At 35.5% G+C, this 143,092-nt stretch overlaps 10 protein-coding genes and 4 long non-coding RNA genes across 21 annotated transcripts in view; 4 read left to right on the forward strand and 10 right to left on the reverse strand.

The window, feature by feature from the left end:
- Window positions 1-2,238: 2,238 nt before the first annotated feature.
- LOC124438722 lies at window positions 2,239-5,894 on the reverse strand. Of its 4 annotated transcripts, none has more exons than XM_046988921.1 (8): window positions 5,584-5,894; window positions 5,223-5,298; window positions 4,780-4,902; window positions 4,552-4,674; window positions 4,283-4,411; window positions 3,684-3,801; window positions 2,959-3,088; window positions 2,239-2,794 (listed from the first exon to the last, which is right to left on the reverse strand). In XM_046988921.1, the coding sequence occupies exons 2-8, from the start codon at window positions 5,290-5,292 to the stop codon at window positions 2,720-2,722; spliced, it is 768 nt and encodes a 255-aa protein (XP_046844877.1). In that variant the 5' UTR covers window positions 5,293-5,298; window positions 5,584-5,894; the 3' UTR covers window positions 2,239-2,719. The 4 variants fall into 4 exon arrangements, with proteins under 4 accessions (XP_046844877.1, XP_046844876.1, XP_046844879.1 ...); XM_046988920.1 differs by lacking the exon at window positions 5,584-5,894 and adding an exon at window positions 5,371-5,528; XM_046988923.1 differs by lacking the exon at window positions 5,584-5,894 and having other exon boundaries at window positions 4,552-4,671; window positions 5,223-5,458.
- A 375-nt stretch (window positions 5,895-6,269) lies between these two features.
- On the reverse strand, window positions 6,270-29,253 carry LOC124438721 (uncharacterized protein C1orf112 homolog). The gene is made up of 35 exons (XM_046988919.1): window positions 29,043-29,253; window positions 28,882-28,921; window positions 28,707-28,795; window positions 28,254-28,373; window positions 27,349-27,489; window positions 26,524-26,610; window positions 25,205-25,286; window positions 24,980-25,064; window positions 24,470-24,512; window positions 22,490-22,582; window positions 21,674-21,748; window positions 21,224-21,291; window positions 20,312-20,402; window positions 18,900-18,969; window positions 18,134-18,208; window positions 17,919-17,962; window positions 16,851-16,902; window positions 16,360-16,423; window positions 15,416-15,497; window positions 14,345-14,427; window positions 14,051-14,102; window positions 12,543-12,635; window positions 12,163-12,261; window positions 11,970-12,050; window positions 11,270-11,407; window positions 10,167-10,247; window positions 9,989-10,093; window positions 9,552-9,653; window positions 9,241-9,318; window positions 8,959-8,997; window positions 8,807-8,854; window positions 7,955-8,029; window positions 7,718-7,765; window positions 7,069-7,194; window positions 6,270-6,625 (listed from the first exon to the last, which is right to left on the reverse strand). The coding sequence occupies exons 1-35, from the start codon at window positions 29,124-29,126 to the stop codon at window positions 6,521-6,523; spliced, it is 2,838 nt and encodes a 945-aa protein (XP_046844875.1). The 5' UTR covers window positions 29,127-29,253; the 3' UTR covers window positions 6,270-6,520.
- An 8,264-nt stretch (window positions 29,254-37,517) lies between these two features.
- LOC124438735 lies at window positions 37,518-39,687 on the reverse strand. The gene has a single exon (XM_046988935.1). It carries the CDS (start codon window positions 39,216-39,218, stop codon window positions 38,025-38,027), a length of 1,194 nt encoding a protein of 397 aa, XP_046844891.1. The 5' UTR covers window positions 39,219-39,687; the 3' UTR covers window positions 37,518-38,024.
- Window positions 39,688-47,740: 8,053 nt separating this feature from the next.
- On the forward strand, window positions 47,741-49,888 carry LOC124439184 (ubiquinone biosynthesis protein COQ4 homolog, mitochondrial-like). Its single transcript, XM_046989422.1, has 8 exons — window positions 47,741-47,957; window positions 48,128-48,283; window positions 48,373-48,469; window positions 48,565-48,667; window positions 48,749-48,775; window positions 48,866-48,960; window positions 49,173-49,274; window positions 49,340-49,888. The coding sequence occupies exons 1-8, from the start codon at window positions 47,870-47,872 to the stop codon at window positions 49,518-49,520; spliced, it is 849 nt and encodes a 282-aa protein (XP_046845378.1). The 5' UTR covers window positions 47,741-47,869; the 3' UTR covers window positions 49,521-49,888.
- On the reverse strand, window positions 49,805-80,759 carry LOC124439183 (alpha-tubulin N-acetyltransferase-like). 2 transcript variants are annotated; one of them, XM_046989420.1, is made up of 14 exons: window positions 80,673-80,759; window positions 79,813-80,070; window positions 79,540-79,620; window positions 77,872-79,131; window positions 54,350-54,413; window positions 54,177-54,268; window positions 53,798-53,855; window positions 53,123-53,236; window positions 52,896-52,997; window positions 52,310-52,355; window positions 52,126-52,221; window positions 51,480-51,696; window positions 50,649-50,855; window positions 49,805-50,117 (listed from the first exon to the last, which is right to left on the reverse strand). In XM_046989420.1, exons 4-14 carry the CDS (start codon window positions 77,961-77,963, stop codon window positions 49,883-49,885), a joined length of 1,323 nt encoding a protein of 440 aa, XP_046845376.1. In that variant the 5' UTR covers window positions 77,964-79,131; window positions 79,540-79,620; window positions 79,813-80,070; window positions 80,673-80,759; the 3' UTR covers window positions 49,805-49,882. The 2 variants fall into 2 exon arrangements, with proteins under 2 accessions (XP_046845376.1, XP_046845377.1); XM_046989421.1 differs by lacking the exons at window positions 77,872-79,131; window positions 79,540-79,620; window positions 79,813-80,070; window positions 80,673-80,759 and adding an exon at window positions 54,835-55,334.
- Window positions 55,390-63,423, reverse strand: LOC124439181. Of its 2 annotated transcripts, XM_046989418.1 has the most exons (10): window positions 61,656-63,423; window positions 61,018-61,077; window positions 60,340-60,393; window positions 58,922-58,981; window positions 58,294-58,441; window positions 57,893-58,170; window positions 56,772-57,029; window positions 56,498-56,578; window positions 55,872-56,096; window positions 55,390-55,623 (listed from the first exon to the last, which is right to left on the reverse strand). In XM_046989418.1, the coding sequence occupies exons 1-9, from the start codon at window positions 63,253-63,255 to the stop codon at window positions 55,897-55,899; spliced, it is 2,739 nt and encodes a 912-aa protein (XP_046845374.1). In that variant the 5' UTR covers window positions 63,256-63,423; the 3' UTR covers window positions 55,390-55,623; window positions 55,872-55,896. The 2 variants fall into 2 exon arrangements, with proteins under 2 accessions (XP_046845374.1, XP_046845373.1); XM_046989417.1 differs by having other exon boundaries at window positions 55,390-56,096.
- A 1,874-nt stretch (window positions 80,760-82,633) lies between the features above and the next one.
- Window positions 82,634-88,330, forward strand: LOC124439186 (phosphatidylinositol N-acetylglucosaminyltransferase subunit C-like). Of its 2 annotated transcripts, XM_046989424.1 has the most exons (9): window positions 82,634-82,872; window positions 82,963-83,074; window positions 83,167-83,236; window positions 83,723-83,865; window positions 84,657-84,769; window positions 84,851-84,906; window positions 85,442-85,589; window positions 86,177-86,343; window positions 87,568-88,330. In XM_046989424.1, the coding sequence occupies exons 2-9, from the start codon at window positions 82,978-82,980 to the stop codon at window positions 87,608-87,610; spliced, it is 837 nt and encodes a 278-aa protein (XP_046845380.1). In that variant the 5' UTR covers window positions 82,634-82,872; window positions 82,963-82,977; the 3' UTR covers window positions 87,611-88,330. The 2 variants fall into 2 exon arrangements, with proteins under 2 accessions (XP_046845380.1, XP_046845379.1); XM_046989423.1 differs by having other exon boundaries at window positions 82,634-83,074.
- Window positions 87,997-98,442, reverse strand: LOC124439188. The gene is made up of 11 exons (XR_006946298.1): window positions 97,560-98,442; window positions 97,077-97,140; window positions 96,900-96,994; window positions 96,519-96,609; window positions 91,504-91,617; window positions 91,278-91,379; window positions 90,940-90,985; window positions 90,758-90,850; window positions 89,695-89,911; window positions 89,410-89,472; window positions 87,997-88,450 (listed from the first exon to the last, which is right to left on the reverse strand). It is a non-coding gene; the product is annotated as an uncharacterized LOC124439188 (long non-coding RNA).
- A 24-nt stretch (window positions 98,443-98,466) lies between these two features.
- Window positions 98,467-104,879, reverse strand: LOC124439182. The gene is made up of 10 exons (XM_046989419.1): window positions 104,855-104,879; window positions 104,387-104,446; window positions 103,818-103,877; window positions 101,690-102,013; window positions 101,160-101,468; window positions 100,870-101,059; window positions 100,471-100,748; window positions 99,630-99,887; window positions 99,356-99,436; window positions 98,467-98,944 (listed from the first exon to the last, which is right to left on the reverse strand). Exons 3-10 carry the CDS (start codon window positions 103,864-103,866, stop codon window positions 98,745-98,747), a joined length of 1,689 nt encoding a protein of 562 aa, XP_046845375.1. The 5' UTR covers window positions 103,867-103,877; window positions 104,387-104,446; window positions 104,855-104,879; the 3' UTR covers window positions 98,467-98,744.
- LOC124439180 lies at window positions 104,520-111,248 on the reverse strand. Its single transcript, XM_046989416.1, has 4 exons — window positions 109,628-111,248; window positions 108,985-109,038; window positions 106,025-106,232; window positions 104,520-105,831 (listed from the first exon to the last, which is right to left on the reverse strand). The coding sequence occupies exons 1-4, from the start codon at window positions 111,207-111,209 to the stop codon at window positions 104,826-104,828; spliced, it is 2,850 nt and encodes a 949-aa protein (XP_046845372.1). The 5' UTR covers window positions 111,210-111,248; the 3' UTR covers window positions 104,520-104,825.
- Window positions 111,249-114,338: 3,090 nt separating this feature from the next.
- Window positions 114,339-115,170, reverse strand: LOC124439190. The gene is made up of 2 exons (XR_006946302.1): window positions 114,888-115,170; window positions 114,339-114,642 (listed from the first exon to the last, which is right to left on the reverse strand). It is a non-coding gene; the product is annotated as an uncharacterized LOC124439190 (long non-coding RNA).
- A 5,441-nt stretch (window positions 115,171-120,611) lies between these two features.
- LOC124439187 lies at window positions 120,612-121,660 on the forward strand. The gene is made up of 2 exons (XR_006946297.1): window positions 120,612-120,740; window positions 121,328-121,660. It is a non-coding gene; the product is annotated as an uncharacterized LOC124439187 (long non-coding RNA).
- Window positions 121,661-125,728: 4,068 nt separating this feature from the next.
- LOC124439189 lies at window positions 125,729-129,240 on the forward strand. 2 transcript variants are annotated; one of them, XR_006946301.1, is made up of 3 exons: window positions 125,729-125,880; window positions 128,566-128,700; window positions 128,787-129,240. It is a non-coding gene; the product is annotated as an uncharacterized LOC124439189 (long non-coding RNA). The 2 variants fall into 2 exon arrangements; XR_006946300.1 differs by lacking the exon at window positions 125,729-125,880 and having other exon boundaries at window positions 128,421-128,700.
- Window positions 129,241-139,786: 10,546 nt separating this feature from the next.
- Window positions 139,787-143,092, reverse strand: part of LOC124438692 (uncharacterized protein F54H12.2-like) — a 3,456-nt gene continuing 150 nt past the window's right edge. Inside the window, exons 1-3 of the mRNA XM_046988886.1 lie at window positions 142,988-143,092; window positions 142,274-142,834; window positions 139,787-139,810 (exon numbers count right to left, since the gene is read on the reverse strand). The exon at window positions 142,988-143,092 is cut by the window's right edge and continues 150 nt beyond it. Of these exons, the coding sequence (XP_046844842.1) occupies window positions 139,787-139,810; window positions 142,274-142,834; window positions 142,988-143,092 (690 nt within the window). The remainder of the gene's footprint in view (window positions 139,811-142,273; window positions 142,835-142,987) is intronic.

Here is a 143,092-nt window from a genome sequence, read left to right on the forward strand (position 1 = left end):
AAGAGAACATGAACATTTCGTCTAGTTGAAGAAAGGCAGGAGACTGTAGTTTCCCATCTTTATGATTTCTGATAATAAATATGTCAATTATTTTATGAATTTATCGCAATGCTTATTCCATGATAAGACATTACGACACTCGAGTGTGGTTCTGTGATCAGTCACAATATTGTATTCTCATGTGATGCGCTATTACAGTCCATTGTGATGTAATGCGATACATTGTAATGTTGTGATACATTGCAATAATAAAGATGATGCGTTGTTATGCATTGTGATAAATTGTGACGTATTTTGATGTAGTATGATACATTGTGATGTAGTGTGATGCATTGTGATACATTGTGATGTAGTGTGATGCATTGTGATACATTGTGATATATTGTGATGCATTGTGATACATTGTGATGTTGTGTGATACATTGTGATACATTGTGATGTAGTGTGATGTAGTGTGATGCATTGTGATGCATTGTGATACATTGTGATACATTGTGATGCATTGTGATACATTGTGATACATTGTGATGTAGTGTGATGTAGTGTGATGCATTGTGATGCATTGTGATACATTATGATACATTGTGATGACACAACGACCAACTGCATCTACTAGCACCGATTTTGAAGTAAATAGTATGCTTTGTAACAATTTAATAGAAATCATCTGCGCACGCGCTCGAGCATGCGCAGTCCACTCGAATAAAAGTTCATGGTCATGGTAAAGACTAACTATATGTACTTGCACTACATTTGTGGCAATTGGCTCACTTAGTCGCAAATTATCAAGGAAATCATTTGCGCATGCGCAGTGACGATGTCAATCATACCACAACTTTCGTAAGCCTTTGAATTTTGTATATATATATAAACTAAATACTATATGTAGTAGATGTCAACTAGCAGTGGAAGCTGGGTGCGATTAGGTAGGCTAGTGGCTTAGGAGCCCAGACTTTGGTTGCGCCCGCACTCTCCCTGCGTACTCGAGTAAAGCCAATCGCAGGTGATCTCGGGGTCTGACGGGCGTAGGATAGCGTGGAGGAGCCGAAATCTCCAACCGAAACGTTAACATGCGGCGTTAACATACGCTTAAGAGGGGATCGGGAAGCATGGACCGAAAACGGGGTTTTTTGCTTTCGAATTTTATAGTTTTGTTTACAAGTGTTATTTTCCTGTAAACAAAATAAACCAAGCAGTGTTCAATTAACTTCTTCTAACACCGTGCATTTTTCTGTTAATTATAGTTTAATACAACCTTAAATATGTTTTATACAAATTATATTGATTTATATCTTTCTGATTTAACTCTCTCATTTACTGTTTCTCATGCATCACGAGCAAACCATTCATGGGCTTCATGGCAAACAAGGATTATCTGGTTCCCTTCATTAACATGCGACGCTCTAGTGCTCAACTATCTCGGGGTATCGGAAGGCATGGACCGAAAACGGGATTTTTCAAATTCAAAATTTGTCTTTTTTCTTTACAAAAATTTTTCTCATAAAAGAAACTAGAACATCCATGGATACTGCAAAGGTTCAAACAACTTTTGCCCTTTTGACTTGCAATTTAAGCCAACTCTAAAAGCATGTTTATTCGTTTTTCACTTGTTAGCTATCTTTAACAATATAACTTTGTCGTAACTCTCTCGTGATGAGCGAGAGTCTCCTTATACAATATGACTCTCTCATTATGAAAGAAAGCATCCATGGGCTTCATAGAAAAAAGAGGTTATCTACATTTTTATAATAGTTTCCACAAAGATAACATTTAATAAGCCAAGCAATTTGTATCGTCTAAATTGAACCTTGCTTTCAATCATTCTTGAACTGCAACCAACCTCCAGGGAACCATCAAACAACGTGGCTTGCCCACGACGATTGTTGCCCAAAAAAGCAATAATAAAATATGAGCTGTTTTTGTATTGGGACCTCATCCTCGCTAGAGCTTTTATCGTTGTCAACATGCTTGAAGTAAGGCCTATGTTATGTTGCAAAGAATAGTATAGAGGTGTTGTAGGGACGGGCAAAAAAAAAAAGTTTGAAAAGATAATAAGAAAGTTAGAGAAAGAACGCGGAGACTCCCAAAAGGCTAGGAACATATAGAGTCTAATCAGTCTACATAGCATACATAGAACAAAGTATAGGAATTTTTGATTTTCCGTAATTACAGTGCTCGATGCGCATATAAAGTATAGATAAAGTATACCTAAAGTTTATCTAAAGTATAAAGTATAGATAAAGTACAGATATAATTTATTTCGGGCAGTCATTTGGATTGAAATTTTCCATTATTAATTACATTAAAATGTTTATACCTAAATGGAATGAATACAATTCTCAAGTTGAAAAACCAATAGCATTTCTTTTGACAGGCGTAAAATCATTCGTGGAGTTAATCAATCCAGAAGTTCTGCTACTCAATTCACGTGCAAAGTGATTAGTACAGTTGGCTTGCAACGAATATAGTTGGCTTGGAGTCAAAAGGACAAAAAGATTTTCGCCATGTTGGAGGAAATTTTAATTTTAAACGAGAAAAATTTTTCTTGCCGAATTCAACGAAGATTGCGTCAGTGTCGTCATAAGAAATCCAACTATATTATTATAGACAGTCAGTGTATCAGAGATCTTTAGCCATAGCCATAATAATATCATATACTTGTAATTAAGAGCAAAAACAAAATCGAAAGTATGTACGAACTGTCCGAGCAATGCAGCGTTTAGCTGCATTTACCACAGAATTGAACGTTGTCAATGTGTACAGATCCAGATTTTGGCGTCGCCTTGAATAAGAGCTGCAAAGAAACGACGATATATTCAGCCACTATTGAACACACAAAAAGTATCGCATCTGCGTAAAATATTTATCACTATTGCTTCTAACAGCCAAAACTTACACGATATTTCTGACAAAGTCAAGCGATGGCTCACTGAGCCAATCAAAACATTTAAAACTTACATGATATTTCTGAGATGCTCTGAAATACATCCTCGCCTTTGTCCATGATCCACGTGTATCGGTCAAATGGAGTTTAAGTGATTTTACGTAGTTCTTAGTATTGGTGACTTGGAAAACTTTAAGTGATCCTCTGAATGCAAAATCAATTAATTTGCCTGTTACCTTTGAAATAATCTGACTATATCCGCGTGTGAAAAAGTACATTTTAACGGAAGATCACATAACGTAACTGTCACTTCCGTTTGTAAATAATTGTATAAAAGTTTCACAGCTTGCTTTGTAAACTACTACCCTGATGATGTCATTGGAATAAAGACGAATTATTACACACACAATGCTGTCTACACTTATGTATCATCTTGAATATCAAGAAAACGAAATGTCTGTTTTCGGAATCTGTTTTTATTTTGTTCTATTTAATAAAGACACTAGTACTGGAGCATATAAAGACTCAAGTTTCAAAATCTGATCACAAGCTTCAACGTCATATCCCCCTGATAAAAAAACTAGACTGGGGTACATAAATACCCAAGTTTCAACGTCACATCGCTCCTGATAAAGATACTAAACTAGAGTACAGAGTACATGAGGACCTAAGTTTCAACATTTTATGGAGGGTCATGTATTACAACAGTTCAACTCTGCAGGCATATGGCGACGAAGAATTCAAAAATCAAAAACCAAACAAGTCAAAAAATTAAAACAAATATCACATGCAAGCTTACCGTCTGATTCTGTAATAAAACTCCATGCAAAGATTACCAAGATCTTCATTATAAGGGACAAGTAACTCCAGTGGTACTATGAGTTCAGCAGAGCCATATCCAGACGATGACAAATAGCCTAATGTACGATGTTAGCACACAAAACTCAGTATCGCATTTTTACGTCAGTGATAGGACGTGAAGAGAACATGGAAGTGAAGATAAGACCGGAAGTGAAGATAAGATCGGAAGTGAAGACAAAGTGAAAAGGAAGAGAAACAGTGAAGAGACAAAGTCAGAAGGAAGAGAGAAGACAGAAAAGAAGAAATGAAGAGAAGAAAGTGAAGACAGAAGAGAAGACAGAAAGGGAAGAGAAGACAGGAAGTGAAGAGAAGATAGAAAGTGAAGAGAAGACAGGAAGTGAAGAGAAGACAGAAAGGGAAGAGACAGAAGAGAAGACAGGAAGTGAAGAGAATGAAAAAAAAGCAGAAGAGAAAAGAAAAGTGGAAAAGTTGAAAACATATTTATCATTACCCTTTTTTACAATGAGCGCGAACTAATTCACCGTCAAATGACATCACTTTAAACAAACAGAAGATCAAAAATGTCAAGCATCATACCTTTGCCATCCTGTCCACCACTGGATTTTAAAACGAAGTCATGATCGTCAGTAAAGGGCACATCCACAAAGTCGCAAGAATCCAAATCAAAAGTACACGACTTAAGTTTCTTTGTTAGAAAGCATGACCCTAAGAATAAATCGAAAAAAACTTGACTTGATATTACGGCAGTGCCTTGTCTAAAGATACTACACGCCCCTGAATTGTAATGAGAGAACATTCCCCTACATGACACATCGATGAATGAAAAAGGCAAGAGCCCACTGTACCACAAAATCCACATGTATTTGCACAGTTGATCTTCATGTAAGTGTGATAAATATGACCGTGATTACAATACCCATAACTCTTCCATTTTTGACAACTTCGCCGTTTGTCAGAGCAATCTACTGCTAAAAAGCGACACCTTTAAATCATAACTTTCACGGCGAAAGAAATTGCAATTTCATCCATAGACAATTTTATTCAAAATGGCGTCAGGTTGGATCAACACATACCTCCTGTTGTACCGCAATATCCACATCTTTTGGGGCAGTATTTCTTCATATAAATGCGATATTTTCGACAGTGACTGCCCGGCCACTGAGAACAGTGACTAGTTGCATCATCGCATTGCTGCCCTGTAGCATGTATATTAAATCGACATAATGATCATGAAGAAGTATAGCCGATGTCTTATCTTATCCCGCAAAACGAAGCAATTGTCGGCGTCAAAAATATCTCACAACAACAGCGCACTTTACAACGTAGAGGGCAAGAAGAATTTTAAGAATTTTAATAACCACCAGGCTTTTATACAAAGACCTCGCGAGCTTAAATAATCAGTTTTGTCCTAAGACTTGGTATTGAAGAGAAATACATTAGAGGGACCGCACTACGATATTCTTCATTGACTAATTTCAATTGTAACAATTCAAAATTATGGACAGAATTGACTTACCGATTGTCGAAATAACGCCAAAACACGTTATGAACAGCGAGGCCAGAATTTTTAGGTCCGTGACATACATGTTGGGCTACAAAAGCAAATATATGGAATATTACTAATTGATTTGTTCAAGGCAAAACTGAATATAAGCGGAGCTAACTTCAATTGACGATGTTTACAGTCAGTAAAATTGTACCGACAACAATTGACAATATGTATTTGAAAAGCACTTTAATCCGTTCGGGATAAGGTTACGTTCGCCATCCCGCTGCGAAAGTATTCAAAACAAAAGCCAGCCAACACACAAAACATGCAGTAAAAAGGAGTGATTTAATGAAGTGATAAATATACGTGCATGGTGATAGATTTTCACCTTTCCATAAAGCGGTGTTTTTTCATGTCCTAAAATAGGCAACTATCACTGAGATTGAGATCGTTCGTTTTATATCCCACGTCTGTTTCAAGCATCGAACTTTTTATGCTAATGTACGTGCTTCCCACGGCGCAGTCCTACTGGGAAATTTCTTTTCAACGAACAGAATCTATTTCTTTTTCTTTAGTAGTGACTTAATACACTTATTCTCAGTAGAAATTTTAAAGAACGTAGGCATTTTGATCAATCAAGGAAGCTTGTCTCCAATTGACACCACCGGATCATATGACCAGATAGTGAACTCAACATCTCTATATGAAGACAAGTGATGAGCCAATTATTTATCACCTCATAGAAGTCAAGAGCGATTATCTACTTATATATTATAAGAAACTGTATCTTACAGGAATCTATTCATGAATGTCAGGAACGTGTCTGCTAATAACGCAAGTGATTATGCAAATGTTTTCTATAATTGGCTTTGTCCGAGAGTTCCATGAACTAAAACTGATGTTTCATGTTTCAGTTACCATTTTAAATCTGTAAAAATTATTCGTGGACTTCACCTATGATACTACAACGATCAATTAAATGTTACTTATAAGGATGAACACTATAGCTGGGCATTCAAAGTCAATCCAAAGTTACGATTACCACCTATGGTTCAGCACTCGTAAACAAGATGAAACTTTGCAAATGAAATGTTTATTATAGGACGAACAAAAATGCCCAACGAAAGACGGCCGTCAAATGAGAAGGCACTATAGCTGGGCATTCAAAGTCATTCCAAAGTTACAATTACCACCTATGGTTCAGCACTTGTATATCAAATGAAATGTTTTTCATGCTGCAGAGCGATCATCGCACAAGCAATAATGAACACATTGATTTCTGAATATTTTTTTCTTTTTGCTTCCATTGGGCACGGGTTAATTTTTCAGCTTGCCCAATTCGTATCTTTCATCTTCACGCTTACATGTCTTGGAGGTAATTTTAGTTTACTTATTAGAAGACAGCAATTTCCACATTGAAAACATGCTACCTATAAAGCAAAGGAATATATAGACCAACATTCGTAAACTATAGTCAATAGAATAAAGAGATTGTATTGGCTCATGTTGTTCCCGTCATTAGTAATCAACACAAGTGTAAGTAATTAAATGACTATTTTAGAGAGATACTTTTATGTAATCACAGCAATACTTTTTATAGTTCCTAGCACTTTTCCTTTACTGGAAATTAAGCGTATGGTGAAGAAACGAGAACAGGCTGGCAGATGGCTCGAAGGATATATCTCATACAGTCAAAGATATTTACAAAATGAAATTTCAAACTATGGGATACTGTAAAGCATCCAACATGTGGACAATGTTTCGAATGCAATATCGTAAAATTCTTCTAAGGCCAAAATTAGCATAAATTGTGTGTAAAAAATAAGTGACAAATGAGCAATTATCGATCGAAATCGCAAATCTCGTCCATTACTTTTTTCATTGATTTCAACTTTAGTACACTTTCTGGAGGCCATTGGGAAGTGCGGTTGTAAAGATCCTGAATAACAGTCAAGTGTCTTGATATTTCCATTAAACTTGTCGACAGAACTACATCATCCTGAGAAAAAAAGAAAACAGAAAATCATACCGGAAATCTAATTAACTTCAACGTCCTGCTGTCAGAAACTATAAGTATTCGCGATTGCCTTATATTTAAGATGAAAACACGTAGAAAGTTTTTATTTTCATACTTAACCATTAACATTGTTATTTCTCGAGAATACATTGCAATCATAGTTAAACATGACTATGATTCAATTCTTTCTACAAAAGTGTATAACTAAAATAAATACGAAATTATAACTGGAAAGGCAAATCTGGAGGCAAAGTCCCGCATTTTAGCTTGCCATCGTAATGAAATTTCTTTCGGTCATGGGTTGAAAGACAGGGACTAGTTCAACTGCTTCCAAAAACTTTCAGAGAAAGGTAACGCTCCAGTTCAATAAGATCAGTTCAACAAGATCGCCAAGTCAATTATTTATAAAAGCGACATTTTTGTCTCATGCAAAGAATCAGTTCTTACTATCATCCCACACAACGGCAGTATGTTGTGTGCCGACATCTTTCTTAGCATTGCATACCTCTTTTGAGAGTTTCATATGTTCCAACTTGTTTCTTTTGGAGTTCAGCTATTAAATTCACGACAGGACGATTTGAATATAAGTATACTTAATACCTAATGACAATTGTCTTAAATAAAAATTTATTTTTAGTATATTTATTGGTGCTTACGGGCGATCTGTAATCACAAAACAACGATCTAATTTCGTAGAAAATGAATCTTATTTTCCAAAAATATATACATTAGTAAAACCTACTTCAACTTCACGTTCGCTACGTTTTCGTTTTTCATGTTGGTCTTGGTGTGCAGCTGTTGCTTTGTCGGGCATAATCTATTAAAGTCGAGTATTGTTTATCAAAAATATATATTCTGAAAATTATATCACACACCAACGACGACCAGACAACAGAAAAACAGCTACGTAAGATGAAGATACTAGAATGGAGTATAAAAGGCTCAAGTTTCAACTTTCGATCACTCCTGATAAAGACAAAAGACTGGAGAATACAAGAACTCAAGTTTCAACATCCGATTATTTCTGCTGAAGACACTAAGACTGGAGTATATAAGAACTCAAGTTTCAGCATCAGATCACATCTGATGAAGACACTAGACTGGAGTATATACGAACTCTAGTTTCAACATCAAATCACTCCTGATGAAGACACTAGACTGGAGTATATAAGTACTCAAGTTTCAACATCAGATCACTCCTGATGAAGACACTAGATTGGAGTATATAAATACTCAAATTTCAGCATCAGATCACTCTTGATGAAGACACTCGACTGGAGTATATAAAAACTCAAGGTTCAGCATCAGATCACTTCTAATGAAGACACTAGATTGGAGTATATAAATACTCAAATTTCAACCTCAGATCCCTTCTGATGAAGACGCTAAATGAATTATTCATCAGATCACTCTTAATGAATACTCTACAATGAAGTTTAAACATCCGATAATTTCGGATGCAGACACTTGACAGCAAAAAAGGACTAAAACGTAGACTATGAATAACCCAGTTTGTACACAAGAAAGAAAATTTCAAAATACGACCTTAAAGAACGTAATCATAAAAGAAAAAAACACCATCATTTTGTTATACCTCATCGCTCCTCTGTAACGTTGCTTGCTTTTGCAGCACATTAAGCAACTACAAACGATGCAGAAGAAATACATGTTCATGTCGGAAACACGCACGAAGCGAAGTCAGATATGTTCGATTCATCAAAAAAACTTCATTAATCAAAAACTTACCATTAATTCTGGTTTGGACTGATCTTGCCCGTGAGGTATCTAAGAAAAACAAAAACATATATTTTAGACGGAAATTGCGAAAGTTAGAAAAAGCAAAATGTTTGAAATAAGCATTTTTGAAGCTATTCATGAAATTCCTACAATGGAGACATATGCAATAAACAATAAGTAATGTAATAAACAATGAAAATATTCTTTCAAACGACAGCAAACCAAAAGCTAAAAAATACACAAAGCTTTAGACCATAGTTGATGTAATAGTTCTCAGAAAAACACACGTACTGCACAAATAAATTTTTGAAAATCTTCCTTCATCGCATCTGGTAGACATTGTTCAAGGATCGATGTACAAGGAGTGATCTTGAAAAAAAAACGAGCTTCGTAAATATAAGAAAAACATAGTGAAATTATACACATGACGTCCGCATTAAAAGTTGAGAAGAAATGGATAGCAAATTAAAAAAGGAAATTTTGTGTATAGAATTAGAATAAGCCAACCGACTGCCGAAAAAGAAAATCGTTTAACGAAATTGGAGAGTCAACTTGAAGGTGAATTTACAGGGAAAAATGATAACGAACACAAACGAAGATACCTCGGCAAACTGTTTAAGAGCAGTAAAGGCCTCATTTTGCACCAACCAATTTTTTGATGAAACCAAAACACGGAAAGTCTTCGATATTAACAACGATTCATTCTGAAAAAAGAGATATCACCAAAAAAAAGCTAATGAAGTACAGCCTGTAAAAATACATCAAAAAAATTTTGTCAAAAGCATTCTTCCCTCACCAAAAAAAAAACACACACACACACAAGAATCTCTAATCAAAATATTTTTTGGAAATCTCTATCTCAATTAAATAGGTGTCTTGTATTACCAACGAGGGAAACCTCTTGGAATAATTTCCACTAGACATTTCATCAACTTTACAACTATTCCTCGAGCCTTATTTCCAATGGAATTGCAGCAGATTTGGAAACTCGGAATGAACAAGGATGAATTTAAAAAACATACTATCTTTTTTAGTTAACCTGCCCCAATGAAAGATGTCCACACTTGGCCAAAAGTGATGCGAAATATACAATAAAAACGTCGTCATTTGCTTCTTCAATCTTCCTGAAGACTGTACTCAGAATCTTGAACAACAGACGCAAATCAAATCTGGTATCGCATGTAAAAAGTCGTTACGTGCAAAAGATGGCTGTGTACCTCTTCGGCATGTTGTGATTGAACACGCGGTAATATTGAGCCAAGTATACAAATGAAACTCGCCCAACAATTCTCTGAAATCTAAAATATGCGATCATTTTCATCAACAGGGTTGATTAGAACGATAAAAGTATAAAATCGTAAGGTTTTACACAACAACAATTTGTAATTAAGGTTTTTCACTAATTCACGTTTAGTGTTAAAAATAATTCATGTTAAAGGCTGTAGTCCAGTCGATGACTGGGGGGGCTCATCTTCACATCTGCATGTTATAATCTTTATAATCCGTGAATAACAATGTATTTCAAAGGAACTTATTAGTGCGTAACATGCACATATGAATGATTGCCTCCCCCCCCCAATCATCGATATGACTACAGCTTTAATGTTTGCGCAAATTGTTATTCTGTACTGAGCCTGGATAGTTTTGAAAAAAAATGTTACAACTCAAGCGAGCACTATTTTCAGAACTACCAATAGGTTATAATTTTTATTCGCAAAACAAATACGCTTTTCGAGACATTAAAGAACCATAAGACATTTAAAATGAACGACAAATTTCTTCAAAGCCAACATGTTTCGGTATACTTTATGCTATTAAAGAATCTTTGTCAACCACAATGCAACGCGCGCCTCTTGGTTGTTTATATTCGTGATGAATATGATAATTCGTTCCATCACACGATGATCTTTCTCTTACGTAGACTCTTCGCACAACTTCGACACTAGTCAAAAGCGTGTGTTTCCAAATATCAAGTATTTATTTAAATATCAAGTTTTGGTCGTCTTCTTTTAGGCATGTTTTCAATCGTTGAGCTTGCCATAGTTTTGATTTGTCATTTGCCCGCCCAAACAATACGTTTAAGAAAAATATCACTAGCAAGCTACCAAAAATACTGTTTTGATCCAAAAACGACAAAAATTTTCGTACATCCACAAAAGATGCATAGAACATCCACGGAGGATTACAAACTGATACAAAGTTTATATATTTATTTAGCCAAGAAAATGGCCACGAAGATCATTTGAGCGCGCGTTGCATTGTAGTTGACAATGATTCAATTAACAGTCGACTGAAAATGGCTAAGTCACATACAGTATACCTCTCTAGGCGCAGAAACAAAATATTCGTCGAACAAACGTTTCATCACATGGATCAAATTTGATTCTACATTGCTCGGCAAATTTTCAAAGTTTTTGGAATGAGTAATAATGTTTTTGATGCATTGAAGACTCTTCTCCTGCAAAATAAAAGAAAATATATACATACAACCGTGTTCCTCATCAGCATTACCTTAAATGAATTTATTTTTTACAAATAATTATATGGAAAAGGGAAGCATGCTGGGGATCTAAAGGAGACTGGGGCTAGATAGGGTCATGCTGCAGTCAGAGTGAATTGAAACGTAAAGAAATTGACTTCTGACTTTCTGATACTTCTGACTTTCTGATAAAATGATAGCAATGTAAAGCTGCGCAAAGATTGTAAAGTAAACAATGATTCAAAATAAACGATTGAGAACACTTAGCAAGCACATTGGTTGAAAATTGGTCGTTGTACAACTCACTCTGGGAGAATATTGAATCTAGGAGTTTTTATAATAACAGTAAGACTAGATTTAAACTAGAATTGGCTGCAAATTATTCATTTTACAAAAAACTCTAGAACGATATCGAATTCAGGAATTTTTAATATAAAAGTGAAACATGATAGCTTGCAGCTTAGTAATGAAGTGAAAAGTTCACAAAAAAAATTCAACTCCATTACATGATTCCTTCAGAAAAAAACTGTGAAAATTTTACCAAGTGAATATTTTGAAGATCTTGATTGTCCATACATTGCGCCAAAGTCTTAGTGGAAGTACACAACATAGCCTGTACTGCCTAAAGTTAAGAGAAGCAGCGAATACGTCAACGAAAACTGTCCTTGCAAGTTAGAAAACTCACAAATTTCCATGAATATAGTAATTTTCCTCATGCCTACAGGTATAGATACCTGTATCTGTAATGGCTTTGATATTTTATAAATAGGTAAGGTGGACCACACTGGAAAATATTCTTTGGATTGCATCGGGTACTCTTTCAGCAGCATTTCCTACAGAGACAGCAATATAGAAAGCACGAAGATAAAACATTGTTTGTTGCTAAACACATTGACTAGCCAAGTTTTTCATTTCCGAAAAGTTATCTTTGACGTTGATAAGTATTAAAAACCTTTTCTAGCCGACAACCTCAAAAAATGAATAATAAAGCACACTTCAAAAAACATCATATTGTAAACTCAAGACTCGAGTTATAACAGCAAGAGACAAGATTTAAAGCAAATATTTCGACTTTATTACAAAGTTATTAGCAAGCTAAGTAGATAAATATTACCTGATGATGTTGGGCGACTAGAGGCAGAAGTCTTCCGACTAAAATGGATAGTCTGTTTTTATGAAACTCACTCCTCCAAGATACTGTGGACAGCTGAAAATATATAAAAACATGTTCATTGCTTTAAATGAAGTACATTCTAAGAACCGCGAGAGACTAACGCGTGTATTCTAAAAGCTCACTTACACTCATTGAGTGCGACTGGGAAATCATAAACCCACCAATCAATGCTCATTGAGTGCGACTAGAAAATCATAAACCCACCAATCAATGCTCATTGAGTGCGACTAGGAAATCATAAACCCACCAATCAATGCTCATTGAGTGCGACTAGGAAATCATAAACCCACCAATCAATGCTCATTGAGTGCGACTAGGAAATCACAAACCCACCAATCAATGCTCATTGAGTGCGACTAGGAAATCAAAAACCCACCAATCAGTGGTAAACTCTTTTTTTTATTGATACAAAAATTTTGCTAAAATATTTGAAATATAGCAAGCAGTAAAGTGAAAATGTCATTTTTGAATAATTTCAGATGATTTTGAGGCATCACTCAGTAAGAGTGAGAGTGAGCTTTTGGAATATGGTCACAAAACTTGAACGACAGCTTTGACACGAGATAATTTCAACATGGCTTTTTATCACATGCAAACGACTTTGTCATTTTCTTCAGATTAACCCATTACTGAACTTCGCTGTCAGATGCTGTTACATGGTCTAAGGGCGTTAAGGTTAAACAAATTACGTCAATCAAATACATGGCCTCACGATTGGGTAAGAATTTGGGAGAAGCATTTAAAATTCTATATAACATTGAGCCGATCGCTATCGGCGGCATAAAATTAATACCAGATCACCAAACACAATCCAAAATTGTAATAAGCTCTAAACTAGCTAAAAAGTAATGATGATTGCACGCATAAAGTATTCCTAGATTTTTATTTCCACTTTAGATAACACAATGTTTTTATATACAAAGGAAGTATTCGTCTTTTACAGTTTTTTTCACACTTTCACCTGAAAATTAACCTTTTCATAAAGTATTCCTAGATTTTTATTTCACATTTTCCCATTTTCACCTAAAAATTAACCTTTTCATAAAGTATTCCTAGATTTTTTACGTCACACTTTCCCATTTTCGCCTAAAAATTAACCTTTTCATAAAGTATTCCAGGATTTTTATTTTTAGATAAGAAATTGTTTTTTTACATAAGAAGTAAGTATTCTTCTTTTACAGTTTTTTTTCACATTTGCATCTGAAAATCAACCTCTTCTTTTCTTATACATACACATATGGTTGTTGGAGTTTTTGTTTTTAGGATCCAGATTGAAATGTTATCGTGTCTAAATATTTGTAAACGATAACACCAATAATACAACGGTTGGCAGACGAAAAATCGTGCAGATCGTATTTTGCGATCGTTTAGTTAAAAGAAAGCTTTGTAAATGTACAAATTGGCTGGATTCCTTTGCATAAAAAATTAAAGTTTAAATATGTACAAACCCAAAGAATAAACAGCTTCACGTGGTTGTAACAAAGCTCAGCAGTCATCCATCTATACAAAGATAATACATCATCCACTGAACAGTCCATCAGAGTGCGATGATGAATGGTAATCTTTTTCTACGCTCTATGAGTTGCATAATTCCCCCCCCCCCTCCTTTATCTCTGCGTGGGAAGTGTAGACTCCCCATCACAGCGTTAGTTGTTGATTACCTCTCTGCGTAAAGAAGGTGGATTTCCCTTCTAAGGTAAAAAAATTGTATCACGATAACAAAAATTGCATGGTTGTACAACCTTGCCATGAAGCACCAAACATCAGCAGCAATGGATGAACTGACAATACCACCATGAAACAGTTTTTTCAAAAGAACCCTTTCCTAAATACATTGTCGAGGTTTTATAAGTCAATATATATAACTATAAATTTCAACATAAGATCTAGTTTATATAGCTCTCTATTCTCTCAATGAGCTCTACTACGTATATTATTCCAACGAACGTACGTCCTGTTCTAAAGTGCAAGAATCACAATTACACTTGTATTAAAGACTAGGTGTAAACAAAAAGAAAAATACACAAAAGGAAACAAACGTAAATACGAATAACTTGTTGGTAACTCGTAAGAAACTCGTTCGTAACAAGACAGAACTTGTTTGGTAACTCGTAAGAAACTTGTTGGTAACTCGCCGTTGTCTACCTTTTTGCATACTTTTTAGCACGAAGATTGCACAACTTTCTTTCTATCCTTTTGTCCACCTTTAAAGTGCACCTAACCTCTGATATCTTTCATAATGAATTCGATAAAATGAAAACTTATAACAATGACAGTGAAAGCATTGTTTGAGAAGGCTATAAAATCTTGACGCTAGGTCTTGTGAAAATGCCACAATTTTGGCTAAGAACGAAGTACTGGCATTTGGAGTCTGGTACCTAAAATATGACGTAAATTCCGGACAAAATCACAATCCTATCTATCTGCCGCTATTTTTTCTTGCTCCAAATTGGAAAGCATACCCGAAAGGAGTATGGTATATGGTTGCAGTATCATTAGAATGGTTCGGTAAAATAATGTCATTTTTATTTGGCAAGTGTTGTCCGGAATTAACGTCAAAGTACTCATGCGGTCATTTACCAAATATGACCTGTGTCACACAAGGCAGGGTTTTTCATCCAATTCATATAATTCTTTCACGAATATTATCCTACGTCTACAGCTTATCAAATTCGTTAAAGAAAAACATCGGGGTTAGGTGCACTTTAAGTCAACAGCTTGTATCTCTTCCTGATCTTCTACTTACCACGATGTGAAATTGTTGATAAGGAATAGCTAATATTGATGCTGATAGACAATGATCTTCTACTTACCACGATGTGAAATTGTTGATAAGGAATAGCCGATATTGATGCTGATAGACGTGCAACGACGTATTCATAAAAACTGATCATCCTATAAACACAAAATATAAAATAAAACACAATCTGAAAAAAAATACATTGTGTAAACTCGAATTAAGTCAACCAAGATAATTTTAAACTGTAATATTTCTGTTTTATATCACAATCGTTCTGTCTGATGACAGTCAAAGTAGTACACGTGCTCTCTTCAAGGACACAAACATGTTTTATATCACAATCGTTCTGTCTGATGACGATCAAAGTAGTACACGTGCTCTCTTCAAGGACACAAACATGTTTTATATCACAATCGTTCTGTCTGATGACGATCAAAGTAGTACACGTGCTCTCTTCAAGGACACAAACATAAAAATTATTTTAAAAATAGTAAATAGCATGGTAAAGAATGGTGAAAGTAATAACGTAATATTTCTTATAAGAACTGTTTCAAACCATAACACTAACCCAACAATTTTATTATTTTTGACCATTCTCCATGGTGTTTGATATTTTTAAAACAATTTTTAGACTTGTCACCACGACAAAATCTTTTATTTGCTATACAAATATAGAGAAACTCTGCTACATAATACACGTAAAAATCTTGACAAAATCTTTATTTTACTATACAAATATAGAGAAACTCTGCTACAGAATACACGTGAAAATCTTGACAAAATCTTGCAAAATCTTGACAAGATCTTGCCTAATATGTTGCAACAGCTTGCAAAAGTAAAATCTTGCAAGATGATGAGAAGATATTGCCTAAAATCTTGCAACATCTTGCAAGCGTAAAATTTGGAAGATATTGATAAAATCTTGCCTAATATCTTCCAAAATCTTGCATGAGTAAGATCTTAGCAAAATCTTGACAAAATCTTGTTATACAATATAATACACTTCAATAAGCATACCTCTGCGCTTTTCCATTCGACATTGTTCCAGGCAGAAGTAAAGGAAGCGAGACTTCAACAAAACCTAATAATTAAATACAAAAATATGGAAAGTATAACTGAAGTGTTCGCCACTTAACATGCATGAAATATAAATGAAAAAATTTAAACTTCGTGTATTTTGCGAAAAAGCGACATAATAAGTGAACGGCAAAACAAACTTGATAAATATTCGAGCAGGGAAGGCAGTGAACGATCGGACTTTGGAAAACTCTTTTGTAAAAGTCTGCTTTGTGATAACTATTTGCCTTCTTGCGACGATCTTGTTTCAAAAATAAGATAAGGTTGTCAGTTGAAAACTCACCGCACTAGTATTGTTGAAACTACATGTACGTACTTCATTATATCCCTATAGTATTTGTTTTCAAATGTTAAGTGAAATATGATTGACTCGGTTTTGCAGCAAGTTCATGTTTTGTCGTGTGAAATTGCATTCAGTTTTAGGTACTTACAGAGATCACACGAAGTTAACAGGGCTTCGTAAATGGAAACACGTGACTCCGCCTACGAAGAACAATGCATGGTGTTTCAATAAAGGCTTAACATAAAAAATACTTGTTGGTCTAGTTACACATAACAGTACACGTACGTATAATGCCGAACAGGACATATTAAATAGTTTAACTTCAAGCCAGGAATGCTTAAACTAACACAGAAAAGTTCTCATTAAACTAACACAGGAAGTTTCCACGAACGTTTACAGAGGAAAGTTCCTACTAAAACAGAAAGCTCCTATGTACCAACACAGCAAAGTTTTACCTAACAAACGCAAGTTTCCACTATCAGGAAAGTTCCTATTAACACAGAAAGCTCCTGTGTACCAACACAGCAAAGTTTTATCTAACACACGCAAGTTTTCACTATCAGGAAAGTTCCTACTAACACAGAAAGCTCCTATGTACCAACACAGCAAAGTTTTACCTAACAAACGCAAGTTTCAACTATCAGGAAAGTTCCTACTAACACAGAAAGCTCCTGTGTACCAACACAGCATAGTTTTACCTAACAAACGCAAGTTTCCACTATCAGGAAAGTTCCTACTAACACAGAAAGCTCCTATGTACCAACACAGCATAGTTTTACCTAACACACGCAAGTTTTCACTATAAGGAAAGTTCCTACTAACACAGAAAGCTCCTATGTATCAACACAGCAAAGTTTTACCTAACACACGCAAGTTTTCACTATCAGGAAAGTTCCTACTAACACAGAAAGCTCCTATGTACCAACACAGCATAGTTTTACCTAACACACGCAAGTTTTCACTATCAGGAAAGTTCCTACTAGCACAGGAAAGCTCCTATGTACCAACACAGCATAGTTTTACCTAGCACACGCAGGTTTTCACTATCAGGAAAGTTCCTACTAGCACAGGAAAGCTCCCCCTAAACTAAAACTGGAAAGTTTCCTTCAGAGCAGGAGATCTGGCTAGAACAAAAAAGTTTTCACAAACGGCAAATGGTTTAGTGAAATGATAGATTCAGCGAGTTCTCTTTTAAATTAGAATTCCATACGATTACCTGATGATCATTTTCTGGTTCCAACCAATACAACAGCATTTCATCTGAAAAAGAAGCGTTCGCTCAATTAATACACGTGTACGATCTGTATATTTTCAAGACAAATGGCCATGTACTGTAGTGTCGTTTTAATCGAAAGGCCAACCGCTATCCTAGAAAAAAGATGCTAAAAGCGTAGAAACTCGCAAGCGTTCTACTTAAATACAATATTTCACCTGATATTATGGGCAACATCACAGCAATATTTGTCAAAGTGTAGCAACGAGGAAAACCATTTTCTAAAAATTCATCTATAAAAAGTTTTGAAAATCAAATCACGGCGGTATGAGAAAGGTAAGGGAATGCACAAATTAAACACAGCGGCTTAATGAAGTTTTTCGTAATCGAGGTGTTAAGATACGCTTCTTTGTGACATGCATACACATGTATACACTGGTTATATGAATACACATGGATACACATGGTACAAATGGATACAGTAGCTACATGAATATACATGGGTACACATGGATACACTGGCTGCATGAATACACTTCTCGTCTTGTCTTGATGCATATTTTGCAATCTCAAGATGTCATGCTTCTTCGGAATTTGTTTTATACTATATTTCTTTAAATTATCGGCTGGTCATGATTTCTGGCTACATGAATATACATGGGGATACACATGGATACACTGCATGGCTACATGAACACACATAGATTCACAGGCTACATAAATACACATACTAATTAAGTCAATCCCCTCATCAAATTTTGGACACCCCTTGTGTCAATGTTAAGTGTGAAGTTTTAGTGTGCGATTGCAATTGACAGCACATTTCTTCAGTAAATTTCCCCATGCATGGTGTAACATAGCAACTCGTGTACATTGACGGAAAAATAGTTTCACAGAATAAAAACATTGACAAGTGGGGTCTCAATGACCTTATAGCCTTATTCTATATAAACACATCACAGAGGTATTGATAGTGGAACAAACCTGGATAAAAACGAGTTAGCAAGTCAGCAAATTTCTTGTCGTCCACTAAAATTCTGAGAAATGGTTCAACCTGTGACGTGTAAGTATTAAAAAATATAAAATCCAAGAAATAATGCCAACATGACATTCATAAGCGCTTGTGTGATTTACAGCAAAAGAGACAAATCCCTCGTTGCTCTACGTAAGTAAAATAATAATTTATATAATGTTCAACATGCAGTTCAAGACATGAAGTTATCTATAGTTATCCAATATTTCCATAGCTGGTGGCGGTTGCAATAAGGCCAGATAGCGCTATCCACTGTATAGCAAACTTTTTCGTACGTTTAAAAAATCTCTTAAAAAGGAGAAAATAAACTATTTGAACTGAGCAATCTCTGAAATAAAATAGTGCTTCCACGATTACAAAGTTTCATTATCGCAACGAAAATATAACCATCTTTTTCTTACATTTGAAAATTTCACTATCCAATCGATAGCGATATCGAGGCTTCGTGCAATCCGCCCCAGGTGTAAATCTGCAGGCTGGCTGCGCAACGGACTACCACTGGTATAATAATAGTTTAGACAAGACACCTATCAGGCGTTCACTCGGGTTTCTGGAGAGCAGTGTTCGATTATATTTGCGTAATATAATATTCCTCAAATATCAAAACGAAATTCGCGGCAATGCAATATTGTCACACTTACATGTGCCAATATCGTCACGTTACTAAATTTTTGGTCAAAAAGTCATATTTTTTTCAATTTAGGAATTTTCGTCTAAAACTACTACGTTGACCAATAAAAACAAATTAAAAATTGTTTAATATATTATATGCTGGAAAAAAAGTTTGACTGTTTTTAATATTATATTAATTCTTTTCTCTGTTTCTCAAAAGTCCCAAAAATGACTTCGGCATAAAAGTTAGTAACACCACAGAATAAGAATATACAGAAGAGTCACTCATGTCGGAACCTTTGATATTTTTGTCCTCGCGCATGGTGGCCGCAATTATTCCAGCCAGATGATTAGGGGTTTTGACTTTTACCAAACCTATAAAATGATCCGAAGTCATTTCTTAACTAAAAATACACTTGAATTCATTTTTAAGTATTGAGGTGATGTAATTTTAATGGTTGGAAACAAGTGAGAAATCTTAATCATCTGGCTGGAATAATGGCCGACATGAGGACACGTTGTACACCTGAGTGACCCTTCTGTATAATCATTATTCTGTGGTAACACGATATATTATGCGATTAGAAACAATCACGCATGAAACGATACAAGAAAGATTTTCATCGGTTCAAGGACTTCGTGTAAGTGACGCATGCTTTTTGCAATCTAGCAAAATGACAGCAAAATCAAAACGAATTTGGGATTAGTCACGGTAGCACAAGTAATAATGCTAAGCAGCAGATAAACATACCATGACAATAAGTGATCGGCAGACATCGAGAGTAGCACGTGGAACAGATCTCTGTGTTTCTTGACAGGAGCTGGCATTGAAACAGGATACGCTGAAATGAATTTTCAAGACAGTTAGTAAACAATCACATAGTTCTTAAGGAAAAACTTAAAACATGTCACGACCTTTTATTAATCAGTAAATGTTTACGAGAAACTAACCACTGCTCACTGACATAAAATGGCTGTAGCTAAGTTAAATAGAAGTGAAATGGGGGGTTTGGAATAAGACAAGAATAGCAACCGCTGGGGACATTAATGGATAAATAGAGCCAAAGAGTTCAGTGGGATGCAGAAACTGAGGGAAATATAGACACTAAGATGGCAAAGACTCCAACACTCTCAAAGAAGAGAGAACGGTCAAATAAGAGAAAAGAAGTCAGATTGAAGACAGAAGATAGACAAGAAAAAAAAGATGGAAAAATTGGTCATTTGCCCACGGGTGGAGCGTACTACTCTCGGAGATTTCGCATGAAGACTACCCAGTACCCAAATATCTCGGGTGGAGTGTATTACTGTCGGAGATTTCGCATGAAGACTACCCAGTACCCAAATATCTCGGGTGGAGTGTACTACTCTCGGAGATTTCGCATGAAGACTACCCAGTACCCAAATATCTCGGGTGGAGTGTACTACTCTCGGAGATTTCGCATGAAGACTACCCAGTACCCAAATATCTCTGTTGGAGTGTACTACTCTCGGAGATTTCGCATGAAGATTACCCAGTACCCAAATAATCATATGAGCCGTTACATTGATACGAAGAATGAACTGACACAAAACATTAACACCGAGGCAAGTCAAATACTTTTTGTTGTTTTTTTTGAAGAAGAAATTCACATAAAGAGGAATGCATTCATATACATGTACATACTTGATGATTGAAAATATAAGTGCAATGACAGACTTCATCGTTGAAGGTAAAATATAATCTTGAAAAGCCTACAACAACAAATACATTAAATCACTGATCTAAACAACTGTGCTCAAATACGGTGGTTTTGGACATTCGAATTATTTCCAGATTTCTAAATTTCTAAGATAAAGCAATTTCTTTCGTAGAGCTTCGAAATTCAAAACGTACTCTAAAATGCCGCCAAATCCTATCGTAAAAACACAGGATCACATGTAAACTTATCAATTGGTTACATACTAGCCTAATTCAAGGGTTAGATGTAAACTTACAAATTGGTTACATACTAGCCTAATTGAAGGGTTACATGCTAGCCTAATCGATTGGTTGCATTACTAATCCAACTATTTTTGGCAAAATTTCACGAGGATATTTTAAAGGTGCATCGATCAATTTTACTTCTTTCTTTACCTGGACAAAGCTCATCAAAAGCTTGATCAAAAATTTTAAAAGTTTTGTTTGTTTCAATCTCGGCGATTCGTTCTGCTAAAAGAAATTATTGAAAAATCTGTACAATGCAGTGCATTATAAAAAACTCATCACGTGATCAATAAAACAATAACATAGTCAGCCCGCAAGTCATGCTATGTAAATTTCGGCGCATACCATCATTCGTGTCTTTAGAAATCTCTTGTTGTTGTTTTCATTAAGAGAACAGAGAAAATTGCATACAGCAAAACTAAATATACAGGCTGGCAACGCCAATGCAGGAAAAAACGTACGTGAAAACGCTTTTAACTATAAATACAACTGGAAGATTAGCTTCAGCCAATATTTAAATCCAGAAATCAAACTAGTCCCAATCTTTCCATTCGCGGCCCAAAGAAAATTCATTAACGACGATAAGCTAGAATGCGGATTCGATCTCCGACACGCATGTCTGGAGGTAAAATTTGCCATCAAGCAAGTACACGATGAATGTTTATATAGAGGTAGCACTCCAGTTATATATAGTTCAATGTGCAAACGTTGATAACCATTGAACTAAAATACATGGAACGCTGTCTGAAGCAATTAATTGAAGCCAAATCTTACACCCAGACACGCGTGTGTAGTCTTTCGAGATTCTCTCGCGAGTGAAAATTCATTGAACTACACACGCATGTCTGGGTGTAAAATTTGACTTCAAAAAATTATTAGGCTTTACTATTACAGTTAGCGCTCCATGTATTTTAGTTCAATGTTGAAAACAGAAGAGCCTTAAATACACAAGTATAAAGTACGAACCAACGATTCAGACGATGGAGAAACGTCGATGTTTTGTAAACTCTGTATCTTGCTCTCGATTGCACTACACATTTTTAAGACTACCGTTTCACTCTGAAAGGACAAACGTTTCCTAGTCGTAAAAAAATCAAATTGCGCATATGTACTTTACTTTGTTCTCCTAGTTTACGACAAAACTTTGTGCTTTGTAATTCTACTAAGCATTATAAAACATAGAATGCTTTTCAATGCAGAGTGTACAATTGAAATTACTTTCTCCCAAGCTGTCAACACGAGCCCGCGGTATATACTGAAGGAGAAACGATCTTCAGACAACTGAATAAAATCACTACTTCAGCCATAAAAATTACAATACTGCATTTTGCTATAACTGAAGTTGTTGCAACTGATATAGTTAAAGTTATGTTTCTCTATCAAGTAAGAGTACAGAGAAGATGTTCAAGTGAGAGTACAGAGAAGATGTTCAAGTGAGAGTACAGAGAAGATGTTTAAGTAAGAGTACAGAGAAGATGTTCAAGTGAGAGTACAGAGAAGATGTTCAAGTAAGAGTACAGAGAAGATGTTCAAGTGAGAGTACAGAGAAGATGTTCAAGTGAGAGTACAGAGAAGATGTTCAAGAGAGTACAGAGAAGATGTTCAAGAGAGTACAGAGAAGATGTTCAAGTGAGAGTACAAGAGTTCAAGGAGAGTACAGAGAAGATGTTCAAGAGAGGAGAGTAGATGTTCAAGAGAGTACAGAGAAGATGTTTAAGAGAGTAGAAAGGAAGTACAGAGAAGATGTTCAAGTAAGAGTACAGAGAAGAGAGAGTACAGAGAAGATGGTGAGAGTACAGAGAAGATGTTAGAGAGTACAGAGAAGATGTTCAAGTGAGAGAGAAGATGTTCAAGGAGAGTACAGAGAAGATGTTCAAGGAGAGTACAGAGAAGATGTTCAGAGAGTAAAGAGTACAGAAGATGTTCAGAGAGTGAGATGGGAGAGTACAGAGAAGATGTTCAAGTGAGAGTACAGAGAAGATGTTCAAGTACAGAGAAGATGTTCAAGTGAGAGTACAGAGAAGATGTCAAGTGAGAGTACAGAGAAGATGTTCAAAGAGTACAGAGAAGATGTTCAAAGAGTACAGAGAAGATGAAAGAGTACAGAGAAGATGTTAAGAGTACAGAGAAGATGTTCAAGAGAGAGAGAAGATGTTCAAGAGTCAGAGTAAGAGAAGAGAAGATGAAGTGACAGAGAAGATGTTCAAGGAGAGTACAGAGAAGATTAAAGAGAGTACAGAGAAGATGTTTACAGAGAAGATGTTCGAGAGTACAGAGAAGATGTTCAAGGAGTTACAGAGAAGATGTTCAAGTGAGAGTACAGAGAAGATGTTCAAAGAGTACAGAGAAGATGTTCAAGTGAGAGTACAGAGAAGAAAAGAGTACAGAGAAGATGAGAGAGTACAGAGAAGATGTTCAAGTGAGAGTACAGAGAAGATGTTCAAGTGAGAGTACAGAGAAGATTCAAGAGAGTACAGAGAAGTTAAGAAGATGTTCAAGTGAGAGTAGTACAGAGAAGATGTTCAAGTGAGAGTACAGAGAAGATGGGGAGAGTACAGAGAAGATGTTTAAGAGAGTACAGAGAAGATGTTCAAGTGAGAGTACAGAGAAGATGTTCAAGTAGAGAGAGAAGTTTAAGTGAGAGTACAGAGAAGATGTTCAAGGAGAGTACAGAGAAGATGTTCAAGAGTACAGAGAAGATGTTCAAGAGAGTACAGAGAAGATGTTCAAGTGAGAGTACAGAGAAGATGTTCAAGTGAGAGTACAGAGAAAATGTTCAAGTAAGAGTACAGAGATGCTTGAGTGAGAGTACAGAGAAGATGTTCAAGTGAGAGTACAGAGAAGATGTTCAAGTGAGAGTACAGAGAAGATGTTCAAATGAATCTGTGAATCGTTTCAACTTCTTATCGTTCATGTAAACAGACACTTATTCTCTACGTCTTGTACCTCCAAGTTATTTTTAACAGCTTCTTTGTTCTTCACGGCAAGTCTAAAGAAAAAAAGCGCTGCTATCAACGAAACATTTGGTCTACTCTTCACTCTCTCCTCTATGGAGGGAGTTCGTATTATACTTAGTAAATACGTATATTTTGAGAAACGTTGTCGTGTGTTCTGCCGAAGTTTTTACAAAGCAGTTTGGTCTTTTTATAACATATATAAGTAAAAGTTTCAATCCAATGACAAACAGAGTCATCAAAATGTGACAAGACAAGGTAAAAAAAAAAACACTGAAAAAAATCTTCACGAAAAAGTTGGGCAATGAAAAGCAACTCTTTAAAATGCACAACAGGCAAAAATTGACCCTCTAAAAACTAAAACAAGTAAATAAAAGCGTGAAATTGCTGAGTTTGAGTAAACATCGAGTGGTGAAGAATAATTGGAATATGCGTTTGTTTTGAACCTTCCATTCAGGAAATTTTGAAAGGCAAGCGACACCTTATTGTTAACAATGCTTACTTAATCAAATACTTCCACAAGCTGGGTGACATATTTCCGTCAAATCTTTCAGTGACATCACAGAGATCCAACAAATTTTCATGAACTATAAATAGAAAACACAGATCATTTTAGAAAATTTGTTTACCACCAACATCACAAGAAAATGAAAAAAGTTTCAACACCAATCAACATGACTGAACAACTTTATGCAAAAATTCTTAAAAATTGGCTATCTTATAGTACCTGACATAATGACTTTTAAATCATCCTCGGAATTTATGCTGTTGACAGCTTCCACGTTTGAACATAAGAACTCCAGTAACATCTAAATACGTAGATACGTGGAATAACAACATGTGTGCGTGGAGTGTAGTTGTGCAACACAGTAGTCTATAGAAAACTGAATCATTCCTGTAACATCGTAGTTGTGCAACACAGTAGTCTATAGAAAACTGAATCATTCCTGTAACATCGTAGTTGTGCAACACAGTCATCTATAGAAAACTTAATCATTCCTGTAACATCGTAGTTGTGCAACACAGTTATCTTTAGAAAACTTAATCATTCCTGTAACATCGTAGTTGTGCAACACAGTAGTCTATAGAAAACTGAATCATTCCTGTAACATCGTAGTTGTGCAACACAGTCATCTATAGAAAACTTAATCATTCCTGTAACATCGTAGTTGTGCAACACAGTCATCTATAGAAAACTTAATCATTCCTGTAACATCGTAGTTGTGCAACACAGTCATCTATAGAAAACTTAATCATTCCTGTAACATCGTAGTTGTGCAACACAGTAGTCTATAGAAAACTTAATCATTCCTGTAACATCGTAGTTGTGCAACACAGTAGTCTATAGAAAACTTAATCATTCCTGTAACATCGTAGTTGTGCAACACAGTTATCTATAGAAAACTTAATCATTCCTGTAACATCGTAGTTGTGCAACACAGTTATCTATAGAAAACTTAATCATTCCTGTAACATCGGAATTGGCATATACAGTAATATATAGAAAAGTGAATCATTCCTAACACAAATGATTTTAGTTCAACTAAAACTCGATAATTTATCAAGTTTCCATTGTTCGTTTTATTGCAATCAATCAAAGTTTAAAGCAGACTTAAATGGAGAACAGTGAAAATGGGTGAGACAATTCATAAAAAAATGCAAATCGGTAAAAGACAATTCGCATGTTTTATTAAATGCACCCCATTAAAGGTCAAAACTGCATGAACACTCTTCGTTACAGCTTTGAAGTTGGGTACTTCGGCATTGCTAAAAGTAGTCATTTATTATGAGTTTAACATCAGACAAATTTATACGAAAAATGACCTAGGATAAAACACAACCCTAAAGGTCATCATTGTCATTTTACCCAAGCCGAACCTCAACGGTTGGGCATTTTCTAAAATCACACAACGAATTAAAAAGCCTTAGCGATTCATCACTCAAATCTGCAGTCGAGCGTCAAGCTACAGCTTCACACAGTAGAACCTATACGAATCAAAACAAGTGGTGAATGTATAAGACAAATACGAGTTCTTGCAGTTTTACCTTCTGTAAATCAAAAGACTTCTTGAAAACTAATGAAAGATCTTGGGATACTTCACCAAAAATACTTCCATACAAAGCTTCACTTCTCTAGAGGAAGTGAAATTGCAACGTTATCGCTAAAGTGATAAGATATCGTATGGTGCAATTTGAAATAAATAGTCCAACAGTTCTTATGATAATGCCAAGAGCAAGCACATAATCGAATCAGAAACAATAGTGGTTTTTGGATGAAGTGCGTCACAGTTGAAGACCATGCACCATGCAGTGCGTGAGAAGGGATCTTTAAGATCAGATATAAGGATCACAAGGGATCTCTAAGTTCATGCATTTTGTTTGAGGGGATCTTGAAAAAAGTGTCGTGTGTGAAAGGAATCTTTAAGACCATGCAGCAAGTTGGAAAAGATCTTGAATATATTGGGGTGGTATGAGGGTGGTTAAGGTTGGTACAAGGATTGTTACGGGGTAGTATGAGGATGGTTAAGGGTGGTATGAGGATGGTTATGGGGGGGGTATGAAGGTGGTTAGGGGTTGATATGAAGGTGGTTAGGGGTTAATATGAGGGTGGTTAGGGAGTGTAATGCTGGTGGTTATGGGTGATATTAGTGTTGTTAGGGGGTGGTGTGCAGGTGGTTAAAGGTGGATGATGGTTGTTAGGGGTGGTATGAACTCCCAAAGAAGTGGTATTTGCAATGATCATTAGAAGGAAATGATTTCCAGTTCACAGATTGTGTAAATTGAATAGTAAAAGCAGAAGAGTAAATGATCAAAGCAAGAAATAACGTAGATGATCAATCATAAAAGATTCATTAGATGCACATAACAAACCTGACAATGGGAAAAAGTTGATTTTATGACCATCAACAAAGGTAATGGTAATGAACTGACTTCAGAAATCCTGATGCATTGAAACTTCTCACCAACACATCTTACACATGATTCTAGGCATTCCAGGAATTGTAGTACCACCTTTAAAATAACAACAATACAACATGTGCGCTGATAAGTCTACAACTCAGATTGCATTAGCCTGTGCAAACTGATCTGAGCTAAGTCAATAAAATCCATCAAAGAGAATTTGCTAATCAGTCATAAATATATGTAAGAGGAAACATTATCACATTCTGCATTATTTTATAAAAGAAATAGACAATGTTTTTCATACTGGCACTGGCGTATGTAAACCTCATAGATGTTTTTGAGAACTCTAAACCAAATGCAAGTCCTCAACCTTAGGTCGCAAGCTGGTACCTATGCTCTCAAGTTCTTCTCAGTTTGCATAAGCCTGTGCAAACACAGTACATAAACATTTTTTATTTCATTTTGTAAAAATATTCCAACAATTTGACATCCTTTGATCTAACATTAAAACTAAGACAAAAATTAATATAACATCAAAATAAAAATCCAAAACAAATTTTGCCTTAAAGAATGAGTATAGCTCTAAATCCTTTATTAAAATTACATTAAAGTGGTTATTCCCATCCACAACTGCGCTAAGAAAACGGTTAGTGAGATTGCAAATCCTTCTTAATTTGAAAACCCAATACATTTTTAAACATTTGCATAAGACAAGCACAACTTGCTGAAGCCCCATGCCTCAAAAATTAAATATCACTGAAAAAACTTGTATTGCACAAACACACACACTCCTCCAAGTCTCCAACCTTTAGTTGTTGTTCAAGACATACAATTTAATGTGGTACAAAATAAACTAAAAAACACAAGCCTACCAGAAGAAGATTGTGCAAATTTTCCTTCTGAAACGTGACTGATATTGCTTCATCACCACTGTTTTTCAGACAAACTGTCTCCTCAATTTCAGTCAGGAGTTTCTCCACATAAGCAGGAAGCTATGATGAAGAAAAGTTCAGTGTCAAATATACAGTACATACCAAACTGGAAAGTTTGTAAATGGCGCATCCAAGATTTGAAATTTGCATGCATAAAGGCCTAGTTTTGTCAAAATTGCATATGCAAGATCTTGGTTGCGCTCTACAACTTGCCATACATAGATTTGATTGCAATAGACAGGTGTGTCTAAAATAACAGTGATTATATTTAAGTATGGTGCATTGATATGATTCTTATTTAATGGTACAATCTGTGATGTGTACTATGATATATACAAAAGATTACGTTTAATCAAAGGATGAGTTAGCCAAAATACTACTTTTTCTGCTTACTTCTGGAAAGATGTGATTGAGAAAATCCTCTTCAAGCGTAACCAAAGATATTTTGGGGAAAATTTCATTGCAGAGACATAGCAGAATATCTACAGTAAAAGCAGCAAAAACATATCGTTTACAATGACGGCAATTTAGAATAACTTTTCCGTCTTTTCGCTCAAGCTTCCCGTACCAAGTTTTTCTTGATGTTTCGTAGTTTCTTTAAAGGATGTCTACATTTTGTTCAAGAAAACCTCTATTTATAAATCAGTTCATTCGTTTCACACCAAATAACCGTAAAGAAACATAGCCAAGAAATAACTACACAGAAAGAAACTTGGCAAAAAAGGATACGACAGCTTTTAAAATCACTTCTTGGAGGTCGCCATCAGCTTGCATCCATGCTGGTGGAATTGTATTTTGTCGAGTTGCCGTCATTATATTTCTCCGTTAAAAATACAAGCATAATGTTAATATGGAAATCTTTTTTACGTTGTAGTACAATAATTTGTTTGTAATGCAAACAAACAAAGTAGAAATATCTGAAATCTTCGTCGCTTCGTCTTGTTTTATGTTTTGGTAGAATTTTCCGTACGGAACGTTTACCTTGAAAATTGGCGGGAAAACTTTACTAGTCACCAGACCACTATATTGAGTACAGTGCAGTGGAACAGTGACACAGTCAATATTTGCATTCGATTGCCCTCCCTCCCCCCTCCTTCCCCCCAACCAAAAAAGCTTCTATACAGGTTGTATCAAAAAAAGCCTTTAGAAATTGACGTATTCTGATGATTTAATTTCCTATCACTGTGCTAAGCCATTAAAATGAGTATAACTGGAACGCTACCTGTCCCTGTGATATTGAAGCCGCTTTTCCCCAGTCTTTTCACGCAAAGAAACAAAAACTTTACTTTAGAAAAAATCAATCATTTTTTAAATTTATTAACCAAGGTTAAGTATTTTTGGTTTGATAATGACTCATCGTTTGGAAATGCAGAAAGAAAGGTCTATTTCTTTGACAAAAAAATGTACAGAACAACACAATAGACACTCCGTAAAAAGTAAACATTTTAATAATCTAAACATTTCGACAAAACTTTTCGCTGTTTTCATTTAGAGATATGAAAACAACAAATAGAAAATCATACACATGAAAAAGTTACACAAGTTTTGCTATGAAATTTTAGGTTTTAAATTTGCAAACAGCTTGATATGATAAAATCTTCTCTAGGAAAGTATTCACTATTCACGCCGCCAATGTTTTTTCGGTTAGTGGCATTTGATTCCCATTTCCAGTCAATCGACGACTTCTTTAGCTCAACATCAAATTGTGTTTGTGTGAAAACACGTCCCATTATTACAGTCCCAATCACAAACTTTTAACTCAAAACCATTCACTAAACAAGAACTTTCTTTTAATTCATTTTGTAAAATGCAACCAAAACGCATGACACTCCCGCGAGTCAGTCCCGCATGAAGCGAAATTTTGCGGTATTTTACCTCCAGAAACGCGTGTCAGGAGGTAAAGTCCCGCAAATTTTGGCTTCATCAAAACAATCTGAAGGGCGCGTTCCAGTTATATTCATTTCAATGGTGCTAAGCACAACGGTGCAAAAAATTCTGGGGCCGGTTGCGCGAAGCCTCAAAAAGCGTTATCCATTGGATAGCAAAAAAATTCAAACTAGTAAAAAAAGGTTGTTTTATTTTTCTTACGACAAAGAAATTTTGTAATCTTTGAAGCAATATTTTATTTCAGTGATTGCACAGTTTAAATCGTACATTTTACGCTTATAAGAGATTTTTTAAACGTTGAGAAAAAATGTTATTCCAGTGAATAGCACTATTCGGCATTTGTACAACCGGCCATTGTCAGTTCATTTAAACACCAAAGCTTTTCTGCACTTGGGAATTTGACGTCTAAAGCCTAACGATATAAGCACAAGCGAGAAAATAAAGCAAACAATATTCTCCAGAGATTGGAAGAAACAAAACAAAAGGATTTTCTTCTCAATTTGCTTTTGTTTATCTTAAGCTATGTCAAGTTGCTGTACCTTAGCTTATACTCATGTCGATGATTGTGCTAGAACCTTATTGCATTGTTTTATATTTTCTTTCGTACCTGCTTGTCCTTATCTTTATGCCCATAGTAAAAACCAGGCTTGACATCAAAACATGTAGAACATTGCATCTGTGGTATTTGCACAGTGATTCGGCATTGAAATTTTACAAAAGGTTCTAACTCGAGGTTCTGCTTTCTTTGAATGCACCCTGCATTGTTCCTAACAAATCTATCGACTTACTTCCCTCTGCAAATCAAAACTCGACTTTGTTTGACGTAAATCAAAGTGTGGCTAACTAGAACGTATGTACTGATTTATAGGTGTTGAACTTTTCATTTGCAGTCATAAACTCAAGAGAATCACTTGGAAGAGGTTGCAACAATGTAAGTGTAGATTATTTGATGAAGAACCAACAGGCCACTTCATATAGATAACTTAAAAGGGAGTTCTTCTGGATTTACAAAGCATTGGGCGTGGAAAATGTTTGTCTGTCGTTTTGATTCCTTGCGGAATGCAGTTTCCCGTGCAAATGACAGTGAAGGGCCCCACTATTATAAGTACGGTCGGCTGTATTCACTTTGAATTCATTCTAAAGCAAACGTTTTATCGAAATGAAACCATCGGGAGAAACTGGATTTGTGGATGAAGTCTGTAAACTTTCAATGCATTTTTGACCTCACTACGATCAGAGGACGTGTCCTCAACATTTTTCGCGAGAAATGCGATAGACGAGCTTTGCTTGATGCGACATTGTGGCTTGGTTGTGGCTACAGTAATACAGTTCAGATGACAGTGTGGCTACGGTTCACATGACAGTATGTGTACGTTGTTTCAACATTAAACTGTACAAAATGAAGGTCGGACAGTGAAAAGCAATGCACACCAAGACCATAGACTGCTGCGAACAACTTATGGAGACTCTTTATGGTTTGAACTGCTATCTTTGTAAAGACAAAGTTTACTACGTAATCCTCAATGGCCGTGATACGGGCAATGGCAATGTGTACTGAGGATAAGGTTACAATGGTGACATCACAGGTGTAAAACGGTGTGTTGAAAGCTGACAGTTGAGAATGAACGAATGAAGAGGATGACTTGGAAGAATTTCAAGTTCGTAGTTGATAGTTTTGATTCGGTAATTCATCACATCCACATGTACTTGATTGATGTGGGTGTGAAGATCTAGAAGTTAGGTTTCTAATGACAGAAATAAGTTTTGTGCGTGAGCTTTTATCCTTTTATCCAACTTGCTTCTCCGAATGCGGCAATGACACTACACATGCGCTTAAAATTTATTAATTGACTAATTGTTACATCTTACGTTTTTGACAACATTGACATCCTAAGAAGTATATAAACTCAGATGTCGATTGATTTCGTTTGATGCATGAGTAATAATCTTGGAGTTCAAGCTTTTTCTTGTCAATTCAGTTTCCTAGATCTGTTTGCATTTTTTGATTTATCAGATAAGTGACGTTCGCTAGATGAAAAGGTGCGGCTATCTTTAAAATGGGGAGCCATTATTTTTCCAATTAGCAATTCCTTTGGACAGCGTTCACGTTAATTATTTGTCGTGTTGTATTAGAATATCTTTTTAAAATTTTATGTGTTAAATCGATGGGTTGATTGCTGTCTCGAACGTTGAGCATTTGTGCCGATGGTAAGCAGATTAGCCACATGAGTAAACACATACAAAAATATCATTTAAGTTGACCATTTTTTTTAAACCTTTAGATGATCATAAATCAAAAGCTGCAAGCGGCACAAGTGGGAACTTACGACGAGCTCTAAAACGAGTTCTTCAAGACAAGTAAGATCTAAGACGAGTTCTTCCGATGTTTATTGTGACACAGCCATTACATCAGGTAATGTGTTCTAGGTTTTAAAGATATCTCTAGGTTCATATGCAAAAACTCATGTAGTTACCTAGGTAACCAATAACAATCAAGCCGACCACGTGCCTATCCGTCCTTCTAGGCCTCTATATAACTATCTATGCTTAGTTCTGCTTTGCGCTTGGTTGTAAACTTATAGATGTCCTGTCCTTGTCGGACGGTCGGTTTGTTTCGGTGTTTCCGGTTTAAGGTCTAAAACTAAGCATAGATAGTCATATAGAGTCCTAGATGGACGGATAGGCACGTGGTCAGCTTAAGCCGACCCAAGGCCTATCCGTCCTTCCAGGCCTCTATATGAATATCTATGCTTAGTTTTGCTTTGCGCTTGGTTGTATACTTATAGATATCCTGTCCTTGTTGGACGGTCGTGTGGTTCGGTGTTTCCGTTTTGGTATACCGACAAAAGGAAGCGACAATTTCGACACACTCGCTCATGAAGCAAAATATGGAAAAGTCAAACGTTCAAAAACAGAAAATACAGGGGGTAATACTATGATCAACCGATACTTAGACGCAACATCTGACCAGATGATCGGGTTACCGTATGTACCTAAACAAGCACCACTGATCTTAATACGTGCAAGCAAACTGACTTAGCAAAGACAATTGTAGACAGTGGCGAATTATGGGATGGATATATACACCTTGATGGACTCCGTTCTAAAGTTTTAAACTATATAACTTATGACGTAGAATACAAAGCAAGATGGCAAGATTGGAATAACAAAAACAAATCATCGTGGACTAGACAAAGAAAAATAGAACAATACATAAAGTATTGGGATCCAAAAAATACATAACTTCAAAGTACCAGATAGTGGAATAATAACCTCACCTACACATAGATATCACATTGGTAGATGGGGACAGTCAATTTGGGAATTTACAAAAAAAAAACTGTAAAACTGTATATAGTATAAAGGTAGTACACGTGAAATAAATAAGTCAGTTTGGCATTACGTTGTGAGAACATGAACAGTTCACAGTTTAAGAAGGCATTAGAAAACGACCTACCTAAAGGGTTGGACAATTTTTTTCCTAATACGATGGGCGACATTAAGAAAAGGATAGAAAACGACCGGCCCATAAGGTCGGACAAACGTAAAGTTGATGAAGTCGACGAAGTTGATGGAGAGGTAATTTTATGCAAGAAACCTGCGCATGAGCATTGTTTTGACTGTCATGGTTTCCATACCCCATGTTCTAGCCCTACCGAAATTCACGTGGTTGATGACGTTATAGATAGTGATTCAGAGTCAATTGACTCAGGTGAATGCAAGTACCCCTCAATCCTACCAAACGCCAGAGACGTCTTTCACGCGTTCTTTGTTGGTAGAGATAATGGAGACGCCGAAGAAGCAGAAGGACGTACAGCGGTTGTTAAGTGTAAGAAAACGGTTGAAGTTTCCGCAGCCGGAGACAAGACGAAAGTTGCTATTTAGTTCTCTGGCGGTGACATCCGTGGTCCTTTTGATAAGACATGTTGCGGGTTATGCGCCGAAGCAGAAGAATTAAACAGAATGTGTTATTGTGATAATTATGATGTAATTTGTACGTGTGTACGAGAGATGGTGAAAACTATTGATGAACTTAAGACTCTCATTTATTATAGTCCTAGTTATGCACCGTGTACCGATGTATGATGATGTAATGTTATGTGTATATATGTATTGAAGAACAATAAACAATTTGAAATTGAAAAAATGTTTATTTTAAATTATGATTTGTTTACAGTTTTTTTTTTGTAAATTCCCAAATTGACTGTCCCCATCTACCAATGTGATATCTATGTGTAGGTGAGGTTATTATTCCACTATCTGGTACTTTGAAGTTATGTATTTTTTGGATCCCAATACTTTATGTATTGTTCTATTTTTCGTTGTCTAGTCCACGATGATTTGTTTTTGTTATTCCAATCTTGCCATCTTGCTTTGTATTCTACGTCATAAGTTATATAGTTTAAAACTTTAGAACGGAGTCCATCAAGGTGTATATATCCATCCATAAATCGCCACTGTCTACAACTGGTTTTGTTAAGTCTGTTGCGTCTTTTCCTGTTTTTTTTTTCTTTGGTGGTTTTGGATTTGTATCGTTGTCAATTTCTTTTCTTTTCACACCTTTCCCTAGTGTGTCTGGACCACCATAAGGATTGTCATATGGTTTGTATCTGAAGTCAGTTTGATTGGTTTTCAAGTAGGTGAAACGAGTTGCACTAGATACTGTTTTGAAGTTAAAGTTGCCTGTACCACGCCATTGATTTGCCATGTTTTTGGATTGTACTATTGGCTTGTATCCCAATTCATTTCTTATTCCTTCTATTTTTACCCAATACTTGCATATGAAATCAACCTAAAATTTTGAATATTAATTAAGAAAAGCCTCTAAATGCGACCGACCTTACTGGATGGACAAATGAAAGAAATTACCTGAGCTTCACCGTTGCTAGAGCGGTTGTTTGCACGTATTAAGATCAGTGGTGCTTGTTTAGGTACATACGGTAACCTGGTCATCTGGTCAGATGTTGCGTCTAAGTATCGGTTGATCATAGTATTACCCCTTGTATTTTCTGTTTTTGAACGTTTGATTTTTCCATATTTTGCTTCATGAGCGAGTGTGTTGAAATTTTCGCTTGCTTTTGTCGGTATACCATCTGAAGCACTGTTAGGTTCCCAGTATCCTCCAGATGACATGCAAACGGCTGTGTCTTCACTAGCAGCATATGTGTATTCAGGATTCCATTGATTTTGCCACGGCATTGCTGTATGCATCCAATGGTCGTCAGTGTTTGTCATGCTATATGAGAAGTTTTGATTTTGATTGATTGTACGGAATCCTGAACGATTTCCAAACAGATTCACTTCGAAATCCGTTCGTATTGGATTGCCAGACGAGTTAACAAATTGGTATAATTGCAAATCCAAGTCAGCGTTTCCGGGGATTAAGTCTGATGTTCGATATCCGTTATTCGTTGCATATTCTGTTAGGAAGTTTTCATTGTAATCAGCACTATCACAACAACAGTGACCGACAACCCAGGACAGACACAGAGCTACACGCTGACAGACTTCAGATCAATAATAAGCACAACTGCAGCACGAGCGTAAGTATTACCTAGTGAAGTCAAAGACCTTGCCAGCAATCTCTCACAGCACGACTTTTTGGAAGTGAAACGATTCGATATCCGAATCAAAAATATCATTTCTAATATTCAAAATATCGTTTTTGTTTCACCTCCAACAGAAAGACTACTGTGACAACAGAAAGACCACATTTGGCACCACACTCATCACCACATTCAACTATAATTTATCATTAAAAATGATCAATTGAAAAATCTTATATAATTAACTTCCGATATCCATGTATTTTGCAAAACAAAGCCCTATAAACAAAAAACTTTAAGGTAGAATTTTTTTAAACTTTTGCGTATTACACATATTTATATTGTAAAAAATATATCCAAAATCTAGAGAGTGAACGAAAAATTATTAATACAATTTACCTTTTACAAATTTGTTTAAAAGTAGTAAACTCCGTTGGTTGTTTATACCAAATTAATTATGCAGTGACGTAACAGTGCTGGTTATCTTTCTTGAAAGTTTTGTTCTAGTTGCTCATCGCTTTCATTTTTTCAAAATTTTGTGAATCTAGTGAAGTAAATGACTTGTTTTTGGACTAGTTATTACTTTAATCCAGGACCTTTACGTCACTGTATAATTAGACATGTATTATTTATTTTGTAGTTTTATAGCCTTAATAGATAATTAGTTTACTTTCTTATCTTATAATTACAAATCAGCTTTTATTTACCACAGTATTTTTCTTTCTATCGCATTTTTTTTACGTTGTTAACACGATCAGAATATCGATTAACAATTTCAATTTTTCTGAAAATGTTCCTGTCACATACTGAAATTATATGAAGTTACTTATTTTGACAATTGATAGAGAATTGAACGTGATTTTTGGCAGATTTTAGTTACTACGCTCCGCTTTCTTAACACGTCACTTGTAGCTAAATAGAAATGCAGTTATTCATAGATGATTCAGTATTCACAATGTATTCTGACAGGTTTATAATGTTTTAGTATATTATTTTACAATTACAAATCAACACTTACAGTTTATCAGCACAAGTCTTCATTTTTGTCTTCCACAGTATGTTTTTGTTGATTTTGAAGAATTTAATTGTGTTAACAACGGTTACAATTGGAATATCCATGGAGAGATTTTTTTCTGAAAATTTTATTTATGTATACTGAAAGTAAATCAAAATACGTTATTGCAATAATTGTTGGAGAATTGAATTTGGTTTTCGGCAGATTTTAGCAATTACGTACTTGGCTTAATTAATGTACTTTTACAGGTACATACCAGTAGTTTGAGGCACAAGTGGAAGCGGCTATTTTGTGCTGATCATGACATCAACGAACGTCGAAATCTGAAAAGATTTTACCATAAGGTGTTTGTTAAATAACCGAGCGTGTTTTAAACATTCGTTACGAATACGTACTTTGCTTATTTTTGCTTTTCCAATCGATGCTTGCATTTCAATGGTCAGAATACAAACAATAGATATGTAATCAGCAAAAATGCGACAGCTCAATTCCAGTTTGTTGGCGAAATTGTTTGTAGGCGAAAGTAAAAAGTTGTTTTCATTCATTTAGAATTTATAATTACAATTTTTTTTGTGCTTTTCCTTGATTTTAAGTGAATGGCAATAACATGCTCATCTTCACAACGCTGAAAGAAAAGCTGTGTTAGATTTTGTTATTTATTTTGCATGCAATAAATATTGCTGCCGGTGGCCTATATTGAATATACCTAAATGTTATTTACATAAATTTTAGCAAAATTACTACATTTTACGGTGCGATGTTAGACTCAACTTGGTGATTGGTAAAATTTTAGTCTTCAGAAATTAAGCACTAATAATATATTTTGACTTTTGCTGGATGTGCTACTGATGGTCATACAAAAGCAATAACTTTTAGTGAGATAGATGTTTAGCCATCTGCGCGTTTAAAAATCAATTTTAAAGTAGCCACACTATTTCTTTGTCCTTTTTTTCGTTTGAGGCATTTTGTGCCTTAAATCGTACATGCCTGGATAAAAAAATCGGTTTGTGATAAATCTGTTTAGAGAGAAATACGGGCATTGCATATTTAGTCTTTATTGAAAAACTGCATACCGCATTTCTCTCATTGTTTTTGAAAAATGGATTAAGATTTGAGAACAGGGCCGAAACTAGAACGTTAAAGATCGCTAACAAACAAAATCAGTCGAGCAGATCTGAATATATGAATATTTACCACCGCACTACCCCCCTCCCCAATGGACGTTCTAGTTTCTCCAGGCCGTACCAAATTTTCGACAGAATCCTATTTTTTGAGATACCTGTGAACAATGTGCATGAAGTGACTACATCCAACATGAGGTACTATAAGAGCTAAATCATTGTCAAGACTTCTACCATTGACTATCCTGAAAGCTCTCTTGAAGAATGCTGCCCTTGATTCGTTATTGGATTCCTGCAAAACTGCCATTAATAAAGCCCTTGAATAGTCAGTGTTTACCTGTCTTGGAGATGATAGATTCCCTCTATATAACTTTGATTCGTCTCGCCGAAATCTTTCTAAAAATGAGTGAATATTTCCCGTTGTATGATCCGAAGTAATCATTTCTGCGACTGGAAACGATGGTTCATTTTCTACTGGATGGCGTATTACTAATGCATAATAAAGGACGCGCTTCCCGTTGTGATCAGCAACCAATGTTCCAGTTGCGTCAAGATAAGAAATATCATTCTTGCATCCACCGTGCCACAAACGCACTTCATTCTCTAATCCCATGGGAACGATGAGAGGATGCATTGCAATAGTATGTACGAAACCGTCGTGGGCTTTTGATTTTGGAAATTCGCGTGTAGTTTCCTTTCCAAGAAGCGTTCTTCTTATTTTTTCCAGAGAGCATGAAAGGTCTTTATCTTGTTGCAACAACTGTTTTCCTTCACTTGCAATTTTTCTCATTGTTTCAGGTTTATTGCCACAGCCTGTTGTATTTCCAGATGCCATTGCATCAGGGAAAACGTCCAGTTTTCTCTTCTGATACATAACGGATGGCTTAAGAGGGCCACTGCAGAATTCTTCCCTGAATTGAGCGCGTTTTTCTCCTTTAATGGCACGAGATTTTCTTTCACAATTTGTATGTTTGATGCTACAAGTGTATTTCACATGAACAATTTTTTGATGAAAATCATCTTTGCTCATTGCGAGAGTAAAGCGGCACGAACAGTTTTCAAATATACATCGACCATTAGCTTTGAAATAGATTTTGTAACATCGCTTTCGTGAGTTTTGTTTCTGAACATAATGCCTGTCGAAGATGAAACTGCAAAATGGATTAGATAGTTGCAGGTGTTTGGCAATTATCTTTGTCCAATTGTTTTGAAGGCGATTTGGTGATAAATACGTGGGTACCATCTGCCACCATTCATCCTGACTTAGTGTAAACGATACTTCTGATGAGCATTCGGTAGTGAAGATTGAATCAAATGTTAGTTTTGGACAATCCATTATGTGACCTAAGGTGTCATGAGGAATTGACAAAATTTTGACAGTTGGTTGTCTTATATGAACAGCATATTTTGCAACAAATGGTTTTTTGTCACTCCCGTTCTCATTCCCAATGGCTTCTTTGTCTTTGGAAACATACGTCAAATCACTCTTTTCTAAGCTGTTGATTTACAATTCTGTATCAGATCGTCGTCGCCTATTTCTCTGAACGTTATTGATGCGTCATCTGGCATATCGTCATGCTTCACATCATCTGCCATGTTCTTGTAATTCACGTCATCTGGCATGTCCTCGTAATTCACGTCATCTGATAAATAAGAGCAAACTATATTTTCTTCTTTCCAAGCACCTTCAATCGCAGTATCTTTATTCTCCAGAGTAAATACTTCGTCAATTGTTGGCACATTTGGGCTGTTAAGTCTGCTAACTTCTTGTATGACCGTAAATTAATTTTCTTCAGTCAACAAATGTGCATTGGCTCGGTTTGTTTGTTTCAAACTATTTTGCACATATGGTACACTCTTGTTTTTTATTCAGCCACTTGTTTCCTCATCCGTTTTCTTTATGCATACAGGACGCATGAATGAAACACCATCAAGACAGTTGGCAAAACATTCTCATCTTCTCTATTTTTCAAATGCTCCAAACCAACGCATCTAGGATGATAGTACTTCATGCATCCTGCCTTCTCAAAATTACACACTAAATACCGGCGAATGTCTTCTCGTTGGTAAAAGCAATAAACAGCTTTTTCGTTGCAGTGTACACTTTGGGGGCACGACGCTGCCGAGTAGAAACACGAATATGACTAGAGGGTGTTGCACATGCTGACTTTTTATCTTGGAGACAATTTCAAAGGTCTTCACTTCTACTTGCATATTTTCGTCTTTATTGACTTGTATTCTTGCAGACTTATCATTCTCCCCTAAACATGTCAATAGTGGAAAGTCATTTATGTCAATAAATACGTTCTTATCACATGATATAGGAGCTTTCATCTGCATTTCTTTTTCCCGTTTCTCATGTGCATGCATACGACTTCCCGGAATGCTAGAGCCAACAACCTACAAATATATAAAGATTATGACAGGAGTTTTACAATCGACTTGCGTTCTTTATTTTCATGCCTTGCTTGTAAATTAGCTTTGACAATAATATAAGAAAAAATCTGCTCACTTTATTGCTCCATAGGACTTTTTTTTGTCCCGATTCTACAATTTTTCACTAAATGGGGGTGTCTACAAATTTGTAAACGACCATGCATTAGCTGTAAGAAGGCTTTTGTCAACAAATATAAAAAAAAACCTTACGAACAAATATGTGCATATAACAGCATTTTACGTAATGTGGTTAAACATATTTTTTAGCCTCATTTAATCACATGACTTTATAACGGAAGTCAAGATTTTACACGTTTTCCTCATTTATTTAAATGAAGTCTTTACTGTTAGCTACGTCATTCAAACAATCACTCATGCATGTAATACGTTTTTAATAAGAAAAAGAAATTATACAGTTAATCCTATTAAGCGCCTAACTGTATTAAAACGGACACTTTGCAAAGTCGTGAATTAAATCTCGTGTGCAATTCGGAGTAATGAAATCTCTATCAAGCGGACACCTCCTTGGGGAAACTCCCTGCAGTTACTAAGCAGGAGACTGGTGACAATTTGCAAGCAGTGAATACCATATATTTTTATATAATAACCAGAAGAATTTGAGCAATTGCATTGTTGAGAGCTGTGATAGGTCATATAGAGCTATAAGAGGACAGACGCACGAAAGTGACGTCACAGAAAATTTCTTGTTTTAAATGACAAACAAAGGGCAAATTTATTTGAATATTTACCTGAATTAATGCCTGAATAGGCATATAAAGAAATTACGAATGCCTAGTTGAAGCAGTAGAGGTATTTGAGCAGAAATTTAAACAAAATTGATCAGCCATTGCTTGTTTACTTTTTTAGCCAATCACATTTCATCACGTGATTAAACTAGCCAATAGCATTTCTTCAATCCTGTAGATCACGTAAGCGTGATATTTTCAATGTTCCAAGTGTTGGGATACAACGAAAACAAACTGTTTGACCGTTTAATTTGGGAATTTTTTTTTATTTTGTTATGTAAAACAAATAGATAACATTCAACCGTTGTCTATACAGGTATAGATACTCGCCCCAGCCGGCGGCTCGTGCTCACTGTTTGCGTTTTTATCACAAATGACGTCATACCCGTGTACCAATAACTGTATAGATAACGGTTAAATGTTACCTATTTGTTAAATACCGAAGGATATAAAATTGAGGCCAAAGTCCTAGTCTCTTGCGCGGTTTGTACTTCAGTTCCAGTCCTTCAAAGATGAATATTCACGCGGTTTGTATTGAGTCTATAACTCGCACTTTTACTTTTTACAGAGAACAATTTTTTGCCATTTCAACGATTTTGATAATGCTTGAAATACTAAATGGTTGCCATCTCGATATCAATAATTGAATATCCTTAAAGACTTTAATATGTTTTAAAGGAGAACCGCAGCTTAAGAGTAGATTGACTGTGTATAACAAAAATATATAGCAGCTATAAGATGTTTTCATTCTATATGTAAATTTTATCGAATAAAAATTAATACGAACAAATCCCTTTAATTTATTTGAAAAACGTAATAAAACTTTTGCACTGTGGATAACGTAGAACTGAAATAAATTTTGTTCAAAATATTTTCTTGATGATGATAAAACAGACTAGTAAAATGAAATCAACTGAGGTTGAATTGAAGTCCAAAAAAAAATACATATTATTATGAACGCGCGAGAAACACGAGTGATGACGACAAAGATTTTTTGGCTTCAATTTTTGCTTTCAGGCATCATTCCAGTTATTTAAATATTGAGTTTACTGTTTGCATGCACAATCAAGATTGCATCGTCATTGTACAATAAGGATTAATTATACAAAGAATGTATTAATGTCTTATTCACAATAAATTACCTCCTTGTTAGCGATGTTTGTTTGCCTTTTCTGTTTACTCTCGTATGCATTCTGAAACCCTCCCTAATTTCGTCGCCACAACATATAGAGGTATTTGCGTGAATTTACTAGTTTGGATGTCCACACTCCTCCAAAACTTTAGCCCAAAAACCATTAATTTTCCACCACTTACGTGCATGTATGTTGGCACAATTCAACGATACATTATGGATGCAATTTCTTTAATGTTCTCCTTTAGAGGAAAACATCCTGCGACTTTTGCTTTTTGAAATCGTGTCTATAAATAGATAACAAATTCGCATTTAATATAAACGACGACTTTTTTTAAAATAGACATGTTTCGACATTTCATGATGCCATCTTCTGTATGAGTGAGATAATAAATGATACAAGGTTTATATACAAGTAATATGATACAGAAATTACAACAATAAAAAGGAAATAAGATAAATTAATGGAGAGCGTCCGAGCGTATTATAAACTAAATATTGTATTGAATTTAAAAACTTGAACATTGAGGTCAGGGTTAGTTTTGTTAATGTGGAGTGCTTCTTTGATTTTAAGGGAGAATGATGTGTCGGCAGTGTCGATGATTTTGAAGCAAGAGGGTGAATAGTTGGTTTTACATGAGTGAGATTTAAGAAGGTGTCGGTAGATATGAGAGTTTTTGTCTATTGTGGTATGTTCCCTGATTCTGGTGGATAAATGGCGGGAAGTTTCGCCAATGTATCGGGAATTACATCCCGCGCTATTGAATTCATATACCACCATAGATTTAATTGAATCAGGGATTGGGTGTTTTAATGAGAAAAGGTTTTTGATTTTGAATGATGTGAAAATTAGTCGAATTAGTAATTACTCACGACACACACAACGCAGACTTAAAAACATTATGAAACGCTTCTGTACAGGTATTGACATTAAAATAAAGTTAGTAAATCAGAACGGTTTGGTTATTTCGTTGCCAAAAAATCAAAAAAGGCCCACTGCTTACCTATTCAAAAAAGGTATGTTAATCAGCAATTAAATTTTCAAAAGTTAGCTACAACCGATGAAATGCTTTTGAATATACTTCAATTAATGAAAATATGGAGCTTTTAATGTTCTATTGAGATACGCAAATCATCCAAAAATTGCAGTGCCGTCATTGGCTATGTTGTTGTAATCTTATCTCAAGCCAAAATGTCATCTCGTCTCAAAATACTAACACCAAAGCATCCTACAACATAACATCCTATTCACCGTTCACAGCTAACAGACCAGCCAGTACGTTGAAATCTGCACAGTTGAGTTGAAGTTCAAAAAATAAAATGTCTTCGCCAATGGGTAATATTTTTGAATCGAAGAAAGAAAAGTTCATCAATATTTTTATATTTTCTTCTAACAGCAAGATGTAATTCTAATTATAGATAATGACAAAAATGAGGAGGCAATACGACAAGTGGATTCCCCAAACAGTGGGAAACATAACATAACGATGGACCACCAAATGTTCGAAAGATTTCGCTGTAAATAAAAATATCCTTTGAAGTCAATCTAATGCTTTATAAAATAGTTATATTCTATAATTTTACAGTGTTTGAAGAATTTTTGCGGAAAAATGGAGAAGTTTTGCCGACCGTACAACAAGCTCCACGTACCCAAGGTGCAGGTTTATATTGAAAATAAACGTTCGAAAAACCTCATTTTTCTTAGCCGATAAACAATTCTCTTCCATTTTAATTTTAGCTCCATCTATTAAGCATCAGGAGCCATTACATCAGCCCATGCATCAGCCCTCTACTCAGCCCTTGATTCAGCCATCGATTCAGCCCTCATATCAGCCAAATGAAAACCCATTTTTAAGAGGTAATTCATCTTTTATGGAAACTAACGCTAGAACTATTCAAATAAAATGAGTGCGAACACTTTTTACAGATGTGAGATGCTTTATTTGTGGGCAGCTTGGGCATAAAAAGTGGAGATGCCCACAAAACAACAAAAGAAAGCCACGGGGAAGAAGAGGGGGGCGAAAAAAGTCATTAATATATATTAATATGTATCAATTCAAAATGAATAAAAACTAAAATACTGTTGTCATCCAAATACGCATGTCGTTTGATTTACAAGTTAGACGCCTTTGTTTGCATTAGAACCGGAACCGCTACTTATTTACATATTACGCATTATAGATGATTTTCGATCATTCAAGTTTTTAGTATTACTTTAGGATTTTAGAGAAGTTTAAAAAAATGAAAAAATGCATGATGTTTAAAAGTTTTAAAGTCCTTCCATACGCTTTTCTAGTTAGAATAGTTTGCTTAACCCCACCAAGAATTAAGAAGTTATTACGTAAGATTATAGCCACGACAGTTATTTGCCATCCTCTATTACGCGAATTCGTATCGTCTAAATTTGTCGCTAATTTTCTACCATTTCTTCCTTGTGCACTCTCCAGATTTTGGATATGTTATAGACAATAAATATATCTACAATGTAGCCAAGTTTAAAAAAATTCTATCGTGTAGTTTTTTATTTATAGGCATTTGTTTGAAAAATACATGGATATAGGGAGTTAATTATATATATATGTTTCCATAATTTCGTAAAAGCATTATTGCCAATCACATTTAATATAAACGACAACTTTTTTGAAAATAGACATGTTTCGACATCTCATGATGCTATCTTCAGTATGAGTGAAATAATAAGTGGTACAAGGTTTATATAAAAGTAACATGATACAGAAATTACAACAATAAAAAGGAAATAAGATAAATTAATGAGGAGCGTCCGAACGTATTATAAACTAAATATTGTACTGAATTTAAAAACTTGAACATTGTGGTCAGGGTTAGTTTTGTTAATGTGGAGTGCCGCTTTGATTTTAAGGGTGAATGAGGTGTCGGCAGTGTCGATGATTTTGAAGCAAGAGGGTGAATAGTTGGTTTTACATGAGTGAGATTTAAGAAGGTGTCGGTAGATATGAGATTGTGGTATGTTCCCTGATTCTGGTGGATAAATGGCGCGAAGTTTCGCCAATGTATCGGGAATTACTTCCCGCGCAATTGAATTCATATACCACCATAGATTTAATTGAATCAGGGATTGGCTCTTTGAATGATGTGAAAATTAGTCGAATTAGGAATTCCTCAAGACACACACAACGCAGACTTAAAAACATTATGAAACGCTTCTGTACAGGTATTGACATTCGACTAATTTTCACATCATTCAAAATCAAAAACATTCTAAAAAAGTCGTTGTGTATATTAAATGTGCATTAGCAATAGTGCTTTTACGAAATTAAAGATAACAAATTGTCCTTAACAATTCATTCAAATAAACGAAAATTGGTACATACCGACATTTTTATAAAAGCAATGAAATTAAAAAATTCTGTAATGTATGAATGCTAATTGCAAATTAAAATAAAGTAAGTAAATCAAAACGGTTTGGTTATTTCGTTGGCAAAAAATCAAAAAAGGCCCACTGCTTACCTATTTAAAAAGGTATGTTAATCAGCAATGTAATTTTCAAAAGTAGCTACAACCGATGAAATGCTTTTGAATATACTTCAATTAATGAAAATAGGGAACTGTTAATGTTCTATTGAGATATGCAAATCATCCAAAAATTGCAGTGCCGTCATTGGCTATGTTGTTGTAATCTTATCTCAAGCCAAAATGTACTGAAGGTGCAGGTTTATATTGAAAATAAATGTTTGAAAAACCTCATTTTTCTTAGCCGATAAACAATTCTCTTCCATTTTAATTTTAGCTCCATCTATTGAGCATCAGGAGCCATCACATCAGACCTCTTCTCAGCCTCTGATTCAGCTCTCGATTCAGCCCTCGATTCACGCCAATGAAAACCCATTTTTAAGAGGTAATTCATCTTTTATAGAAACTAACGCTAGAACTATTCAAATAAAATGAGTGCGAACACTTTTTACAGATGTGAGATGCTTTATTTGTGGGCAGCTTGGCCACAAAAAGTGGAGATGCCCACAAAACAACAGAAGAAAGCCACGGGGAAGAAGAGGGTGGACGAAAAAAGTCATTAATATATATTAATGTTAATGAATTCAAAATGAATAAAAACTAACAATGCTGTTGTCATTAAAATACGCATGTCGTTTGATTTACAAGTTAGACGCCTTTGTTCGCAATAGAACCGGAACCGCTCCTTATTTACATATTACGCATTATAGATGATTTTCGATAATTCCAGTTTTTAGTATTACTTTAAGATCTTAGAGATGTTTAAAAAAATGGGAAAATTCATGATGTTTAAAAGTTTTATAGTCCTTCCATACTCTTTGTTAGTTAGAATAATTTGTTTAACTATTAATTATTTACTAATTACAGGAAGAGTATCAGAGCATATCTTAACACCATCCCCAACAATTAAGTCGTCTAAATTTGTCGCTAATTTTCTACTATTTCTTTTATGTGCACTCTCTAGATATTGGATATGTTACAGACAATAAAAATATATACAATGTAGGCAAGTTTAAAAAAATTCTACCATGTAGTTTTTTATTTATAAGCCTTTGTTTGAAAAATACATAGATATCGGAAGTTAATTATATAAGATTATATTACGCGCATTCGTGTCACCTAAGTTTGTCGATGATTTTCTACAACTTATTTTCTTGTGCACTCTCCAGATTTTGGATATATTTTAGACAATATAAATATATACAATATGCAAAAGTTTAAAAATTTCTAGTTTGTAGTTTTTTATTTATAGGGCTTTGTTTGTTAAAGAACAGGAATTCTTAACTTAATTATGCAAGATTATTTTACGCGCATTTGTGTCATCCGATTTTGTCCATGATTTTCCACAACTTATTTCTTGTGCACTCTCCAGATTTCGGATATATTTTAGACAATAAAAATATCTACAATATTTACAAAAACATTCTACCTTGTAGTTTTTTATTTATAGGCCTTTGTTTGAAAAATACATGGATTTTGGAAGTTAATTATATAAGATTATATTACGCGCATTTTGTCACCTAATTTCGTCGATGATTTTTTACAACTTATTTTTTTTGCACTCTCCAGATTTTGGATATGTTATAGACAATAAAAATGTCTACACAATGACCAAGTTTAAAAAATTCTACCGTGTAGTTTTTATTTATAGGCCTTTGTTTGCAAAATTACACGGATATAGGAAGTTAATTATATAAGATTATATTACGCGCATTCGTGTCATACGATTTTGTCGATAATTTTCTACACATTATTTTTTGGTGCACTCTCCTTATTTTGGATATATTTTAGACAATATAAATATCTAGAATATGGCCAAGTTTAAAAAAATTCTACCGTGTTGTTTTTAAATTATACGCTAAATAAGAGAAATTAAAAGTACACTGTATCATAAAGCTTAGTGTTTTCTTCAACTTCTTGCCTTTTATACTTTTTTGTGATGTTTAAGGAAAGTAAAATAGTAATAACTAGTTAAGAATTGTTTTTTTAATGTTGTATTTGATGGAAAACGTGTTTTAAAGACGATTTTTCAATTTATCATTTTGAATGATAAATTTTAGTTGAATGTGGTGATGAATGTTGTGATGAATGTTGTGTTGAGTGTGGTGCCCATTGTAGTGCCAATTTCACAGTAGTCTTTCTGTTGGAGGTGAAACAAAAACGATATTTTGAATATTAGAAATGATATTTTTGACTCGGATATCGAATCGTTTCACTTCCAAAAAGTCGTGCTGTGAGAGATTGTTGGCAAGGTCTTTGACTTCACTAGGTAATACTTACGCTCGTGCTGCAGTTGTGCTTATTATTGATCTAGAATGTAACTGCATTATGTAAGAGTTTACTGCATTAAATACAGAGTTTTACTTGACTGGAATAATTTTTGCATGTTGCTATTTTTATGAAAGTATTTGTACGTGACATAACGCTACGCTGTTTTAGAACTGACAAACTCACAAATAGAGGATGATTTCACAAGGCATGCGTATAAAGAATCTGGGATTTTGTATGAGCATCATATTCCAACTAGCCTTTTACAAAAGGGTTTGTTAGCTGTTGGTTCCGGTGTTGCTGCATTCTTTGATCCGACAAGGGATGGTTAGTAGTGCAGGTTTCTCCTATGGTATTCCTGTGAAGTGTCGTATTTTCATGCAATATCCAATTTAAATATGAATGTATTTGACTAGACATGATTGCTGTGTTGGGTGAAAGTACCGGATACTATGCTTTGAAAAAAATTCGAAGGCTAATGCAACTAGACAAGGAAGGCCAAAAGATCTTAAGGTTACTTGTGTGAATGCAGTTAAAACTATTGCATTAATAGTCATTCACCCTTACACAAATTTTATTGCATTTCACTGTTAGATTTCTTTCATTAGAGAAAGGCCAAGAATAACTTCAGCTACCATTAATGTGCCTGCATTGCGAGAACTTCCCGAAGGCACATTTGGAAAAGAATACACAAACTTTCTAGATAGAAATGTAAGGATGATAATTATAATAACCAGTTAATGATTTGATTTTGTTCTAATGTGTTATATTGTCAATTTCCTTTTACTTCAGAAAGTTACTCCTGATAGCCGACTTCCGGTAAAGAAGATCATTTTCTATTTTTCCTGTTTTCCTTGAAATGCATTTACCCTAGTTAAATGTTTAACAGAAGAATATCATCTTTATTAGGTAAGATTTATTGATGATCCCGAACTGGCATATGTCATGCAAAGATATCGAGAGGTTCATGACTTCAACCATGCTCTTCTCGGCATGCCTACCAAGTAAGAAATACAGTACAAAACACTGTGAAGATTAACATTTTCAAATCTGTAGTTGGCAAAACTTTGAAAGGGCTTGCAACTTAGTTATTTTGTTGTATAGTTGCTATGGTATTGTAATTTTACTTGTTCAACAACACTGTTACAATGTTGGATGCAAATTTCAGCATGATCAAAATGAGAAAGAAGGATTTGGGTTTTCATTTTTTCTGCAGCATAGTTGGTGAAATAACTGTAAAATGGTTTGAAATGGTTCAAACTCGCCTTCCTATGTGCACATTTGGATCATTGCTTGCACCGCTGAGGCTCAAGCGCAGGTAAAAATTGTTAGCATTCAAATCATGTGTAACTAGAAGACAATTTCTCCTTGTGTGTTTCTTAGCCAACAAGAGAGATTGGTGAACACTTATATACCATGGGCTCTGTATGCAGGGTATCGTGCAAGGTTTCTCATGAACTTGTATGTGGAAAAATATTTTGAAGAACCCATAGATCTGCTAAGGAAAAGACTTAATATTGTCTCCCCTCCAATTGCAACCAAACGTACAAAGAAGCAGATGTAATTTACAAAATAACAGTAACTTATATATCTGCACATAATTCTTTAGCTCTATAGTTCACGGCTTTTTTAGCTGTCTAGACCACCTGCTAACTCTGAATACTTTGTATCTAACAAACAGAAGGTCATTCCCACAAAAAATAACTGGAAAGAAACTTTATATTAGTGTTCTGTCTGTCTTCCCTGTTGTCCTAAGGGGATTAAAGTCACAGTAAAAATTGGAGGAATCAAAGCTGCTTCAAGTCTTTAAAATTTTGCATCACATTTGGACATGAAAACCTTCAGCAATTCTAATAAAGTCTTGAAGAATATCTAAGACTGTTTTACTGAATGTAAATGGTTAAGTGTTATATACATATACATTACTCAAAATGGCAATGTCCTGGCCTTATCTAGTTTAGTCCGTCTTGGACTCGTCTCAACACGTGGTATGCCAAATATATTCCATGAAGAACATTGGTTGGACAAATTTACATCATGACGTGTGTTAACAACAGACGAAATTGTGTAATTTCCTGTAGAAGATAAACCATATGGCCTTGCGACACTTCCATCATTAAAAGTCGAAAGTCTTCCTTTTATTGGATCTTTAGTTGAAAATCTTGAAGAAAAGTTCAGAATAAGTATTGCAAAACTATGATTGATGTGGTATAAGTTAGAATTTCGTACTAGGCTTGCGCAATCGTTGCAATGCAAATATAAGTTGATAACTTAATACTTCACCTATAAGTGGATCTGCACAATGTTAGCTCATGCGCAGCTGCTCTTTACTGTTTGTTACAGTCACAGTACGTATGTGTTCCAACTTTTATTACGTCACAATATGTATCAAACTTTTATTACGTCACAATATGTATCAAACTTTTATGACGTCACATTATGTAAGAAAACTTTTATTAAGGCACAGTATGTAATAAAACTTTTATTACGTCACATTGTGTAATCAAACTTTTCTTACGTCACATTATGTAAAAAAACTTGTATTACGGCACAGTATGTAATCAAACTTTTATTACGTCACATTGTGTAATCAAACTTTTCTTACGTCACAAAGTGTAATCAAAGTTGTATTACGTCATAGTATGTAATAAATCTTTCATGACGTCAAAGTATGTAATCAAACTTTTATTACCTATTATTGTGGTGCATACCAACTGCAAGAGGGTTATCGTCTGAGCATGCATGAAGCGACCTTGTGCCAGCTGATACAGTATTCCGTTGCCACTTCTGATTCGGTGTCGATTCGCGCCTATTTTGCATAGCTACGTCTGCTGAATTATGTCGACTGTAAAGACTTGCTTGAGCAGCGAGTCCTCGACCATTATATCCGGAATTTAGCCTGTAAAAGTTCACGTCGATGAAATCGTTATCTTTGTTGCATTACAACTGTTTATTTATAAAAAAATTTATTTATGTCCTCGCGAAAGCGAAAGCATATTTCCCGAACGGTCCTATTTAAGAAATCTTTTAGGAATGAATTGGTGTAAAAACATGATTCCTTGCGTACTATACTGTATCGTCTTCAATAGGATTTTGTAATCTTATATGCTTTAGCTATGTTCATGTCGTCAATTAAATGATTTTTGAAAATTGAGTTGCAATAAACCCCAGTGCTATGCCTTTGCAGTAAAAAAAGAATTTCAAAGGAACTCATTTTTACATATCACGCATGCGCATGTGAAGATGAAACCCTTCCCCCCTCTCTTAATTCTCGATCTTCCAACGGCCCAGGTACCTAATATGGACTACATCTACATCAGTGCTGTTTAGTACATACGTTATATTAACCAATATATAATATATATTGGTTAATATAACGTATGTGCAATTTCTCAGTACGTATATATACTTTTTTTTATTTTTGACGATCTGTTCCTGGAACACTTAGCAAACGACCAGAAAAAAATTACGTAAATGCTAAATTGTTTTATATTAAAAGGTTTATTGATCGTTAATAACTAACCTATTGCCTTTAATATCATCCGACCCCATAAGGAGCGTGGACTGCTCTCTGCCAAACGTTGGTCGAGTAATTGATGGCAGCCCAGACAAAGGTGTTTCAGAAATTTCTGAATCGTTATTGCCGTTCACATCCATTATCTGCGCTTTTTCAGAGCTTCCCTTAGCGCTAAGATTTTGTTCGCGCTGTGACGTTGACGGCCAGTTATTGCTGGCTAATCCTAAAATACAGGATTACTTATGCATAAAATATAGATAACAAAAAAGGAATATAATGTCCATCTTACGGAGATAAAAGTTTTGTTACCTAATAACCCTAGTACAGTTTAAGGACCACAAAGGATGTCTAAAAGGTTGAGCGACGTAATGTAAAGTTGTGGTACGTCGTGTAAAGTTTTGCTATGGGACGTAAAGTTGGGCTATGTGATGTAATGAATTGCTACGTGGTGTAAAGTTGAGCGACATCGTGTAAAGTTAGGCGACGTCGTGTAAAGTTGGGCGACGTTGTGTAAAGTTGGGCGACATCGTGTAAAGTTGGGCGACGTCGTGTAAAGTTGGGCGACATCGTGTAAAATTGGGCTACGTGGTGTAAAGTTGAGTTATGTTGATAAAAGATAATGCAGTTTAAACCGTTTTCAACTAAAACTCACTAGAAGTACGTCGATGATGATGGACAGGAGAACGATCTTTTTTTACTTCACTTCCAAATTTCAACCTTTGACTTCTCCTGGGTACAAAACCAACAGCTGAAATATGAAAACAAAAACACGATAAATTCCCGTAAAAATTAAAAATTCATTCATAATACAGTCTAGAAATGGCCTTGAAACGTACCGCTCATGTCGCGAAAAAACTGATCAAAAACCAAAAACTTGTTCGGCTGTAAAAGCAGCAATATGTTGGCTTTTAATGATCAGAGAAAAAGGAATATTGACGATCAAGATTACTGGAACACCTCTCGTGCTTTCAGTACAATGAGATGGCTTACATTGCATTGGTCAGCGGCTGTTTACATGTTCCCGGCTAGCCGAGATTCAGTGAGGTGTGCAATGATTTCGAGGGATTGAAAGGGACCAAAACTTCAAGGTTAAAAATTACAACTGTTCCTTAAGCGCCATAAGTCATCCCTGTTGTAATTATCAAATAAGGCCAACTTGGTTGTTTTAACTTTAAATGTTTTGCTTCGTTATTAAACCAAAATATCATGAAATTGCTCGAGAAGATTTATTTGATGATAAAAATTAAATCGTTTCCATTTGCCAAAATCATTTAAAGCTTCGCTAAATCCAGGCTACCCGGGCTCATGTAATCAGCACCCTAATCTCATCAAAAAGCGAAATTATGTTTTATCACAATAATGTAATAGAGCAAGTTTTTACAAGAAAGTCACATTTCTTAAATGTCTTCGCACATAGCTTACCTGAGATATGGCATTGTAAAGACCATAATGTTTCTTCAAGAAGGAAAGAAACTTGTGCGAAGGACGATCAATCGCCACATGAAATGGTTGAAGATTATGAATCTGAGAATTCGTAATGAAAGAAAAGTTAAAAATACTCCAGTGATTTACAAAACTTCCCTAGACTGAAAATCACGACAGGTCAATCGGAAATCCGTATTAAAAATTCTTTATAGCATTTATTCCACCTTCAACATGTGTTCAAACAACATCTTTCCACAGCCGTTTCTTTGTTTTGTATGATGCACATAAAAATCCATCACGCAGAGCGGCACAACTTCGTGCTGAACGCCATGCATGTCCTACGAGGAAAGAGACTTTTGCATGCGACTGTGTGTAAACATGTGCAGCGTATTGACTTCTTCCCACACAACATTTTGCCGGGAAAGAATAAAGTATATGGGGTATACGTGGAGAAGAATAGCTTTTAACTATCACTGGGATGAATTAAATACATAACTTTATGGAGGAAACGTGTTTTTAGATGTAGTTTGTCCAAGTTGGTGTAGTCTTGATAAGAATTGTTTATTTTGAGTGATGTTTCAACAACCATAGTGGTAATCATCTTTGGAGTCACGTGACCAGTAAATGTCAGGTTTGAGGTATTAGTCATATGGTTGACCAAAATGCTATTCCTCACTTGACTCTGAAGATGATTACCTATTAAGGATGTGGAATTTTCAGTCAACATCAACAACAGTAGACCTTCCCTGGACTCAAATAGCCTTGATAGTCTACACCTACAAACATGTAATTATACTCCCGGTTCAAACCATTTACTTTGCAGAGGAAAGTTTGTCTACCAGGTTCATGGAAAAGAAAACTATATACTTGTTAGAACACTGTAGGAAAAACAAACATACCAACAAGAAAAGATTTTTTCGGCCAACTTTAATAATGCCAATAACTGTACCTTGGCCTCTTCAAAAATAAGCGTTGTTAAAGCAAATACTCATGTAAGAACTTATATATTTATGGCAATCACATTAATGTATAACTAAAAATTGTGTCTTTAACTAAAAATTGTGAAAGAGCAGACAGTTAATATTGAATCAGAGGTGTTGGATGGACAATAAAAGTGGGGAATACCAATTTGGCATGAGTAACATGTTTCATATTATTGTAAAATGCAAGACCTGTCATTTTCCAATATTTTTTGGGAAATGAGGTATTGTCCCTCTAAGATATTACCCACCCTCCCCCCATTTCAGATGCCCTTGTCTTGAATTGCCAAGTACTCACTTGTTACTAGCAGCATCTTTGAGAATATAAAGTTCATGATCTGAATACTTGAGCTTCGATGCAGTTGTGATGATAGTATGCAATCCTTGTGCCTACGTAAATGATTGGAAATATGGGTAAAATTGCATATATGATGTGCTAGGTCATTTAGTAACTTACTTCGATATTCTTACCTTGCTCGATGCGGCACCAAGAGCATCAATGATTTTATGTAAATGTTGATTGAGCAACTTTGCACTAGAGCAAATCACATTAAGTACCATGGTGAGATAATTTAATTTTGTTGAGCGAACTCCCCTTTGCTGCCAATACAACATCCTCTCATGAAACTTGGCTAACTTTGGACCTCTTGAACAATAAACTTTATAAAAGGGCTTGTTATTTTTTTCCACAGTACAGGGGAACAATGGAACCTGACACAACCTGGTTTTTGCCATGTTTGTAGTGTTTTGTAGCTATACACAGTATGCCGTTTCCTTGCTGTCATATCAATACGAAATAGGATTTAACGACAAACAAAAAACTTAATGGTATAGCCTGTAGCCAGCACTTTTAACGCCTATGTTATCAAGCTATGCAAATAATCAGTAACTGTGAAAACAAAAGCAAATTCTGAAATTTCCACGTTACGCAAGTGAAGTATGAAATAGAAACTTACTCTCTCGCATGTTTTCCAAACGTGCACATTTTGCTGTCGACAAAGGTGATTGGATTTGGCAAAATTTTGTTGACATCAAACTCAAATTCCATTCACACACTATGAATATTCTAAACCAACCCACCAATTACCATAAAGGCATAAGATGACAGCATTTTATAACACAAGAGAGAGCAAGTCGGATACATTCATTCTGTCTCTACGGATTTGGTAAGGTTGAAGAACAGTTCTAGTGAAGTATTGAATTATTTTTTGGGTTTCCGCTGCAGCGCTTCTGCATGATTAAGTTCAGTGGGCTACACAGCATTCTCCAGTTTTCATGCGAAAAGCTTAAAATTTGTGTACCTTGCAACAAAGATAAGCGTTTCGATCATATATTGTCTTTACATTTTGAAAAGATTGTAGTGCCAAGATACGTACGATCACCTACGATAACATTCCGTTGTGTTCCGAACGTCTGACCTTGAAATCTTAAATGACGTCATTTTCTAACTCTCAAATTTCAATAAGTAAGAGATGAAAAAACACAGTTTTGCGAGTCGTTCCTTAGTCTACTAAATTTGATAGACTTTATTTCATACAGCAATTAACACACATATTTTCATACCTGTTTCATACTTAATTGCTTACATTTAAAATGCGCGGGAATAGAAATAAGTAAACAAATTATTACAAATTGTTCGTAATTCACGATAAGACTAACGTTTCACGAGAAAAAACGACGTAAGGCACAGCTGACATCAACTTACCTTACACAATGTATGCATAAACTGACGTGTTTTAATCTCGCTATAAAATAAGTATGGTATAGTGTTTATCCTGCTCACATTCAACAGTAGCAGTTTTTTAAAAAAATTTCTGATTACAGAGATAGTGAAACAGTTTACTTTACCGCTGTTTCTTGGACAAAAAAGTGTTTCAAACATGGAGTTCACAGACTTTTAGTAATCAGTGCCATTCGAAAATTCTTACAGTTCGCCATACACTACTGCACTAGGTGCATATTCAAGAGCTTTACTACTGTATTCAAGACCTACGTATTTAAACATGTTTATTATACCATCATAAGCGATCGGCAATTGTGTAGAATTTACAGTCAACCAGTAGATCGTACATCATGCCAACAGAAGAGTTGTTCATTGCTTCCCATCGAGAAATGACAGCTTCAGCAGGATTATCCGCCGACCTTATCTTGATCATACCGATGTCCAATTTTTTCAAATCTATGTCCCTGTGACTGGCGAGAATTTCCCAATCTTGCACTGTGTATGAAAAAAAAGGTGTATCGCGTACATTTAATTAATTGATACAATATATTTTAAAGTAAATGGTTTGAGCCCGGGAGTATCGTTACATGTCTGTAAATGTAGATCGTCCAGGTTGGTATAGTCCTGAGAAGGACTGTTTTTGTTGTTGTTGACTGACGTTTCGACAACCTTAGCGGTAGTCTTCTTCAGAGTCAAAAGAGGAAAATGATGATGATGAAGATGACTACCGCTAAGGTTTGACTCTGAAGATGACTACCGCTAAGTTTGTCGAAAGGTCAGTTACCAATAACAAAAACAGTCCTTCTCAGGACTATACCAACCTGGACGAACTACATTTACAAACATGTAACAATATATTTTATTATCATTGAAATTCGAAGTATGATGGAACTCACAAGATAAATGTTCAGTCACTTCCTTTCTAACGCCATAGTTCATGTTCTCAGTTTTCACGTTATCATCGCATTTCACAGGACCTGCAGGAAGTTCAAAAACAAAAATCATTTATCACAATATCAACGTAATGTACACCAAATATTCTTTTGCTGGAAGTTGAACGTAACCTACACTGAAAGCAGATTTATTTAACTTACCCTAATTCAAACCAATGGAATCAATTCATTTATTCAAATGGTTACAATACTAGTTTAACACACGTAGGCTACCAACCTGTGCTGCCAACAGGAAATTTATTTCTCATCCAAAGAGCAACATCCCTCGTCTGATCTTCTCTTCGAAGTTCCCGAAAGAGAAATCTTATTTTCTTATCTTTCAATTTATCCATGAAATCAGTACTGTCGACCACGTAACATCGCACCTCCAAGATTTTTGTCGCAATTTCTGAGAGAACATCAACACTAACTTGGTTCAATTGATTTATCAACTCAGCTTTTAATTTTCCCCGTATCTCCTTCACGAACCTCAGAGCTTAATTAAGATGGAGACTAAATTAGGATATCTTAAGATAAACCAAATTGAAATATTGATTTAACATTTACACCTTAACGTAGCCAGCCTGTTGATTTCCTATGGTAATATAAATTCTCATGGATAACCATTATTCATCTTTTTATAAATCTATTCTTCTCACAGCTAGTAAACACAAAAATATTTGAAAACAAGCGGGAGTAAAAAGTCGAGCTGGCTACGTTACTGCATTTACACCTTACACAATAATACATTTAAAGCAAAACAAACTTTAAAGTTTACCTCCAAAGCAAAGCAAAGCAAAGCAAACTTTAAAGTTTACCTCCAACCTTACTTTTGGACATGGAAGTAAAACGAGCTGGACATGAAAGTAAAACGAGTAAAACGAGTAAAACGAGTAAAAAGTCGAGCTGGCTACGTTATTGCATTTACACCTTACACAATAATACATTTAAAGCAAAACAAACTTTAAAGTTTACCTCCAAAGCAAAGCAAAGCAAAACAAACTTTAAAGTTTACCTCCAAAGCAAAGCAAAGCAAAGCAAACTTTAAAGTTTACCTCCAACCTTACTTTTGGACATGAAAGTAAAACGTGTCAGACCAAACCTCAAGAGCTTGGAGTTATTATTCGAAAACTAATCCTTGCAGGTGAGGAGTGGCGTTGCTATCCCACAAATTTAGTCCTGCTATGTAAATTTTAATGTGTTAACTTACTGTGAATAAAACAGATGGGAAAAGAACAATAATGATCTGAAGTTTACATAGCATAGACAAAATGTGTGGGCTGGCTGTTTGATGCAACTGCTCAACCACCATGCTTTGCTTTGAAAAATTAGACAACCACTCATTCCAACTTCACTTACCGGTTCTTTTCTCGTTTTCATTTAATTGCATGTCACGGATTCCATCAACGGTGTTTTGCGGAACTTGATCAGGTAGTTTAACATCCAACACCCTTTCTATCTCATGAACTAAACCTCCCTGCTTACACTCTTTCAATGCTAGGAGCAGTGCTTTTACATTGGCATGTTGTCCATCACTATCAAACCAAGTTTTCAACACATATCGTGTGGGGTTGTCAGAGAATTTTTCAGCAATCGTATCTTCTCCACCTTCTGGCAACTTTAGTACTTTGTATAGGCTTGAAAAACAAGCAATTTTAGATTCTAGTTCGAAAATGCACCAACATAATCATTAGTGCATGACAAAATAAACATCATACAGTGAAATGTTAGGTTAAAACCTTAAGTTTTTTTACAATTACCTTCTCCAGTCATTCTTTAATATCTCATGTTCTTTGTTTAAACGTTCTTCTACCTTTCTTCGAACATGATTTGGTAGTTCAGAGTAAGTTGTTTCTAGGTTACACACGGTTGATAACTGGTGTATCAAGCCAACCGCAGACTCTGTATCTATAAATGGAAACATAAAGGGGACAATACAGAGGTAATGTCCAGTGGCGGATCTAGGGTACGTCAAAATAAATTATCGCAGCACATTTTGGCATAAAGCCTCTTGGAGTCAAATCAATTGGTGAATTCTATATAAATTCAAAGCCAATAGTGTTTTTCTGAATGCACATTGAATTTAATATTATTTTGACGAACGCTGGATTTGCTAAAAATCATGTCAAAAACGAATGAGCTTTATAGTGGAGGAGAAAGTCTTCGAAAGCTCACCCTACAGCCCTCAACGTCGGTTCCTAAAGGCTATTTTTGCAGGATTGAAGAATGTTGATTATCGAGTTATTTATAATAATACAATTATTACCAAAAATTTATACCTGAAAATTGTGCACTACATCATATTAATTATCTTATATAGAGTACATAAAATGTCAGTTAGCAAGTTCTCCACGATTCATCTGTTTGCGCTGTTTTGTGATGACCTACCGGATGTCTCCAAATTGATAAAAGTAGTGGCCAATGTGCTAGTATTTGAAGACGAGGTTTCTAAATTCAAGAAAACAATAGGAAATTTTACCAATTGAACACAAATAAACAGAATAGAGACATAATCAGTTTGGAAACTGACTTAGTGTACGGTAGAGCATCAGTTTTACTTCGTGTATATATAATTTAATACTTCATACAACTGATCGTTGCAAAATTTAAATATGCTATCAAGTTGGACGCAATTTAACTAATCTGTGGTATTCTTACAAAGTTTGTTTTATATGGATTTGTAAGTCAATGAGAACATTTGAATTTAGAAAATTGATATTATTACAGGAAGGAGATTGTCCACACTTGCTTAGCAAGCAAAAAAAGTTTTTAAGCTTTCAAAAAATCTATTTTAATGAGTAATAATGACATACCACGCTGAAAAATCTTGTTTACTGTTTCAATTTTTAAAATTATAACTATACGAACAATATATGAAGGTGTTGGGCTATAGAGACCTAATAAAAACCTCGACAGACTTAATGTAGGAAACTTGTTAGGTTTGTAAAACAGAACTGTCTGCATGTTTTCAGTAAAGAATAATTATTGTAGCTATTATTTGCGACACATAAAATTTAATTATAAATGAAGCATATTTCCTTATTAAGACTCAGATACAAGAAATTTTAACGCTAGTATTTATTATAACTAATATACATATAATGGGTAACTGGTTATATTCATTTTTATGTACACATTTGTACTATTCCATCCAAATAATTTGTTTAAGTAAAGAACAGTCAATGTTTATCAAATGTTGTTTTAAAGTAAACAATCTGGACGATCAACAATTACAAAAATGTTGTTTTATTAATCGTTGGCATATAAATATTGTAAGAGTTAACTCATTTGTGCGTTACCTCTAATGTATTCTATGCATTATATTATAGTTGGTTTTTTACAAGTTTTTTGTAACTTGGTTAAATTTCTTGTATTATAGTTAGGAATTTCATTGTTTGTTTCAAAGTTTTTCCGGTAAATTTTGAAAAGGCATACAATTGTTTTAAATTCTTCATATTTTTTGTGTTCCGTTTTTATCGGTATTGAGATATAAGAGTCTTATGTGTTGTAAACTAGCTTTAACGAATACTTACTTATTAGGTGTCTTATTTTTGTAACTATCCCTGAGTACTTTACACGTAAAACTCAGTAACACGCGTGTTCTACAAAAACACAGCAATAGCCTCGTAGCCTACTTTACAATGGTTAAGGTTAGGGTTTGGATTTTGCGTATTTGTAGTGCTCTGAACTCACATGTTGTACGTAAAACTAAATTAAATCAATTAATCATAACCTATTAAAATTCTCCTCAATTTAGTGGTGTCGAGCTTTTTTTTTTAAACGAAAACGAAAGTGGACTGGTATACCTTGTTTTGTATCATCTTGATGGCGATTGTTCTCTCCTGTAGCATCGCTGCTTTCTGTAGAGTGTATCAAAAAAGTAAACAGTTCTAAAAAGGCTCAAAATTTTGCCATAGCGTTTGAGTAATGCAAGCTTTATGTTGACCATTTTCATTTTATTGCATTTAAGGTTCATTGCATTAAACAGAATTCATGTTATTCATCACTGCTTTAACATTCAAAGGAACTTTTTAATTTGTTCCTTATTAAGTGTGCCATAGAGGCGCGTCGGAAGGAACATAAAAAGAGAGGGGGTATATTTTAAAAATTATGAGTACCGATGTCTGCAACATGTTGTCTAATAGTCGCCATTTAGAATTTTAGCAACACCGGTCGTTTAATTGCGAACATAATAAACTAATGAAAAAAAAACTGCAAAAGAATTCTACGTGTTTCTTTATAGTCGACTCACTGCACTGTTAATATGTGTGTTTTATTGTCAAAATAGACTATTAGTAAACACTCTCCTAGGTAGTAAATTTCCTATCTCAAAGCAAAGTGGGGGGGCACATCCCCCTTATGAGAAAAGTGGGGGTTAGCCCCCTGCTTCCCCACTTCCGACGTCCCTGGTCTCAAAAAACATAAAATGTCAGATAGCAAGCTCTCCAAGATTCAGTTGTTTGCAATGTTATGCGATGACTTACCAGATGGCTTTGAATTGATTAAAGCAGTGGACGATGTGTTGGCATTTGAAGACAGGTTTTCTGACAAATTATAAATAAAATAACAGAAATTTTACCACTAGAACAAAAGAAACAGAACAGCATCTTACAACTATGCAGTTTAAAATTGAGTTAGTATAGGGTATAGCATAAACATCAGTTTTACTTCATGCCAATGTAATTTAATTCTTTGTATCAAAAATATCCTGATATTTAAAATGCCATGAGTGCAATACTGTAACGTCATTGGAAATGATCTTCAATTACACTTAAAAATTTTTTTCGTTGATTAAACATAAATAATTTATTCTAATGTCAAGAATTTCTTTCTGTATGCTTGCATGCTGTAAGGCGGTAAGATTAAGTAAGTGATCTTTTGCAGGTAACAAAAATTATTTTGGCTTTTTGCTAAAGCCAATAGGAAGCCTTATAGTTACAACATTAAATGACCAGTAAGTTTTTTAATCAAAAAAGTTTTTACAGAGGTCATAGACATCGTTTTTAAAATTTAATGTGAAAAATTGAGTTCAAGCTCTAATACTTTTATGAACTGAATATGGTTGATGCAATGTTAGAATAGGTTAATAAACATGATATTGAAATCGACCAATCACTCAAACCTTTTTCAACACCTGGAACCGAGTCTAAATCTGTCTTCAATTCCATGTTCTTCCACTTCAACGTCTTGTCCACGTCTTCGCACCTATGGTTTCCTATAATAAAACGAGCTACACCGTTTTTTCTAGACACTAATGCCACGTTTTCGCCAGCATGCTGAACGATGCGTAATGAAGCGTCAAAAATTTCCGAGTCATATCCTCTGTTTATCAGGATTATAGGCAACATAAATTCTTCGGTTTGAACAGAATAAGTCTCAATCACCAGCTCTGAGTTGTCAAAAAAAAAACCTATGACACTGTTGGTGACGGGAGTATAAATGACTTGATTGTATGAATGGATTTCGTCTTTGTGTGGTTGAAATTTCTTTTTTTTAACAAATTTTCCGTCCATCGTACTAATGATAATTCGGTAAGTTTTGGGTGATTTATAAGTCAAAATGACTATGTTGTCGTCGGAGGAAATGGACAAATATTTCATTTCATCATCAATTGGTTTACGTTTACCCTTTGCTACAAATGGCGTATTAAGGTTGCCTTTACTGTCACACACATGCATGACGTAGTTTTGATTCTTCTTGACAGCAATGATAATATTGCCATTTGGTGCTACAGCAAGAAAAATCTTACTAAATTGTATTTCTTCAGGAAAGGACAAGGAACATTTTTGAACAATTTTGTCTTCCAAACAAAGCAACAATGTATAATCGCTATGTGATTTGTCTTTGCAACCCAAAAGTAGATATACTACGCCATTTTCATCAACGTTCATGCATTTTACTTGCCTATTTTGAACATCTGACCTTTGAAACGTACACCAGGTTTCAAACACTTCGGTTTTGTTGTTAAATTTTTGGAGTTCATTTCCATCAAATATTAGTAATTCTCCTTCTTTGTTTACGACCATTTCCTCATTAAAGAGGTCAGTATTCTTAGTAAAGTGAGCTGAGTACCAAGGTAATGAGGTAGTCATGTTTTCTTCAATCTTCTTGTAATAGAAAGGATGAATCAGCTGCCCTTTATATTGAATCTGGGGCCATTCCAAAACAGGCATTCTTTTGTTTGTGTGATTAAAGATGAAATTGGCCAACGCCACGTTGATATCTATTATTTTGTGAAGGTCTTTAGTCCCCATGTAGTTGTGAGATTTGGCTTTTTTTCCCGCGACAATCAAGGAGTTTAAATCTTTTAGACAAAACATGAAATATCTTGCTGCTTGCCCGCAGTTATCTAAGCGTTCAAGAATAGCGCTTGCAATACGTATCTTGCTTGCTTTTATTTTCTCTTCAGTGCTCGACGAGTCAATTTCAAACGTCTCTTTCGCTTTCTCTCCAGCTAATTTAAAACGCATTCGACATGATTGAGATAAGTTTATTGTTGGTACTTGTGTCGATGACGATGTTTCACTTTCAGTCGACTCTTGCATGCATTTAAGCTCTTTTACTCCTTCTTCAAAGTGAATGAAACTGTCACGAAGATCATTTACCAATCCATCGTATATTATCTTTAATTTATTGATAAATGCATCCAAAAAATGCATTCCATTTTGGCCTTCCCCGACATCCACAACTATGCTTAAAGCTGATTTTATTATTGCTTTCATCACGAAGTTACGCTCAAAGAGAAGCTAAATGTACCAAAAGAATATAACGTCTTTTTAAAGCTACTAAAGCATATGAAGATGAACACCAAAGTTAAACCAAAAATTCGCACATACGTGGCAAGAAACGAACTTTCGAAAGTTATGAACTGAGTCACCAGACAAAGGCGTCACGCAAGTGTTGTTCTATAATGGAATTTGCATTGCAAATACATAAAAATCATTCATTCTTGCTGTAGTCATTGTATCGATCTAAAATACTTTTCGTCCAAATATTTAGCAGTCATAATTTTTGCTCGCCATAAGAGCATAATATCTGAACAATATGATAATGATATGGAGTTAAAATTTTAAAAATAGACAATGATGTACTAGAAATGCTTTAAAATGTTAAAATATTATATAAATAGTATGGTGCACGCAAGCAACAATTGTTATGTTTCACACCCACGACCTTGGCAAACTAACATTTTATCGGGAAATACATTATAAATACATTTATAAACCCGAGTAAGAATATACGCATTAAAGCTACGAAAGTTATGAAAAGTGACCGGTGAAGTTTATTTAAGAAAAACAGTTGAAAGTGAACTGACTTAGTCACGATCAGAAAATGGCGTAAAGCAGGTGTAGCTTTGCACTGAAATTGCATTGCAAAGACCTACAAATATTTATGGCTCTATATAGTCTGACAGGCACGTCAATGCGTTAATCTAATTGTTCAAATGTTTATCAGTCATGTAATTTTAAATTACTAAGAACATCAATATAGCCAGGGACGCCGGAACTGGGGGGCGAGGGGGGCAACGGCCCCCCTTGCCTTTCTGGAGATTGGCAGGGGGGCAAAAGTGCCCTACAGGTTGAAAATTTATTGTTTTTAATCCAAGATAAAGACTACTTAACCGTTGTGGGATATTGCATTCTTTTTAGCTTAGCAATGAAATTGTCGTAACTATGTTAGTTTTCCTTTAATATTTCTTTGTTTTAAGTACGTTTTGTAAGTTCTTTATTTGTTTAGTTAGTTCTTTTTTGTTGCTACGCGCGAGAACTTAAAACGCAATGAAAGAGTGAGTACTGCTAATGACGTAAAGGAAAGCTCGACTTATGTAATTACCGATAGTATAAATAACATGTAAATAATTAACTCTAATAGATAGCGTAAGATTACTCAGGTGATGTACTTGTAGATTGTTTGGCTTGTAAAATAGAAGGTTCAAAACGAAGAGTGTTAGTGAACCAGCTGAGGAGCGAATTCCTCGACAACCGTGAAACGTCATTTTTTAAATGTAAACAACTAAAAATCACAATACCTTTGCAAATTCCTTTCATTATTATTAAATTCAAAAAAAGAACCAGGAAAATGACGTATAGCAAAGATATTATTAATAGTAAACATCTGCTGGCATAAATGGCTCAGTCACCTAAACACTGATGACTTTGAAAGGGATATTTTTTGCATCTTATCGCTTTTTCTGCAATGCCAAGAGCAGAAAGATATAAAAAAGATTCAGCAAAAGCATTAGCGAAAGCAGCTGCTAAACTGGGTCAATCTAAAATAACATCGCTGTTTGAAAAAGGAAACACAGGTCATGATTTTGATTCTGCTTCAACAAGCGGAATTGACACTCTTATATCTGTCAACACTTAAAAAGCCTCAGACTGTGAGTCACAAAAATGGTCCAAACCGAAAAGTCTGATTGGTGAAACAGAAAAGATATACATGAAAACGACATGGGTAAAACATGAGAAAGACTTTACAAGTGAAGACAAGGAAAGTAGTGTGAAGCATGGTCGATATTTCCAAGGTCATTGGTTACGAAATTATGAGTGGCTAGTGTGCAATCGAGAAAAAAATAAGGCTTTTTGCGAAATTTGTTCTACTCACTTTAAGATAAAGGGAGTGTTTGGCAGTTATGAAATTGGATTTGATAACTGGAAAAAAGGCCGTGAGAAATTCAACGAACATGAAAACAGTTACGATCATAAAGAAGCTTGTGCTACATCAGACAAAGGGCAATTGTCTTTTAGCATAGCCTGCGTTCGCTTGCTCTTGAAACGCAACAGTTAAGGCGGAAAAGGTTAATTTCACATCTTCAAACCAAGGTATAGCGATTAGAGGTAGAACAGATTTTGAATCTAATATTTATCAGTTCAATCTTGATAAAGCTATCAACGACAAGGCACTAAAACTTTTACTGGACGAGAACCGATACGTAACTGCACACGACATCCAGGACGAGTAGAAACAGATGATTGTATTGAATGCGCGAAGACATTTGATTGTTAAAATTCTAGTGAGAGAATCATTTTCAATTCTAGCTGACGAATCATCAGACGTATCTAAGAAGGGACAGTTGTCTTTCTCTGTAAGGACCTGTGATGATAATTACGAAGTATCGGAAGATTTTGTTGGAATTTATGAATGTTTGAAAGGGCTTTCATCTGATGCATTACTGTACTACACCAAAGATATCCTTCTCAGATGTGGTATGGAAGGTCACAAAATGGCAGCTATGGGCTTTGATGGGCTTCAGCAATGAAATCCCTCACAAGAAAGCTCAAGGAAGATATTGCACCAAACGCAATTTATGTTCATTGTTTCAGTCACTGCAATGAACTTATTATACAGGATGCAGCTAAGCAATCTAATTTATTATCTACGTCACTAGATTTATGCCAATCCCCGTATGCAATCGTAGGTGCCCATCCAAAACGTATTTTATTGTTCGAAAAAATACAGGCAGATTTTAGAAATGAAACAGGAACAAACGATTACAAAGTTCTACGACTCCAAAGTCTTTCTACAACGAGATGGACAACAAGAGTAAAGGCTGCTGACGTCATCTTCGAGAAATTGGCTGAACTACATGCAACCCTTGAAAAATTGCAGGAAAATCCTAGCATTTCGGCAGACACAAAAGCAAAGATTAGAGGAATATTAAGGCACAGCTGTCTTCCTTAATCGTCATCTTTAATTTAAACGCTACAAGAAGGCTATTGGCTTTACTCGAGAAGCTTTCTAAAGAGCTCCAAGCGGTTGATATTTCAGCTGAGTACGCTCTATTTTCAATAAGACATGTCCTGCAACGTCTTCATGAGATGAGAAGCGAAGAAGAGTTTGAGCGTACACTTGATGACGCTAAGAAAGTTTTTCGTGTTATGAAGTCGTTTCCACTGGAATATAGTGAAAATTTTGGCACTGGCACTAGACTAAGAAACGTTCCAAGATGGATGAATGAAGAAATGTTAATAACAGAAAGCCTTCACGTCACAGATGCCTCAGTTTACAACAGTGCGAATATAACACCAATGCAAAGCTCGTACTACCAAGCCATTGATGCAATCATCTCAGGTCTAGGATCGCGATTTGAACAAGACGATCTTTTCCAGATCAAATGTATCGAGGAACTGTTACTTAACTCTATGAAAGAAAGAGGAGTATCTTTAGATGGATTAAGCAATTTTTGATTGATAAAGATGTTCTTAGAATGCAGCTTGATGGTCTTCCTACCATTCTTGGGCTTTACAACGCGGATCAGAAGAAAAAAAATAACAGAAGTCACGCGTATTTCAACAATAGCAGAGATATTCAATGCCATGCCGTCAGCAAAGAAAAGGTGCTCAGAGATCCACAAACTAATTATACTATACTAAACAGTGCCACTCTCATCTGCCTCGTGCGAACGCACATTCAGCGTAATGCGTCGTCTCAAAACATGGCTGCGGTCAAGCACTGAAGGAAATCATCTTAATGATATTATGTTCTCCAACATTCAGAAGCAACACATGAATATGGTTGAAATAGACGTAATTTCCAAAGAGTTTTCACAGAGAAATAAAAGAAGAATTAAATATTTTGGAAAATACAATACATGACAAATTGTAAATTAGTGACGTTACATCGTTTGATAGTTATATTATCGTTAATATTCATCGACCAACACTGCGGACATGTGCTTCTGTACAGTGTATTGCATGTAGCACATCTCTTTGCTGTTTATCACTATTAGATTATTTTTAGTATATTTCACTAATGTGCCCTTCCACAAATGCTTGCCCCTCCTGCCTTTTTGCTGTTCCGGCGTCTCTGAATGTAGCTAATTGAAAACGATTTAAAACTAAAATTTTGAAAAATGACAGCTATACAAGAAATACTATATAACAGGTTAGGCGAGTTATACAAATTATTTTGTGTCACGCAGCTACCGTTGTTTTGTTTAACACCCACGTAACCATAGCAAACTAACATTTTATCGGTAAAACGCGGAATTATATTAATTCCCGTAGATTTTTTTTAGTATACGCAATTCGAAAGTTAGAACTTTATGTCAACAAGCTATGAACTCGAAATGTTAAAGTTCGACGTTTAGAACTTTGATTGGTATGATATAAAGTCTTATTGGCTAGAGCTGCTATGTGACAAAAGCCTACTAAAATGTCATGTCTGATACCAAAATTTTAATTCGTACAGGCAACAGTGTTTATGAAGATTTTGTTCTGTCCTCTATAAACCTACAATTCTGTTCTTCGCAACCTTTTGTGACGTTGTCAGCTGTTAAGTATGATTGCAGACTGAGTAGGCAGATTTAAAACTCAAATCGTCAAATTTCATTACTCTTCACCAGTTAAATGTGAAACCAGTTAAATGTGAAACCTATAGTAAGAAACCTTTCTATAAGTATTCTTTTTACTCTGCATTACAATGCAACAATTTAAGTCACTCCTCTCAATGATTGAAATCTATTGTTAGACTTTGTCTTACATAGTAAAGACTCATTATTTGTGGCTATCCTTTTACCCCTTCATTGTAAAAGCATTTAAGATGCATTCTCATTCATACAATTCTAATCAACGTGCATCCTGTCCAATTCTAAAGTTCGTATCGCCAACTTTTGACCCAGGGCTCTCTAATCTCCCACTAGCTCCTCAGCAATGTACATAACAAAATGTTGTGTAAATCTTATTTTGTTAAAGTCTTGTATCATTTATAAAGATCTTTGAGCAACCTTTCCTTTAATGTCTGTATAATCTTTGCAATTGAAATGGTAGCGTCGTCTAAAAATGGAAAGCCAACACTATATTAGTCGTTAGTGAGACAAATTGGACAAATAATTTATCATAAATTAACAAATTTTATGTTTTCAGGGAAATGTAATTCACTAATAATTATAAATTACAATACATCGCGAGTCGTTTACATCCGTAATATACAAATGACTATATTACCTTCAGTTATTCTAGGTACTCTTCTTCTGAGCGATAAAAAAACTTCAAATAACACCAAAAATTCAATTATTTCGTTTCATTCAATGTTGTTGAGAAGTTATAAGTTAATACAAGCTAGCTCATTCGCCGATAGCAAAATTTTATCAGTGAAATTTATCACAGAAAAATCCTGATATTTAGAAAGGTGCAGCTGTTTGGAATCAAAATTGTTAAGTTACATTGTCTCTTGGTTCACTCGTGTTAAATTTTGAGTTACTCCTCTGGTTAGTGACAAAACTAGTCTGCAGTCCAGTCCAGGTTGTAGCACATGCCAACCCAAACACCGTTTGAAAACCCATTAACTCTACTAGAAATACGTATATCGAGCATTTTGTTCATATCACCATATTTGGTATATGGTCGACGGTTAATATATTTAATAACAATGCTACTTTCAATAAACAACAACACTCCTTCTAATTTGCAGTTAAATATCTAATTGTTCTTCTGATACGACTCCAATCTTTTGTCGTAGTTTTTGAAACTGTTTCTTACTTATTTCTTTTATCAACAAATCTGCTAACATCTCGTTTGTAGCACAATATAGAATGTTCACGGATTTCTTTTCTATATGATCTTTCCCATGGAGATGGCTGATTGATTATCTTCGTAGATTTTGAAAGGATCTTTCTTATCAGCATCGAGATCTTTATATAATTGACGAATCCATATTGCTTCTTGAACAGCTGATCCCAACGCTATATATTTAGCTTCTGCAGTCGACAATGCTATACAGCTTTGTTTCTTGCTTTTCCAACTGACTGCAGCACCGTTCATTACAAAAATATATCCGGACGTTGATTTTCCATCGTTAATATCTTCACCCAAATCTGCATCAGAAAATCCAACGCAGTCCAAACTTGTTTCGAGCGTGTAATGTCAGCCACAATCGAATGTTCCTTTCAGATATCGGAAAATTCTCTTTACTGCTGTCTAATGCTCTTGTGTAGGATTGGAAATGAATTTTGCGACGTTGTTTACTGCAAACGTTATATCAGGACGTGTAGCCGAAGATAAATAGAGTAAACTACCAATTGCTGACTGATATTTGAGTTTATCAAACATTTCACTCTCCTCTGTGCACTTCATAAGCTTCGAGCACGATTCAACAGGTGTTCCTACTTGTTTGCAATTCTCTATTCCAAACTAGTTTAAAATGGTTTTAGTGTAGGTAGTTTGTCTCAACCAAACGCTTCCATTCTTCTGGATAACTTGCTTATCAATGCATCAGTTGCTAATGAAAGTGGCAGTAAACTTGATCTATGGCACCAAAGATTGGCACATCTAAATGTCGGTCGAATGAAAACTATGGCTTCAAAGCAACTTATCACAGGTATGGACATACCTAAATCTTGCAATTCAAGCTTTTGTGAGGCATGTGCAGAAGGAAAGGCTCACCGCACACCGTTTAAGCCAGTGGGAGATATTCAATCAACCAAAAGATTGGAGTTGGTTCATAGTGATGTTGCCGGACCTATGAAGACTGAAAGCCTTGGAGGTGCAAGATATTTTGTCACTTTCATTGATGATTACTCCAGATGTGTTACGATATATCCAATGAAGCACAAGTCAGAAGTGCTTGGAAAATTCAAGGAGTAAGAGGCAGCAGTCACAAACCAATCAGAGTGTAGGATAAAAACACTACGCACGGACAATGGGGGTGAATATACATCCACTGAGTTTGAATACTTTTTAAAGGAGAGAGGAATTCGTCATGAGACAACAGTGCCACATTCACCCCAGCAGAATGGGATAGCTGAGCGCATGAATCGGACAATCCAAGAAGCAGGTCTTTCTATGATTTAGCATGCTCGACTGTCCAAAGCTTTTTGGGCTGAAGCAGTATGCAATGCAGCCTACATAAGAAATCGAGTCATTTCGACTGCAACTGCGGTAACTTCGTATGAAAGATGGTATGGAAAGAAGCCAAATGTGTCCATTTTCGTGTCTTCGGCTGTACTGCTTATGCTCATGTTCCTGATGCGGTGCGCTAGAAATTCGACCAAAAGGCAGTCAAGATGAGATTTGTTGGTTACAGCCTTACACAGAAAAGATACAGGCTGTATGATGAGAATCGACAAAAAGTCTTTATTCTGAGGGACGTTACATTTAATGAAACAGATTTTGGATCAACAAAAGCTCAAATTAAGTGTGGTGAAGATTTTACCGAGTGTGCTGAAAAAGAAACAGAAATAAAGGGACAAATTCGTACAACCAGAAATGAACAACAAGATCCCCCAAATGAGCCTCGACGCTCAGGAAGAGAGATAAATCCACCAATATTTTACCACGACGAGTATGCTGGGATCACTACATCGAGGTATGCAGCACTTTACGTATGTGAGATCACAGAGCCAGAGCCCTAAAAGATGCTCTTAATAGTGAATATGCAACGAAATGGAAAGCTGCTGCAGATGCAGAATACCAGTCTTTACTAGAGAATAAGACCTGGGAATTACGCATATTACCAGCTGGACGTAAGCCTATCAGTTGCACGTGGGTCTTTAAAGTTAAACACGATGAAACAGAAAAGGTAGAGAGATTTAAAGGTCGTCTGATGGCTAAGGGTTTTCTGCAAAAATATGGAATTGACTATGAAGAGACATTCTCTCCAGTGGTTCGTTTTTCGTCAATTCGCACTCTTCTGGTTTTGGTGTATCTCGAGGTATGTTGATCCATCAAATGGATGTAGTAACGGCATTCCTCAATGGAACATTGGAAGAGGAAATATACATGCAACAACCCGAAGGCTACGTAAAACCAGGAAAAGAAAAGCTAGTGTGTCGTCTCAAAAAATCGCTTTATGGTCTAAAGCAAAGTCCACGTTGCTGGAATAAGATTTTCAGAGAGTTTATGTTATCATTAGGATTTGTTCAGAGTGAAGCAGACCCTTGCGTAATTATTCGTTTTCTCATAGATAAGCAGGCGATTATCACTGTTCACGTTGATGACCTCACACTTCTGACTGAAACTGAAGAAGAGATGAATGATCTAAAGGCCAATTTGGCAAACCAATTCAAGATGAAAGATATGGGCGTACTCCACTACTGCCTAGGAGTTAGTATTACTATAAAGAACGGTGTGTTACAAATTAATCAAGAGCAATACAGCAACAAGATTTTGAAAAAGTATAAATTATAAGACTGCAAGACAGTGTCTACGCCAATGGATGTAAGCGTCAAACTTGTTAAAGAAGATGGACACAGCAAATCAGTCGATGCCTCTCACTTTCAGTCAATGGTAGGAAGTTTGATATACGCGGCAATTGCTACCCGTCCAGATATAGCTCAAGCAGTTACAACATTAGCTAAATTCAACACAGCACCGAAAGAAGCACGTCTTACAGCTGTGAAACGCATCTTTCGTTACTTGAAAGGAACTTGTAAACTAAGCCTGCAGTACCAAAAAACCAGTATCGATTTAGAGGGATACTCTGATGCAGACTGGGCCTCTGACACAGACGATCGGCGGTCAACTTCCGGAAATGTGTTTATAATGTCAGGTGGTGCAATCAGTTGGGCAAGCAAGAAACAACCAACAGTGGCTGTTTCAACGTCGGAATCGGAGTACATTGCGTTATGTTATGCAACCCAAGAATTAGTATGGCTGCGACAACTGATGAAAGACCTACAAATAGATTGTACTGCGGCTACAGCCATACATGAAGATAATCAAGGTACAATCGCAATCTCAAAGAATCCAGTGCTACACAAGCGGACAAAGTACATTGATATTAAACACCATTTCGTGCGCGAGAAAGTTCAAGATGGAACACTCGAAATAAAGTACTGTCCAACCAAGGAAATGGTGGCAGATATTTTACTAAACCATTACCAAGAGAACAATTTGAATATCTGCGATGCAAACTGGGACTTGTATAAACATTATGACATATTGAGTGAGTGGGAGTGTTGTAAATTACACTAACATTCTTAACTACGTTGTTATGAAGTATTACTATGTTTAAGGTTATATCGTGGGCGCATGTTACGTTCGCACGACGCTCGTTGTGTTTTTCTTTTATCGTAATAAAAAACTTACTTTAATGTTCAAAGTGTTTTCTGTGCTAAAATATATCGTAATACGAACAGTTTTGTCAGTTCCAGCACTCATATACATTGAGCGAGTCAATTTCTTCCTGCATAGCCCTTTTCCATTTATCGACCTTTTGGTCAGCAAGTGCATCACCAAAATTTTTCGGTTCTGTATTATTTTCCTCGACAATGGTAACCCATTCTCCGTAACGATCCGGTAGGCGTCGTTATCTTATAGGAAGAACCAGTGGTGCGTCATTAACCACGTTGTTTTCACCATCGTCATTGTTCTCAACATAATCAGAAAGCTATAAGATCACACGTCCAGGTGGACTCTCGTTTGTTTCAGGCTCCTTCGATTAAGACGCTCAGCTACACCATTTTGCTCGGGAGTTTTTTGGTATGGTGAGCTCTTGCTTTATTCCTTCAGATTTTAGGTAGCTTTTGAATTCATTCGACGTGAATTCGCCGCCGTTGTTGCTTCTTAAGGTTTTAAGTTTATACCCACTTGCTTTTTCAACAGAAGCTTTCTATTCTTGAAACTTACTGAATACATCACTTTTCTCTTTCAAAGTATAAATCATAACATATCGAGTTTTATCATTAGTAAACGTCAAGAAATATTCTGCACCACCACAGGGTTTTACATTTAATTTCCCACAGACGTCACTGTGCACTAGACCAAGAGGATCAGATGCTCTGTTCGCTTCACCATGAGGAAACGAATTACGATGAAGCTTTCCTTTTGCACATTCATCACAGAATTCTAGATTCTTCTTCATGTCAAAATTTAATCCTTTCACTAAATTTTTATTCACAATTTGTCTCAATCTGTGACCTCCGAGATGACCCAGACGTCGATGCCACAGCATCTCATTAGATATTCCAATTTCTTCATTCATGACTTTTAGGCCTTAATCAAATATCGCAATTTTATTCGACGATACTGCGACGTATAACTTGGAAACTTACATCTCATATATTAAATTCGACAAAGTGAATTAGATTCGTCGGAGATTGACGCATTATGCGACACAAATGCGTTAGAAATAGACGATGAACTAAAGTCGCATTGAATTAAAATCATTAATTATATAAAATTATTTCAACCAATCATAGACAGCGTTTTATTTCATGGCGGCAATTCAGCAGAAATAGTCATGAAACAATATGGCGGATGCAGATTGTTTTGTTTGTGATGAGCCAACAAAATATCATTGTATAACTTGTAACCTTCCCATTTGTAATGTATGCTGCGTGGCAGAATTGGATGAAGATACATTTGGATGGTTGGCTCAAGTGAGCGTGGATTATTGTAATAAGTGTGCGATCGACAAGCGGGTAAATAAGCCAAAACATGTTGATCAAGTGAGCTTTTCCTTAAGTAGATTGAAAAAGAAACAAATCAATTCAGGCCAGGAAAATGCTAGTACAAATCACGATGAGATAGAAAGCAGCTCTGATAGTTCTGACAGTTCTTGCAAAACCAAGCAAAAGGTTAAAACGAAGAGACGTGGAAGAAAGGCAGCTTGTAAAGATTCTCATATGAATGTTTTATGCAGTGCGGTGTTTGAAATTAAATGAAGATATGATCTTCGCACTTTGCTGGACAATTTAAGCAATCGTCTCAGGAACCTGATGAGGTCATGGGTTCGAATCCCGTTGAGTCACCTGATTTTATCAGGTTCCTGAGACGATTGCTTAAATTGTCCAGCAAAGTGCGAAGATCATATCTTCATTTAATTTCAAACACCGCACTGCATAAAACATTCATATGAGAATCTTTCCAAGCTGCCTTTCTTCCACGTCTCTTCGTTTTAACCTTTTGCTTGGTTTTGCAAGAACTGTCAGAACTATCAGAGATGCTTTCTATCTCATCGTGATTTGTACTCAGTCAGTTTCACTTTAAATGCTGCATCGTCCTCGGATGCCATTAGGGCAAACTCGTCACTGGTGCGGTTCAATACCACTTTCAAATCAACATAGCTAAGCAGGAGGCGTTCACCGAAGAAAACATCACAAAATATAGGGCCTCCCATTTCGACAATTGCACTTCTCGCAGTAAACTTACTTTGTGTTTTCAAGCCTTTGTTTGGACTGGCGTTTGCTGGGTCGGCAACCTCCATTTTTGAAGCTTCGTCCTTGTAAAACAATGCAGCTGTCAGCTGGGATTGTTTAGCTGATGGACCATAATTCAAAAGTGTATCGATATATGCACGATAAGGATAAGTTCCTGTCGCTTGGGTTACTAGCTTCTCTTTCAAAAACACATCAACTTGCTTAAACAAACTATGCAAGAAATTGTTCACCGGCCCTACTTTAACGCCATCTGCCAGAAATAAATCATCTATCTATCTATCTATGATTATAAGAATACATAAGATCGGGCAACATGTCGTTGTATCTCATCGTTTTATTTGCGGTGAAGTAACGCCACATTTTTGCTTTCAGTGTACGTATCAAACGTTCAACAATCGATGCCTTTGTCTCCTTAAATGTGTTGAACAATGTAATGTTTTCTTCTGTCATGAGTTTCTTAAAGTCCCGATTGAAAAATTCCAAGCCCTGATCCGTTTGAATATGAATCGGCTTGCAAAATACGAAGGAAAGGTTTCCTTATAAGAATTGCGGAAGTTTGAAATGCTTCAAACGAAACAACGGAAAGCAGAACTAGATGTTACATTTCATAAAGATTGCCTTTCACTCGGCGTTTATCCAAAGTTTCTCTGCTTTCCACTCATGGAATGCATCAGGCCCTAAACGCGGAAGCACATCACATATAAGCTTTTCCACTTTTTTGTCCATAGATGGCTCTTGCAACACAGTTCTGATGTTGACACCAGGATTTCTGCTTATATCGCCACATTGTTGGATAAACTTTCAACCATTTCAGCAACATTAAGTGATTGCTTAAATGTGGACAAATGGCTCACAAGAATTCGACGATGGACGTCTTTCATTCCAGGCTCTTCAGTTTCTCCTAAGTAAGACAGTGGTAAAATAAATGGTTTAAAACTTTCTGATGTTTCTGTTTATATATAAGAAGTTGGTTTTTCATTAAAACTTCAGTAAGTGAAGTCGATATTCGCATTCTTATCATCTAGAGAATTTTATATCTTCAGAATGAATAAATAATAGACAGGCAAACAAGCTCACAGTACGTAATATATAACTGTATAAGAAATAAAAAATGTCGTACTTTGCGTAGCACTAGGAAGTATATGGTTCACATTAAGTCCGGCTAAGTCAGCCAAGTATTCCCCAACCCATCTTTGAACTTTAAGTGTCGATCTAATAAAGGATATGAATGCTTCATCTCCTCGCCGATGCAGCAAATTAAGAAGTTCCAAAGTACGAGCTTCAGGGGTGGATTCTGCTCGAATTTTGTCTTCGCAGTTACGATCCAGAACGTCCGTCATTTGTGGCCAAACAGCATCAACATCAAGATTTCGTTTGAGATATTCCCTGTTTTTTCTTAAAAATTCACGATGCGCTTCAGACATCGCCATTATCACCGAATATCCGAAATACAGGCACTTCAATTTCGTTGTAAACTATTCTAGAGCTTTTCTACACCTAAACATTCCTTGATAAAGTTACAATTCGCACTTCCCATTCATCGCAATGACAGTGGTAATGACGTGTGAAGGTTTTCCCCCCGCTGGGCCGCTTCCCCAACCTCGTCCAGGGTCTTAACCAGGGTCCTGAGCTCCCCTGTTCTTCGGCAAATTTTCATCCTTCTGAAGCAGCTCGATTAAGAAGAAATAACATTATTATTTTTCTTCTTTTTAACATCAAAATGAACAAGCTATTGATAGTTTGGTCGGTAAAGAAGTAAATGTGTATATTGCGTTGCTGAATTATAGAGAAAATTCTTAGCCAACACTGTATTTTTATAATTTTTTTGTTCTTGCACATTTGTACTTTAGGAATACAAATTGACTGTGATGACATAATGACTATTTATCAGTAATATTTTTAAGACTAAAGTTAGTGTACATGATGTTAAATGGATAGTATTGCTTGCTATTGCCCTGGTATTGCCGATTTGCAATGCATTCTGACCAATGATTCTGACAGATGGGATACAATGAACTGGTCGTTGGTTGGTGGGTTTTCGAAATGGCCTAATTTTTGTTGAAAAATCATTGGTTTTGTATGAGAATTTTGAAATTTAACTATGCTGTTATGTTGGTTGAGCTAATGTGCATTTTGACATATACATGCTTCATACAAAGTAATTAATTTCACCCTTATAACCTTTGCTATCTCAGGTGGGATGACTTGACTGTCTATCAAGCAAAGTCACACTTGTTATTTTTTAAGAAACATTTTCTTATAATGGTGAAAAAGCCATGGAGAAAAATCTTGTACGAAGAACAAAATTACCCAGATAATTATGTTGACGAGTCTTTCCTGTATGAACTGAAAAAATGGTAAATATTTGAGTGAAATCTAGGAATGGTAAAAGATCGATAATTATGCCTACGATTTGAATTGGATGCGTATAACAAAGTATATTTTTTAGTATACACGAGAAACTATCGTTTCTGGATTGTCTCCAATGAAGCTGGAAGAGTTTCACAACAATTTAGCATGTTAAAATCAGGTTTTCTTTGACTATCATCCTCTTCGTCAATTCTCGTCATGAATAAGCTAGTTCAACTGTTTAACAGTCTACCATCAATTTATAGATTGATTGCCATTTTAACCTAAAGTACACCAAACATAAACATTTCTTTTAGCATACTTCAAAAATTGATGATATGTAAGTAATGATTGTGCTAGATATACACTGTTGGCTTGGCCAACAACATTGAATTTTGTGATCTTGTGGATCTCTTAAAAATTTATCTTTCATTGCCTTGCATTGAGTAGAAAACGATGCCATAAAGTAGTGTTTTATCATCTAACTATTTCCCTTCATTTTGACAAAAAGTACTTATAGATTGCTTCATTTACACCAAATCAATGATCTCATCTTCGTCTAAGTTTTGTTAAAGAATTTACACTCTCTGTTAAAGAATTTACAATCTCTTACTTTATTTACCTGTTTATCAGTTGGGAAGGAACACAGATGAAAGGTAGGACATCGTCATTGCAATCAATTACAAACGAATTTCTTTGTGGTGCAGGGAGTGCCACCCCTAAAAACATCCTATTTCACCCCCCTAAATAAATTGTTCTCCCCTCTAAGAAACATATTAACTGTCCTATTTTTAGCAAAATAAACTAGAAGTACAGCTAAACTGACTTTTTCTAGGCAATGTTTCAACTCTTTACATTGTGAAGTGAAGTGAAGTATGAAATAGAAACTTACTCTCTCGCATGTTTTCCAAACGTGCACATTTTGCTGTCGACATACGTGATTGGATTTGGCAAAATTTTGTTGACATCGAACTCAAATTCCATTCACACACTATGAATATTCTAAACCAACCCACCAATTATCATAAAAGCATAAGATGACAGCATTTTATAACACAAGAGAGAGCAAGTCGGATACATTCATTCTGTCTCTACGGATTTGGTAAGGTTGAAGAACAGTTCTAGTGAAGTATTGAATTATTTTTTGGGTTTCCTCTGCAGCGCTTCTGCATGATAAAGTTCAGTGGGCTACACAGTATTCTCCAGTTTTCATGCGAAAAGCTTAAAATTTGTGTACCTTGCAACAAAGAAAAGCGTTTCGATCATATATTGTCTTTACATTTTGAAAAGATTGTAGTGCCAAGATACGTACGATCACCTACGATAACATTCCGTTGTGTTCCGAACGTCTGACCTTGAAATCTTAAATGACGTCATTTTCTAACTCTCAAATTTCAATAAGTAAGAGATGAAAAAACACAGTTTTGCGAGTCGTTCCTCAGTCTACTAAATTTGATAGACTTTATTTCATATAGCAATTAACACACATATTTTCATACCTGTTTCATACTTAATTGCTTACATTTAAAATGCGCGGGAATAGAAATAAGTAAACAAATTATTACAAATTGTTCGTAATTCACGATAAGACTAACGTTTCACGAGAAAAACGAAGTAAGACACAGCTGACATCAACTTCCCTTACACAATGTATGCATAAACTGACGTGTTTTAATCTCGCTATGAAATAAGTATGGTATAGTGTTTATCCTGCTCACATTCAACAGTAGCAGTTTTTAAAAAAATTTTCTGATTACAGAGATAGTGAAACAGTTCACTTTACCGCTGTTTCTTAGACAAAAAGTGTTTCAAACATGGAGTTCACAGACTTTTAGTAATCAGTGCCATTCGAAAATTCTTACAGTTCACCATACACTACTGCACTGGGTGCATATTCAAGAGCTTTACTACTATATTCAAGACCTACGTATTTAAACATGTTTATTATACCATCATAAGAGATCGGCAATTTTGTAGAATTTACAGTCAACCAGTAGATCGTACATCATGCCAACAGAAGAGTTGTTCATTGCTTCCCATCGAGAAATGACAGCTTCGGCAGGATTATCCGCCGACCTTTTCTTGATCATACCGATGTCCAATTTTTTCAAATCTATGTCCCTGTGACTGGCGAGAATTTCCCAATCTTGCACTGTGTATGAAAAAAAGGTGTATCGCGTACATTTAATTAAAGTGAAAAACGATACAATATATTTTAAAGTAAATGGTTTGAACCCGGGAGTATCCTTACATGTCTGTAAATGTAGATCATCCAGGTTGGTATAGTCCTGAGAAGGACTGTTTTTGTTGTTGTTGACTGACGTTTCGACAACCTTAGCGGTAGTCTTCTTCAGAGTCAAAAGAGGAAAATGATGATGATGAAGATGACTACCGCTAAGGTTTGACTCTGAAGATGACTACCGCTAAGTTTGTCGAAAGGTCAGTTACCAATAACAAAAACAGTCCTTCTCAGGACTATACCAACCTGGACGATCTACATTTACAAACATGTAACAATATATTTTATTATCATTGAAATTCGAAGTATGATTGAACTCACAAGATAAATATTCAGTCACTTCCTTTCTAACGCCATAGTTCATGTTCTCGGTTTTCAGGTTATCATCGCATTTCACAGGACCTGCAGAAGTTCAAAAACAAAAATCATTTATCACAATGTCAACGTAATGTACACCAAATATTCTTTTGCTGGAAGTTGAACGTAACCTACACTGAAAGCAGATTTATTTAACTTACCCTAATTCAAACCAATGGAATACATTCATTTATTCAAATTGTTACAATACTAGTTTAGCACACGTAGGCTACCAACCTGTGCTGCCAACAGGAAATTTATTTCTCATCCAACGAACAATATCCCTCGTCTGACCTTCTCTTCGAAGTTCCCGAAAGAGAAATCTTATTTTCTTCTCTTTCAATTTATCCATGAAATCAGTACTGTCGAGCACGTAACATCGCACCTCCAAGATTTTTGTCGCAATTTCTGAGAGAACATCAACACTAACTTGGTTTAATTGTTTTATCAACTGAACTTTTAATTCTCCCGGTATCTCCTTCACGAACCTCAAAGCTTAATTAAGATGGAGACTAAATTAGGATATCTTAATGTAAACCAAATTGAAATATTTGTTTAACATTTACACCTTAACGTAGCCAGCCTGTAGATTTCCTTTGGTTATGTAAATTCTCATGGATAACCATTATTCATCTTTTTATAAATCTATTCTTCTCACAGCTAGTAAACACAAAAATATTTGAATACCAGCGGGAGTAAAAGTCGAGCTGGCTACGTTACTGCATTTCCACCTTACACCTTAATACATTGACCTAAATATAATTAATCATGTAAAGCAAACTCTAAAGTTTATCTCCAACCTTACTTTTGGACATGAAAGTAAAACATGTCAGACCAAGCCTCAAGAACTTGGAGTCATTATTCGAAAACTAATCCTTGCAGGTGAGGAGTGGCGTTGCTATCCCACAAATTTAGTCCTGCTATGTAAATTTTAATGTGTTTACTTACTGTGAATAAAACAGATGGGAAAAGAACAATAATGATATGAAATTTACATAGTATAAACAAAATGTGTTGGCTGGCTGTTTGATGCAACTGCTCAACCACCATGCTTTGCTTTGAAAAATTAGACAACCACTCATTCCAACTTCACTTACCGGTTCTTTTCTCGTTTTCATTTAATTGCATGTCACGGATTCCATCAACGGTGTCTTGCGGAACTTGATCAGGTAGCTTAACATCCAAATCCCTTTCTATCTCATGAGCTAAGCTCCCTGCTTACACTCTTTCAATGCTAGGAGCAGTGCTTTCACATTGGCACGTTGTCCATCTCTATCAAACCAAGTGTCCAACACATATCGTGTGGGGTTGTCAGAGAATTTTTCAGCAATGATGTTTTCTTTACCTTGTGGCAAATTCACTGCTTTGTACAGGCTTGAAAAAAAGTCAATTTGTGCTCAGATAAGGAATAAAACTTTACTAAAAACATTTAGTTCCTAATAAAGAAAAACATCAACTGAGTTAAAAAAAGGCTTTAATTCATTTGAAAATCACCTTCTCCAGTCGTTCTCTAATAACTCATTGCCTTTGTTTAAACGTTCTTCTAACTTTTTTTGAACATGGTCAGGTAGATCTGAACAGGTCGTTTCAAGATTAAACTGGGCTGTTGTCTGCCCAGTCACATGAGCATTTGTTGACTCCTGATAGCATTGTCTCTCATCAATTAGTTCGCCAGGTTGAGTAGCTGACAAATCAGTGAGGTGAATTTGACTTACAGGATATGTAGAGGGATAAACATGTATATGTAATAACAAGGAGGAATAATTATTACATTTTTTACATACCTTTTATTGACTGCCTCAAATCATGGGCAAGGCGGCTGATTTTATCTAAGGTTTTGAAAAATATTGGAATGCATCAGGCCCTAAGCTGGAAGCACATCACATATAAGCTTTTCCACTTTTTTGTCCATAGATGGCTCTTGCAACACAGCTCTGATGTTGACACCAGGATTTCTGCTTGTGATCGCCACATTGTTGGATAAACTTTCAACCATTTCAGCGACATTAAGTGATTGCTTAAATGTGGACAAATGGTTCACAAGAATTTGACGATGGACCTCTTTCATTCCAGGCTCTTCAGTTTCTCCTAAGTAAGACAATGGTAAAATAAAAGGTTTAAAACTTTCTGATGTTTCTGTTTATATATAAGAAAATGGTTTTTCATTAAAACTTCTACAAGTGAAGTCAATATTTGCATTCTTATCATCTAGAGAATTTCACATCTTCAGAATTAATAAATAATAGACAGGCAAACAAGCTCACAGTACGTAATATATAACAGTATAAGAAATAAAAAATGTCGTACTTTGCGTGGCATTTGGAAGTATATGGTTCACATTAAGTCCGGCTAAGTCAGCCAAGTGTTCCCCAACCCATTTTGAACTTTAAGTGTCGCTCTAATAAAGGATATGAATGCTTCATCTCCTCGCCTATGCAGCAAATTAAGAAGTTCCAAAGTACGAGCTTCAGGGGTGGATTCTGCTCGAATTTTGTCTTCGCAGTTACGATCCAGAACGTCCGTCATTTGTGGCCAAACAGCATCAACATCAAGATTTCTTTTGATATATTCCCTGTTTTTTCTTAAAAATTCACGATGCGCTTCAGACATCGCCATTATCACCGAATATCCAAAATACAGGCACTTCAATTTCGTTGTAAACTATTCTAGAGCTTTTCTACACCTAAACATTCCTTGGTAAAGTTACCATTCGCACTTTCCATTCATCGCAATGACAGTGGTAATGACGTGTGAAGGTTTTTCCCCCGCTGGGCCGCTTCCCCAACCTCGTCCAGTATCTTCACCAGGGTCCTGCTCTCCCCTGTTTTTTAGCAAATTTTCATCTTTCTGAAGCAGCTCGATTAAGAAGAAATAACAAGGTTTGGTCGGTAAAGAAGTAAATGTGTATATTGCGTTGCTGAATTATAGAGAAAATTCTTAGCCAACACAGTATTTTTATAATTTTTTGTTCTTGCACATTTGTACTTAGGAATACAAATTGACTGTGATGACATAATGACTATTTATCAGTAATATTTTTAAGACTAAAGTTAGTGTACATGATTTTAAATGGATAGTGTTGCTTGGTATTGCCCTGGTATTGCCGATTTGCAATCGATTCTGACCGATGATTCTGACAGATGGGATACAATGAACTGGTCATTGTTTGGTGGGTTTTCGAAATGGCCTAGTTTTTGTTGAAAAATCATTGGTTTTGTATGAGAATTTTGAAATTTAACTATGCTGTTATGTTGGTTGAGCTAATGTGCATTTTGACATATACATGCTTCATACAAAGTAATTAATTTCACCCTTATAACCTTTGCTATCTCAGGTGGGATGACTTGACTGTCTGTCAAGCAAATTCACACTCTGTTATTTTTTAAGAAACAATTTCTTATAATGGTGAAAAAGCCATGGAGAAAAATCTTGTACGAAGAACAAAATTACCCAGATAATTATGTTGACGAGTCTTTCCTGTATGAACTGAAAAAAAATGGTAAATATTTGAGTGAAATCTAGGAATGGTAAAAGATCGATAATTATGCCTACGATTTGAATTGGATGCGTATAACAAAGTATATTTTTTAGTATACACAAGAAACTATCATTTCTGGATTGTCTCCAATGAAGCTGGAAGAGTTTCACAACAATTTAGCAGGTTAAAGTCAGGTTTTCTTTGACTATCATCCTCTTCGTCAATTCTCGTCATGAATAAGCTAGTTCAACTGTTTAACAGTCTACCATCAATTTATAGATTGATTGCCATTTTAACCTAAAGTACACCAAACATAAACATTTCTTTTAGCATACTTCAAAAATTGATGATATGTAAGTAATGAGTGTGCTAGATATACACTCTTCAACAAATATCAATTGGCTTGGCCAACAACATTGAATTTTGTGATCTTGTGGATCTCTTGAAAATTTATCTTTCATTGCCTTGCATTGAGTAGAAAACGATGCCATAAAATAGTGTTTTATCATCTAACTATTTCCCTTCATTTTTGACAAAAAATGTACTTATAGAGTGCTTCATTTACACCAAATCAATGATCCCATCTTCATCTAAGTCTTGTGAAAGAATTTAAACACTTCAATGTTTTTGCCACATCTAAATTTCTATTTTATTGAATTGTTGTTTTAGTTTGTGTCTGTTTGTGATGTGTTTTGTGTACATGAAGCAAGAGTGTATTTCACCATCTGTACTGTTCTTGATGTCAGTAATGGTGACCTCGATCTCTTACTTTATTTACCTGTTTATCAGTTGGGAAGGAACACAGATGAAAGGTAGGACATCATCATTGCAATCAATTAAAAACAGATTTCTTTGTGGTGCAGGGGGTGCCACCCACTAAAAAATCCTATTTCTCCACCCCACCCCTAAAATGTTCTCCTCTCTAAGAAACATGTTAATTTCCTATTTTCAGCAAAATAAACCAGAAGTGCAGCTAAACTGACTTTTCTAGGCAATGTTTCAACTCTTTATACTACCTTTGATGCCTACACTACCAGACCGTCCCTTAATTAAATCTCAACCCTTAATTAAATCTAGATCCAAACTTTGCTCTAAATGTACAAATGTGGTTCCGAAAATTTTTAGCTCCCACATCTGTAATTATGAAAATCTATCATCTGTCAATGCAATCAACTACTACAAAAATATTTTTGAAGAGTAATGCTTTGATAAAAATTTACTTTCAAAAAACTGGGTCTTATGCCAACCAACCATCCCCAGTCTCCACCTCTCACTGCCTATGCTGACTATGTTGTTATTTAATTTTCTCAAAAATGGTTTATGGTTACTTTAGTGGTGTAGCCAGGATATTCTGTCAAGGGGTGGGCAGTCAAAAGGGAAGGAGGGGGCTGTATCTGTCATTCAAAAAATATAATATATGTGAAACAGAACAATATTTTAAGGGATACAAGAATTTTGGTAGGTGGGGCATACCCCCCTGGCTATATGTCACTGGTTTACTTTGATAAAATATCCTCCAACAATCATTTGCATGATTGCCTGAGTAAAAGTATTTTGCTCATTGAATTTATATCTCTTATTAAAATTCAAACATGTTTGATAGTGCAAGATGATCTCAAGAGTTTTGTTCTGTTTCTTGCATTCTCATTTGGACTCTCTCCGATATTGAGAACATTAACAGATTCCATTAGCACAGATACTATTTATGCCATGACGGTAAAATGAAACTTCTGCAAGTCTTGGCATGCAGTTAGTTCAAACATCATTAAATGAAAGATATTGTTTGCACTATTTTAGATCTGTATGCTCGGGATGAATCTAATAATGCATGATTACGGAGCTAGTGGAGCCATGTAAGTTCTAAGTACAAAAATCTGCATTAGCTGTTGATTTGTTGGTGCAAATGAAAATGTTACAGCAAAACAAATGTTAAAAAAGGTCGAAAGCTTAATGTTGGCTTGCGTGTTTAGAAGTTTCTGTTTCTTTTTGTCTGTCCTGAAGGAAAAAAAACTTTGACATGCAATTCAATTGGTAATAACTAATAAATCTAGAATCAAGTCAATCAACGTAGTAATGATCCGGAATCCAGCAAAATTTAAGTTTTGGAATCAGGAATTCACGAGCATGAAATCCGAATCCAAGAGCGTGGAATCCGGAGTCCACGAGCTGGTATCGCAATCCGACAACATTGATTCCTCTTCATAGGACGAATCTACTTTAGCACAAAAAATAATAGACCTCGAGCTCTATCATAGACAACATTAAAAATCAGAAAGTGCGCGAAAACAAAAGATACAAAATGATTAAAAATCACAGCGTTAATTACGTACATCATTGTTTTTTTCTCCTTCCCGATGTCTTGACGTCAGTATGTTTTTATTTCTGTAGAGTATCGAAGGCGGCATCTTTGAATACAGCGATATTTGGTTCTGTGTGTCTTGCTTCGCGACTTCCGTCGTCGTGGCATGCTTTTGTAACCGTTATACTTGCTGTGGAGATTTTTGCGTTGTTTCCCGTGTTTCGTGAAACTTTAAAGGTTGGTAAATGCTTGTTGTTGGTTTATTTTTTTCTCTTGTTCATTAACTATACTTCAGTTGAAGTGAGTTTGCCAAAGTGGACTACATAATGCGTATGTTAGAAGAATGTTCAGTGTACATTTTCTTTTTGCGTTGTTTACTTTATTAAGTTAATGAAAGATCGATTGCAATTAGTTGTAAAATATCTCATACAAAAAGAGTTTGATGACCAACCATTTGAAAGGTTCCGTGTATAGTCGAAGAGCCTGCATGCATAACCTCAAAATGCATAAATATTTGTCAATTCTCACTGCAAAGATATGGTATTTGAATAAACTAAAAGATTTTGTGTGTCAACATCTTAAGTTTGTAGAGATCAAATCAATTCAATGATTTTAGTCTAGTTAACGCTGAGTTATTTTATTGAGATGAACTGCTTTGACAAGCATTGATGAACTGCTTTAGCAAGCATTGATGAACTGCTTTGACAAGCATTGATGAACTGCTTTAGCAAGCATTATTAAATTGATTTTTTGTTTTTTGCCACTGTTAAAAATAACTGAGTTCTTTCTTCGTCTCCATAAGTGTGCTCTCCTCACTGTTTTAGACATTTTGCCCCCGCAGCCAACCTTTCATGACTTGGAGTTTGCTACTCATAGCTCTTGTGTCTGTTCTGACCATATCTCTTTTGGCGGGTGTATTTTTTGTGCTTGCACAAAGTGCTCTGATGTTCCTGTGTCCTTATTGGCTCGTTCGTCTTCAACGATATAAAGAGTAAGTCATGTGATGTTGAATGTCGTGAAAAGAGCAGTGGATGTAGAGTGCATCTAGCCTTTCAAACAATTCGTTTAATAAGACCAATGTTTATTCCGTATCTTAATGTAGTGTGGCATGTTGTACCGTAGTGTGGCATATTGTACCGTAGTGCTGCATAATGTACTGTAGTGTTGCATAATGTACCGTAGTGTTGTACATTGTAGCGTAGTGTTGTATATTGTAGCACAGTGTTGTATATTGTAGCGTAGTGTTGTATATTGTAGCGTAGTGTTGTATATTGTAGCGTAGTGTTGCATATTGTACCGTAGTGTTGTATATTGTAGCGTAGTGTTGTATATTGTAGCGTAGTGTTGTATATTGTACCGTAGTGTTGTATATTGTACCGTAGTATTGTATATTGTACCGAGTGTTGTATATTGTACCGTAGTGTGTATATTGTACCGTAGTGTTGTATATTGTACCGCAGTGTTGTATATTGTAGCGTAGTGTTGTATATTGTAGCGCAGTGTTGTATATTGTAGCGTAGTGTTGTATATTGTAGCGTAGTGTTGTATATTGTACCGTAGTGTTGTATAATGTACCGTAGTATTGTATATTGTACCGTAGTATTGTATATTGTACCGTAGTGTTGTATATTGTACCGTAGTGTTGTATATTGTACCGTAGTGTTGTATATTGTACCGTAGTATTGTATATTGTACCGTAGTGTTATATATTGTACCGGAGTGTTGTATATTGTACCGTAGTGTTGTATATTGTACCGTAGAGTTGTATATTGTACCGTAGTGTTGTATATTGTAGCGTAGTGTTGTATATTGTAGCGCAGTGTTGTATATTGTAGCGTAGTGTTGTATATTGTAGCGTAGTGTTGTATATTGTAGCGTAGTGTTGTATATTGTACCGTACTATTGCATATTGTACAGTAGTGTGGCATATCGTACTGTAGTGTTACATATTGTACGGTAATGTTGCAGTAAATTTTAGTTTTACTGTATTGTTGCACCCGAAGGCCTTATCAATAATCCTTTATTTAAGACTGAACAAATGCGCTAGTTAAGCCATTGCATGTAACCGAACAAAAGTGTTTTCGCTCATTCGCTGCAGCTATCTGATTAGAATTGCTTCATCAATAATCGAAAGCATTGAAATGCTGTCCATTCCCAACAAACTAAATGTCGCCGTCATTGTTGAGCGAGTTTCTTTTGTTGTGTTCGTTTGTAGTAACATACACGGTCCATGGGATGAAGCTGTGATATCTACTTGACATTCGTAACCTGAGGTGGAAAGCTCATGCTACTGTGAAATGAAAGGAAGGATGACGTTAAGTCAAGAATTTTCTTGTGCTTTATTCCAGGGATGGATCCAATATAATTTTGCAGGGGGGTGCTTTAGTTTTTTTAAGATGCTGTTTGGTCAGTCTAGTTTAGATTAGATTTCAGTGGCTCTCTTTTGTGGGTGTCGTTATGTCATTCACATGTCATAGTTTTTGTGGGTTTGACTTGAAACCTTGGGAAATGTGTAATTTGACGGTTGTTTTAGCTTAATCGGTTGGTATATTTATACTTTGTGTGGGGGAATTTGAACCTCCCTGAACCCCGTCCATTCAAGGATTGGGAGGTGCGCACCCCGTGCACCCTCTCCGTAATTCAATTCCTGCTTCATCCTGTTTTTATATGGCAATTGTTTAAGTATTTTTTACACATTAATTTTATCCACTTGCTGTGATTTGATAAGAAAAAAAGGCAACGGATTTTAACATTGAAAAAACATTTCGGCGAGCAATCTCGAAATTTCGAATTATTCCGATGACAAATATTGTTTTAAAAAATATGACGGTGACCATTGTCCATTATCATTATAAATATTTGACAAAAAAATAATCTTTTGAGGTAAATTTATGATAGCTATTTGTTTAAGGGCTTGTCCAACAATACTTAACGCATTTTTACCACTAATAGAAATAAAAATAGATACTTCAATGTAAGTTCTGTATCCTTTGTAACGAAAAGCGCCATTTTTCCTGCCATCTTTCTTCTTCGTGAGAAGCGTTCTCTCCGTAATTATTGATTTCGTCGACGTGGGCAAAGAATTGCGCTTTGTAATCCTGAAGAAAAAGCAGATACTTTAATATGTGTATTTTAAGTGTCGTGTTTACGTGGGCAAAGAATAGTGCTTTGTAATCATGAAAAAAGGATGTAGTTTAATGTATTTCAAATGTCGTGTTTGCGCGGGCAAATAATGGTGCTTTGTAATCCTGAAGAAAAAGGATGTACTTTAATATGTGTATCTCAAGTGTTGTGTTTGCGTGGGCAAAGAATAGTGCTTTGTAACCGTGAAAAAAAAAGGATGTAGTTTTATGTGTGCATTTTAAGCGTCGTATTTGCGTGGGCAAATAACAGTGCTTTGTAATCATGAAAAAAAGGATGTAGTTTAAGGTGTCACTTTAAAGTGTTTATGACAACAAATTTTATCATAGAATTTTCTAATTGCATGTAAAGAAAATTGAAAGTGACCTAATATATTTTTCAATAGAACTGTGTTATTTTACTTCTTTTTGAAGTTGTTCACCTTTTTTTCACAATGCAAATAACATTGTTATGACATCGCACTGCATAATTAGCATTGAGAAATTCTAGGCTCTTGTCGACGGTCAGCAATAAAATATATAACTTTGGCGCCTTTACAAATATATTCATCTACACATGTATGTCCATGAAACTGTTGTATTTGTGCATAAAATTCGCCAACGATGTGAAAAATTGATGGTCTATGAGACTATGAAGTCACGAAGATTTTATTTGCATAATGAATAAAATAAATTATCTCGACAATGAAAAGGTTGTAAGGTCATTTTAAATGTTCTTTGCGATACAATCAAAAAATTTTGTGACAAAATTTTGAATCACAAAAACTTTAATGCAAGTTTCCCTTTACCTCGGTGGAGTGAGAAATTTGTCATCTCCACATCATGTTTAATATTGCCGAGAATAAATTAAAACTACTTAATGTGCTAACACGGAGTGACTGACTCCGAATTCTCCAATAGCTCAAGAATTAACATACAATCACGTGAAGATGAGCCCCCTCTCTCTCCCTTAATTCTTGATCTTCCAACGGCCCAGGTACCTAATATAGAATACATCAGTGCTGTTTAGTACATTATACGTTATATTAACCAATATATAATATATATATATATATGCAACTTTTCAGTACGTGTATATACTTGTTTTTATTTTTGACGATCTATTCCTATTCCTGGAAACACTTAGCAAACGACCAGAAAAAAATTATGTAAATGCTAAATTGTTTTATAGTAAAAGGTTTATTGATCGTTAATCAACTAACCTATTCCCCTTAATATCATCTGACCCCATAAGGACCGTGGACTGCTCTCTGCCAAACGTTGGTCGAGTAATTGATGGCAGCCAAGAGCGAGGTGTTTCAGAAATTCCTGAATCTTTATTGCCGTTCACATCCATTATCTGCGCTTTTTCAGAGCTTCCCTCAGCGCTAAGATTATGTTCATGCTGTGACGTTGACGGCCAGTTATTGCTGGCTCATCCTAAAATACAGGATTACTTATGTATAAAATATAGATTACAAAAAAGGAATATATTCTCCATCTTACGGAGATAAAAGTTTTGTTACCCTATAACCCTAGTACAGTTTAAGGACCACAAAGGATGTCTAAAAGGTTGAGCGACGTAATGTAAAGTTGTGCTACGTCGTGTAAAGTTTTGCTATGTGACGTAAAGTTGGGCTATCTCGTGTAAAGTTGTGCTACGTTATGTAAAATTGGGCTATATGATGTAATGCATTGCTACGTGGTGTAAAGTTGGGCGACATCGGGTAAAGTTGGGCGACGTCGTGTAAATTTGGGTTATTTGGTTTAAAGTTTTACAACGTGGTGTAAAGTTTTACAACGTGGTGTAAAGTTTTAAAACGTGGTGTAAAGTTTTACAACGTGGTGTAAAGTATTGCCACGTGGTGTAAAGTATTGCCACGTGGTGTAAAGTTGGGCGACGTCCTGTAAAGTTGGGCTACTTGGTGTAAAGTATTGCTACGTGGTGTAAAGTTGGGCTACGTGGTGTAAAGTATTGCTACGTGGTGTAAAGTTGTACTTGGTGTAAAGTATTGCTACGTGGTGTAAAGTTGGGCCACGTGGTGTAAAGTTGGGCGACGTCGTGTAAAGTTGGGCTACGTGGTGTAAAGTATTGCTGCGTGGTGTAAAGTTGGGCTACGTGGTGTAAAGTTTTGCTACGTGGTGTAAAGTTTTGTTACGTGGTGTAGGGTATTGCTACGTGGTTTAAATTATTGCTACGTGGTGTAAAGTTTTGCTACGTGGTGTAAAGTTGAGTGACGTTGATAAATGATAATGCAGTTTAAACCGTTTTCTATGAAAACTCACCAGAAGTACGTCTATGATGATGGACAGGAGAACGATCTTTCACTTCGCTTCCAAATTTCAAGCTTTGACTTCTCCTGGGTACAAAACCAACAGCTGAAATATGAAAACAAAAACACGATAAACTCCCGTAAAAATTAAAAATTCATTCATAATACAGTTTAGAAAATGGCCTTGAAACGTACCGCTCATGTCGCAAAAAAGCTGATCAAAAACCAAAAACTTGTTCGGCTGTAAAAGCAGCAATATGTTGACTTTTAATGATCAGAGAAAAAGGAATATTGACGATCAAGATTACTGGAACACCTCTCGTTCTTTCAGTACTATGAGATGGCTTATATTGTATTGATTCATTTCATTTTCCAAAATCATTTAAAGCTTGGCTGAATCCAGGCTACCCGGCCTCATGTAATCAGCACACTAATCTCATCAAAAAGCGAAATTATGTTTTATCACAATAATGTAATAGAGCAAGTTTTTACAAGAAAGTCACATTTCTTAAATGTCTTCGCACATAGCTTACCTGAGATATGGCATTGTGAAGACCATAATGTTTCTTCAAGAAGGAGAGAAACTTGTGCGAAGGACGATCAATCGCGACATGAAATGGTTGAAGATTGTGAATCTGAGAATTCGTAAGGAAAGAAAAGTTAAAAATACTCCAGTGATTTACAAAACTTCGGCAGACTGAAAATCACGACAGGTCAATCGGAAATCCATATTAAAAACCTTTATAGCATTTATTCCACCTTCAACATGTGTTCAAACAACATCTTTCCACAGCCGTTTCTTTGTTTCGTATGATGCACATAAAAATCCATCACGCAGAGCGGCAAAACTTCGTGCTGAACGCCATGCATGTCCTACGAGGAAAGCGACTTTAGCATGCGACTGTAAACACAATGCTTGAGACCAGTGTTGCCACGCCTTGGGATTTCTCCCAAGATCTTGGGATTTTCTGCTCAAGCTTGGGATCTTGGGAGTTTTTTTCGAAATATTGTAAAATCTTGGGATATTTTGTTTAAATATTTTTATAGGTAATATTATCTCGTATTATGAATTTATAAATAAGTGTGACACGTGTTTATAAATAAGCTTGACAACCTTCACACCCTCCCACTGAAGATGCCGTCTGAATCTGATGTTTATTTGAACATAATATAAGTTCTTTTACCGTGGATATTCTTTAAATTAATGTACGTGTATTCCATAAAACGCTGAAGCATTTCTTTCGATGGGAAATATTAATTGGTGTTGCATTTCTTGGTTGTCTTTACTATTGAACAGTAGAAATCAGGAGGGAGTGAATATTAAAAATAATTTTTAAAGTGGAAGTTTGACAACCAAAATCTGCCATCACCGCCATGTTTTTGACAACCGGGTCCAGGCCCCTTGTTCCCTACAGTTCTTGTTCAACTCAATGTATTGAACGCGAACATTGAACATCCAAAAAACTTTTTCCTGTATGGTTTTGTAAAAACAAAATGGCGGCCTTTTTCTGAGGATTCAAGCCTGAGGTAAACTTGACTTGTTTTGCTTCATTTGGGTGGGGAGCTCAAAACACTACAGTGCATACACATTTCAGAAGCAAAATGTATGACGAAGAAAGCAACTCAAGTGATAAGAATGATCATCGTCCATCGAGAAAAAAAGCAAAACCTGAAGATAAAAAATGGTACTAGCAATCGTTCAACGATGTTTGGTTAAAAGATCCAGAATTAGCAGATTGGATTTCAAAAGATCCTGGAAATAAATTCACAGTGAGATGCAAAGTGTGTGAACATACATTCAACGGTCCCAACAAGTCGGCTTTGATGAAACATAAAGCAACAAAGAAACATACTGATGCATATAAAGCCAAGCAAAATACTTTGCAAGTGAGCAAGTTTTTTCAAAAGCAAACAGGGCCAGATGTTGACGAAATGACAGCAAAAGCTGAAGCTTTGTTATCTGGTTTTCTAGCTGAGCACCGAACGCCTTTTCTTCAGGCTGATCATCTCAGCGAGTTGATAAAAAAATGTTTCCCGACAGCAAAATTGCTCAAAAAATGCAGTTAAAAAGAACAAAGGCATCATATGTTGTTCAAGAAGGAATTGCACGAGAGGAAGTGGAGTCAATATCAGCAATCTGTCAGAAAAACAAGTTTTCTCTGATCGTAGACGAATCCACAGATATTTCAGTCTCCCAAATTCTTGCTGTTGTCGTCAGATTTTACCATGAAAGGAAAGTGATTGATGCTTTATTGACTGCCCTTGAAGTAGAAAACGGCACTGCTGATGGATTGTATGCGGCTGTTAAAAACTTTTTTCAAGAACGAGCCATACCACTAAGTAATGTTGTTGGTTTTGCTGGCGACAATTGTTCAACAATGATGGGCAAAAATGGAGGTTTTCAGGCTCTTTTAAAAAAAGATGTACCTGGTGTATTTGTCTTTGGTTGCATTTGTCACTCCTTTGCTCTCTGCGCACACTATGCAAGTTGTCGCCTACCTTCATGGTTGGAAGCATTTGTGAAAGATGTCTGCTGTTATTTTTCCCGTAGCAGTCGGCGACAACACCAGTTCCGTCTCATACAAGATATTGTTGAAGCGCTTCGTCATAAAGTTCTCAAGCTTTCACAGACGAGGTGGCTCTCCCGAGGCCAAGTTGTTCCCAGAATTTTAGAGCAATGGGATGCATTAAAACTTTTCTTTCAATCTGAGTCTCCATGTGATCGTGTAGACGGGGCAGTCAAGATCTACGAAACCATGACGACGAATAGAACCAAGCATATTATGGCATTCCTAAATTACATATTGTCAAAAGTGGACAGATTAAATGCTGAATTTCAGGCTCAAGATTTCAAGCTGCACACACTGTACAGTTCTATATCGGATGAGTATAGAAGCATTTTGGCCATGTTTATCCACGACAAAGTCGTACGAGAAACACCGTTGGACGAGATTGATCCAAATGACGTAAAGCTATACAAGCCTCTCAACGATATTCATCTTGGAGGAAGATGTACAGTCCTGTGCACCCAACAGTCTTTGGGTAGCCAAGAACAACGTTTCAGAAACGATTGCCGTAACTTTCTCGTTGAGTTATGTGACCAAATAAAGAAGAGGTTTTCTTTCAAAAGTGATGGAGTTCTAGCTTTGCTATCAGCAGTCAACCCTTCAGAGGCATTATCCAGCAGGCGGTCATTAAACTCGATAGCGGTATTAGCACACCATTTTCCGTCTTTAGTGTCTGAAGATCAATTGGATGAACTTGATGATCAATGGAGGCAATTGTTATATGCCACAGACTCTCTTAAAGGCATGACTATTTCCCCAACACAGTTTTGGGATGAGATCAGAGCTATTAAAGATGGTAACGGCAATAAAAAGTTTGAACTTTTGGGAAATTTTATGTGCAACCTGCTTGTTTTGCCTCACTCATCTGCCTGTGTCGAGAGAATTTTTTCCCAAGTTAACATGATAAAGACTCCTCAAACCAACCGCCTACATTGTTCAACTTTGAGGAACAGATTAATTGCAAGACAAGCTATTGCTCGACAAGGTGCGCATTGCTACACGTGGGAGCCGTCTACGAAACTTGTAAAAGACGTACAATTTGGTAATTGTCGGAGGGAGTACTTTAAGAAACATTGTCAGCGTCAGGAACAGGAAGAAAATGTGACTGATGTTTATGACATTGTAAACGAAGAGACTGTTAAGATAGGGTCTGGTTAGCACTTAGCATGTTGTCGATGCTAATCATAGGAAAGCAACAGGAGATGACAAAATTCCGGCATGGATACTTAAACGTTTTTGCGAAGATCTTGCACCAGTCGTACACAATATAGTAACCACAAGTATAAAACAATGCAAGTACCCCAGCCAATATAAACATGCACTAAAAACTCCAGTTGCTAAAGTGAGTAATCCAAGCAATGTTGAAAATGACTTCAGACCTATATCTGTCCTTCCTCAAAAGGCTAAAGTAATAGACAAACTTCAACTCCATTTGAATAAATCAGATTTCAAAATAAAGAGTAACCAACATGCCTTTACTCATGGCCGATCTACTGAATCTGCTCTAATATCTATGACACAAAATTGGTATAATGCAACAGATAATTCTCAATTAGGTAGAAAGGGAGTTCACGTATTATTTCTAGATTTTCGAAAGGCATTTGATATGGTGAATCACAACATATTACTACAAAAATTAGCATCTATGGAAATTAATAAGTCTTTCTGGCAATGGATTCGAAGTTTTTTGACAGGAAGAACGCAACAAGTCAACCTACAAGGAGCCATGTCATCCATCCAACCTTGCCCTTTGGGCGTGCCACAAAGCGCTGTCATATCACCAGTGCTCTTTAATGTATATATAAATGATTTAGAGAACATTATTCCTAAAGAAATAGATGCTAATACATGTAAATATGCAGATGATTGCACTCAGGACCAGATTGTCGCGAGAGGTGAATGCAGTTCCATGCAAAAAGTAATCGACGAATTACGGAAATGGGATGATAATAACAGAATGGCTCTGAATCCGAAAAAAACAAAGGATATGTGGATATGCTTTACGGACTCAATACAAGAACCAACGTCCCTATTTATTGGAGAAGAAGAAATAGAAAGAGTTACTAATTTCAAACTTCTTGGCGTAACATGTCAAAATGATCTTAAATGGAATGAACATGTACACCAAATTACATGCAAGGAAAATAAAAGACTATATCATCTTCGACTATGTAGTAGGTCTCAATTACCTTGAGATGTTGGATTATTAACATATACATCAAAAATAAGACCAGTATTAGAGTATGCATCGGCAGTCTGGGCAGGACTTCCACATTTTTTACAGCAAGAAATTGAACGTGAACAAAGAAGAAGTTTAAAAATTTTACAATTAGATAAAACTACTTACCATCTTTGAAAAGCAGACGTGAACTAGCAACTACCCAAGAGATCAAAAGGATTATAGAGGAACCTGATCATCCATGCAAATTTTTAGTACCTTATCCCAAAGAAAACTCGCACGAGTTGCGTAAAAGTAAAACTTATAGTATTTTATCCCGGACCAAACGTCATAAACAATCTTTTATTGCTAGATCTTGTAAATATATATACAATAAAGTTAACATGTAATTCTTCGTATAGTATGGTGAATATATAGAAAATCAATGTAAATTCATCGTACTTTTTAATCTGAAGATGAATGATAAAAAACCCCTTTAATCATAATCACTTCTTCCCACACAAAATTTTGCCAGGAAAGAATCGGGTATATGGTGTATACGTGGAGAAAAATAGCTTTTAACTATCACTGGGATGAGTTAAATACATAACTTTGTGGAGGAAACGTGTTTTTAGATGTAGTATGTGCAAATTGGTGTAGTCTTGAGAAGAATTGTTTATGTTGAGTGATGTTTCAACAACCTTAGTGGTAATCATCTTTAGAGTCACGTGACCAGTAAATGTCAGGTTTGAGGTATTAGTCGTCTCGTTGACCAAAATGCTATTCCTCACTTGACTCTGCTGATGATTACCTATTAAGGATGTGGAATTTTCAGTCAACATCAACAACAGTACACCTACCTTCCCAGGACTCAAATAGCCTTGATAGTCTACACCTACAAACATGTAATTAGCCTTGATACACGTACAAACATGTAATTATATTCCTGGGTTCACACCATTTACTTTGCAGAGGAAAGTTTGTCTACCAGGTTCATGGAAAGGAACAACTATACACTTGTTAGAACACTGTAGGAAAAGCATACATACCAACAAGAAAAGATTTTATCGGCCAACTTTAATAATGCCAATAACTGTACCTCGGCCTCTTCAAAAATAAGCCAACGTAAAGCTCTCATTGCTAAAGCAAATACTCATGTAAGAACTTATATATTTATGGCAATCACATTGTGTCTTCAACTAAAAGACAGTTAATTAAAAGACAGAGCAGACGGTTAATATTGAATCAGAGGTGTTGGATGGACAATAAAAGTGGGGAATACCAATTTGGCATGAGTAACATGTTTCATATTATTGTAAAATGCAAGACATGTCATTTTCCAAAACATTTTTGGGGAGGGATATTGTCCCTCTAAGATATCACCCCCCCCCTGTTTCAGATGCCCTTGTCTTAAATTGCAGAGTACTCACTTGTTTACTAGCTGCATCTTTGAGAATATAAAGCATTCATGATTTGAATACTTGAGCTTAGATGCAGTTGTGATGATGGTATGCAATCCTTGTGCCTACATAAATATTTGGAAATATGGGTAAAATTGCATATATGTGCTAAGTCATTTAATTAGTAACTTACTTTGATATACATACCTTGCTCGATGCGGCACCAAGAGCATCAATGATTTTATGTAAATGTTGATTGAGCAACTTTGCACTAGAGCAAATCACATTAAGTACCATGGTGAGATAATTTAATTTAGTTGAGGGAACTCCCCTTTGCTGCCAATACAACATCTCCCATGAAACTTGGCTAACTTTGGACCTCTTGAGCAACAAACTTTGTAAAAGGACTCGTTATTTTTTCCACAGTACAGGGAAACAATGGAACCTGACACAACCTGGTTTTTGCCATGTTTGTAGTGTTTTGTAGCTATGCACAGTATGCCGTTGCCTTGCTGTCATATCAATATGAAATAGGATTTAACGACAAACAAAAAACTTAATGGTGTAGCCTGTAGCCAGCACTTTTAACGTCTATGTGGTCAAGCTATGCAAATAATCAGTAACTGTGAAAACAGAAGCAAATTCTGAAATTTCCACGTTACGCAAGTGAAGTATGAAATAGAAACTTACTCTCTCGCATGTTTTCCAAACGTGCACATTTTGCTGTCGACAAACGTGATTGGATTTGGCAAAATTTTGTTGGCATCGAACTCAAATTCCATTCACACACTATGAATATTCTAAACCAACCCACCAATTATCATAAAAGCATAAGAGGACAGCATTTTATAACACAAGATAGAACAAGTCGGATACATTCACTCTGTCTCTACGGATTTGGTAAGGTTGAAGAACAGTTGTAATGAAGTATTGAATTATTTTTTGGGTTTCCGCTGCATCGCTTCTGCATGATTAAGTTCAGTGGGCTACACAGCATTCTCCAGTTTTCAGGTGAAAAGCTTAAAATTTGTGTACCTTGCAACAAAGATAAGTGTTTCGATCGTATATTGTCTTTACATTTTGAAAATGTATTGTAGTGCCAAGATACGTACGATAACCTACGATAACATTCCGTTGTTTCCGAACGTCTGACCTTGAAATCTTAAATGACGTCATTTTCTAACTCTCAAATTTCAATAAGTAAGAGATGAAAAAATACAGTTTAGCGAGTCGTTCCTCAGTCTACTAAATTTGATAGACTTTATTTCATACAGCAATTAACACACATATTTTCATACCTGTTTCATACTTAATTGCTTACATTTAAAATGCGCGGGAATAGAAATAAGTAAACAAATTATTACAAATTGTTCGTAATTCACGATAAGACAAACGTTTCACGAGAAAAAACGACGTAAGGCACAGCTGACATTAACTTCCCTTACACAGTGTATGCCAGTGCTGTAGAAGTGGAGGGGGAGTGATTGGGGGAGGAGCCCCCAGTCTACCTTTGAAATGGGTAATTTTAAAAGGGCACTATTGACAAAAAGGTCAAGAGAGCCCCCCATCTGATAAATTTAGTTCTACAGCACTGATGTATGCATAAACTGACGTGTTTTAATCTCGCTATGAAATAAGTATGGTATAGTGTTTATCCTGCTCACATTCAACAGTAGCGGTTTTAAATTTTTTTTTCTGATTACAGAGACAGTGAAACAGTTTACTTTACCGCTGTTTCTTAGACAAAAAAGTGTTTCAAACATGGAGCTCACAGACTTTTAGTAATCAGGGCCATTCGAAAATTCACTCGGTGCATATTCAAAAGCTTTACTACTGTATTGAAGACCTACGTATTTAAACATGTTTATTATACCATCATAAGAGATCGGCAATTTTGTAGAATTCACAGTCAACCAGTAGATCGTACATCATGCCAACAGAAGAATTGTTCCTCGCTTCCCATCGAGAAATGACAGCTTCAGCAGGATTATCCGCCGACCTTCTCTTGATCATACCGATGTCCAATTTTTTCAAATCTATGTCGCTGTGACTGGCGAGAATTTCCCAATCTTCCACTGTGTTTGAAAAAAAAAGGTGTATCGCGTACAGTTAATTACAGTGAAAAAAGATATTTTAAAGTAAATGGTTTGAACCCGGGAGTATCGTTACATGTTTGTAAATGTAGATCATCCAGGTTGGTATAGTCCTGGGAAGGACTGTTTTTGTTGTTGTTGACTGACGTTTCGACAGCCTTAGCGGCAGTCATCTTCAGAGTCAAAAGACGAAAATGATGATGATGAAGATGACTACCGCTAAGGTTTGACTCTAAAGATGACTACCGCTAAGGTTGTCGAAACGTCAGTCAACAATAACAAAAACAGTCCTTCTCAGGACTATACCAGCCCGGACGATCTACATTTACAAACATACAAACATGTAACAATATATTTTATTATCATTGAAATTCGAAGTATGATGGGACTCACAAGATAAATAGTCAGTCACTTCTTTTCTAACGCCATAGTTCATGTTCTCGGTTTTCACGTTATCATCGCATTTCACAGGACCTGCAGGAAGTTCAAAAACAAGAATCATTTATCACAATATCAACGTAATGTACACCAAATACTCTTTTGCTGAAAGCTGAACGTAACCTCCAATGAATACAGATTCATTTAACTTACCCTAACTCAAACCAATGGAATACAATCATTTATTCAAACTGTTACAATACTAGTTTAGCACACGTAGGCTACCAACCTGTGCTGCCAACAGGAAATTTATTTCTCATCCAACGAACAATATCCCTCGTCTGACCTTCTCTTCGAAGTTCCCGAAAGAGAAATCTTATTTTCTTCTCTTTCAATTTATCCATGAAATCAGTACTGTCGACCACGTAACATCGCACCTCCAAGATTTTTGTCGCAATTTCTGAGAGACAATCTACACTAACTTGTTTTAATTGTTTCATCAACTGAACTTTTAATTCTCCCGGTATTTCCTTCACGAACCTCAGAGCTTAATTAAGATGGAGACTAAATTAGGATATCTTAATGTAAACCAAATTGAAATATTTATTTAACATTTACACCTTAGCGTAGCCAGCCTGTAGATTTCCTTTGGTTATGTAAATCCTCATGGATTACCATTATTCATCTTTTTCTAAATCTATTGTTCTCACAGCTAGTAAACACAAAAATATTTGAATACAAGCTGGAGTAAAAAGTCAAGCTGGCTACGTTACTGCATTTACACCTTACATATAAGCAATCTTATGAAACAAACTTTAAAGTTTACCTCCAACCTTACTTTTGGACATGAAAGTAAAACATGTCAGACCAAGCCTCAAGAACTTGGAGTCATTATTCGAAAACTAATCCTTGCAGGTGAGGAGTGGCGTTGCTATCCCACAAATTTAGTCCTGCTATGTAAATTTTAATGTGTTTACTTACTGTAAATAAAACAGATGGGAAAAGAACAATAATGATCTGAAATTTACATAGCATAAACAAAATGTGTGGGCTGGCTGTTTGAAGCAACTGCTCAACCACCATGCTTTGCTTTGAAAAATTGGACAACCACTCATTCCAACTTCACTTACCGGTTCTTTTCTCGTTTTCATTTAATTGCATGTCACGGACTCCATCAACGGTGTCTTGCGAAACTTGATCAGGTAGCTTTACATCCAACACCCTTTCTATCTCATGAACTAAGCCTTCCCGGTTACACTTTTTCAATGCTAGGAGCAGTGCTTTTACATTGGCACGTTGTCCATCTCTATCAAACCAAGTGTTCAAAACATATTGTGTGGGGTTGTCAGAGAATCTTTCAGCAATGATGTTTTCTTTACCTTGTGGCAAATTCACTGCTTTGTACAGGCTTGACAAAAAATCAATTTGTGCTCAGTTAAGGAATAAAACTTAAATAAAAACATTTAGATACCTAATAAAGAAAAAACATCAACAGAGTTAAAAAAAGACTTTAATTCTTTTGAAATCACCTTCTCCAGTCATTCTCTAATAACTCATTGCCTTTGTTTAATCGTTCTTCTAACTTTCTTTGAACGTGGTCAGGTAGATCTGACCAGGTCGTTTCAAGATTAAACTGGGCTGTTGTCTGCCCAGTCACATGAATATTTGTTGACTCCTGATAGCATTGTCTCTCATCAATTAATTCGCCAGGATGAGTAGCTGACAAATCAGTGAGGTGAATTTGACTTACAGGATATGTAGAAGGACAAACATGTATATGTAATAACAAGGAGGAATAATTATTACATTTTTTACATACCTTTTATTGACTGCCTCAAATCATGGGCAAGTTGCGGCTGATTTTTATCTAAGGTTTTGAAAAAATATTGGAATGCATCAGGCCCTAAGCGTGGAAGCATATCACATATAAGCTTTTCCACTTTTTTGTCCATAGATGGCTCTTGTAACACAGTTCTGATGTTGACACCCGGATTTCTGCTTGTGATCGCCACATTGTTGGATAAACTTTCAACAATTTCAGCGACATTAAGTGATTGCTTAAATGTGGACAAATGGTTCACAAGAATTTGACGATGGACCTCTTTCATTCCAGGCTCTTCAGTTTCTCCTAAGTAAGACAATGGTAAAATAAAAGGTTTAAAACTTTCTGATGTTTCTGTTTATATATAAGAAGATGGTTTTTCATTAAAACTTCTACAAGTTAAAGGTCGATATTTGCATTCTTATCATCTAGAGAATTTTACATCTTCAGAATTAATAAATAACAGAAAGGCAAGCAAGCTCACAGTACGTAATGTATAACAGTATAAGAAATAAAAAATGTCGTACTTTGAGTAGCACTAGGAAGTATATGGTTCACATTAAGTCCGGCTAAGTCAGCCAAGTGTTCCCCAACCCGTATTTGAACTTTAAGTGTCGCTCTAATAAAGGATATGAATGCTTTATCTCCTCGCCGAGGCAGCAAATGAAGAAGTTCCAAAGTACGAGCTTCAGGGGTGGATTCTGCTCGAATTTTGTCTTCGCAGTTACGATCCAGAACGTCCGTCATTTGTGGCCAGACAACATCAACCTCAAGATTTCTTTTGATATAGTCCCTGTATTTTCTTAAAAATTCACGATGCGCTTCAGACATCATTCCAGGCTTTTCACTTTCTATAACAAGGAGGAATGTGATGCGATTTATGTCAATGTGGCGTATGGTACGGTAATACGGTGGCGTATGGTAATCTTTGTTTAATCTTTGAATAAAAAAAAATTTTGAGTTTTTTCGAAATAGATGAATTTCCTGGCACTGTATGGGGAGAGGTTGAAAGGTTACAATAAACTTACATGGTTTGAGGTCTGAGCTTTTTCACATTTGTGAACTGTCCCTTTCAGTACTTCATTTATAACTCCACTCATTACATATAGTTATGAATGGGGGTATCCAGTAGTGTCTATGCCTGACAATTTGGTAGAAATTTTTAAAGACTATATCTTTTTTTGGAATAGCATTATTGATAATGAGCCTAAATCTTTAGCAAAACATTCATATAATGTTCATTTCAGTTTTTTTAAAAAAAAGCGTAAGCAAAATGTGCTGTTTTTACGCCAAAACGATGGCCAAAAAAACATTTTGTATTGCTCTAAAACGCTGAAATTGTTATTTCCAAGGCTTTGAAATTCAGAATTTCTTAGGAGAGAGTACATCGACCCCTCCCTTAGGTGCGGAACGCTTCCGGCGTTCATGACTGATGTTTGAAAAATCATAGATCCGCCCCTGGTTGATTGTTGCAAAATTTAAGAATATTAGCAAGTTGCACGCAATTAAATCAATCTGTGGTATTCTCCCAAGGTTTATTTTATATGGATTTGTAACGTGTTTGTAAATGTAGATCGTCCAGGTTGGTATAGTCCTGAGGAGGACTGTTTTTGTTGTTGTTGACTGACGTTTCGACAACTTTAGCGGTAGTCATCTTCAGAGTCAAATGACGAGTAAACGTCAGGTTAGCCGTATTTGTTATCTGGTTCTTACGTCATTGTATTGTGTGTACAGGAAATGTCATTGTAAATTAGTGTGAAGTGAAATATTTTTATTTTTAGTCGTGATGTGTGATTTGTGGGTGTCGATGTGTGAATTGTAATGTGTGGGAACGTACCTTTGATGAATTAGTGTAAAGTGTAATGTTTTTAATTTATCGTTTGTTAGGTCGTTTGTAAGGTGCCGGTAATTGCTGTGATCTATTCAGGGGGGTTTGTTCCAAGTTGGTATACCAACTTACTAATGTAAGCCGTTGTCTATAGTCAGTACTGTAAGTAATGCATTTTGCCGAGTCCCAGTCAATATTATGCTTTGTGATTCGGTGATGTTCGGCAATGTGATTAGTTTTGTCTTGTTTCTTAGTAGCTCGTTTGTGTTCAGTAAGTCTTATGTTTAAGTTCCTGCCAGTTTCCCCGATATAGGAGGCGTGGCAGTCGGAGCAGTTCATTTTGTAAACTGCACCTTGTCGTTCGTTGGGTTCCTCTTTGTCTTTTATGTTCGTTAGTAGTTGTCATAACGTTGTGATTGGTTTATGTGCGACACGTATGTTATATTGTTGTAAGATACGCGACATAGTGTCAGACGTACCTTTGATGTAAGGTATCGTTGCTGTTGTCACTGAGTTGTTCGTTTTTTTAGGTTTGTTGGGTTTGTAAGTGTTGCGTTTGATAAAGTCAGAGTTATAGTTGTTTTTGTCAAAAACACGTTTGAGATAGTTGTTTTCGTTGTGTAGAGCGTCCGGTGAATCACATATGATTTGTGCACGCCTTGTAAATGTTCTAGTTGTGGTGGCTTACAGACATGTAAGCCACCACAAGGTCGTGGCTTACATGTCTGTAAGCCACCTAAGGTCGGATTACAGACATGTAGATTGAGTTATTACTTTTTCAAATTTCAAGGCTTTGCTTTATGAAGCGCTTACTTGTGATAACTTACCAGGTAGTTTTGATATGACATGTGCACTAGTTAACCAGCTGGCTAACATTAACGTGGTTGCTAAAACATATAGAACGTCAGTAGAAACATATTAGTATCATTGCAAATATTATAATTTGATTGGCTACTCTACGCGCTTTCTTGTTAATTTTCAATAGATAACGAGTAGAAAGAGGTATAGATAGCAAGCAGCGACCCTGCCGTCTTCAATTTTACTTCGGTTTCTGACGAATAACTTGATTCTTTTTTCAAAAAGCGTTACGCAGGCTTGGCCCTCATTCAACTATTATCTTGATGAAATCTCGAGCTCATAATCTAATTGTAATTACGAAAAATTTCACATAATAGGCTTAAAGAAATGAAATAGAAATACAACTAAAACCACTCCTAAAATTAACATTAGCATGAATTTTAGGTAGTTCGTTTTAACGATGCATAGCCATGTGCAAAGCTTTACCACAATAAATCAATAAAATGCTCATAAAATTCTTTCTTTTCTTTTTAGAGCATATTGTGTTGACATTATAGTAGCTAAAGTCATTTATTTGCTCAGTTGTACAATGACTTACCGAATAGCGTTGTGTTGATTTATGTAGCAAATGTTGTGCTTGCATTCGAAGATGTGATTGCTGAAACATATAACACATTAGAATTATCACCAATTGGACGAAATGAAATAGCTAATGTTATATCAGAATCTGATTTGTTATAGGATAGATCATTTTACGTCTACTTTTACTAAATTTTACAACATTACAATTACTTAATTTACGAGGACGATATTTCAATATTGTTCAGCAACAAAATTGTACATAGTTATGATTTTCAAGTTTATTTAGGAAATAAGAAGTTCAGTAATGAAATTAGGAACAGTTTGAGTTCAAATTAGCACAATGAGCCATGTTATGGAAATAATAAAAAACATTAGGCTTTCTCAATAAAGCTAACAGAAAACCTTGTAAATGAATTAAAGTTTTGGAAAGTAAACGCCTAAGTCATCACAATATTTCATGTCAAGAGCAAAGTTTTTTTCTCACCACTGATTTCCTCAATGGGATTTGCACATTGTTCAAAACAGCCACAGTTCTTGTAGTTTTCTTCGCCAAATAACTTTCTTAAAGCTTTATCTAGCTTGAAGCAAATATAATACTTATACTCTGGATCACATATTCCCAGGTGAAAAAACTGAGAAACACCATAACCAAAAGGAATTCTTCTGCCAGCTTCATCATGAAAATATACAAGCACACCGCAATCACCAGCTTTAAGAAAGCTTTTTCTGCATTTTACCAGAATAGCATCCTCAATAGTAACCTCTTCTTCAGGAGAATAATACGAAAAAGAAGTATCAACAATATAGCCTATCATACGTTTTCCGTCATATTTCTTCACCTTAACTGAACTAGAAGAGACTCCGTATACTCGTTTAAGAAGCTCTCGCCACACATCCAACCAATTAGAAGGTTTGTGTAATTTTTTTCGTCTGCACTCCACTGAAACACTTTCATTAACTTCTATTGACATGATGTCCACATCATTTTGCAAAACGTAGTCCCTGCAAGAGCCTAGTTGTATTTCAGAATTTGGAGAGCTACTGTAAACGTATTCATTTGATTTCAAATGCAATTCAAATGCATTTGGGTCATTAGTTGCCAAGTTGAGCATTTTATAATGTTTGTGATTGTCAACTCCATTATAACAAAGATGGCAACATGTCAACGCGTAATGTTTCCCGTTTAGGTAGCAAAACATTGTTAATGTGCCTCTTGAAATAATTGACTGATCGTTTCTACTTATGGATATATTTGAGAAGGATCGGAGCTTCGCTTTTTTTGATCCTTTCGGCCGAAATTCAAAATATTGCGAAGCATCTGATCCAAATTTATCGATTATGTCATTTTGTAGAATATCTTTTCGGTCTACTCTTTCATAATCAACTGTCACAAAAAAGTGAAGATATGGTATTATCTCGTTAGAACCGACTATTCCATATCTCCCGCGCATCCAATATAAACTGTAAAAGTAAATGTAAAAAGTTTCAATTGAATAAAATGAGCAAGAAAGGGTTTGCCTATTTAAACCTATTTTAAAAGTTTCCCCTTTTTAAGTTGTTGCTACTTAAGAACTGGAAAAAAGCTTCCTTTTACATAAAATTACATAACATTTAAAATTTTAAGATTTTGATATAACAGCAGAAACAAGCTCACCTTTTTAGTTTCTGATGCACATCTTTTCGAATGTTAGAATACTCATCAAGAAACATATCTCTAAATTCAAGATCATCTTCAGAATTTTGAGGAGAGTGTCTATCATGTAAATTATCAGAAGTGGCAGAGTCATTACTGTCAGCACTAAAATATTCATCGGAACTTTCGTCGTCAGGATTTAGGTCATTGGAATTGCAATTCGGAGGCTCTTCAAAAAATAAGAACGAAATATTAAAGTAAAGAAAAAAATAATCAAATATAGCTATAATAAATCAAGCATCAATCCGAACGAAAAAATTTTCAAATAGCATGAAACAGATTGTAAAACTTGTCATTTTATTAAACGTATATGTCATTTAATTACTTTAGTCACAATTATAGCATATTTTTCATTAAATTTCTAACGAACAAAACAACGAAGAACTATAAATATACACTGCTTTATACACTGCTTTCTTAAAAATATAAACAAAAAGGGAATCATGCAGACGACTGCCACACACTTCAATGAAGTAAACATATGAATCACCCATCCTTGAGAATTGACTTCAGCAGGATTGATAAAAAACTATAAGGCTTCTCAATAAACAATAATTTTGCTTAAATTTTGTTTTTCTACTTTCTATTACACCCATTTTCTTTTTTATACATCAGAAACAAGTATTTTTTGCTTTTTAAACTTTTATCTTTAGAAGTGTCTGATTCGAATATTCATTTGACGTTCGCAACAATAGTAAAAGACACTGAAATTTCACTGAAATTTTACAGTTAATATATTTACATTTTTACAATTTGAAACAGCAGCTAATCCAAATTGATAAGCTAAAGCTTAAAAACACAAGTAAGTGAGAAATTTTGATTTTTGGTCGCTCGACTAAAATATAAGATATTCTTCGTGTTTGTACAGGCTTATGCAAAACTCGTGTTTGTACAGGCTTATGCAGACTTATATTATTACAGGAAGGAGATTGTCCACACTTGCTTAGCAAGCAAAAGAAGTTTTTTAAGCTTTCAAAAAATCTATTTTAATGAGTCATAGTGACATAAAACGCTGAAAAAATCTTGTTTATTGTATTAAATTTTAAAACTATAACAACACGAACAATATATGAAGGTGTTGGGCTATAGAGACCTAATAAAAACTTTGACAGACGTGTTAGGTTTGTAAAACACCATTGTCTGCATATTTACAGTGAAGAATAATTATTGTAGCTATTATTTGCGATACATACTATTTAATTATAATGAAGGATATTTCATTGTTAAGATTCAGATACAAGAAATTTTCACGCTAGTATGTACTATAACTAGTATACATATAATGAGTAATTGGTTATAATCATTTTTACGTATACGTTTCTACTGTTCCATCCAAGTAATTTATTTAGATAAAGAGCAGCCCATGTTTATCAAATGCTGTTTTGATAATCGTTGGCATATAAACATTTTAAGAGTTAATTCATTTGTGCGTTGCCTCTATTGATGTATTCTATTCATTATAGTATAATTGGTTTTTTACAAGTTTTATTTGACTTTGTTCCATTTCTTGTATTATAGTTATGAATTTCATTGTTTGTTTCAAAATTTTTCCGGTAAATTTTGAAAACGCATGTTTTAAATTCGTCATATTTTTTGAGTTCCGTTTTTATAGGTGTTGAGATATAAGAGTCTTATGTGTTGTAAAATAGCTTTAACGAATACTTACTTATTAGGTGTCTTATTTTTGTAACTATCCCTGAGTAGTAAAGCAAAAGGTTTGAGCCCAGAAGTATCGTTACATGTTTGTAAATGTAGCTCGTCCAGGTTGGTATAGTCCAGAGAAGACTGTTTTTGTTGTTTTTGACTGACGTTTCGACAACCTTAGCGGTAGTCAAATGACTCTAAAGATGATTACCGCTAAGGTTGTGGAAACGTCAGTCAACAACAACAAAAACAGTCCTTCTCAGGACTATACCAACCTGGACGATCTACATTTACAAACATATCCCTGAGTACTTTACACGTGAAACTCAGTAACACGCTTGTTCTACAAATACACGGCCATAGCCTCGTAGCCTACTTTACCATGGTTAAGGTTAGGGTTTCGGTTTTCGCGTATTTGTAATGCTCTGAGCTCACATCTTGTACGTAAAACTAAATTACATCATTTAATCATAACCTATTACGATTCTCTACAATTTAGTGGTGTTGGGTTCTTTGTTTGAACGAAACAAAAGTGGACTGGTATATCTTGTTTTGTATCATCTTGATGGCGATTATTCTCGCCTGTAGCATCGCTGTCTTCTGTAGAGTCCATCAAAAATGTAAACAGTTTTAAAAAGGCTCAAAATTTTGCCAAAGCGTTTATGTAATATAAGCTTTGATGTCGATACATAGATTGTTTGGGTTGGTAAATTGAACTATGAAGAAAAACAAATTATCTTGATCATTTTCATTTTATTGCATTTAAAGTTCATTACATTAAACAGATTTCACGTTATTCATCATTGTTTTAACATTCAAAGGAACTTTTTAACTTGCACCTTATTAAGTGTGTCAGACAGGCGCGTCGGAAGGAACATAAAAAGGAAAGGAACGCATCTTAAAAATTATGAGTACCGATGTCTGCAACATGTTGTCTAATAGTCACCTTTTAGAATTTTAGCAACACCGGTTGTTTGATTGCGAACGTATTAAACTAATGGAAAAAAATTGCAAGAGTTTTCTACGTGATTCTTTAAAGTCCACTCACTGCACTGTTGATTTGTGTGTTTTATAGTCAAAATTTACTATTAGTAAACATTTTCTTGGTGGTAATTTTCCTATCTTGAAGCAAATGTGTGGGGCACATACCCCTACTGATAAAAGGGTATGTGCCCCCCTGCCACCTCACTTCCAACGCCGCTCTATTCAGAAAACATAAAAGTCAGTAAGCAAATTCTCCAAGATTCAATTGTTTGCGCTGTTTTATGATGACTTACCGGGTGACCCTGAATTGATAAAAGCAGTGAAGTTAGCACTTGAAGACGAGTTTTCTAAATTAAAAATAAAATAACAGAAATTTTACCACTAGAACAAAAGAAACAGAATAGCATCATGCAACTATGCAGCTTAAAAATGAGTTGGTAGAGGGTATAGCATAAACATCAGTTTTACTTCATGTCAATATAATTTAATTCTTTGTATCAAAAATATCCCGATATTTAAAATGCCATGAGTGCAATACTGTAACGTCATTGGAAATGGTATTCAAGTACACTTAAAAGATTTTTCGTTGATTAAACATAAATAATTTATTCTAATGTCAAGAATTTCTTTCTGTATGCTTGCATGCTGTAAGGCGGTGAGTAAGATTAAACAAGTGATCTTTTGCAGGTAACAAAAATTATTTTGGTTTTTGCTAAAGCCCAATAGGAAGCCATATAGTCACAACATAAAATGAGTAGTAAGTTTTTCACTCAAAAAAGTTTTTCAGAGGTCATGGATATCGTGTTTAAAATTTAATGTCAAAAAATGAGTTCAAGCTCTAATACTTTTATGAACTGCATATGGTTGATGCAATATTAGAATAGGCTATTAAACATGATATTGAAATCAACTGATCACTCAAATCTTTTTTAATACCTGGAACTGAGTCTAAATCTGTGTTCAATTCCATGTTCATCCACTTCAACGTCACGTCTACGCTTCCGCCTCCACGGTTTCCCTTAATAAAACGAACAACACCTTTCTCCCTAGACGCTAATGCCACGTTTTCGCCAGCATGCTGAACGATGCGTAATGAATCATCAAAAATTTCCAAGTCATATCCAATATTTGTCAAGATTATAGGCAACATAAATTTTTTGGTTTTAACAAAATAAGTCTCAATCACCAGCTTTGATTTGTCAAAAAAAAAACCTGTGACACTGTTGGTGACGGGAGTATAAATGACTTGATTGTATGAATTGATTTCGTCATTGTGTGGTTGAAATTTCCTTTTTTTAACAAATTTTCCATTCATTGTACTAATGATAATTCGGTAAATTTTGGGTGATTTATAAGTCAAAATGACTATGTTGTCGTCAGAGGAAATGGACAAATATTTCATTTCATCATCAATTGGATTGTGTTCACCCTTTGCTACAAACGACGTATTAATGTTGCCTTTACTGTTATGCACATATATCTCGACGTTGCTTTGATCCTTCTTGATAGTAGCAATGATAATATTGCCATTTGGTGCTACAGCAAGAAAAATGTTACTAGATTGTATTTCTTCACGAAAGTACAAGGAACATTTTTGAACAATTTTGTCTTCCAAACAAAGCAACAATGTATAATCGCCATTCGATTTGTCTTTGCAACCCAAAAGTAGATATACTACGCCATTTTCATCAACGTTCATGCATTTTACTTGCCTATTTTCAGCATCCGACCTTTGAAACTGACACCACGTTTCAAACACTTCGGTTTCTCTGTTAAGTATTTGAAGTTCATTTCTATTAAAAATTAGTAATTCTCCTTCTTTATTTACGATCATGCTTACGAGGTCAGTATTCTCAGGAAAGCGAGTTGAGTACCAAGGTAATGAGGCAGTAGTGTTTTCTTCAATCTTCTTGTAATAAAAAGGATGAATCGGCTGCTCGTTATATTGAATCTGGGGCCATTCCAAAACAGGCATCCTTTTGTTTGTGTGCTTAAAGATGAAATTCGCCAACGCCAAGTTAATATCTATTACTTTGTCAAGGACTTTAGTCTCCATACAGTTGTGAGATTTGCTTTTTATTCCCGCGACAATCGAGGAGTTTAAATCTTTCAGACATAACATGTAATTCGTTGTTGCTAACCCGCAGTTATCTAAGCGTTCTAGAATAGCGCTTGCAATGCGTATCTTGCTTGCTTTTATTTTCTCTTCAGTCCTAGACGAATCATTTTCAAACGTCTTTTTCGCTTTCTCTCCAGCTAATTTGAAACGCGTTTGACATTTTTGAGATAACTTTATTGTTGGTACTTGTGTCGATGTATCACTTTCAGTCGACTCTTGCATGCATTTAAGCTCTTTAACTCCTTCTTCAAAGTGAATGAAACTGTCACGAAGATCATTTACCAATCCATCGTATATTATCTTTAATTTATTGATAAATGCATTCAAAAAATGCATTCCATTTTGGCTTTCCCCGACATCCACAACTATGCTCAAAGCTGATTTTATTATTGCTTTCATCACGAAGTTACGCTTAACCCCGTGTGACAAATTTGTCACACGTATATTTATAGAGCTAGTGCTTCCATACTGTATTATATTTTGCCTTAAAAATGCGCTTAGTGACACATTTGACCCTTAGTTAATATTATTAATGAGCTGATAATGCTTATTGTGAAGACTGGGCTTGAAAAATATATGTTCAACATGGCAGTCATTTTTAAAATATGTGAAGTGAAAATCCTGCGAAGAAAATGTGAGAAATACACTGTATAAAAGGTAAGTTACTGTGATATTATATATTGAATCGTTTTAATTGACTCACAAGCTTATGAAATTAGCTTAGAGTTTTTTTGATTATATATTTTCTTTCGAAAAAAATACATGGAAATAGTTGTGTGTCAAATTTGTCACAATGGGCATTTGTGTATGCCATTTTAATTAATGACACATGGAATTACAATTGTTACACTGATGGAATTCTTTATTATTTTTGAATTTTTAGTTAACTAAATTATTAAGAAAATTGTTATTTAATAGAATTTAATAAAAATTGAACATATATTTAGGTCTTAAGCTAGAATTTTGAAGCACTATTAGTATAATTTTATTATGAATGATTTTGGGTTATGTTTACTCAACACAATTGCCGGTGTATTTATTTCCCTACATAACTACTTTTTAATTTTTCAATTTCTAGAGTATGAATAAGAAAGGGGATATCTTTGGTGTTGAAGATGTGTTGAAGGTAATGGATGATATCAAGAGATGATCAGTATATTGTACCTGAACCTCCACCATCACCTTTGACAATTTTTTAACAGTTTGTAAACAAAGAGATGCTTGAAAACATGTGTCAGCAAACTAACATTTACAGTGTTGAGAAAACTGGAACATCTGTTATGATGAGGTAAATGACTCATCAAAAGGAATTACCATTGTCAGATGGCTGGACATAAAGGCAGTGGCATTGGTATCTACTTACTGTGGAGCAGAACCATTAGGTGTTGCAAAGAGATGGGAAAAGAAAGAGAAGCAATATGTGGAAATTCCCAAGCCAAAGCTTGTAGATGAGTACAATAAGTTCATGGGGGCATTGACTTAATGGACATGCTTTGCTCATTGTACAAGTATTCCATAAGATCAAGGCGATGGTATCTTTACGTTTGGTTTCATACCCTTACAGTGGCTATGGTCAATTCATGGCTTCTTTTCAGAAAAAATCAGAGAGGATAGAAACAAATCAAACTTCGTGACTTCCAAGCAACAAGTGCAGAGGGATTGATTAAGGTAGGAAAAGAAAGAAAAAGAGGACGATCTTCCAATGCCTCGACATCTCAAAAAAGACCAACCACTCAACCAAACGAAGAGATACGGTTTGATAAAATAGATCATATGCCTTCCTGGGATGACAGACATCGTCAGAGATGTAAAATTTGCTCTGCCTTTCGCTCTCATGTTGTCTGTGCAAATGCAATGTTTATCTCTGCTTCAATAAAGACAGAAATTGCTTTATGGAATACCACACAAATAAATAAAATCATAAAGATATCTACATACTGACAGATTAAAGTATTGATTGATTAAAACTCTTGTTATATTCACAATTTTCATGCTTTTGTTAATGAATACTATATAATTATTTTAGTTTTAAACTCTAGTTCTCTTTATTATACAAAGTAGCACTTAATGCCCAATGTGACAAATCTGTCACAAATTTTTTTAAGAAGAAAAAATGTTTTTTTTTTAAATTTTTTAATTGAACTTGGTATTGCTTGTTATTTTAAGGAAAAATACCAAAGAACAGATTTTTGCATTGAGTTTCTCCCTCCTTGGGCATTTAAGGGTTAAAGAGAAGCTAAATATACCCAAAGATTATAACATCTTTTTAAAGCTACTAAAGCATATGAAGATGAACACCAAAGTTAAACCAAAAATTCGTACATACGTGGCAAGAAACGAACTTTCGAAAGTTATGAACTGAGTCACAAGACAAAGGCGTCACGCAAGTGTTGTATTACATTGCACAATCATGGAATTTACATTGCAAATCATTGATGCTTGCTGTAGTCATTGTATCGATCTAAAATATTTTTCGTCCAAATATTTAGCAGTCATAATTTTTGCTCGCCATAAGAGCATAATATCTGAACAATATGATAATGATATGGAGTTACAATTTTAAAAATGATGTACAAGAAATACTTTAAAATGTTAAAAGATTATGTAAGTAGTATGGTGCACGCAGGCAACAATTGTTATGTTTCACACTCACGATCTTGGCAAACTAACATTTTATCGGGAAATACACTATAAATACATTTATAAATCCAAGTAAGAATATACGCATTAAAGCTAAGAAAGTTATGAGCAGTGACCCGTGAAGTTTAATTAAGAAAAACAGTAGAAAGTGAACTAACTTTGTCACGATCAGAAAATGGCGTAAAGCAGGTGTAGCTTTGCACTGAATTTGCATTGCAAATACCAACAAATATTTATGGCTCTCTATAGTCTGACAGGCAAGTCAATACGTTAATCTAATTGTTCGAATGTTTATCAGTCATGTAATTTTCGTTCACTAAGAACATCAATATAGTTAAATGAAAACGATTTAAAACTAAACTTTTGAAAAATTACAGCTATACAAGAAATACTTTATAACAAATTATTTTGTGTCACGCAGCTACCGTTGTTTTGTTTAACACCCACGTAACCATAGCAAACTAACATTTTATCGGTAAATCGCGGAATTATATTAATTCCCGTAGATTTTGGTTAGTATAGGCAATTCGAAAGTTGGAACTTTATGTCAACAAGCTATGAGCTCGAAATGTTAAAGGTCGTCGTTTAGAACTTTGATTGGTGTGATCATGGCCTACTTAAATTACACGGCCTGATATCTTGCCATTGCAAGGTCAAAAATGCAAGGCCATTGAATTTTCCGGCGGTGCTCTTCGAAATTTTGATCTTCTTCCTTCAAAATTGTTCATTGGCCTTACTTTATGGTATAATCTTGTAGCTAAAAGTCTAGCGATCATTTCAAGAGTTTATTGGCTGAAATTGGTCCTTTTTTCGCCGAGAAATCAAAGTTTATAAATTGGTGCGATCGGCGGTTGTTTTGTTTATCACGCGCTCGTCTTCGTTCGAAAATTTTAGCTCTTAAATCTATCGTGGATTATCTATATTTGGTATCTACGTGTTCCTGGTACTCTCCTCTACATTTCTACAAGATTTTTGGAGTCGAATTGTATACATTTTTTCTTTTATTTACGAAGATCTTCAAACCCATAATTATAGCGATGGTGCTTCCTATTTTCAACGGTGTCCTTCCTACTCCAACTACGCCTAAGAAAATTTCATCAAATCCAAACGATTTCATTGGTAAATCATACTATCCCTTACCTTTTCAAGCTTCCTCATTAATTGGAAATCTTGGTATTGGTTCTTCTCCATCCTGGGACATCAATATAAACAATAAATCGATCAAACTTAAAATAGAATGGTATGTTGAAAAGAACAATAACAGTTATCATGAATTCCCAAAATCTCTACTTAACAGACTATCAGCCTACAACTTTGTACAACCTACCTGGTCCTCCTCCTTTGCTGAAGAGAAACTTTCTTTCAAGTTTGAATGGAAACTACTCTCTGATGCTACTAACCAACCTGAACAAGTTAAAACTCCATCTACTAACTTACCTTTCCATACTCCTGACTCTGGCTATACATCAACATCTAAATCGTATGTATATTCACCACCTGTGAGATGAAGTCTTTTTGATAGTTGAGTCAGGAACATGTATTGTGTTGTGTTTAGGTTTGTCCTTGGATTTAGTTTGTGTAGATGGAGTATTTTTCCTTTTATGAGGAAAAGTACCTTAAAGTAAATGGTTTGAACCCGGGAGTATCGTTATATGTTTGTAAATGATGATCGTCCAGGTTAATAAAGTCCTGAGAAGGACTGTTTTTGTTGTTGTTGACTGACGTTTCGACAACCTTAGCGGTAGTCATCTTTAGAGTCATCATTTTCCTCTTTTGAGCTAACCTGACATTTACTCCTCATTTGACTCTGAAGATGACTACCGCTAAGGTTGTCGAAACTTCAGTCAACAACAACAAAAATAGTCCTTCTCAGGACTTTATTAACCTGAAAAGTACCTTGATGGTAAGGAGTGTATGGAGGAGTGAGAGGATTTAGAAAAGCAGCAGCATGATTGTGGAAGAGTTTGGTAGGAGTTGTAAGATTGGGTGGTGAATATACATATGATTTAGATGTTGATGTATAGCCAAAGTCAGGAGTATGTAAAGGTAAGTTAGTAGATGGAGTTTTGTTCAGGTTGGTTAGTAGCATCAGAGAGTAGTTTCCATTCAAACTTGAAAGAAAGTTTCTCTTCAGCAAAGGAGGAGGACCAGGTAGGTTGTACAAAGTTGTAGGCTGATAGTATGTTAAGTAGAGATTTTGGGAATTCATGATAACTGTTATTGTTCTTTTCAACATACCATTCTATTTTAAGTTTGATCGATTTATTGTTTATATTGATGTCCCAGGATGGAGAAGAACCAATACCACGATTTCCAATTAATGAGGAAGCTTGAAAAGGTAAGGGATAGTATGATTTACCAATGAAATCGTTTGGATTTGATGAAATTTTCTTAGGCGTAGTTGGAGTAGGAAGGACACCGTTGAAAATAGGAAGCACCATCGCTATAATTATGGGTTTGAAGATTTTCGTAAATAAAAGAAAAAATGTATACAATTCGACTCCAAAAATCTTGTAGAAATGTAGAGGAGAGTACCAGGAACACGTAGATACCAAATATAGATAATCCACGATAGATTTAAGAGCTAAAATTTTCGAACGAAGACGAGCGCGTGATAAACAAAACAACCGCCGATCGCACCAATTTATAAACTTTGATATCTCGGCGAAAAAAGGACCAATTTCAGCCAATAAACTCTTGAAATGATCGCTAGACTTTTAGCTACAAGATTATACCATAAAGTAAGGCCAATGAATAATTTTGAAGGAAGAAGATCAAAATTTCGAAGAGCACCTCCGGAAAATTCAATGGCCTTGCATTTTTGACCTTGCTGTGGCAAGATATCAGGCCGTGTAAATTAAGTAGGCCATGGTGTGATATATAAGTCTTATTGGCTAGAGCTGCTATGTGACAAAAGCCTACTAAAATGTCATGTCTCATACCAAAATTTTAATTCCAACAGGCAACAGTGTTTATGAAGATTTTGTTCTATCCTCTATAAACCCAAAATTCTGTTCTTCACAACCTTTTGTGACGTTGTCAGCTGTTAAGTATGATTGCAGACTGAGTAGGCAGATTAAAACCTCAAATCGTCAAATTTCATTATTCTTCACCCTGTAAATGTGAAATTATAGTAAGAAACCTTTCTATAAGTATTCTTTTTACTCCGCATTACAATACAACAATTTAAGTCGCTCCTCTCAATGATTAAAATCTATTGTTAGACTTTGTCTTACATAGTAAACAGTCCATTTTTTGTGGCTACTATCCTTTTACCCCTTCATTGTAAAAGCATTTAAGATGCATTCTCATTCACACATTTCTAATCGACGTGCATCCTGTCCAATTCTAAAGTTCCTATCGCCAACTTTTGACCCAGGGGTCTCTAATCTCCCACTAGCTTCTCAGCAATGTACATAACAAAATGTTGAGTAAATCTTATTTTGTTAAAGTCTTGTATCATTCATAAAGATCTTTGAGCAACCTTTCCTTTAATGTCTGTATAATCTTTGCAATTGAAATAGTAGGTCGTCTAAAAGTAGGTCGGCTATATATTTAGCTTCTGCAGTCGACAATGCCATACAGCTTTGTTTCTTGCTTTTCCAACTGACTGCAGCACCGTTTATTAGAAAAATATATCCGGACGTTGATTTTCCATCGTTAATATCTTCACCCAAATCTGCATCAGAAAATTCAACGCAGTCCAAACTTGTTTCGAGCGTGTAATGTAAGCCATAATCGAATGTTCCTTTCAGATATCGGAAAATTCTCTTCACTGCTGTCCAATGCTCTTGTGTAGGATTGGAACTGAATTTTGCGACGTTGTTTACTGCAAACGTTATATCAGCACATGTAGCCGAAGATAAATAGAGTAAATCACCAATTGCTGACTAATATTTGTGTTTATCAAACATTTCACTCTCCTCTGTGCACTTCATAAGCTTCGAGCACGATTCAACAGGTGTTCCTACTTGTTTGCAATTCTCCATTCCAAACTAGTTTAAAATGGTTTTAGTGTAGGTAGTTTGTCTCAACCAAACGCTTCCATTCTTCTGGATAACTTGCTTATCAATGCATCAGTTGCTAATGAAAGTGGCACTAAACTTGATCCATGACACCAAAGAATGGCACATCTAAATGTCGGTCAAATGAAAACTATGGCTTCAAAGCAACTTATCACAGGTATGGACATACCTAAATCTTGCAATTCAAGCTTTTGTGAGGCATGTGCAGAAGGAAAGGCACACCGAACACCATTTAAGACAGTGGGAGATATTCAATCAACCAAAAGATTGGAGTTGGTTCATAGTGATGTTGCCGGACCTCTGAAGACTGAAAGCCTTGGAGGTGCAAGATATTTTGTCAGTTTCATTGATGATTACTCCAGATGTGTTACGGTATATCCAATGAAGCACAAGTCAGAAGTGCTTGGAAAATTCAAGGAGTGGGAGGCAGCAGTCACAAACCAATCAGAGTGTAGGATAAAAACACTACGCACGGACAATGGGGGTGAATATACATCCACTGAGTTTGAAGATTTTTTAAAGGAGAGAGGAATTTGCCATGAGACAACAGTGCCACATTCACCCCAGCAGAACGGGATAGCTGAGCGCATGAATCGGACAATCTAAGAAGAAGGTCTTTCTATGATTTTGCATGCTGGACTGTCCAAAGCTTTTTGGGCTGAAGCAGTATGCAATGCAGCCTACATAAGAAATCGAGTCATTACGACTGCAACTGCGGTAACTCCGTATGAAAGATGGTATGGAAAGAAGCCAAATGTGTCCCATTTTCGTGTCTTCGGCTGTACTGCTTATGCTCATATTCCTGATGCGGTGCGCCAGAAATTCGACCAAAAGGCAGTCAAGATGAGATTTATTGGTTATAGCCTTACACAGAAAGGATACAGGCTGTATGATGAGAATCGACAAAAAGTCTTCATTCGGAGGGAAGTTACATTTAATGAAACAGATTTTGGATCAACAAAAGCTCAAATGAAGTGTGGTGAAGACATTACCGAAATACCGAGTGTGCTGAAGAAGAAACAGAAATAAAGGGACAAGTTCGTGCAACCAGAAATGAACAACAAGGCCCCCCAAATGAGCCTTGACGCTCAGGAAGAGAGAGAAATCCACCAATATATTACCACGACGGGTATGCTGGGATCACTACATCGAGGTATGCAGCACTTTACGTATCTGAGATCCCAGAGCCAGAAGCCCTAAAAGATGCTCTTAATAGTGAATGTGCAACGAAATGGAAAGCTGCTGCAGATGCAGAATACCAGTCTTTACTAGAGAATGAGACCTGGGAATTAGTCGAATTACCAGCTGGACGTAAGCCTATCAGTTGCAAGTGGGTCTTTAAAGTTAAACACGATGAAACAGGAAAGGTAGAGAGATTTAAAGGTCGTCTGGTGGCTAAGGGTTTTCTGCAAAAATATGGAATTGACTATGAAGAGACATTCTCTCCAGTGGTTGGTTTTTCGTCAATTCGCACTCTTCTGGCTTTTGGTGTATCTCGAGGTATGTTGATCCATCAAATGGATGTAGTAACGGCATTCCTCAATGGAACATTGGAAGAGGAAATATACATGCAACAACCCGAAGGCTACGTAAAACCAGGAAAAGAAAAGCTAGTGTGTCGTCTCAAAAAATCGCTTTATGGCCTAAAACAAAGTCCACGTTGCTGGAATAAGGTTTTCAGAGAGCTTATGTTATCATTAGGATTTGTTCAGAGTGAAGCAGACCCTTGCGTATTTATTCGTTTTCTCAAAGATAAGCAGGCGATTATCACTGTTCACGTTGATGACCTCATACTTCTGACTGAAACTGAAGAAGAGATGAATGACCTAAAGGCCAATTTGGCAAACCAATTCAAGATGAAAGATATGGGCGTACTCCACTACTGCCTAGGAGTTAGTATTACTATAAAGAACGGTGTGTTACTAATTAATCAAGAGCAATACCGCAACAAGATTCTGAAAAAGTATAAATTACAAGACTGCAAGACAGTGTCTACGCCAATGGATGTAAGCGTCAAACTTGTTAAAGGAGATGGACACAGCAAATCAGTCGATGCCTCTCATTATCAGTCAATGGTAGGAAGTTTGATATACGCGGCAATTGCTACCCGTCCAGATATAGCTCAAGCAGTAACAACATTAGCTAAATTCAACACAGCACCGAACGAAGCACATCTTACAGCTATGAAACGCATCTTTCGTTACTTGAAAGGAACTTGTAAACTAAGCCTGCAGTACCAAAAAACCAGTATCGATTTAGAGGGATACTCTGATGCAGACTGGGCCTCTGACACAGACGATCGACGGTCAACTGCCGGAAATGTGTTTATAATGTCAGGTGGTGCAATCAGTTGGGCAAGCAAGAAACAACCAACAGTGGCTCTTTCAACGTCGGAATCGGAGTACATTGCGTTATGTTATGCAACCCAAGAATTAGTATGGCTGCGACAATTGATGATAGACCTGCAAATAGATTGTACTGCGGCCACAACCATACATGAAGATAATCAAGGTACAATCGCTATCTCAAAGAATCCAGTGCTACACAAGCGGACAAAGCACATTGATATTAAACACCAATTCGTGCGCGAGAAAGTTCAAGATGGAACACTCGAAATAAAGTATTGTCCAACCAAGGAAATGGTGGCAGATATTTTTACTAAACCATTACCAAGAGAACAATTTGAATAGCTGCGATGCAAACTGGGACTTATATAAACATTATGACATATTGAGTGAGTGGGAGTGTTGTAAATTACACTCAACATTCTTAACTAAGTTGTTATGAAGTATTAACTAAGTTTAAGGTTATATCGTGGGCGCATGTTACGTTTGCACGACGTTCGTTGCGTTTTTCTTTTATCGTAATAAAAAAACTTACTTTTATGTTCAAAGTGTTTTCTCTGCTAAAATATATCGTAATACGAACAGTTTTGTCAGTTCCAGCACTCATATACATTGAGCGAGTCAATTTCTTCCTGCATAGCCCTTTTCCATTCTCCGTAACGATCCGGTAGGCGTCGTTATCTTACAGGAAGAACCAGTGGCATAGAATAGAGAATATATAGAAGGGCAACTCGCAGGTGAAACGCGTGGCATATTTTCTTTGCGCATGCGTTGGGTCCGCCATAACTCTGGCCAGTAACTTGACGCTAGCGTACTATAAAATAATATTGGAAAAGTGCGATTTTGGGATAATAATCGCCTAAAACGCAAACTGCTTAGGAAGATTATGGAATTTTGTGACAAAACGTGAAAGAAATAAGGTGAGAGACCATTATTTAATTGCTGGCAAGTCCGTAAAGGTTTTTTATTGGTAAAAATTACATGTTTCAATGTAGGGTGTTTATTTTACTGCTATAGAGTTGTCAGTATGTTAGGTGAATAGAAGTCCAGAAGTAAAATCTCTTGCGTTTTCGTCCATTCTGAATTATAAATTTCAAACTTTTGATGTGTTATTATAAATGTATTATTTAAAACACAAACTTGTCAGAGTTTTACTTGTACCAACGCTGTAATATTTCAGGTTGCAACTTGCCAACTTGCTAAACTATAAATTAAGTTAATCAACCAGCTAACCAAGTAATCCAATAATGATTCATGATGCTTGTGTGTGAATTATAACTGATAATAATTTGCAACATTCAGTTTCAAACCATGGAGGGTTTGTTTATCATTTCAAGCATGAGTGAAATGTTAATATGTAAATAGTTGGGCATTTTTAATACCAAATGTAGTTTTAGTGAGGTATACACTCTGTTTGCCTTATTTATAAATTTTGCCTTGCTGTGATTTGTGCTCTATTAAATTTATTGCAAATAGTTATGATTTATTTTCTAATATTTTTTTCTAGTTGTTATTTTGGCATTCAGTTCTCAAGTGAGGATTATGTTGCAAGTGTCTTGTGTTATGTAGTTTTAGTATGTTGGATTAGATTTTAGTGGCTACTTGTTGCAGTAGCATGTTAAACTTTGTTTGTTAAATTCTATTACGTTTTTATTATGATTGGTTGGTTTTTGTAAGGGTGCTCTATTAAACATTGATCACAACTTCTTCAGCTTAATTGTTTAGTATACCAATATTTATAGAGAAATTAGCATTTCTTCTATTGCTGTTATTTTGTACATATTTTTCACTCAGAAATGTCTTTATCAAAATAAGTTTCCAATGTTATTCAATTCTCAAATCGCCCAAAGCATTGTATATTGGGTTTGCTGTGGATCTTTCTCACGTGTGCGTCTCTATTGCAACTTTTTGATTCGAGATTATAAAGTTGTACATTTTCCATTTTTGGTACTATTCGTCGCCAGGGAGGCAATAGTGATAACCCCACTCCAAACCAATTTATGCAAGCATTTAGAAAGCTTTTCTTCAGTTCCCTTCTAACCTGTTCATATGGAAATTGTGACAACGACCTTGATTCTATGCTGGTTCAGTATTCCAAAAATGTTGCAAGGAATAAAGTCAGCCAGAAGAAAACGGTTCAAGTCTTTCCACCTCCGCAACCACAAATTTTAGCAATTGGTCCTACTATCTACAAGGAGCCAAATGTTGTTACTAACATAATGAGGGAAAATGCCATTGCATATGTGTCTGGTTTTCTTCTAATGAAGAGTTTCAAACTCCACTCTTGTCTGAAATGCACCAATGCTCTTTCATCTACAGAACTGGATGATAGCAGAAAGTTATTCTGCCACTTTAAAGCATTCAATGAAAAGAAATCTGATTTAGGAGGACTACAATCACCATCTTCTCCTTATCTGGAATACATCATTAAACTTGAAGACACATTTATTAAGACGTTTTCTGTCTACACAAAGAGCGAAGGTGTTGGTCGATGTATATTAGACACTGTCAAGTCCATACCAAAGGAATTTGATTGCTGTACGGAATTCCCATTTGAGTTCTTGCAGAAACTTTTTGTAAGAATGCGCATTTATTACGCCATAAAATTTGCGAACCGCATATTCGCAACAACTAAAAAGAAAGACAGAAAGTACATTAAAGTCACACACCTTTGAGGGCTTTATGCATATAATTTTTTGTCCTTTATAAAACTAAATTGAAAACAAAAGCTTTTTATATCACAATAATATATTTAACATGTAATACATCCAAGTTCATTTAAGTCCTCAGGACTTGTGAACCTCAGAACTTGTTCAAGCTTTACGACTGAATTTCGCTATAAATATATTAAATAAATGCATTTGTTACATGATATATACAAAATACTTGCCTTTTTATTTCAATTTCTTTCAAAAAGATGCCAAAAACAGCCAACAGCTCAAAAAATCTACATTTTAACCCACTTTACGGCTTCCACTCCATATATTTTCATAGTAAATGTTGTACACTTTACTGGCCAGAGTAATGGCGGCCGTCACTTTTCCGGTATGCGCGAAACAAGCTGCGTGCCACGCTTACATCAAAGGTTACCGACGCGAGTTGCCCTTCTATATATTCTCTATTCTATGCCAGTGGTGCGTCATTAACCACGTTGTTTTCACCACCGTCATTGTTCTCGTCATCATCAGAAAGCTGTAAGATCACACGTCCAGGTAGACTCTCGTTTGTTTCAGGCTCCTTCTCAAATCCATACTGATTTTCATTAAATTTGACGTCACGACTAAAAATGACTCTAGAACAATTTGGATCAAACAAACGATAACCTTTAGTTTCTGCACCATATTCCAGCGGAATACACTTCTTAGCTTTTGAATCCAGCTTTCTTCTCTCGTCCTTCGGTACATGAACATAGGCAACACAACCAAATGTTCTTAAATGACTGACGTCTCCTTTCACACCTAACCCAGCTTCAAATACTGTCATCTTCAATAGACTTTTTGTGGGGCTTTTATTATGTAAATACACGGCTGTCGTAAGTGCTTCAACCCAAAATCTTTGCGGCAGCTTCGCTTGAATCCACGTGGTACGAACAGACCCCATTAGCGTTCGCTTAAGACGCTCAGCTACACCATTTTGCTCGGGAGTTTTTTGGTATGGTGAGCTCTTGCTTTATTCCTTCATATTTTAGGTAGCTCTTGAATTCATTCGACTTGAATTCGCCGCCGTTGTTGCTTCTTAAGGTTTTAAGTTTATACCCACTTGCTTTTTCAACAGAAGCTTTCTATTCTTGAAACTTGCTGAATATTTCACTTTTCTGTTTCAAAGTATAAATCATAACATATCGAGTTTTATCATTAGTAAACGTCAAGAAATATTCTGCATCACCACAGGGTTTTATATTTAATTTCCCACAGACGTCACTGTGCACTAGACCAAGAGGATCAGATGCTCTGTTCGCTTCACCATGAGGAAACGAATTACGAATTTACGATGAAGCTTTCCTTTTGCACATTCATCACAGAATTCTAGATTCTTCTTGATGTCAAAATTTTATTCTTTCACTAAATTTTTATTTACAATTTGTCTCAATCCGTGACCTCCGAGATGACCCAGACGTCGATGCCACAGCATCGCATTACATATTCCAATTTCTTCATTCATGACTTTTACGTGTTCAAACGTGCACTTGAAATCCAATACAAACAAACTTCCAGCTTTCTTTGCAGTACCAGACACTGTTCCATCTTTGCGAAAAATCCACTGATCTGATAATACATTGGATATGGCTTCTACAGGTATCAAAAGTGAAGCCTAATTATATATGCAAAATTCACTTCCGGGTACCACGGCGAGATACAAAAATCACTATAGAAATGTATGGCGGATAACGTTTACATACAAGGATTTTCGAATATTTAAGACCTTTCGCAACTCCTTACTAACCTCAAGTATTAGTCATGGATAAACGCACAGCACATCGCGACACTTCCTTGAGACAAATCGTTATTAAGATTTATAACCATACTGCTTGTTTCATATGAGCTCGCCGATTTTTCCGATGAGTTTGTATAGTATCAAAGGGAATTTTGTCATTAAGTTTTCTCATTTCGTTACTTTCTAATCGAAAGTTTACGGTGAAATTGTAATGTGCGTAAAGTCAATATGACAGTGATTAGGAGCGCACATATAGTACGTATGTAATACATAAGATATTTGTGAGCTGTGAAGTTATATATAATAAGCAAAGAATTGGTGACATAATCATGTGAAAATGTTGTTATTTTGAATATATAGAAATTGACTTGTATTTTATTGCCTGTTGCTATTTATTCAGTCGAGTGGAACTAAACATGAGCCCGATCATCGATTATACAAACGAAATTTCAATAATATGAAACTTCATAAAAAAAAGTAACATCTAAAAGTGAAGATATTATTCAAATGCTGGCTGGCTGACGAAGAGGCAATTCATGTATATATTACAATCTACTGTCTGGTGATAGGTTCAATTGGTATTATTCGCATTGCTTATACATCGCTCGATTTACTCATCCAGAGTTAGAGTAGTTTAAACAAATGTCGAAAGCAAATAAATTAATTTTGCTTTCGAATATTGTGCGAAATATAAGTATTATTTGTGTGGCTTACAATCTTACATCTAGTGAAATATGATACGTGTCAAACTATAAAGTCCAAGAACAGGAAACACAAAATAATTTCGATCACTTGCAATCATTGAGCAAAGCGTTTACTATCAAACATTGTTCGCAATAAGCCCAAAATCTTTGGAAAAATATAGACATTTCAAAGCATGATGAAAGAAAAGTAACAATAAAAAACTTAACTCACGTCGTGTTTACGTTATTAGGGAGTTTCCGAAAGCATAACGGTGACGGCAACGAGACTTCATCCATGACGTTGCCGTTGCCGTCGCACATGTTATTCGTTCCGTCAAATGTTTAATTTTGAAGTGTAAAAACGTTGTGGTACTCTCATTGGTAAAACTCATTGGTTTTATTTATACTTTAAAATAAATGGCAAGCTTTAGAAAAAATAGAATAGCTTTGCTGCATGCTCATGATCAGGATTTCATTGACGATGAAGAGTTCTTGATGCTCTTGACGTTAACGGATCAAAAAAATTTTGATTTGCAATATTGGGACAACGACCAATTTGACCTGGGTAACCTGTATAACGACGAGTGTAAAGCTGAGTTTCGCTTTTGGAAAAATGACATATACACACTTTACGAAGTTCTACAAATGCCCGAGGAAATGTAATGTGTTAATGGTTTTAAAGTTTTGGGTCTGAATTCACTCTGTGTTCTTTTTAGAAGATTTGCATATCCTTACAGGTATTTCGATATTATTCCTAGGTTTGCCCTATTTGTCACACAACTTTCAATGATGACCAACCTCGCCATGAACTTTGATTATGAACGTTGGGGTTATTTGCTTCAAACAAGAATGGCTTTCACCTGCAAACTTACAACAATATGCTCAGAAAATTCATGATCATGGTGCACCTTTGCAAAATTGTTGGGGATTTATATATGGAACGGTAAGGAGAGTGTGTCGACCAGGTCAACACCAAAGGGTGTTATGCAATGGACATAAAAAAGTACATGCAATTAAATTCCAATCTGTCGTTGCACCTAATGGATTGTGTGCTAATCTTTATGGACCTGTGGAAGGGAAATGAAACGATAGCACCATGCTTACAACATCAGCATTATTAGAATCCCTTCAACAACATTCAAGAGCACGTGATGGTTCTGTTCTTTGCATTTACTTACCCCATACGTCTGCAACTCCAAGCACAAGTTAGGGGGGCACAAGTAACCGAAGAGCAGAAGAACTGGAACAAAGCTATGAGTGCTGTTCGCTCCTCTGATGAATGGGTGTTTGGTGATATTATAAACTATTTCGCGTTTTTAGACTTTCATAAAAATCTGAAGATTCAATTACGGGCTGTGGTAAGATGTACATCGTATGTGTTCTTTTACAAAATGCAAGGTTTTGCTTTTATGGCTCAACCACTTCCAAGTAATTTGAGTGTAAGGCCTCATTAGTTCAAAAATATTTCAATTGAAGATATCTAATTCTTTCCTTTGGGATGACTATGTCATGTTTGTCTGAATTTACATTATATGAAAAAATTACATGAGAAACATTGGAATAATTTTTGATCAAGACATATTTTAAGACACATTTTATAAATACAAGGTGGTAATACGCTCCCAAAGGCCTCCAAGTTAGCCCCCACTGCCTTAAAAATACAATAGTTCGTTTACATTATAAATTTATTAACTCCTTAATTGTACTTCATGAAATATTAATGTTTACAGTCTTATTTCTTAAAAATATGTATTAATATCAACAGTTCACAAAGTTTCTCAAAAATTATCCATCAAAAACATAAATAAGAAATCATAAGATAGAAAATTTACTTGAGTTTATTATGCTTTGCTAAAAATTGTATCAAAGTTTACTTCCTTCGCCTCCGGTCGTAGCTGAAACATGATGTTTACTCATTTCACGTCGGTCGTGTAGGCAAGAACTTCAGTTTGCGGTTTCCTCTGACTCGCGCATGCGTAATTTCAAAAAATTACAGACCACACGTCGCCGCCGACGTCGCCGTTGTGATTTCGGAAACTCGCTATTTGTTCGAACAAGCACCGCCTCCGAGCTGGCGTTGCCCTCCATTAAGCGCCGCACGCGTGGTGAGAAAAAATTAGCACACCACTGTATTTGTTCAAAAAAATATAGTATTCATTGTTACGGGGGGAAACGTTCTCTGAACGACATCTACGACATGTCAGAAAACGTTTTTGAAACACAATTATTGAAAAAATGGTTTTCAGTGAAAAAAAACTTTAAAAGTCGCAAGAAATCTAAATGACGTTACTTTCCTTAGTGCGATTCAAGCATATGCATTTATGAGGCTTATGTGCAATCTAAGCTAAAGCGTTCGAAAAATGCAGAAATGGTTAAACACTTACTTAGTCATATAACTAAAATAAATATTTAAATATTGAACGAGTTTCGTGTAAACGATATTAAATGTACAATTTTATTTCAATTATGTTCATTTACCAACTTCATTTAGCCCTATTTACTTGATAGGCTATCCATGTGTACGCATCGCGTACTCATTTTTATTCATTGTTTCTCTATTTTTATTCATCCTTGATGCATTTTTATTAAACAGATATGAGCCCGCCCGCACAGGCTTACTTAGATCTAAACCATCTAAAGTATGGTATATTGGAGACATTAATAATGTTGTGTATAATGAGCACCAAGGATCAAAATCTGCCGCCCGCACAGGCTTACTTAGATCTAAACCATCTAAAGTATGGTATATTGGAGACATTATCAATGTTTTGTATAATGAGCACCAATGATCAAAATCTGCCGTATAAATAGACAATACAACAGCTAACACAACAGTTTATCAATCAATAGTGGAAAACGAGGAAGTTTTAGAATTTGGTAGTTCTAAATCTGTTGCAACTGAAAACAAAATTGAAAATAAACAATCCAAATCTCCACTATTGACAGGCAATGAATATAGCGGGCTTTTGCTGAACACGGCAAAACTGGAAGTCACCCAATCTGATTGTGACGAATCTGTTGCAAAAGAAATGAATTTTCAAGATTAACTTCACCTCCATTAACCACAAGATTGAATGATAATATCCAATGCCCCATTTGTTGCAAATACTATACATTTGATGAAATTGTCGACACGTCGTGTTTACGTCGTGTCACTGTCAATACCATTAGATAAAGAGTATTACTTCAATTCATTACCATTCTTAAGAAGAGTTCCATCACTATTTCAACATGTTTATTTTCTTCTGTTATGGCATTTTCATTAAGATCATTATGTGTCAAAGACCAGCTAGGGAAAATCCTACCACAGTTGCTTCAAATAGAGCAAGGATTGGTAAATTGTGGAATATTGAAGTATATCAAGTTAAATCCTGACTTATGGAGAGTGTTGTTTGAGTTTGAAATATATTTCAAGTATCAGCTCATTGTATATTGGATCAAATACAAGTGGATTTCAGTTCATTACAACTTGAAAAGGAGAATGAAATCGACACTTTCAAATATTTTGCTGATGTATTGAAAGCAATTGAGAGTGGAAGCAATAATGCTGAACTTGTTTTCAATTAAAAAAGGTGGCATGTCAGTTATTACGTGTTGTGGGGCAAAAATTAATATTGTGCACTTTTAGGTGTGGAGAATTTGTGCATGTAAGACTTTTTCAAATGGCTCACTGGATCACCTAGAGTTTCCACCCCTTGGTTTGCCCAAAAAATTCAGGGCTCAATTGCTCAAATCATGGATGTGAGGAAAATTTCAAAAGAAGGTGAACTGTTTGTACCTTTGATCTATGAATCAATCTCCCAGTACATATGATTAATGAGGCAATAATAACAGATATACTGCTTTTAGCTGTTAAAGATTCTTATGGATTTGGTCAACTATAAAGAAAATTAAAAAGAATGTCTGGCAAGATACGTACAACCCAAATTAAATGATTTCTAATGCAAATGTTATTGTTAAAGCTCTATTTTTTTATTATAATTTTAACATTAGTTTAGGCATCCAGTAAATTTGGTCTTGCTATTAAATTTGTTTTGTGTTCACTAACTGTCTTAACAAGATTTCTGAAGATATAAATAACCATGTATAACGCACTGAATCTTACACAACATGACTGAACTTCAAGGCTGGCTATATTGCTGGATATTTTTTGAATGCATTGTTTAATTCTGTAGGTTCACTAAAGTTTGAAAAGCAATGGTCAAGTCACAGATTCATATTTTTATTTCATCTTATTTGAGTTTATGCAATATCTTGTAAGCTTTTGAAATATTGAAAAAGATCAGAGGTTTTTCTGCATTTATAGGTTATTCTAAATTTTTTTGATTGCATTAAGAAATGAAAGTAATCTTCATAATCCTGTTCTTTATCTTCATCTAACAAACACTGGGGCTCAACCTCATCTATTTTGTCTTGAGAAACAAAGACAAGAAAATCCACACCACCACCACCAGTATTCTCAGGAAGGTAGTACATTATATTAGGTACCAGTGGTATTGTATCATGGCGAGAACGTCTAATGTAATGACTGTTCTCTAATCTGTTCTAATTCATTTTGAATCACTTAAAAAAAAGTAAAACCACAAACAACTCATCTGAAAGTTTTTCCCAAGTTGCAGATTCCCTGAATCAACCGTATCTTTAAACATATCGATCCACAAACTAGAGTGATTTCGTCTGAAGTATGACTACCATCCTTCGATATGTTGGTTTTAAGGAGAAGAGCCATATTAAAGAGCATTTGTATTTCCATGTGCATCTTCATCTAGGGGCCGAAATAACATTGCATGGCTGCAATAAAACATTTTCTGTCCGAAAATCTGAGCGTACTATATCTGGGCACCCCTTGAATTCCGGACAATATCAAAGTCCAACTTTGCAGGAATCTTTGGGTTATTATTAGATTTTACAACTTCTAGGCAAATTATCCTTCTACCGTAGATAAAATGCATGCATATATTGGGAATCCATAGGGCTTTAGCTTGTCGTAACCTAAAAATAGTTTTAAAACATCAGACAATATGATAATAAAAGTGAAAAGATTACCATTCATAATATTTACCATCTATGTGCAACACAAAATTTGGTCTGAATGAATAATGTGTCCTTCGCTTAAGAGTCTTTCCCTTCTTTCTTGTACTTCAATTTGGTCAATTTCTTACATCAAAGTTGAAACAACGTATCAAGTGATTCCTCGACCTCAAACGCATGCCAGATTGATCTATGACCCGCAATTGACCCAGCTTCTTGAATCTCCTTCACAACAGCTTTTCGAACAATGGCTAGTTGAATTGTCCCTCACGACGCCTTAGACCATTTTCTTTCATTTTTTAATGTGCTCAAATTGATGACAATTCCACGATCTATACAAAGTAGATCTACAATGTTATTATATGTATAACCATGATAAAATATTCCTCAATTATGTTGTATGTGACATTATCGCCATTCAAAGCATTTAGTTTTGAGCTAATAGACTGACCACATTGGTGGCAGAAATTAGCTTCTTCAATTAAGGCTGTACCACAAGAAGCACAAAACATATTTCTACGGAAATAGAAAAAGCAAGCAAAATGAAGTCAATGCTTTTGCCGCCATTGAAACTCAATTATATTTTTATAGCATAGTTTGGATCTAAGTAAGCATGTGCGTGCGAGCGCATATCTGTTTGATAAAAATGCAGCAACAATGAATAAATATGCAGCAAAAATGAATAAAAATTGAGCTACGTTTATGAAAATTGTGCATTCACTTCACGTAATAAAATGTTTTAAAAAATATTTGTGTGTTTCAAAAAATATTTGTATGTTGCACTTTTGGGCCACCGTACTTTTCAACTGCGCATGTGTTAATTTTCTTTATTTTTTGATAGTGTAACCAGAATACATACAATCAACTTTAATATTGCAAATGAAAATGGAGCGTACTCTTAATTCAGTTTTCAGATCTTCCAAAAATTTCCTCAGCTCCTTCGTTGTAGTTTACAACACATTCATTTTTTAGTGAATACACCTCCTTTGCCATATTGAAACAAGCTTGCGTTTCGCAAAAATTCGTTACTCTTTTGAATTTATAAATCTGGCTCCGCAGGCTTCCTAAGTCATAGTAATTGTAAATCTTGCAAAATTATTAACCACAGAACTAAGATCCTTTTAATACATAAAGTTGTTTCCCGTACGGCCGTACCAAACATCATATCGTGCAGATCTTCCGCTAATATAATTTAAAAAATCAGTGGACTAAAACATCGTATCGCGTTAAATCACTTCACATTCTGAAACCTGACGAAGGTAATGGAGTTGTTATGCTGGCAACCCCATCTTGTTGCTGCAGTTGAAAATTTCTTCAGCTCTAGATAGCAAATGCTTGTGATCAGACTCTTGGAAGGTGAACCTCTGCTGGTGCGACAAGCTGCTTTCAACCTTGAAGCAGTCACTCTTCCAGCACGAAATCGAAACCAAAGACGAGAATTCGCTTGATCTCTAGTTTTTTCTTCTACAGCTTTTTGCTGATCAATTGTAACATTAAGGCAGTCCAGTTTCGACTCTGATAATTCCAGCAAAGTTTCAAGTGATTTATCTAATAGTGTGGGATCATATAGATCACTCATGACTGGTGGCAAGTCAGAGTGCAAGGCTTTATGTACATAACAATCAGAATATGGATGCACTAAAGAAAGTATTGCTGGTTTTGATTGAGGAAGAACTTATAGTTTTAAAATATTCATCCAATTCTGGCGATGATGGGGCAGGAACTGGATTTCTTTGCACTTTGCCTTCTTATTAAATAATTGCGCATTTCTTATTAAATTTACTAAAATTGACATTCTTTACTTTAGCGTATATGGCACAACCTTGACAGCACTTGGAAGGACCCAGTATGCCTTCTTATCAGTCACAGTTAAAGAATCTCGTTTTCGTGCACCAGCTTCAACAGCCCACAGAAGTGAAGCGACGTGAGAGTAGCTTTCACCTATTCCTGCCATACAATCGCAGTGCGCTGTTAATACTGTGCTGTTCTTTTCGTAAACAACCCAAGGAGTAAGTCGCTTCTCCGACATTCTTTGAGAGCGATTAACCTGGTGTAGTGAAAAAAGAAACAAGGCGTTCAGTCTCATTAGAGCACGAATGCAGCCAATGTGCAATGTTTTTAGTGACAACTGAGAAGCATTTACCTTGGCAATAAGCAAGCAATGATCGTCATATTTTTTCACCAACACTTCACGCACCCATTCATTCACAAAATTTTGATAACTATCAAGACTCTTATAGATTTTTAACTGCTCTTTCGTGTACGGACTGACCGAAAATAATAAATACATGCCAACATCAATTTAGCTGACAGCAGGCCACAAATCGATATCGTCGAGCCATTGGTTTTTTGGTATTTTATACCTATCATCTCCACTGCAATGTTCTAATTTCATTACGTAACGCGCTTTACTATCCTTAAATTAAATATTTTCTATATATCCAGTCAAAAACTTTTTTTTGACCTAGAAAGCGCTGACTTTATGTTACTAGCCAGATTAACATATAAAGCGTGCACATGTGCTTGTCCTCCAGATGCTCCCCCAGCAACAGCTGCTAAAGCGTGTGTGACGTCACTGCAAAGGGTCCATTAAATCTATACTTAAAGATTTATTTTCCCAATGTTATAAATTTGTCTCTTTTGATTTTTAATCTCTTTTCACCAGAGTGCCTTCAAGTAAAACCATCAACATTGAACTAGATCGCATTTACAAAAAAATATTATTAATACCACACTCCGAAAATCAACACTGAAAAAACGTATATTGATTCATGCACCAAAACTATATTTTCTTGCAACGGTATTCTTTATGAACAACTTGATGGTGTTTTCATGGGATCTTTTCTCGGCTTCTCCTCTCTTAGCTAATATAATTCTCAATGAGTTTGAAAACATCATTGTCACTGATTTGATCAACTCAGGTGTCCTTAAGTTTTACCGACGTTATGTTGATGACACTTTTGTTCTTTTGCGACATTCAGACATTCCTCATGTTCTTGCCTAATTTAGTAATTTTGATAAAAATCTTAAATTTATTTTGATGATTATTCTGACTCACATGTCCACTTTCTAGACCTCAAAATAACCAATAATGACATTGATATATTCCGTAAAACAACTCATACTGGCCAATATACACATTTTTCAAGTTTCGAACATTTCAACCACAAAAATATTTGGATCAATTCACTATATTTTTGGGCATTTAAGATTTGTTCTAACCAAACATTATTCAAAAAAAAATTCAAACACTCAAGACTTTTATGTCATGGAATGGTTTCCCTCTTACAGTCCGGAAATTCTTGATTCATAAACTCAAAACCAAAATCATAGCCAAAAATATTCCCCCCAAACAAAATACTGAGAATGACCTTCATAAAATTTTCATTAGAATACCATACCTAGGCAAACAGGATGAACGTTTGGTTTTCAATCTTCTTCGTAAAATTCGCCTTAGCTTAAAAATTCCCATTAAACCTATAGTTCTAAATCAAACAAAAAAGACATCAACTTTCTGACCCAAAAGGGAAAAAATTCCGGAACTCTCTAAAGCCAATGCTGTATATGAATTTAAATGTCCAGGTTGTGGTCAGTAGTTATGGTGCAGGTATGGTCCCGGAAGTAAACGGAGCTCTTACCCGTGTCAATTAGCTTCCAGTCCTGGGAAGTAAACAGGGCGCGCGCGTATAAACTGGAAACGACATAAAATGAACGAAGGTTGCTCCTGGATGACATAATTAACTGAAACACGATAAAACTTAATTAAAATTGTTTTCTATTCTTAAAGTAATATTAGATCCGTTTTCTTGTTTCCTTTGCAAATATAAAAAAGGAGAACACGTTACAATTTTATTGAGTTAAATTATTTGGTACTTTTTGTCTAACTAAAATGAAAATGGCTTTAAAAGTTGACATTGAGCAAGCAAAGAAAGTGAAGGAATCGTCCTTTGAATTTGAAGATGAGAGCCATGTTTTAGCTGAACGCCAAAGCAATATACAGAATAAATTGTTAAAGTGCTATGCTACTGAAATGTGTTTTAAAATATACGAACTTGTGGCAAAAGACTATGACGGCTGTCGTGTAGATTACCCATCGCAAATGCGACATGAATGTTTGATGATGCCGAATGATGAAAGGGTAACGATATACTTTGATGATGCAATATTAGAAATTGATGAGGAAGAAGTCATGAAATCCTTCTTTGATAGTTTACAAGACATGACTCCGTTAGTGAATGGGCTAGAACTTATCAAGTACACTTGCAATGATGGAGAAAAATATTTTTGACAGAAAAAAAGAACAAATTAGAACATGATACGTTGATATTCTTAAATACATTCTATTAAAATAAACATTTTATTGAAAGAAACTAGCAACGACCACTCTGAAATAAAAAGAAATCAATCTTACTGTCTGTTCTACTGTATCAATGTTCTAAAGATAAAGAATTATAAAAAGACATACTCAAAAAAATCTTCGAGATATCTGTAGACTTCCTCGTCAAAACATCTAGAGTATAAAGTAATAGACATTACATAAGAAACAACTACAATATTTAGCAAGCAAATTATTTATTTGACTTACAAGCATATAGGACATTGAAAAGGCAAGCATTCCACTAGCCTTTCCTCCACCATAGAAAGGTGCACTTTATGCCCACAGCTTGGTGGGCAAATTACCCATAGGTGTCAGTGTTCACACTGGCCTAAACAATGAACAAAATCACAACTTAAATTTTCTAAAGTCATATCCTTTAAAACATACCTTAAAATTGTATTCCAATTCAACTTACTCAAAATTGGTGTAATGGTGTTTTTTGTAGCCATTCTAGATGGTAGAGACTCGCCGTTTACTGAAGACTTTGCCTGAGACTTTGGCGTGAGTGCTTTTACATGCACAATATTGACATAGGCTCTTTTGTTAGCAGTAATTTTCCAATGGATCGATTATTTCCTTGGCATGCGTGCGTTTCAGATTGAATGACGGCATTAATGTATTAAAACAGTAATTTACATCGTATGTCTGCAGGCCTAATGTATTTCAAGCACCATCAATTAAGATTGTGAAATAACGTTCAAGGTCACTGTCAGTTTTGGTTTGGAAAAAATATTATTTATCATAACTGTCTTAAAAGTTATAGCTATGAGTCTTAACAATTATTATCTCTGCAATTTTTAGCTTGTCATTATACTATGAAAACAAGCAAGAAGAAATTTTTCATCATTCGTGTGGAGAAAGAATTTTGACGAAAATATGATTAAAAGAAGCCTTAATCAAACAATTAAAAAATGCAGACAAAACTTAAACCTTGAGGTAATTATAATCGGCTAGCACAGCTAGAGTCCACATATTTATGAAACTGTAGGCTTACTATTTTGGTATTTTTCATGGAAAAAAGTTTTGACGGAAATATGATAAAAAGAAGCCTTAATCAAACAATTGAAAAATGCCGGCAAAATGGATTCATTGCAACATTTATAATCGGATTCATGATGCTTAACACAGCAAAAAAATATTCATCGGAATGATAACAGCAATCGTTACACACAAACACAAAATTATCTTTAAACAGCTTAAACTGGCAGAAAAAACAAACCTTAGAGAGAATAAACAGTAAAGACAATCACACGTATTTGTCATGGAAAACGTGCGTTACCTATGGACGGAAGGCCAAAACAGAAAAAAACCCTCGTTTTTTGAAAAATACCCGGCTAAGTGTGGACAAAGCCTTAAACATAGCCAGAACCTGCGCATTGCAAAGTTAAATAATTCCTATTTCGTGTCGTTAATATGGAGAAAGGATTTTGATGGAGATGTGATAAAAAATAACCTTAATCAAACAGTTGAAAAATGCAGACAAAACTTAATCCTTGAGGTAATTATAATCAAATAGCACTGCTAGAGCAACATATTTACGAAGCTGTAGGTTTACTATTTTGGTATTTTTCTTGGGAAAAAATTTTGACGGAAATATGATTAAAAGAAGCCTTAATCAAATAATTAAAAAATGCCGACAAAATAGAGTCATTGTGCCATAAAACCTCAAGCACTGCAGATCATTTGTATTAATTCGTCAAACTTTTTGCAGCTAGAGATAGAAAAAAAGAACCAAGGAAAAAAATGGTTTCTATTGAAAAGCACAGATGCTTTTGCAAAAACGGCGGTCTGAAACGTTTTACTTCCAACTAGGGCCGCATCTTCCTAAAGTGCGCCAAAGAAAAATTTAATTTATTCACGCCCGAAGAAAAGTACTTGCAGCTTATAGACGTGTGCGATAAGAATGTGCTGAAGGAATTCAAGCCGAACCGTTTTCCACTCTGCGAGTGCCAAGTGTTTGCATGTCTGTGAGTATCGAACTCGGCCAACAATCCTGACCGACCTTACTTTCACTGTAAGTATATGGCAAGTGAAAAGAAATGTTAATTCTTTCATTGGGCTGACGAATCGATGAAAGGCATTGGAAACCATCATCGCCCAAAAGAGAGTCGAGCACCATGGTACAAAAAGTTGAAGAATCAAAGCGCTCCAAAATAATTGTTGAAAATTCATCCGATGATGAAGAAAACTGATGTCCAAAGACATAATTTACAAACTTTAAATTTTTAAATTCCATATAATCTTGATGTGTTTACAATATAATCTATGTATGAATTTAAATTTCAAAACTATTTTTTGCTTATTACATCATGACATGCGCAATGACGATCTCTGTATGGGGCAAAGTACTATAAGAAAAGGGGAAGGTTGGATCTATTTTACATCAGGTTAGCTTTACCAAGAGTGATCATTAGTAGTTTCTTAATTTGTTTTGATATGGATTCATATGACCTGCGTTTGAAGAAACGTGCTGAGCGTAAAAATGCGAAGGCAAAACGTCTTGTAAGAAAAATCTAGAAAGAATTGGCTAAACCAAAATCGGACTTACGCAAAATCTTACGTTGGCAAAAAAAAACTGCCAAGCTACTAGAACAAAAGTTCAAGCTGTTGAAAAAAATAGATGACCGTTTGGCTGATGTCTCCAAGACACAATACACTTCAATATGGAGAAGATATCAAAAAAACACGTGAAAAAGTTTGGTGCATTTGGGTGTGTTTTCAGTGGTACGATGGAAAGACCTAGAGATGATAAAGTGTACAAGATTAAAGAAATTTTTAAGGAATTAAACGAACTTTTTGCTAATACAATTGATCATGTATAAGAAAATACTTCTGTATTTTCATGCTTTTCCCTCACATAGCTTAAATCAAGAAAATGTTCTTTTTTTGCACGCAGGTAAAGAAGGCGTGTGATTTAGTCACAACTCTAGAAGACAGAATGCGAATCATGATCCGCTCCAGTGAACTCAACTCCCCCATAAGCACGCAACTGTTGCCAGCAATTCAAATGACTTCAAACCGAGTGATGTCCGAAATAACGAAAGTTTTGCAGAGTGATGAAAACATCACTTTGGATCAGTCGTTTACTGTTGATGTTGTTGCTGTAAGACAGCCAACAGGGTCCGGTAAAAAACATTCTACTTCTTTAAAAGTATTAGATTATAGCAAAGACAGCCTAGTTAAAAAGTTAATTATTACTATACGAAAGAAGGATAATTTCTGCTGTGCTCGCGCTCTTGTTGTTGCAAAGGCCATAGCGGACAAGAATCCAAAACTCAAACAATTTAAGCAGAGTAAAGCTATTCAGAAGCGAGAAGCTTTAAATTATAGAAGAAGGCCAATATTTCCTATGGACCTTGTGGACTCTGGGAGTTGTCGAAGTTTCAAGGGGTTCTATTAAATTATCAAATTCAGGTTATTGATTTTAATGCTTGAAATACAGTCATTTATGAGGGGCCCCGCCGAAATAAAAAGCTTATTTTATACAAAGAAGGTGACCACTACAATGTTATTAACCCTGCGAAACTTTCGGCTTTGCACGGTGAACGTTTCTACTGTGACAAATGCTTTCAGTTATTCAAAAATTGTTTAAATCACCCTTGTTATAATGTCTGTAAAACGTGCACACAAAAAGACTGCGTTGAGATTTCAGATGAAAAACATATGTGTTCGAATTGTTTCAAGAATTGTCGCTCTATTGCATGTTTTAATCGTCATAAAAAATTGCGTCGGTCCAAAGGGGTTGACTTGCCATCAATGTGTGACAAGTCGTTTCGATGTCAAATGTGTTCATCTATAGTTGACAAAGACAGACAAAACGAACATTGCTGTGGGGAAACTGTATGTTATATATATGCAATAAGTTTGTACTTGATGATCATTTATGTTTCATGCAAACGGAAAAACCAAAAGCCAAGAATGATAGTCTAATATTTTACGATTTTGAGACAGATTTTTCAACCGGAGAACATGTGGTTAATTTAGCTGTTGCACAATATTTAGACGGTACATTATTTGTTTTCAAGGGTTACAACGCATTGAACGAGTTTCGTTCCTTCTTATTTTCAAGAGAACATAAAGGTTTTACAGCAATTGCCCATAATGCTAAGGCATTTGACGGTGTTTTCATTCAGAGATGGTTAATTGAATACAGACCGACTGCTGATATACATGTTATTAATTCGGGACAGAAAATTATGCAACTGACAGTGAAAGATTATCAAATCCGTTTAATTGACTCGCTGAACTTTTTACAAATGCCTTTAGCTAAATTTCCTAAAACATTTGGACTAGATGAAACAAAATTTTCCAAAGCTGACTTTCCGTTTTTGTTTAATACAATAGAAAATCAAAATTATGTTGTCCCGATACCTGATATTAAATATTACAGTCCTGATTCAAAGTTCGAAAAAGATCGCACTAAATTGATTGCGTAGCATGAAGAACGAAAGAAAAATAACTTTGTCTTTGATTTCAAAAAGGAAGTGGCTAAATACTGCTCTCAAGACGTTACCATACTGCGTTTATGTTGTTTGCAATTTAGAATTTATTTCTCAAAGAGACTAAAGTTGATCCATTCTGTTATTGTACCATTGCAGCAGCCGTAATGGCAATTTATCGGTCAAAATATCTTCAACCAAACACAATCGGAATCGTACCGAAAAATATGTATCGAAATTTAAATAAACCCTTCTCTCAAAGCGCTATCGTGTGGCTTGAATTTGTATCTGCGCAAACTAACTGCAAAATACAACACGCTCTCAATGGCGGAGAAAAAAAAGTTGAAGATCCGGAATAAGGTAAAGTGTACTATTTCGACGGCTTTTGTGAAGAAACAAGCATTATATTTTCTTTTTATGGCTGTCTTTATCATGCATGCCCATCTTGTTACGATTTAAGAAATGATCATCCCTTTTTTAATGAGAAACAGATGGCTGACGTATTTGATGAAACAATTAGACGACAAAATAGACTTTTACAATTGGGTTACGAGGTTAAGACGATTTGGGAACATGACTATTGCAAACTTAAGGAAACGGATAAAAATGAAAAATTTTTTGGATACAAATGACATTATAACGAATCTTGAATCACGCGATGCGTTTTTTTGTTTGAAGAGTCAATGGGTTTAAGCTTTTTAGGGATGCCCAACAAGATGAAACAATTGAATATGTTGATTTTACATCGTTGTATCCTTACGTTAACAAAACAAAAGTTTATCCTATAGGTCATCCAACAATAATTCGCGAGAATTTTGAAACAATTTCGAATTATTTCGGACTAATAAAATGCAAAGTTTTAGCACCCAGAAATTTGTATCTTCCAATTTTACCTGCACGAATAAAGGATAAACTCTTTTTTCCATTATGTAAACAGTGTGTTGTACAAAACTCTTCAGTGTGTACTCATTCGGAAAATGAGCGTGCTTTTTGGGGTACTTTTACCACAGTTGAAGTGTTGAAAGCTATTGAAAAAGGATATAAGATTATTGAAATTTTTGAAATTTGGCACTTTGAAAACACAAGCTCCGATTTGTTTTCGGAATATGTGAATTATTTTCTCCGTATAAAGCAAGAGAGTTCAAGATTTCCGAGTCGTATACAAACTCCTGAGGACAGACAGAAATATGTGGCCGGCTATTATGAAAACGAGGGAATACTGTTAAGGCATGATAAAAGAGACTACAATCCAGGATTAAGAGCACTGGCTAAGCTATAACTTAACAGCTTGTGGAGTAAATTTTGTCAAAAAGACAATCGACTAAATACAGAATTCAAGGGCGGATCTAGGATTTTTCAAACATTAGTCATAAAACGTCGGAGGCGCTCCGCAACTGGGGGGGTCTGAGGCATTCTCCCCTGAGAAATTATGAATTTCAGAGCCTTAAAAATGCCATTTTCAGCGTTTTAGAGCATTACAAAATGTATTTTGTGGGCATCGTTTTTGCGTAAAAACAATACATTTTGCTTACGTTTTTTTTCACAAAATAATGAAGTGAACAATACTTGAATGTTTTGCCAAATATTTAGGCTCATTATCATGCCAAATATATGGCTCATTAGCATGTCTATGTCTAGGAACGTAAGATTTATTTTAAAATAATGCTGTTCAAAAACAGATATAGTCTTTAAAAATTTCTACCAATTTTTCAGGCATAGACCCCCCATAGAGACCCCCATTCAAACCTCTATGTAATGAGTTAAGTTAGAAATTCGGTACTACAAGTGACAGTTCATAGATATAAAAAAGCTCAGACTTCAAACCATGCAAGTTTATTGTAACCCTTTACCCATCTCCACATCAGTGCCAGCAAATTCACCTTTTGAGAAAAAACTCAAAATTTTTTTCTGCCAAAGATTAAGCAAAAATTAACAGAGTGAAAATTTGCAGTTAAGGTCAGCTTAATGCCATAATTGTTTATTAGGCATTTCACTTATCTATTATCTTCTGCAAGGTGTGCTATATAGCAATCACTAGTAGCATTGTATTATCAAATACAAACAGAATGTAACCAACATGTCTTTAATTATATAATTACATGAATGTTAAAATTGGTTCATGTGTCATGCTTACTGGTTATGATAAATATCTTTTCATATGATCAAAGCTCGTTTAAATGTAAATCTGAAATAATTTAGTTTAGAAATTAACCGTAGATTAACACAACTTTACATCTCTACATGAGGTGTTCAGTTAGAAAAGGGGACAATATGTGACATGGGACAACATTTCATGTATGTGAAATACTAAGGTTTAATACCATTCCAGTCAAATTGTCAAAATAAAAAGCTTCATGGATCAGAAGACTCAAAATCACAAGTTATAGTAAACAGCTTCTCATGTAATCAATGTTAGTTTTCTCAAATCTTAAACAATATGTAGTATAACTGTCTAATGATTGAATGATCAATGATCATAAACTGAAAAGCCCCAAACATTTGTTTATGATAAAGTAAATAGTATGGCGCCTTATGGCTACAGATTTTTTGTCCATTGAAATATATTTGCAGGAATCTAGGATTTCGCTGCCATATAACGGTCACGATTCCCCAAGCACTAAAGAAATCATAACTAAAACTCCTTCGGCAACAACAATTTTAGAAGCATCTATCTGCTTACCATACGCCATATTAACATAAATCGCATCACACACTCGCATAAATTGACTTTGATATATTACATTCATGCATACACTTCAGTTGTCAATTACTTACGATTTTGGATGTAAATTTCTGCTGATAAAACTCAAAACAATGTTGGCTTGCTTTTGAACATCAATGACTGAAATGTCGCTCGCGAGATCGTCTTTGCCAAGCATTTACAATTCATCCATAAATTTTTCGCCCTCTTGAAAAAATTCACAGTTTGGAAAGCAGCATTCATGTGAATATATGAATTTGTAAAAGATTTCCATAAATTCCATCTGATTGTAGTTTAGTTTCTATCATGCTTTAGAAAATTACTATGAAACGATCAAACATACAATTCAGACAGTGAGCTTGACTATGTTAGTTCAGTTGGCTATCAGTCGAAATAGGTCAAACCAATCACAGTAAGACAAAAATTTAAACGAACCAATTACACGATAGCAAGTGGACTCCCTTATACGTCCGGCCACCCTTATTATCAGTCGAGACCATTCCAGACTGTCCACTGATCTGGCTATTGACCAATGAAATAAGCGTTTTTGGCGTACATAGACTCCTTTATCCGTCGAACCAGTCAAGCCACCCGCTTATCAGTCGGTTATTCCAGGTCAATTAAAATTCAACTGATCTGGTTACCAAGGAGATATTCATTGGATTAGTCATTAGTTTTCAAACGAAGTAAATGCGATAATAAGTAAGAATAATTAATGAATTTTTAACTAATATGAATAGGTAATTTTTGAGTTTCAAACATTAGTCGCGCGACGGATTTGACATACTCTAGATCCGCCCCTGGAAACGCTGAAATGCTGGAAATTGAATGGGTTTAATTTATAAGCACCATTGAATGCAGCACTTGCAACAAGACCAACGACAAGTGATTTTGGTACCAAACCGTTGAAAAGGTTATCTTTTTGCAACGATGGGTTTCCTGATGGAATGATGAAACTTTTGCAGTCCACACGCCTTACAGGGTAAACGGCTGGACTTTCTTTCAGTGCAACTTCGTTAGACATAGCTCTACTAGGATTCACTTTAACTTTGTGAACTTTTAGATAAACATCCACCAGTTTCACTTTAAAGACTGCATCGTCCTCGGATGCCATTAGGGCAAACTCATCACTGGTACGGTTCAATACCACTTTCAAATCATCATAGCTAAGCAGGAGGCGTTCACCGAAGAAAACATTACAAAATATAGGGCCTCCCATTTCGACAATTGCACTTCTCGCAGTAAACGTACTTCGTGTTTTCAAGCCTTTGTTTGGACTGGCGTTTGCTGGGTCGGCAACCTCCATTTTTGAAGCTTCGTCCTCCTTGTAAAACAACGCAGCTGTCAGCTTGGATTGTTTAGCTTATGGACCATAATTCAAAAGTGTATCGACATATGCACGATAAGGATAAGTTCCTGTCACTTGGGTTACTAGCTTCCCTTTCAAAAATACATCAACTTCCTTAAACAAACTATGCAAGAAATTGTTCACCAGCCCTACTTTAGCGCCATCGTCGAGATTTCCCCCGTCAGCTTTTGTTACTTTTGCTCTGACCATCAACATTGTGTTAGACAAGTCAACATAATCTTCTGTACCTGGCGCTAA

This window comes from Xenia sp. Carnegie-2017, unplaced genomic scaffold (genome assembly GCF_021976095.1).
Source record: "Xenia sp. Carnegie-2017 unplaced genomic scaffold, XeniaSp_v1 HiC_scaffold_19, whole genome shotgun sequence".
Taxonomy (NCBI): domain Eukaryota; kingdom Metazoa; phylum Cnidaria; class Anthozoa; order Malacalcyonacea; family Xeniidae; genus Xenia; species Xenia sp. Carnegie-2017.

Excerpts from the sequence above, each read along its gene's own strand:
- LOC124439181 (XM_046989418.1), bottom strand. The coding sequence starts at position 63,255 with ATGAAAGCAATAATAAAATCAGCTTTAAGCATAGTTGTGGATGTCGGG. Across the intron at positions 60,394-61,017 it reads AATCAATTCAAAGCCATCTG|AAAGCAGCGATGCTACAGGA; the intron begins GTAAGTCATCGC and ends TACACTCTACAG. Across the intron at positions 56,097-56,497 it reads AGTGACTGAACATTTATCTT|TGCAAGATTGGGAAATTCTC; the intron begins GTGAGTTCCATC and ends TTTCATACACAG.
- LOC124439183 (XM_046989420.1), bottom strand. The coding sequence starts at position 77,963 with ATGGAATTTGAGTTCGATGTCAACAAAATTTTGCCAAATCCAATCACG. Across the intron at positions 52,356-52,895 it reads TTTACAATGCCATATCTCAG|CCGAACAAGTTTTTGGTTTT; the intron begins GTAAGCTATGTG and ends CTGCTTTTACAG. Across the intron at positions 51,697-52,125 it reads TCATCATCGACGTACTTCTA|GATTAGCCAGCAATAACTGG; the intron begins GTGAGTTTTAGT and ends CCTGTATTTTAG.
- LOC124439184 (XM_046989422.1), top strand. The coding sequence starts at position 47,870 with ATGATATTTTTGACTCGGATATCGAATCGTTTCACTTCCAAAAAGTCG. Across the intron at positions 47,958-48,127 it reads AAGGTCTTTGACTTCACTAG|AACTGACAAACTCACAAATA; the intron begins GTAATACTTACG and ends ACGCTGTTTTAG. Across the intron at positions 48,470-48,564 it reads GAAGGCCAAAAGATCTTAAG|AGAAAGGCCAAGAATAACTT; the intron begins GTTACTTGTGTG and ends TTCTTTCATTAG.
- LOC124438721 (XM_046988919.1), bottom strand. The coding sequence starts at position 29,126 with ATGACGGCAACTCGACAAAATACAATTCCACCAGCATGGATGCAAGCT. Across the intron at positions 17,963-18,133 it reads GATGTTGCCCATAATATCAG|ATGAAATGCTGTTGTATTGG; the intron begins GTGAAATATTGT and ends CTTCTTTTTCAG. Across the intron at positions 9,319-9,551 it reads CTCTTAAACAGTTTGCCGAG|ATCACTCCTTGTACATCGAT; the intron begins GTATCTTCGTTT and ends TTTTTTTTCAAG.
- LOC124438735 (XM_046988935.1), bottom strand. The coding sequence starts at position 39,218 with ATGGATTGTCCAAAACTAACATTTGATTCAATCTTCACTACCGAATGC.
- LOC124439180 (XM_046989416.1), bottom strand. The coding sequence starts at position 111,209 with ATGAAAGCAATAATAAAATCAGCTTTGAGCATAGTTGTGGATGTCGGG. Across the intron at positions 106,233-108,984 it reads TATCAATTCAGGGTCACCCG|AGCCTCCGAATTGCAATTCC; the intron begins GTAAGTCATCAT and ends TATTTTTTGAAG. Across the intron at positions 105,832-106,024 it reads GTGCATCAGAAACTAAAAAG|TTTATATTGGATGCGCGGGA; the intron begins GTGAGCTTGTTT and ends TTACTTTTACAG.
- LOC124438722 (XM_046988921.1), bottom strand. The coding sequence starts at position 5,292 with ATGTATGTCACGGACCTAAAAATTCTGGCCTCGCTGTTCATAACGTGT. Across the intron at positions 4,903-5,222 it reads TGGCGTTATTTCGACAATCG|GGCAGCAATGCGATGATGCA; the intron begins GTAAGTCAATTC and ends TACATGCTACAG. Across the intron at positions 4,412-4,551 it reads AAATACATGTGGATTTTGTG|GGTCATGCTTTCTAACAAAG; the intron begins GTACAGTGGGCT and ends ATTTATTCTTAG.
- LOC124439182 (XM_046989419.1), bottom strand. The coding sequence starts at position 103,866 with ATGTTAGCCAGCTGGTTAACTAGTGCACATGTCATATCAAAACTACCT. Across the intron at positions 101,469-101,689 it reads ACTTCCTAGTGCTACTCAAA|GAGAAACTGAAGAGCCTGGA; the intron begins GTACGACATTTT and ends TGTCTTACTTAG. Across the intron at positions 100,749-100,869 it reads TTAGAGAATGACTGGAGAAG|CCTGTACAAAGCAGTGAATT; the intron begins GTGATTTCAAAA and ends TTTTTTGTCAAG.
- LOC124439186 (XM_046989423.1), top strand. The coding sequence starts at position 82,978 with ATGGTGAAAAAGCCATGGAGAAAAATCTTGTACGAAGAACAAAATTAC. Across the intron at positions 83,237-83,722 it reads GTTTCACAACAATTTAGCAG|TTTGTGTCTGTTTGTGATGT; the intron begins GTTAAAGTCAGG and ends TTGTTGTTTTAG. Across the intron at positions 85,590-86,176 it reads TGTTTCGTGAAACTTTAAAG|ACATTTTGCCCCCGCAGCCA; the intron begins GTTGGTAAATGC and ends TCACTGTTTTAG.